This window comes from Drosophila elegans, unplaced genomic scaffold (assembly GCF_018152505.1).
Source record: "Drosophila elegans isolate 14027-0461.03 unplaced genomic scaffold, ASM1815250v1 contig_38, whole genome shotgun sequence".
Lineage (NCBI taxonomy): Eukaryota > Metazoa > Arthropoda > Insecta > Diptera > Drosophilidae > Drosophila > Drosophila elegans.
The window spans coordinates 234576-378754 of NW_024545763.1; positions in this window are offsets into that span (position 1 = coordinate 234576).

The following is a 144179-nucleotide window of genomic DNA, read 5'->3' on the forward strand; positions in this document are numbered from 1 at the left end:
TTGTTCCAACAATTAGCATTCGTTCCATTCCATAAATTTCATAAATTATATACCAATTCATATTAAAATAATTTTAGCATCAATATCTACACGAGTCCATTTAATTTAATAGAAATTGAATGCCCATAGGGGATAAGAAAAATTTGAAGACAGTTCCCTAAACTCTCCCGTAGTTCCACAGATAAAAGTCACACGATCCAGCGTACAGATGGCCCAACGCGACGCAGCATTAAACAAATTAATTTCAATTTCTGACCGTCGAAGCACATTTGAAGCCCGAATAAACGTTTCAGGGGCTTCAGATCCTACGGTCCACACGTGTGTGTTCAGACGCTATTATTGCGGGGGCGGGGAGGGACATACAATGTTAGAACTTCTGCAAGATAAATATGAGCACTGCTATGAAACTTACGAATACTGTACCGCGTACTCAGTGAACAAATTGAGCGAGTGAAAACTCCAACGGCCAACGCCAATTCCAACACCGCCATGCGATACTGAGGTTTTCGAAGGTGACTAGTTGAACTGGCCAACAGTTAATGTCAACAATTATAGGTTGACATCAGGCGAAAAACCTTTCCATCTCAACGCTAAAACTAGCCAAGTCTTACAAATGAGGGTTTCGATTCAGCATGGGAAGAGCTTCGAGAACGTTTCGAAAATAAGGACTGCTAGTAAATAGCCAACTCAAACTCCTTTTTAATTTGGGTTCCGAAAATCGCAAATCTGGGCAGGCTCTGAAAGACCTACAGAGCACAATCCGAGGATGTTTCATAGCGCTGGATCATTCCACTGTCTCGTGGTATTCCTGTGCGCCAGTAGATTGCCAAAACGTACCCTCTCCTTATGGGAGCAGTCCCTTTCATCCAAGTCCGACATTCCGACCTGGGATGAAATGAACAATTTTGTTAGCGAACGATACCAAACGATACCGAACGACAGAGGCGATTGAGGATATGAAACCCAGCCACAGCAATTCCTCTAACGCTAAGAGTCAAGGAAGTTCCAGGAAGCTCAACTCCTTCGAAGACAAGGTGGTCACAAAATCTGTGCTCAAAAGAGAGTCATCAAGTGCGCTTATGCCAGCGTTTTGTTCAGATGTCTGTGGATGCGCGAACGATCTACATAAAAGAAAAATCAGCTTTGCCTAAATTGTTTCGGAACACCTGTTCAATATGATTAACCTGCCATCCCACCTTGTCCAAGCCCAAGTTTCGGGCTTAAGTCAGACCGTTTCCGCTCAGGCGACCAGGCTCTGCCATTTTTGTATTCCAGCCCTAATAAGCCAGGCCAGCTAGAAACAAAAGCTCACGTTTTGCCTGAACTGGCTGGAAAGATTCCGTCGTACCCAATTCAACGAGATGCACTGGTTGATTTATCGGCCATTCCCCTGGCAGATCCATAATTCTTAGAGAGTTCCCAGATAGATGTTCTAATAGGATCCGACATTTTACCGTCCGTGTTGCTGAGCGGCACGCGTACTAACATTTGCCACTCTCTACTAGGTCAGAACACTGTTTTCGGCTGGGTGCTTACCGGCCCAGTGTCCATTAAGCCAAAATCGGGTAGCAGCTTTCACGACCCAAATAATCGAAAAGAGTGACAGGGCCTTAGAAAAACTTCTCACTAAGTTTTGTTAGGTGGAGAGGGTAAAGGAATCCGATTCCTTTTGCGAGAGCAATTTTCTCCAATCCACCACTAAGGTCGCAAGCAGGGAATACGTGGTAACTTTACTGTTTTCCGAACCCGGAAATTTCGGATCAAAATTGGGGCACTTGCGATCCATTGCCCTAGCTCAGTTTCTTAAGAACGAAAATAGATTTTTTTTGAAAAGGGATTTTTCACTAAAAGAGCAATTTGACTCAGTCATTCAAGAGTATTTGGATCTGGGTCACATGAGAGAATTTCCCCCGTCTTACGATACTCCAACCTATTAACTTCCATACCACGCTGCGATCAAACCCGAGAGTACCAACACCAAACTTCGCATGGTATTCAATGCTTCTAGCCCTTCAGCAAATGGGAGAAGCTTGAACGATATTCTTCATGCTGGTCCAGTCCTTCAATCTGATTTAACCATTCAGATCTTGAAAAGGCGTTATTTCCAATACGTGTTCAGTGTAGACATTACAAAAATGTACCGTCAAATCTGGGTCGATCCCAAGCATACGCCGTTCCAAAGAATTGTATTCCAGAATAAAGAAGAAGATGTAAGCGATTTTGAGCTAAAAACCGTTACGTTTGGTGTCAACTGTGCATCGTTTCCGGCACTACACGTACTCCAACAATTGGCAGACGACGTATAAACGGATTTCCCTAAAGCAACCAATGTTTTTCGGCATTTTCTGTACGTAGACGACGTTCTGGCAGGGGCCAATTCTATACAAGACGCTCGACTTCCTATCAGTGAGCTTTGCCGCGCTTTAAACCTCGCCGGGTTCCCGTTAAGAAAGTGGACAGCTAATCAGAAGAGCATACTCGAAAATATACCTAACGAGCACGTACTCCACGATGACTTTCGCGATATCAATTCCGAAAGCCAAAACAATTGGTGTTCGGGGGAATGCGAATGCAGATCCGTATTCCGAGGTGGGTTGGTTGCCAGCCAGAGGTGAGGGTAGAGCATCATGTTTTTGTGATGCGTCGCAGAAGGCATAGGGGGCCTTGCGGGTTGAAGTAGGCTATAATATTGTGACACATCTGCTTACCGCCAAGACCCGAGTCGCCCCAGTCGCCCCAGTTAAAATCTTTCCCAATATGCCAATTTCCAATTCCGACATTTTCAGCTGGTCTGATTCCAACATCGTCCTGGCATGGTTGAACAAACCGGCATGCCACTGGGACACGTTTGTAGCCAACCGAGTGACCAAGATTACTCAGGTGACGAGCGCTGAGCATTGGGCGATCTGAACACAATTCCACGGACTTAGTCGGACCGGACTGGTTACAACAGCCAAAAGGCTAGTGCACAACTTGCGTGCTGTGAATGTCAATTTCGCAAAGGCCCTATCCGACGATTTTCTGGGACGATTCTCCAAGTTGGACACTGCTCTACGGATCCTTGCTTACGTTTTACGGTTCATTCAACGCTGCCGCAAGATGCCGATGGGCCCAGCTGACACGCTTACAAAGGCTCAGCGTGCTCAGCGTGAGGAATATACCCAATAGCTTAAATAATCCTAAACGATAAGCGCCTCATTCGATCGAAGTATTGGATTCCTAAAATCAAGAACCTGGTAAAAGCTTTGCTAAACTCCTGTAAGGTGTGCACTATTTACTATTTATTTCCGACCGATCGAGGTTCCTTTTCCAGGCCATTTACATATACTCGCATTGATTAAGCAGGCCCATTTGAGATCAAAAAATATACAGGCAGAGCCTGCCTACTTCCGACCTCACAACCGAGTAGTTCCTCGCGGCATTTGCCCGATTCGTAGCAAGAAGAGGTTGCCCTTAGCGGGTTCATTCGGATAATGGCAAAACCTTTGTGGGGCAGAAACTCTCCTTTCTCATGATTTTATGCAAGCGATCAAGGATTCTGTGACTGATGCCTATAGCCATAAGGGCTATAAAAGTACTTTTCTAAAAGTCGACGTCAAGTCGGAAATACACTTTTGAACAGCTCTTCACTCTTCTAGACAAAGTTGAAGCGTGCCTTAATTCCAGGCCCCTGTATCCCATGTCCGAAAATCCTCATGACTTGTTGGTACTAACGCCAGGCCAATTTCTGATTGGGGGTCTGTTGCTTTCAACAGCTGAGCCCGAAATTAAGGGCGAAGCTAAGTCGATTATAAATCGCTGACAACATTTAAAGGCCCTGCATCAGCATTTCAGTGCACGACGGAAAGAGGAGTACTTAAAAAACTTCACAAGCGCAATAAGTGGCAGAATCCTTCCAAAGATATACAAATCGATGATATGGTGGTCGTCAAAGAAGACAATATGCCATCAAACGACTGGCGGCTCGTTCGTGCGACCGTTTTCTGAGGCTCAGCACTGAGAAGCGGCTCCGCGCCGTTATCATCAACAAGTATTGCCCTAATTGCCTGGCACCCAGCATTCCGATGGAATATATCGCAGCGGAGACACGTGAAAAAAGTGTGGGCAGGACCACCACACAGTTTCTCCGGTGCGACCTTCGGCGACTTCACCACGACCTTCAGCTTCCGGCTCACTTTCTTGGGGTCCAACGCCCAGCTCGCAGAATCATTTTCGGCATTCCGACCAGGGCGAAGCGCCAACTGCAGCTCCATCTTTGGCGTCTCTGTTGCAGCATCGGAGTGTGCAAATCATCCCCACGGCCATCGCTAGCCGTGGCGTTCTGTCTCCCCACTACGAGCGTCGGAGTCGAGACCATAAGGTCACGGACCGGTACCTTAAATATCTCGCTCTCGGTCTGTTAACAGTCTCGACCCCGCTCTCCTAGCATTAGGTTTAAGTAGAGTTATTTGGTTACAATTACGAAGGCTACAAGTGAAGTTGATCGTTGTGATAGTCGTACGGGTAACAATCCGCCACCTTTCCAACTCATCAAATAGAAAGAAATACATTTTTATTTGTGGTTCATAGTCAAGTATGTTGTTGAGGATGGCTCGAGCCTCACAAGAAACTGAGCTTCCGTCATTTCCCCCACCAACCTTTCAAACCTCGATCTACAATCGATTGACGTAACCGTTACCCCAACCGGCAAACTAAAATTCAATGACCATAATGTTAATGTAGCTTCGCCAAATGTCTGTGACAAAACTCTTTCTGGACTCGAGCCTGACAAGAGTCCGGGCATAGCATCCGGCAGCGTCGGCCAGAGAGATTAACTAAATTTGTATTACGTTAATTAAACAAAAAGAAAGTCTGCACATTTTATATTTTAAAATACCATCTACATAAAATACAGTAATGATAGATTTAATTATTTAAATGCACTTATCTAAATATAGCTTTTATTATTTTATTATGATTAAATAATGTTTTTAGGATCATAAAAAGATACCTATTTAGAACTTGTCTTCCGGAACACTCACCCTTTTTATTTGTGTCCAACGTAGATAGCTCTCTTTTTATATCTAATAGCCTGATTCCATTGCCACATTAGTTGACTTTTTAAATGTGCCTGATTCCATTGGCGCATTAGCATTTAGTTAATGCTTCTCCGACATGTGAGTGGTACGAACAGCTGATCTGGGCTTGTTTACTTTTGAATTTTGGCAAATCCAAAAGAAATTAATTAAAATTAATGAACATGAGTGAGTTTACTAAACTCTGTAATGCTCAGCAGGACATCAATATAGCGACCGAGAAGAAAAGACAAAGAAGAAAAGCTGATTGCGTTGTTATGAGGGGTTTGCAATGGAGACCACCACAGTTTCTAGAAAGGGCAAGGATCCCCGTATATGTGGGAGTTATTTTATGCCAGAGATCCAGCAGTAATGAATTGTGGTACTGCGAGCAGAATTTGCAGCGTTCGCTCTAGGTTTCAGTCATTTTTATACGAAATAGATGTTATATTCAAAAGACATCAAAAATTGCGCCAACCTTGCTTATAGAAAACAGCTGTTGTAGTGGTGGCACTAACAAAATATCGTTAAGCATCGGTATTTTCCGGTATTTATACTAAAAACGTTTGGGGCGAATGGTTTTTAATCGCATTTAAAAATCGCATTTATTTTAAATGCGGCATTTAGCCTTATGGGATTCCCTGTGTAAATAAATGCGCATTTGGCTAAATGCGTTTTAATGCGGCAATGGAATCAGGCTATAATATATGCAGAAATGCATTGCACGATCCGTGCCCTGTGAGCAAGAATCCCGTACGCATCGGGAACCCAAAATTTGGGCTCCGATAGATGGCCTGACATCTGATACGAATCTGTTGGTCACCCGTCCTGGTGCATTAACATTGTCCCATCTGTCCTGCCAGTCCAGCAGTAGGCAATCGTCTATCCGCCCCAGTCTTTGCTTCCAGCTTACACCTGTGGGGTCTTCGCCGCAGGTCCAGTCGTACTCCTCCAGCGGGTATCCACGTTTATGTTTGTATTTGACTGCTAATTTCATAGCAGCCAAGTCAAACGGGGGAGCTCCAGCAAGTACATGCAGTGCCAGGGTTGAAACTTTTCGGCGTACCGGAAGGCATCCAAGTAGGATCATCCTTTGGAAGGCATTTAACCGCATTTTTGCAACTACTTGCCTTGCCATGGCACCATGAGTCCGGCATATATGGTCCACCACGCTCGAGATCTGAATCCCCAGTCAGCTCGAAGGACACGCCAATGCTCCAACAACTCCAGTCATCCGCTTCTTTAGCAGTGCTTGAAAAAACTCATGCGCTCGCTGACTGTGATGCCAAGGTACCGGCAGCTGATAACATATGGTAGATTTGCTCCCGCAAATTTTACCGACGGACTCCGGTCAAGAGAGCCCCTTAGCAGCATTATAACCGTTTTACTGGTTGAAACGGCATTGCCAATTCCCGCTCCCCACGTTTCTACGATGGAGATCAGTTGCGCTCCTTTTTCCTCTAGATCTCTTCGGTTATTTCCTTCGACGAGTAGCAACAGATCATCCACATACGCACTGAAAGTTCAGTACGGCTCAAGGCGCTGTAGCAGTACAACCATCAGAATGTCCCATATGAATGGGCCACTGATTGACCCCTGCGAGCAACCTCTAGTTACGGAGACATTGACTGTCCCATAACTGCTTCTGATCGTTGCGCCCCGGCCGGAGAAAAAGTTCTGCCACAAGCTCATTTCTCGGCATCCCAGTACATCTAGGTGGCGCAGTGCAGCGCTCCATTCGACGTTGTCAAATGCTCCTTTGAAATCCACGAAGATTACGAGCATGTATAATGTCGGGGAGGTACCAACGCTGCTCATAACATGTCTCCAATCATCCTCCACACATCGTCCTTGGCGAAAACCGAACTCCCATCTGCATCCTTTCGGAAGAACTTCTTTCACACGATCAACCATGATGGCCTCGAGCACCTTTCCAAAAACTGAAAGCAAGCAGATCCCCCGATAGGATTTATTTTTGAATGGCTCACATTTATCCTTGTTGGGTCCCTTGAGCAGTGCCACTACACGTGGACACTTCCACTCTCTGGGAAAGTACCCCAACCGAATACAGCGGGAAAACAACGCAGCTAAGTGCTCAGGAATGGCGCGCCAGACTGCCTTGCAGATTGTGCCGTTGATGGCATCCATGACGGGAGAGCGTTTGCTCTTCAGACTCCGCAACTGGGAAAAAGTTACGAAGGAGCACTCGCGCACAGTCGCCCCAATCGGTGACCAACTCGCCATTTACACGCAGGCACCCGATCCCCGTCCGCTTGCGTCCTCGGCAAATCTTGAACACATGCCCCCAGTGATCGTGTGAATTCTCTCCAACGAAGCGTCTCCAATGGTCCTATTTAGTATTCAGGATGAGATTTTTGTAATCGGCTGAAGCAAGCCTCAACTCGATCACAAGCCGCTCAGTCTACTTTTGTCTCCACGACGGCGAGCATCCTGTATATGACGTCGGAGTCTCCTGACTCTACGGCACCCTGCACTAAGGTCAGCGGTCCACCAGCCCACTATTCTCCTCTTTTGTCCAGATGTCCTTCGACCCAGGGCAAGATCGCACACGTCGTGGCCAATCTTCCGCAAGGTCGAAACCTAGTCTTCCAACCGCCAGGAGGACGGCACAGCAGGAACACCCTCAATCGCGTTAGTGGTGGTCAAGGTGGCCTCAACATAAATAATGTTGTGGTCACTTGGCCCCCACTCGTCCACTCTCCATTCATATGTGGCCCACATATTCGCTGCGTTGTTGGAAATTGTCACGTCAATATCACTGTGGAATCCTCTCAAGTTATTGAAAGTGTAAGCCTCGCTAGGCTAGTCAAGGGCAATGGCTTCCTTCTCCAGTATCCACTCAGACAGCAGCTCACCCCGGGAGTAGTTTGCATGTCGCTCAGCAAAGCGAGAGAACTAAGCCAAATGGGGGATGCTGCATTCGCATCCAGTCCAAGGATTGCGGAAGTTCTGGTGGCTTGCAGCAGGAGCGCATCCAACCGGCAGTATACGGAGCAAAGGAAGATTGAGCCAAAACTCCCTTGCAGCCTCACGCATACGCCAAAATCAGTGGTGAGGGGCTCCACTGGCATGCAGATGACATCGTGATGGTCCACAGCAATGGGTAGCCTTTCCAAACACTCGGCTCCGAAGTACGGCTGACTGTCGCATTCTGACTCAATCGTCAACCACCGCAATTTCGCCACGACCACAGTTAGCTTGGATGAAGCTAAAAATTAATTGTCTCGCCAACACCGCCGCATACACAGGACAACCCGGCGACAGCATATGATGCTCCGACGGGTAGCCCTTGAGTCGGCAATTCCGGCGGTCCGTCGGATTAGTGCAGCCTCGCGCACTGTGGCCGGCCTGTCCGCACTGGCGGCACACATTCTCCTTGTAACGGTAATGCGCGACCTTGTGGTCAAAGCCAACGCATCTGTGGCAAACATAAGTAAGTACAAGCGCTCGGCAGCTATAGGCAAACCAGCCGGTATACGCCGTGACTCCGTCCACGATCTCCAGAGCAATGGCATTCACCTCAAGCGTCACATTTACTGTGGTGCCATCAGCTACAGTCAACGGCTTCTCCAGGTGCACCGCTTTTTCAAACGCAAACAAATTTATCACTTCAGCGAAGTTGCTCGAAGTTGCTGCCTGCCCTCTCACCTCGTGTGCAAGGGAACCCCGAGCGTAGGGGTAATCTCCTTGCGCACGTTATCCGCAACCTGGTTACCCGTAACACTTGGGTTTTTGCTGACAACGACAGCAGGCCAAGTCTCCCGAGGTTTCCTCGGCGCAGGAACCGGAGCAGCATATGGCACCGGTAGGCTCGGATACGCAGCTGCATATCCGGTAGGCGGCAAGGAGACCACAGCTGGCGCAACAATGGGAGTAGGAGGTGCAAGCGATTGCCGCTTACTTATCTCCTCGAGGACGGCGTTACGCGTTGCCAGCGAAAACACCATCTCCTCGTACCTATTCAGGCTACGCATCATTGCGCTAGCCTGCACCGAGCTCAACTTTGTCGACACAACATTCGTCACGAACTCATCCCTTATTTGGGAAAGCTCGCTCGCGACCCTCGAAGTAGCATCAAGGCGATGCTTTAGTTTCGATTTAGCGGCAGTGGGCGCAGCGGGAACAACAGATTCAGCAGCAGGGGCTCCATTGGCAGCAAGAGGGGGGTTAACAACAGCTTCAACAGCTGTAGCACTAGTTGCAGCTTTTGCAGCAATACTGGCAGCGAGAGCGACGGCGGTAGCCTTGGACGAGGAAAGCGAGGATCCGGCAAACCCATCTTACCGCGCTTGGCAGCTATCTATGCCTGCGAAGCAGACCTCAGCGGCGCCTTAGAGCGACCTCTAACGACCATTCTATTGGCACTGCTTACCCGACAGCTTGCGCTCATCTCGCTTTCTGAAAGCTCCATATTGGCGCCCTCTGGAGGGGGCACCGACGCCATCTATCGGACTTTCTTTGACTTTTAATAAGTTTGTACACTTACCAATAGCCGATCCTCGATCCTGCCAGCGAGGTGGCAAACTCTGAAAATATCCCGGACATACAGTTTGTACACTGCCCAATAGCCGATACTCGATCCAATAAACGAGGTGGCAAAATCCGAAAATATCCCGGACACCAACCCGCTAATCAGCTGCTCACCAGCTGACTCCGCACAGCACTACTCTCTCTTACGTGGCAAAATGGAAAATTTCCAAACGAAAAACTCGACTTTTCTCAAAAAATATGCAACGCACAAGCACGAAAAACGCACCAAGTTGTTCACAAGTGAAAACCCTTCAGGCAATTCACTTTTTAGGGTTTTTTTCCGTCTATATTTTACGTAACCGATTATTTTATATAACATTAAAATGCACCAGCTATCCTAAGGGAATCCTAAGGCAGGCACTAGAGACGGCAGAATCAGGATCAAACACAGAAGCAGGCGGAGGGGAACCTGCGCATCCCGCAGCCTATTTTCCGGCGCCATATCGTTCTCCACTTCCTCACAGGCTGCGCCAGACGGCGTCCAGAGACGCAACGTGACCCGCCTGTAGCACCCGACATAGCTAACACTCCCACCGCTCCAACCCGGCAACGCAGTACCTCTGTAATTAACCTACCAATAGACATAAGTAAATTTATTTTACTGTATCTCTAACGTGTCACACTCTGGGACCAGGTTGGATTTTCTTTCAGCAACCACATCTAACATGAATATCGAACTGCTGGATCCTGATGAACTGCCTCAGCCTTAGCAGAACCGTTACAAAGTCCAAAGCGAAGTCGACAGCGATCAAATGGTGTCCAAAGTTGCGTCTCTAAGATCAAGTAATATCAGCAGCAGTAACATTATCATCATTTGCATTGGCCATAATAACTCCAACAACAATAAGAATCAAGCCCTGAAAATTCGGCAACAGGTGGAAGATGAGTGCAAACGAATCAAGCAAGCTATATAAATTTGGAAACCTTTCGTAATGAAAATGATAAAAATTCAAAATGCTCATTGCAATCAACGCTATGGCACAGTTTGTTCGTATAAATATACCGATAAGTGTCGGTGGCAAAGTGGCCGTTATTGATTGGTAATTGCGACTTAACTTGCAGGCAGCTTAGCATCCAAGCTGATGACTTTGGGATTGAAACCACCACGGCTAAACGAAAGAATTGTACATGATAGCGGCTGCGTGACCCGAAAAACCGATTGCCCAACAATTGCTACTTCGCCCGCTGAGAACCACTAGCTCCCTTCAAACAAGAAGGAAAGAATAAAATAAAAGAACAAGTAATCTTCGAAAAGCCCAACTTTATAAACCCTAGGAGCTACTACAAAAACAATTGTATGCTTATATGCGCAAAATTCATGCTGAAGTTGAAGCGCTTCTTTGAGGGCCGCTTCCTTACTAAAAAAAAGCTCTATACGATGATGGCTGTACCAACCTACTAGAAGATCTTCGAGTGAATTTTCCTCAAAGAACTTATAAGGTTTGATAGTTTCTTTAACCAACAGTTTTGTTTTAGGAGTCTGCATGGTGCTGCTATATAGAGCTGGGAAACTATTGATGGAACTATCGAGGTATCGAGTTTTTACATTTCTGAGCCACCATCGAAAGTTTTTTTTCACTATCGATGGTGCTGGGCATTTTTTTTTACATCACTTAACTTAGCAAAAAACACAAGGATTGGTTGCAGAATTTTGGGTAGGAAATATACAAAAAATAAAATATTAAACTTTTCTAATAAATATGCTTTCTAGAATAATTTAAATTGGAGATGGTAGTCGTTTTAAGTACTATTGCAAAAATACAAATATGACTGCTTATACCTTAGCCCCCCAGAACGTTAAGAAAATGGGGTGGCTTCTTCGACCAGGCCTCGGACTCTACTAGAAGCAAAAACACGGATTTTTTAGGCGTAACATCTACGCTTTACTGGGGAATACATGTTTGGGGAAATGCCTGTTACATTGCCATTAAACTTATTGAATTTTGTCAACCCAATTTTAAGAAACAAAATAAGCGCCACATATTATACACGAAACACAGGCACACGTTAGACTCCATTCGCGACAACAAAAGTTGTAATGACTCTCTCGTTCTAGTGACGCTGAGCATCGAGTCTTTCTCTGGGGTGTACCATCTTGTATTCGAGGTTCGTGGAGGCGAATGTTGAACTAAGAGTAACCTCATCGTAAAGAATGGCGTGTTCCCTCATAATGTGTTTCAACCTCTTTTCTGCTAATTTAGTCTTAGCAGTCTAGGACTTTGCAGCGCCAGAGAAAGAGATTCGCATCTCTGTTTGTGCCGGGACAAAAATGGTTACGAAGTTAGTGATGAACCTTAGGTATGACTCCTTACTGAACTATAGGCTGAGTTTCCTTAGCTCAGTGTAAGACTTCAAGCTAGTGAAACCCGTTACCTTTTCTGGGTCGAAGAAGCTTTGTTAATCCCAGCTCATTGGGATTGTTCGCAGATCTTCGTCAAAATCCTTCGCCTCTGTCCCGACAGGTTTCACTGCGTGGAAGCCTAAGTTCGGGGTTTCGGGTGCAAATAGATTCAGGATTCTCTTTGGATTCTGGTATACCATCTGGTATTTTGAGGGTGTCTCCATCACACCTCACGTTCCAGCTGCTTAAATAAAAACCCTACCAAACATTACGAAATGGGTGAGAGCACCGTGGTCGATGGTGGCATCTACTCAATCATCCTCCCTTCTCTAATGCCGCTATAATAAGCCCACCGTATATCCGTTACAGGGGTTTCTCGTGGTCGAGCTGCTGCTCCGCTCATCTCCACTGCGTCCGGACTCCGGTGGAGACGGATGGTCAGACCTCCTACGCGTCCCACAATCCCAGCGGAAGTCGAGGCGTGGGTCTCTCCGCAACGAAGCTTCATGGCTGACCGTATGGTGGGTCACGTTCCTGCCATGTCTGGAAACCTTTGAACCTTTTGGAGGGGGTTCAATGCTTGGCGGGGTCGGTAATTATCGCGATTTCTGTCCGATTGCCAAGGTCAAAATACACAGTCGGGAACACACTAGTCGAAGGTTTCGATGAGTCCGCATTCGGACGACACGTCTTAGTCATTCTCCCGAGTCATTCTCTCTTTGACTCTCGCGGTGATCGCATAGACCGTTACAGCGAGATCTCTGAGAGTCGCGACTGCTGTCGGCGCATTGGCTTAGCTAGTGTTAAGATCAGTTCACTTGTCAGTTGATTAAATAAACGCCGGTTAATCCGGGATATCGTTAAAAAGTTGTTTCCGTGTTCTCTTTCTTCGCGATCACCGAGTGTTTTTCCGTCACAGCTTGCCACAACCAGCCAACCGCTTCAACCGTAGGCTGCCTCCCATCGAAGCTGACAACTATCAGTCACATTTGTACTTTGTAATTTCAGTACCTTTTGTATTTAATTACTCTGCGTCCTACGAGTGATTTCCTCGTAGTTCCCTCAGCCGAGGAAGAAAAATCGTCGTTGGAAAATTTGTGAAAACAGTACAACTCGAAACCAATAAGGAAATAAAGTATTCCAGATGTAAGACACAGCGAAAAATATATTCCAGAAAGTATTCAGCTTGCACAAGATGGAAAATTAAGGGGGTCTTCTACTCTCGCAGTTTTAAAACCTGCTAACCATAAGGTACCTTTTTCAATCAAGTTATATACCGAAATTTAGTATTGTTTTCCCGAATGTAGTGTTAGGCTGCCGAGTAAGACTTTTTTAGAAGAAGTAGTCCGAAGTTAATAATTTAACAATGACGTTAAAAACTGAATTTTTTACTTATTGTTGCACAAATTTTGCTAAATGCGAAATAAAAAAAGTCTGCCTCGGCAAAACATAGTCAACGTAATAACGAATATAAAAAAATTGTTTTTTGATTTTTGATCAATCCGCTTGCTAAAACGTGACTTAAGCGGGACCACTCCAGATTTTATATGTGTTGCACATTCTTAGGTTTTGAAAAAATGTTTTTTTGAGTTTAAAAAATGTGTCATTAAAAAATAAAAAAAAAAATCTCAAATCTAGAACTTTTGTAATACATTCCCTAAAAAATGAAGAATAAAAGACCCCCTTAATAGCCAGATATATGTACTTTTGCTGTATATCCTTCAGTGATGAAAAAGTTTTTCGATATTGCTACAAGACGTTTCCTTTCATTGGAAAGGAAAATCCAGATTGCTACACTGCACTATGGGGCTAACAACCACTTTTAGCGGCATTAAATAATAACTTCAGCACGACACGACATTTTCGGGATCTGCAAGGGAAGATATTTATAAAAAGAAGCGTAGTTCACCTCTTTTTTAGAATTTTTTTTTTTTTTTGGTTAATATAAAAAACATTTCTTTTTGTATTTTATTGTAAAGACAATGGTAAAATATAACAATTTTAAAAAAAATGGGCGTTTTCATACCTTTATGTTTCAAGATATCACAGTTTGTTTCTTTTGCCTAAATTTTTTAAAACAAATGCAGTAATAGTGTTCAAAAAATGTGTACACAAAATCGATAATATAAAAATATTAATTGTTAGCCGGCTCGAGGTCAGGATGTTGAAAAAAAGACACAATTTTTTAATTTTGGTTTTTTGCCAATATATTTCGGATGCTCTTCAATACAACTATAAAATAATTACAACGATTTCAGAAAACAATTTACATTTGACATACATTTAATTTACACGTCTGCGTCCGGTGACGTGGAGTTGTTAACTAATTTTTCTCTCCCTAGTAAATGTCTATATAAATGAGCGCAATTGTCAGTGTCCGTTTTGTAGTTCATCCTTATGCCTGTAGGTATTTTTATAAAAGTTAGCATTTCTATGGTGAATCTTTTGTCATAGTGTTGTTCTTGTGTTAAGATACTTTCCTCTTCGAAGTTCGGAGAGTGATTATTCTTGGCACAATGGGACATGAGTGCTGTTTTTTGCGCGTTCGTATGGTTTCGAGCTTTGAAGTCCGATTTATGCTGTGCTAGTCTAGTTTTTAGTTTCGATTTTGTTGTTCCTATGTATCTCTTGTTGAATGTTTCGTTGTTGTCGCCGTTGCACGGTATTTTATATAACAAGTTTTTTTTGTCAATTTCATTTATCTTTGATTTTGTTCTGTTCTGTTGTTAGCCGGCTAACAGTTAATATACTTTGGAAAGGTCGCCAAAACCAACTAGATAAAATAACGGAAGGCATAACACTCCAAAATGGGATATGCTGAAATTTAACGTAACTACTACAATGCAAGACCAATGATTAACAATTTTCAACTGACGTCAACTAAATTAAATAAGTTAAATACAAACATTCAATTTATTTTAAAATGTAGGAAGACAAAAATAATACGCAAATTCATAAAAGACAGCACTAGGAGCAACAAATTATTTACAGACGATAGAGACATCCATTTTGACATAAACAAATTACTGGACAAACACACACATTACTACCATATGAAAATATTAAGCTTGCTGAAAATTTAATACTCTGTTGTATTAAGAACGCGAAACTTGTGACTGCAGTGGGTTCGGGACGATTTATTTTTCGATTATTTGTGTAAAAAATTTTGTGAAAGAAAGACGACGAAAAGGGAGTGGATACGCTGAAGTTCGATTGATAACTAACTTTTAATATTTCAATAATTTCTCTTAGAACCTAACTTATGTTAAGGTGGCGAGAGACGGGACGAATTCGCAAGAGCGAACGGACGAAAGCTTTATTGGCTCCCGATCTCGTCCAACAACTAGTGATTTCAAATACAAGCGCCAAGTGCGCAAACACCGCCCCCTCTGAAGGGACGACGTCCTTTAGCCCAGAACGGAAAACAGGGCCAGTCGGTGGACTGCTCGCCAATACTCCCCCTCCTGCGTCCTGACGTCCGCCACGCGAACCTTGCTATCGGCGCCGGCGTGCACCGCTACCACTCGTCCTATCCTCCACTGCTGGGGCGGAAGGTTGTCTTCTGCGACGACGACGAGCGCTCCCACGACGAGGTTGGGCTCCCCCTGGTGCCACTTGGACCGCTGCTGGAGGCTGGAGATGTACTCCCGAGATCATCGCTGCCAAAACCTGTGCCTGAGAGACGAGACACCTCGCCATCGTCGCAAGCAGGTCAGGCTGATCTGGTCCGGGAGCGCCGCTGAGGGAGGGGCCAGAAAAGGGCCGCCGATGAGTAGATGACCGGGGGTCAGGACTTCGCCGTCGTTCACCGAGGGGCCTGGAATTGAGCACGGCCTCCACGCTGGTTAGGAGAGTTCCGAGCTCCTCCGCGGTCAAGAGGTCTTGGCCTACCTTCCGAAGGAACAGGTGCTTTGCAGACTTCACACCTGCCTCCCATAGTCCGCCGAAGTGCGGTTCTCTGGGCGGTATGAACGCAAACTCGCAACCTTTTTTTGATGTAAATTTTTCGATATCGCCCCCCTGTTCCTCCATACGGCCTCGGAACTCTCTCAGAACTCTCTCCCGCGCCGACGAAGTTGGCGGCGTTGTCGCACCACACCTTCTCCGGAATCCCGCGACGACTCACGAACCTTTGAAATGCCAACAAGAACGCATCAGTGGTTAGGTCAGACACTAATTCTGAGTGGACCGCTTTGGACGCAAAACTGACGAACAAGGCCACCTACGACTTGTACGGTGGCTTACCACGGATACGATACGTTGTGCTGAAGGGACCACAAAAACCAACGCCACAAATATTGAACGGACGGAGAGCTCGAAGTCTATCTGCTGGCAAGTTTCCCATAATTTGCGTTAAGAATTGCGGCTTACAGCAAAAGCAACGCATGCACGACCGAACTGTTCGTCGGCAGACTTCTTGAGCATTAACTAGCCATATTTTCTCGCGCAGACGACTTACGAGAGCTCGTGGGCCAGCGTGACAGTTCGTAACGTCCAGGTATGACACATAGGATCTGACGAACTGTAAGCTTTTAAACAGCAACAACGGGAATTTGGCTTCGTACGGGATAGGAGCATTTAATAACCGACCCCCAACTCGTAGCAATGTAGAGGAACACCAATCTAATGTATTTTCCTGAAGAAAATGGTTTAACTTTTGAATATTCGCTGCTACCGGTTAATTTTTCCGAATTATATTATGGCGTCCCTGAATTCGTGAAATAGGATAGCCTTGACAATTTTCTCAAAAGCGAAATCCAGGCGAAATAATTTTTTCAAAGGGATTCGACACCTTTCTGCACCTTTGAATAAAACGAAAAATCCACACGAACACTCTCAGAAGCTTCAGGTCCGACGAAAAGGACTCTATTTTCTGAAGCACATAATTGGGCTATGGGCTGACTACGAGAGCTATTGCCGATTTGCGTAGCTCCATCGACATTACATCAGCCGGCAGTTCGAAATGTTTATTTACAGGCCAATTATTTTCTGAGTCTAGCAAGAGCGAAGGTCCACCGAACCAAATAGACGTTGTAAGTTCCTCTACGTCATATCCTCGGGACACTATGTCTACTGGGTTGACTTTCGTGGGAACTTGTCTTCAAATTGCTATCTCCGACCACTCCTGAATTTCTGCAACCCAGTTCGAAACAAAAACCGACAACGACGAGGGATGGGTTTTGATCCATTGTAAAGTGATCTCGGAGGAATACATTTTCAATGGACCTATTAAGCAATGGACTGACACGATTATAGAGATCTGCTAAAAGGTGAGCTGCACACAGCTCAAGGCGAGTTTTCGTCTTGAGGGGAGCTACTTTCCATTTGGCGGTCAATAAAGACACTTTCAAACCTTCAGCAGTTTGAGTCCGAACGTAGATGCACGCTTCATACGCTCGCATGGAAGCGTCAGCGAAACCATGTATTTGAATCGGGACTTTAGGATCTGTATTGACGAATCGCGATACCTTAATTTTCAGCAGCTGCAGAAGCGTCGCTTTAAACGTCTCCGACGATGTAAGCAACTGCATCGGTAGCGACTCGTTCCAATCTAATTTTCGAAGCCACAGTTCCTGCAACAACATTTTTGCCTTTCTGACCAAAGGACACAAGAGGTCAAGTGGGTCGAAAAGTCGAGCAGTCACCGACAAAATATTTCGTTTTGTCGCGCGAAGATCCAGGAATGAAGCATCGAAACGAAATTTAAAGTAATCTTTAACCGGTAACCAAACCACGCCAAGGATCTTAGTTACGTCTGAGGGTGCCATAAGTGGCATTACAGGGCTATCAAATGCGGATAGCTCTGGGCAGTTTGAAAACCACTTTGTCAATTCAAAGCCTGCCTCTTGCAAGACCTGAGAAACTTCGTCTCGAAGACTTTGCAGGTCCTCAACGCATCCGGCGCAGGTCAAAAAATCGTCAACATAAAAATAATTCTTAATAACCTTGCGGCTTTTGGATGAGTTTCTTGCGCTATCTCTCCTAGCCGCATTAAACACCGAATCGCCAAAAAGGGTGCTGGCGAAGTTCCAATGTAACGGTGTTTAACTTAAAGATTTTCAGGGACTCAGAAGGATCTTGTCTCTACGTTTTGCAACTTCGTATGACGAAGCAAAAGTTTTTGGGTCAGATTTGAAAGGCAAACGAACCGAAAAATCTTTGAGTATTTTTCTCAAAGTGTTGTTGACAGAGTTGTTGCTCAGGAGTATGGACTTTAGCCTTGGGCGGCAAGTCCTCCACAAACCAAAATTTTTGCAGAGTTGTGTCAATTGACTTCCTACTGGCAGCTGAGGTGTACCACCCTGACACTATCCAGCCGAGAACTATTCTTTGTAAGAAGGGAAGTTCAGGCCCCTGCTTTATTTGGCCAATAGATAAAAGTTCAAAAAACGTATCTGCGCCGGTAAGAATATCTATTTTTGGGGGCTTGAAGAAGAATAGATCTGCCAACTGAATATTTTCAGGCACCCTCCACCCGCTGGTGTTTGATCTGGATGATTATCAGAAATATTTTTCAGGACCCAAAAGTCGGATGACAACTGGCTGTTCTCTACTCGCGACTTCACAATCGTGTGTATTTTTTTTGTGGCTTGGGCATTAGACCCACCAGCTCATGCACACGTCCTCTCTTGTAATTTTGAGCCCCTGAGCGAGCTCATCGGTCACAAAATTTATTTGTGAACCAGAGTCGAGCAACGCTCGAGCTAATACAAACTCGCCACTTTTGGCTTGAACACTCACAACACCAGTTGCAAGAATGACTCGATCCGATGCATTCGCATGCAAGACATGCGACGTGGATGGAGACTCCTGCATGAGCGTGGGCTGAGAAGGGGGTGGCAACGCGAGATTTGTGTTTGGGGAATATATGTGTAGCAAAGTGTGATGTGAGGAATTGCACACTCTACATCTGTTCGATTTGCTCATTTTGACCGTGTGACCCATTCTTAAGCATTTAATGCATAAGGGTGCTCTTTTAGCGAATTCGAATCTTTGCTAAACCGTTAGGGCTGCGAAGGAAGCGCAGTTTCCAATCTGATGTTCAGCTGAGTTGCAATACACGCATTGAACAGAGTCGTTCCTGGCAGCGACAAACGAAAAACTCCTATTTCCATTCTTCTGAGGGTTAGATTGGGTCTGCTGAACAGTTTTGGGCTTGGAAGCCTCTTCCACTACCATGTGTTGGTATCGTCTGTTGAGGATCGCTTCACATTCGCTTCAAAGTGGAAGCGAAGTGTTCTTTAACTGTTCTTCCCACTTTCTTTTAGTTCCTGCATCGTAAAAGCATGAGTAATGCGTGTATCATCCCCAATAGACAGCATGGAGTCATACCAGGCTGTGACCGTGTCGATGAAGGTTCTCAAAGCTGTAGTTGAAGGCTTGGAAATTTTTTGTAAATTAAACAGTGTCGATATAAATAAGACAATCATTATCGTACACCCGCTTCATGTTAGCAAGGGCTTTGGGATAATTTTCCGCTGTGACTTAAAAGGCCCTAACTGTTCCTAAAGCGTCTCCAGCTAAACATGAAATTAAATGATTGAATTTTTCAATATCGTGTTAAGTGTTGCTAACGAATGTTTCGTAAAGGCTTGTAAAATGTTTTAAATTCGGAATGTTTTCCGTTAAAAGGGAGTGCAACGCTCGGTACGCGGAATTTAGGCGGGCGATTTGCTGGCGGAGCGGATTTCTCGATATTATTTTGTTTGCACTTATTTAAAATCGAAATCAGCAATGACTTTGTCATTACGGCCCTCTCTTCCAACTCTTCGCGGAATACATCTTTTGTATCTTTCACTTCTATTTGTTTTTGCAAAAGTGAATCATTTTCAAGCTCAACGGGATTTACTGATAATTTAGCTTCTTTTAAATGGCGATAACTTCGATTAATACTTTTCATGCAAAAATGTCGTTGGTGTTTAAGCTCTTCGATATCCTTAGTTGCCATTGCGTTTTTTTGTATTTATTCTGTTGGTATCGAAGAGGTGTTAAATATTTATTTTTATTAAATTATTTATTTGTTAAATATTTTAATAAAAAAATTTACGTGTAATATACCGATGGCACACAGTGTAGAGGAGCTAAGTGCCGAGAAAGGTACAGCGAAAAATATCTAAATTGGGTTTTTATATCTTTATATAAACCCTGCGACAGTAATATGCCGCACGCACGCACTGCACTATGGGGCCAACGATCACATTCTTTGGGTATAACCCATTTTTTAAAAGTCGTTAAATATATATTTTTTTAAACGCGATAGATAGGAATAATCCTAATATTAAATGTTGCTAGCACAAAATTTTAACAGAGCGCATTACTGTTAAGCTATCAGCTGTCAAAGTCAGCTGTTTGTGCAACTTGAGGCAAGCGCTGTTGAGTCGTACATTTTTCTTTCAAATTTAACACTAAAAAAGAAGCAAAAAAACCAATTCAAGTGAAATTTTTTTGGCATGCAGTCCAACAAAAGTTTTTTTTTTTAATCAGCTGGTTTTATTGTCAGAATATGCTATTTACAAAGATTAGGAGAGATGTAATAGAGATAAAGTAGGGATAGATATAGATGTGAGTTGGTTTATTCCTTATAACCCTGCGGTACTACCTCGTGGCTTTGCTTCGCAGGATCAGGATTTGCTCTGTGGCGTTGTTCAGCTTGGTGTCCCTCGTCGCCTTCGGTCGCACTGCCTCTCTAGGGTCCGTAAAGCTTTCATAGCTACGGCAGTGAAGTTACTCATTTGGTCCCAAAACACCTCATCCGAGATCATGCGGTCTTCCAGTGCTGTCGGGTCCCTGGTCTCGCCCAAGAATTCATCCCTGTCGCGGTCAAACCGTGGACAGGTGAAGATGATGTGCTCCGCCGTTTTCTTGCTGCCAGCGAGTTTGCCACGCATCTAGGCTTTTTCCTCTTGCATTCGCCTTAATTTCCCGCCTCTGTGAGGGAGTGCACTGCCTTCCCAGATTGGCGATATCCTCGTGGATCTCCTTAACCTCGACTGCCAACAAATCGATGGGGATCATTCCCAAGATGACTAGAGCTGCGTCATCGTATACTGTGCGGAATCCGGACCAGACTCTCAGAGCACAGAGTCTATAAGTGGATTCAAGATCTTTCCTGTATGACTGCGTTTCAACTGCGTTGGCCCATATTGGGCGGCATACAACATTGTCGACCGAGTAACCGACTGAAGGAGTAGTCTGCGCCCTTGTTTTGGATCCCTTGTATTCAGCATTATTCTCGATAGTGCTCTAAGGCGTTTGCGGCCTTTTTGTTTGCTTCCGCGAGGTGTTCCCCGAAGGACAGTCTTGTGTCTATCATGACTCCCAGGTACCGTATAGCTCTGGTTGATGTTATCGTGCAGCCACCGACTTGACTTTTTGACTGCCTCAGTTTTGTGGTGCGCTATATTGATCCCTACCGCTAAGAGCCACTCCTCGACGACAATAACGCTGGCTATATCGTCCGCAAAGCCTATCACCTTCGATCTTCCTGGTAACGCCAGCCTTAAGACGCCGTCATACATGGCGTTCCAGAGCAGCGGTCCCAGTACAGACCCTTGGGGAACTCCACAGGTGATCTTGAGTTCCATCACCCCTGTATTAGTGTCATAGAGTAGGATGCGATCGCTAAAGTAGGATTGTATAATGCCTACCAAGCTCTCCGGTACGCCAATTTGGCGGAGAGCTTCCGGGGTAATGTCCCAGCGTACCGAATTGCCTCCCCGCCATCTCGTTCCTTCTGTCGCCTTCGGTGCAGTGCCCTTAAGTGCAGAGACCGCATCACTGGTTGCTTTCGCCTTTCTGAAGCAGAACTGCATGGGTGACAGGTCCCCGGATGCTGAGATTGCCGCTTGCAGTCTGTGACTGATGCATCGTACCAGTGCCTTGTCTGCGTGGTCAATCAGGCATATTGGCCTGTATGATGACGGGTCCTCCGGCGCCGAGGGGCTTTACCTGGCCCATCTTTTCGACTACAACTTTGTAGGCTGAACCTCACGGGTCCTGCTCAGCTGAGTCGCAAAGTTGCAGAAAGCATTTATTCTTTGATTGCTTAATGAGCCTTTGTGGAGTCCTGCGGCTCTCGGCGTACTCCAGCCTCCTAAGCTCGATATTTGGGCGACCTCTCGCCTTCTGCTGCCGCCTTCTGGCACTCAGGCAGTCGCTGCGCGCTTCCGCGATTTCCCCAGTCCACCAGAAGACTGGTTCTAGGTTCCGATGGTGGCAAAGTCATGCTGACTTTGCATGCCGTCACCATGGCTCCCATAAGCCTCGCCGAGCTGCTCCCGCGTGCTCACCAATCCAACAATAGTGGTTTGCAATATGTGTTTGTAAACGTGAATTGTAGTTATCGATTGTAGTGTCCCTGTAATTTTGTAGTGATTGTAGTGATTTGTAATTTTTAAATAGAGCTACAAACTGCACTTTCAAATTCTAAAACTTGTTACATGTTTTAGGTTATTCAATTACTTTTCTATTCTGTTGGTATAAAAGTTCACTTTTGCGCATTTTTCTGAAATAGCACTTTTTAGGTTCTAACCTCAAATTTGCAAACTCCGAGTTTTTTAACATATGGAAAGCAGAGGCGACAAAGAGTGCAAAGGAGATTGTCATCTTCGAATTTTTGAAAGCATTAATACGTTGTCAAATACGTTGAGGCAAATTTGTTTAAAAAAAGTCAAAGCCTCTGCTACAATGTAACACCGAAGGGGGCAAAGTGCAAAAGAAACTCAAATCTTTTCAGCCAAAGTCATTCGTCTTGGCTAAGCTCGCATTCAAATGTTAAAATGAATAAAACATTAAGAGCGGTTGGACGGCCTATACTGTTCTTTCTATCGAAAAAATATAGAACCGAAGCGACAGATCTAGCATACCTGCGCGGGCAATGTTAAATAACTAATTTAAGCTGCAAGTGCAGCTGCTCGAAAACTAAATTCTAGATTTCTGCGTTTACACTGAAAATAACTTTTCCCAAAAGAAAAGAACATGTTATATCCTAAAAAAAAGGTAGGACCACGCCCATTTTTGTTTCAAACGTATATTTTTTCAACATAATCTTCTGAAAAAAAAATTTTTGTTTAGTAGCAAAAAAATAAAATAAAAACATAAACGTAACCCCGCCTATTTTTTTTATAAGACCTTACTTTTCGTATCATAGACTTGCTTCGTTTTTAAGTTATATATTAAATTCACAAAAAGTAGTCGTTTGCCCCGTAGTGCACTGTAGGGGAGCCAACGCTCAAGCTCAAGCTCAAGCTCAAGCGTGCCGAAAAAACGAGCAAACGTTTAAGCAGACCGAAAATTGCACTGCTGCAGCGATCGAGAACGAAAACGACCAAAGATACGCGGCTAGCGGCTCTTCCTAGGCAAATGCTAACGGAGAATGATACACTGACCGATAACTAAGGGCAACGAATATATAAGTCTGATGCCGAAAGGCGCGCAAAAATTATGAAAAGCGCGGGAAAATTGGAAAAGCGCGGGAAAATTCTGAAAAGCGCGGGAATGTTCAGACAAACTGCGGCGAAAGTTTTTGCGGCTAATTTTTGAGAACTACACTTTTCACAATTTGCATTTTTTTCCAGCTGTTTTATTTACACCCTAAATTGGTGCTCACACGACGAAAATTGGGGGAATTAAGTTCGCACTAATTGGGTCGACGATGAGTATTTTATTTACTTGTTTATGGGCTAAAGCGATTAACATATAATTCGAAATATTATGTTTATTGCAGAATTTTGGTTGTTAGTACATGCAAATTTTTGATTCTTGGTTAGAATGCTCATTATCTACCGACTTTTACACGAATGCAAAAAGTTGAAAGATGGGTCAAAACACAATTGACAAAACGACACAGATTAACTTTCAACTTTAAGCACTCTATACCTGGTTGGCCGACTCGATAATTGCAACTTCCTTTTTTACATCCATTTGGCGGAACGGCAGAAAATTTCCAGCGACGAAATTTTGGTGAATTTAATTTTTTGGCGAAACGCGAATTTTGTGAGAGCAGTAGGTTCGAGATGATTTATTTTGTGATAATTTGTGTAAAATTTTTTCCGAAAGTACGACGACGGAAAGGGAGTGGATACGCCGAAGTTCGATTGATCACAAACTTTTAATATTTCAATAATTTCTCTTAGAACCTAACTTATGCTAAGGTGGCGAGAGACGGGGCGAATTCGCAAGAGCGAACGGACGAAAGCTTTATTGGCTCCCGCTCTCGCCCTACAACTAGTGATTTCAAATACAAGCGCCAAGTGTGCAAACACCTTCTTATCAAACATAAACATCATATACAAAAAAACTAATCAAAAAGATAGAGGATAAGAGAACGTTGTTACAAAAACAACTAGACCCGAACGAATTCACATCATTTACGGAGAGCGAGAAGAACATTGCCAAAAAACTAACAAAAACAACCAAGATGAGACAAATAAGGAAACTAGAAAGACTGCAGATGGAACGGAGCAAAATTCTAACAGACAACAAAAAAACAGCTGATTGGCTTGTAAACAAAACGGACACCGAGTTTCCGCCAGCAATACAATCACTTTTGGCGAAGGGTCCAAAGTTCGCTCTCCCAATAGAGAAGAAGAAATTCCCTCTCTTTAAATACATTGCGGACGGAGAGGAAATCAAAACTATTAATGACAAAGAGAATCAAGAAGAGGCGCGAACCCAATTCTCTTTGCTTATCAAAGACCACAAAACATCAAACCAAGAAAGTGCATTTGATTGTGCAATACTAGACACAGTGGGACAAAAAAGGAGATTTCTTAAAGAAAATTACGATATTTTAATAATGACCTTAGACAAGGAAAACAAGACGGTAGCTATGAACAAAGTTGACTTCAACCAAAAAATGAAGGACATATTGAAGGATATAAACACATACAGGACATTAAGTAAAGACCCCACCTCTAGACTACAAACAAATAGTGGACAAACTATCTAAAATGGAACTCATCTCAAGGATCGAAACCAAGATGGACTATGGACTATGGACTATAAACGCACTAAAATACCGCAAATAATATTTATGGACATAATAAAATTTTGTATTCAAGAAAACAGATAATTCAAATTTGAAAACCATTTTTATTAATTAATGCCTATGGGATCGCCAGCCTCGCCGGACATTGCATATATTGCAATGGAAACTCTCCTGGACAACACGTTAGAAAAACTAAGACGACCTCCAAGATTACTGACAAAATACGTAGATGACCTGTTCGCAATCATTCAAGAGGATGACATTAAATCTACACTGACCATGCTCAACTCATTCGCCAATAATATAAAATTTACAATGGAACTAGAAGAAATCGATCAATTAGCTTATTTGGAATCAGTAATAATTAGACGTGGAAACCGATTAAAATTAAAATGGTACAAGAAAACAATTGCGTCCGAACGAATCATCAATTTTAACTCCAAACACCCAAAACAAATGATAATAAATACAGCTAGAAGCTGTATACAGAGAATGCTCAAAATTTAAGACACGGATTACCACGAAAAGACGACTCAGGAGATGAAATCAATGTTGACAGACAATGATTTCCCAAAACACATTATAAAAACATTATTATCGGAACACAAAACAACAAAACAAAATAGCGGTAAAAACAATAAAAACAAAAAATGTATGTCAATTACATACGTCCCGGCATTATCCAAACGTGTAGTGAAATCGGATTGCTACGACAAAGAAAACATAAGCATCGCACATAAACCGGACCACACATTAAATTCTATATACAACAGAACAAAGTCAAAGATAAATGAAATTGACAAAAAAGACGTGATATATAAAATACGGTGTAACGGCAACAACAACGAAATATGCAACAAGATATATATAGGAACAAAAAAATCTAAACTAAAAACTAGACTAGCACATAAATCGAACTTCAAAGCTAGACACCATACGAACGCCCAAAAAACAGCACTCATGTCCCACTGTGCCAAGAATAATCACTCTCCGAACTTCGAAGAGGCGAGTATCTTATCAGAAGAACAACACTACGCCAAACGATTCACCATAGAAATGCTACATATCATAAAAACACCTACAGACTACAAAACGGACACAGACAATTGCACTCATTTATATAGACATATACTAGGGAAAGAAAAATTAGTTAACAACTCCACGTAACCGGACGCAGACGTCTAAATTAAATGTATGTCAAATGAAAATTGTTTTCAGTTTGTTAAGTATATTAAAATCGTTGTTATTATTTTATAGTTGTCCTGAAGACGGTTGCCGTAGAGCATCCGAAATATATTGATAAATAACCAAAATTAAAAAATGGTGTTTTTTTTTTTAAATTCTGACCTCGAGCCGGCTGACATTAATACTCATTTTCAGCTGAATATCCCTTGAACTTCTAAAAAGATTATTTTTGACCTAATTTTCGTATAAATCGCCTTGTTCGCAAGATAGTAATTTTTTTGCGTTCAATCCTTTTTTGATTTTAGGATCGGCCAATCGCTCTCAAAAGCTTAGTTATATAGTAACATTTAAATGTGAGCTTAGCCAAATATAATATGTGGGGGCGGGTCCTTGCAGTGCTGAGTCCTTCCAAGTGTTTAATAAAAATTCGGTTTCGGGGTTGAATTCACTTGCTGCTTCATGCACTTTATTTCTCCTAATGCTCTACAAAAAATATGGCGAGAGGTCTAAGCCTATACCTTATGGAGAGAGGTTTTACCAGGTTGGGCAACAGTGATGGCAAGCTAGCGATGTTGCATCATGACACGACATGAACGTTCTCCCCCCCTCGAAATGGGAAGAATGGACCGTCAGAAGAGGGAGCAAGTGCCCGAGAGGAGTCACCCTAAGGTAGAGTCCTGTGCCTTACTTCGGCAGGTTTGGCCCGAATGCTCATGAGCAAGGCAGTTGGCGCAATACCGATTAATAAGGATAGCGCGGAGTTGCTTAAGGACCGGAAGACGGAGAAACCGTTTGCATTTTCTCAAGGCGTGAACTCCTCTGCAAACGCGGCACCTGTAAGCGTGTTGGTTGCTGGTTGGCGCCATCGTAAACACACTGTGTGTGGGAATAGATAAAAAACAAAGGTTATGTGTTATGCATGATGCAGATGGCTGTGACCTGCATAAGGACAGACACCAGAGGACGACATGAACTGAGGACTAGTAAGAAGAGTCACTTGGAATCATCTTCGGATCATCTTCGCGATTGGTCGTCGGATGACGCCCCGTGTGGTGTTGACATCTGCCAATCGGGTCAAGCCACCTGCGCCTGGATGCACACGTTGGATCCGCCCAAGACGCGTCTCGTTCGGTGGTAGGATTTCTTCCTTGATCACCACCAACTGCTGATGTAGGGCCTTTAGCCGCTGCCACCGGTTAATAATAGAAATGAGGGTTTCTTTAATCTCGGACTCGGTCACGGAGAGGAGCGGTCCACCCACTAAGAAGTGCCCGGGGCTGAGAGCTACAAGGTCTGTGGGGTCTTCGGACATTGGAGACATAGGCCTCGAGTTTAAACAGGCCCCAATTTTTGCTAGGAGGGTAGTCAGTTCCTCGAATGTGTATTTCCCGACAGCCGTCTGCTTGTAGAAGTGTGTCTTGAAGCTGTTGACACCTGCCTCCCATAGCCCCCCCATATGAGGTGCGCCGGGCGGGTTGAAGTACCAGGTCACATTTTGGAGACTATACTTGGAAAGTATCAATGCCCTCGTGGCTTCAATGAAATCCTGGGATAAGGACGTTAAGGCTCCAACGAACGTTTTGCCGTTGTCAGAGTGTATGTGGTGTGGACAGTCACGTCGGGCGGAGAAGCGCGAGAAGGCTCCCAGAAACTTCTCAGTGGTTAAGTCTGACGTAGCTTCTAGATGGATAGCTCGGGTACCAAAGCATACAAAAACGCAAACATACCCCTTTGTTACCTTGCAACCTCGACCGACATAGCTTTTAATGTCAAATGGTCCCGCGAAATCAATGCCCGGGCAAATCTCCCATCAGCTGAGTCTGCAGATTCCTTTTGTGGATGGTGCACACTCGACAAGAGTGAATGGTTTCCTTTACAAGATTCCTCAGCTTAGGAATCCAATACTTGGAACGAATCAGTCGGATCACCAACTGATTACCCCCATGTAAGGATATGCGATGGGTAAAAAGGACAAGAAGTTTTGCAAAAATACACCCTGCTGGAATGATGATTGGATGTTTTTCATCATAACTTAGCATCTCAGACGCTCGTAAACGACCGCTTGCTCCTAAGACACCGTGACTGTCGAGAAAGGGGTTTAAATTGGAGATGCTGCTTGAGACTGAAAATCGTAGCTTGTTGCTTAAGGCCTTGCTTTCTGGTGCAAATTCACTTTGCTGAGTGAGCACAATTAGCCGCTCTTGGACGTCAGACAACTCTGTTGCAGAGAGTTCTGCCTTCACGTCGACATGTTGCTTACGACACCTTCTTGCAAACCGGAACACGTAAGCGAGAACACGTAGCGCCCTTTCAAACGCTGAAAACCTCTCTAAAATGTCAGTTGCCGGAGTCGCTATAGCGATGTAAACCTTTATTGGGCGTTGTTCGAGCTCGGTTTCTAGCTGGACCGACGAATTGAGTGGCCATTGCTCCTGGTTGTGAACCAACCACTCAGGCCCGCGCCACCAAAGGTCGCTGTCCTTAAGCTCTTGGGCTGAGACGCCTCTGCTTGCCAGATCAGCCGGGTTATTTTTCGATTTCACATGAAACCACTGTTCTCTATTGGTGAGTTGATCAACTCTCGCAACTCTGTTGGCAACGAATGTAGTCCAGGTACATGCTGGTTTGCTTAACCATGCAAGCACTATCGTAGAGTCCGTCCAATAAAATGTGTCGTAGGGAGTAGGTGGCATCTCGAAGAGAACTGCTGCAGCTAGATCCGAGAGAAGCACTGCGCCACAGAGTTCCAAGCGCGGTGTGGAAATGGACTTTACTGGAGCAACTCGGGTCTTGGATGAAAGCAAGGTTATGAAGCAGCCGTCAGTCGTTTCGACACGGACAAAAATGGCAGCACCATAGGCGCTCTGCGATGCATCGCATAACCCGTGGTAATGAAATTTCGCTGCTGGATGAAATCGCATCCATCTTGGAATGCGAATCTCTTTCAGGGCTGGATACTCTTTAAAAAAATCATGCCACCTTGTGACGAGATCAGTCGGGAGAGGCTTGTCCCAATTTAATTCCCGCAGCCAAATTTCTGGCATGAAAATCTTGGCCCGGATGATGAAAGGCGATAACTATCCTGCTGGATCAAATAGTTCAGCTATCTGGGATAAAACCTCTCGTTTGGTGTAGTCTGTTTGAAGAGAAATTTCCCTCGGTAGAAAAAAGAAACTATCAGACGTCGCTTGCCAACGGATTCCTAGAGCTTTTGCCATACTGACCTCTTCCAACTCAAGGAAGTCAGAACTGATCAAGTGGTCTTTTGGGATACCTTGCAGGAGTCCCTTCTCGTTTGAGGTCCACTTTCGCAGTGGAAACCCTGCACTCTCGAGGGCCAACCGGAGTTCTTTTATGACTAGAACAGCTGCGAGTGGTTGCCAGCTAGAACGTCGTCGACATACATGAATCTGGAAATTATGTCACTTGCTAAAGGATATTGGTCAAGTACATCCTGAACTAGCTTTTGAAGCACGCGAATGGTCAGAAAGGGCGCACAATTAATTTTGGCGTGTTAAGCTCATAGTCGGAGAGCTTCCCTTCTTTATCGCGGAACAGGATTCTTTGGAAGCGCGTATGATCGGAATGAACAAGAATTTGCCGGTACATCTTGGTGATGTCTGCGTTGAAGACGTACTTAAAGAAGTGCCATTTGAGGATCTGGGTGGTCAAATCAGATTGCAGTACCGGATCTGTATGAAGGATATCATTAAGACTGTACCCGTTTGACGATGGATTGGAGGCGTTAAACACGACGCGAACCTTTGTCGTGGTGGTGTCTGGTTTGAAAACCGCGTGGTGTGGCAAATAAAAGTTGTTAGAGCCGTCTTTTGGAGAGACCAGATGCATATGACCTAAATCTAAATACTCCTGGATGACTGAGTCGTACTGCTCTTTTAAAGTGGCGTTTTTGTTTAGCCGTGCCTCGTTTCTAAGAAATTGCGCCAATGCGATAGGCCTTGAATGTCCCAGGTTTATTTTGCTAGGCTCCTAAAAGGGCAAGGAAAACACATACCTCCCCTTCTCATCCCTTTTAGTGGTCTGCTGAAAGTTGTTCTCACACACCGAGCTGGATTCCTCAACCAGCTTCACTGGAACATCCTCATCCTCCCAAAATTTTGTGAGGATGCTGTCTAGCTTAGCCTCAGTGACAGACAATCGTGTCGAAAAGGAAGCTATTCTGTTAGTGGGATTCTTCGCGATTGGGCCGCAAAGAATCCACCCGAATATGGTCTCTCTGGCACGTCAATCTGCGAACTCTGGTAGAAATTTTGATCTGCTAGTTGGAGGGCAGGTTCCTTAAAGAACCTTCGGTTATCGTATAGGATGGTAGATTTCCAGCTAAATGTGGTAACACATATGCGGAGGCTTCGGGTTGTATAGGTGGCCTATGTTGGGAGCCTTTGTTGAACTTACAACGCTTCCGAGGCTGAGCAGCAGCAGTTTGGTTTACTCCCGCAATTTGAGCTTGGATGGATTCATAGGGGAGCTTAATTAGGTTGAATAACCGTTCCGATATAAAAGTTGCTTCTGATCCTGAGTCAACTAAAGCGCGTGCAGAGTACCTTATGTCCGAGTGGCAGATCTCTATGAGCGCCGTGCTCAGAAGGACCCCTGCGTGTTCACGGCGAGATACGTTTGTACGTTCGATTGAGTGGACTGTATATTTTGCTGATGGTCAGGTATAGATGCTGACTGTAATGGTGGTTGGAGGTCAGGTACGGGTGCTGACTAGAGTTGTTGGGGGCCGCCACGATGCAGGAGAGTGTTATGGCGACCTTTGCAAGTGTAGCAGTTGTAAGTACTTGTGCAGTCTTTCAACATGTGGGTTCTTGCAAAACAGTTCAAACAGAGTTTTTGCTGTTTTATATACTGTTCCCGATCCGCGACGGGCATATTTTGGAACTGGGGACACATACGGATAGGATGGTTTTCCCTTGAACAAAGTCTACCCGATTGTGGATTTACTGTGACTATTCTCAAAGTTGTGGATAATCCGCGGCCCGCTTTCAGCTCGTGGGCCTCTGGATTGAGTTGCCACCAAGGGTTCAATGACGACCTTGTAAAAAACCTGGAAATCATTCCACCATGGAATCTCGGATGGTTGAAGGAGAGACTACTCCCACAAAGACAGCGTCAATTTCTGCAGCCTCGAGGAGCACAGAAAGACGAGCAGACAATCCGATTTGGTGGTGTCTACCTTGGCGATTTCCAAGGCTGTCAAACACCCTTGGACTGTGCTCTCCAGGTGCTTTAAGGATTTCTCACATTCTTGGGAAACAGAGGGAAGATTGAACAGAATCTTAAGCTGGCTGTTGACGAGCAGTCGCTTGTTTTCAAAACGATTCTGCAGGTTCCTCCATGCTGATTCAAACCCTTCGTTGGTTAAGGGAGATAGCGCAACGATGGACTTTGCTTCACCACTCGTTTTCGAGTTGAAATGGAACAGCTTTTCGACGCTCGAAAGCCCAGGATTCTGGACATAGATGGCGAAAAAAAGGTCTCGGAAAGTCGGCCAATGAACACAGTCGCCACTAATAATTTGGCAGTCTATTGGGGGAACGCGGCACCCACTAGGACGAGGCGCCGGTGTGGAATGCTGACTAAGATGTTGAACGCTAGCGCTTTTAATCGTTTCGCTTAATGTTGCAGCGCATCGTTCGAAGACTGAGTAACAGTAATCATACTTAGATTGCATGACTGTAAGCATGTCTTTACACTTTAATACAGAGAGGACCGCAGAGCACGTCTCGAACTCTCTCTCCACCTTGTCCCAGAGAGCCCGTATCTGTTCAAGTCGGACCTTATTTGTGTGAACGGACGGAAGTTGGTCAGCTGGGGTGTTGACTCTGGCTTCGAATTGACTTACTCTGTCGGTTAAAGTCACGAATTTTGCCAAAGCTATGTCAGCGTCAACCTGAGCCATTTTTGCAGTTGATCTTGTTTTTGGCATAGTTACGGATTTTAGAGAAGATACGGTCTTCTCGCTTGTTGTCCTGGATGGACGGCTGATCTTAAAAGAGGGACTTAAAGTTTTACTGGGTTCCGCCTGTTAGAGTGATTGGAAAAATGTCCACAAAGTACCCCATTTATATAGCTGAAAATATCAATTAATTAACATCGCTGATATCCATACGTTGAGCAATTTGCAGTGTGAGGTTGGGACCTAAAAAGTTTAATTTTAGAGAAAGTGAGCAAAAGTGCACTTTTATACTAACACACTATAAAAAGGATTGAATAATCAACAACATCAAATTATTTTTAGAGGTCGAAAGTGCGGAAATCACTTTGTAGCCATTTTTAAAAATGACAAATCACTTGCTGACTAAACAGCAATGCGTTCTGCTAAATTTTTATGTTTGTAAATTTAGGATTAATGTTATGATAATACATCACGCTTTAAAAAATTTATATTTGACGAATTTTAAAAATGGGTTTTGTCCAGAAAACTAGGTCTTTGGCCTTATTGTGCACTGGTAACAAGTTAGCATGGAGACAAAATATTTTTTTTAAATTTGTTTAATCGCTTGCAACGTATAATTGCACATATTTTGTTATCGTAAAAACAAAAATTAAACCTATTAGGGCTTGACCAATTTAAACAAGCTAGGCAAAACAAGAAACTTTCTGACTAGCACATCAAATAAATAAATGAAGAGAAATGAGATGAGGAAGCTATTGATATAAGAGCCACAATAATGACTCTTTAAATGGAGGATGTAGCCCCCGCTCGACTGGATTCCCTTAATGCCTTTCAATAGTATTCTTCAGTGTCCAATTGATTGTCCTTATTGGCAGCAAATCTTCAAAGAGTTCAGGCAGAGATTTTACATGTTCTGAAAATTGTTCATCATACTGAAATAAGTCCACTACTCGTTTCTCACAAACAACTTCGAGAGCATTTAAATAAAATAAAAACGCATGTTTATTGTTATTGCAGTAAGTCAACATAGAGATCAGTTTATTTCCATTTATTTATTATTTATATTTATTTATTTAACTTACTAATTGGCGAAAAGTTTATTTTCTGAGACAAGCAATTGACTTTTTTTTTCTAGCAATCATTTGGAGTTTCAATTTTTCAAGAAGTCATCGCCCTTAGGCCCTTGACTTCAACGAAATCCTTTTCTTCTCAAAGAGCTAAAATCAAAAAATCAATGGATATTTTCAATCAAAAGTCATTAATGCAGCTATCAGCAGTACGCGATCAATATACTAACATAACAATTGGTTATATTAGGCTCTTGACCTTGGATCCAAAGTGCACTTAAAGAGATTTTTTTATGAGTCTAATAGGCCTTTAAGTGACATATACTGGAAAAACGAAAATATAATATGTTCGTTTGGCAATCCGAATGAATCTTTAGCAGTTGTTACTAAGTACTTATGTTGTAATAATATTGTACTTGGCGTAATAATATTTCCTGTGTGGAGAGTAGGTCTACAATCGATCTATAAGATAAAACTCCCTTCATCAGCACGAATACATTACCAAATGCCTTTGACATCAATTTTGTATGATGTTGAACACCTGTTCAACGGCCAGAAGTTTACTGGTGTACCATTTAAGACGCTAGAGGCGGCTACGGCATGCACAGCAACGTCAGCTCAACCCGCGCTGCCATTGAGAGCCATATTCCATTTTAACTAACTTCCCAGTGCGGAACCTATGAACCTAAGCAATGCAATGTATGAATCTGGACTATATAGCCGACTTTGCCTTCAGGGGGTTGTCAGGTTTAAAAGGCCTTTTTTTCAACAACGTGTTTTTGTTATTTATTGATATTTGACCTTCACAACTTTATTATATATCGTAAGGCATGTTATTACCTACAAAATAAAAAAAAAAATTTTAATTTTCATTAATATCTGGCCAAGTTATGGGCGATCTAATGACGCCATGTTGAAAAACGGTCGCCATGATTTCTCATCTTCAAGTCATCTGAAACACGAAAATCAAGGTTATTCGTAAAGAGCACATAAATGGCTATCGCATGACCCTCAATTATAAAAAAATATTGATCAATTAACAAATGGTGATAGTTTTCGTGATTTTTCGTTTTTTTTTCCACATTTTTTCAACATTAACTGCATTAAATTGTTATTAAATATTAATTTACAATAAAGGCCGAGGGTTATACAATAGCCAGGTCTTTTCTGAACATTTAAAAAAAAATTTGAATGAAATCGGCCCAGTAGATCGGCTGGAATCGTGACGACCACCAAAAAAAACGCGTTTCGAGATAAACGCGTTTAAAGTTTGAGTACGGGAAACACATGCCTTAGTCGAAAGAAAATCATCATACCTCTAATCAGCAATGCCTGCTCCATACAATACCCCTTCTTCGTCCTCAAGTTTTTTTCGAAGTTAAAATGCAGCGTGACGACGAATGTCAAAGTTATGAACTGAGAAAACGCTATGACAAGGCGGCCGACTCAACGCGCCAATTGTGCGATTCGAGCGCTCGCGGCCTTGCGGCGAAATTCATTTTTCGGCCACTTCCGTTACCGTCTGCGGTTAAAAAGGGTTTCTAACTTATTTCTAAGGGAATATAGTGACTAAAAATGGAAAAAAAAAGAAATCGATTTTTTGAAAATTCTAAACCTGACTACCCCCTTAATAAAATTATAAAGTACTCAAGAAAACCTCGTATATTCAAATGCTCTGGGTTCTAAGAGTGAGTATTGGTGTGCCTTGGCCTCGTAAGCATGATCTCTCCCCGTATCTGGTGTTGGTTTAGCTTCCTATAGCCACTAGATTATATTCTAGGGGCAACCTACATCTATTTGTAAAAACTTACCTAAACTACAAACAATATCGATGTCCGATCTTTATAAAATTAAAATAGTTACTCTAAAATATTAATATTTTACTATATCTCGAAGTGAAGGACCGGAATATCCTTGAACTGATCAATCAGCAGCACCACGACTGTTCGTGGAGTGGCACGCGTGGAGAAAAGCAAAGAACTCTACATTCGCATTGGTGCGGAGCCCAAAGTCACCCACTTGAAAAATCAAATGGTACCCCAGGTTTAGAACGGCAGGCCTTTGGGCATACTTCCCCGAGATATTGGGAGAGACTATGACTGGTACAGATTAACCTGCATTACTCACCAGTTCCATCGGACCACGAGGAGAGGATTGTGGAGGATTGGAGTTGAAACATACCCTAGGAATGTAAGGAAGGTCTGTGGACTCAAGCACCGCGGATACCATATTCTCGTTTCTGGAAGAGTGGTAAGCCATGAACACGTATCGTGCTGATAGGTGGGCTTAATGTTTTTTATCTTCTCGTTATAGAAACGCCGACCTCAACGGTGCAGTATGTTAAAGCAACAACGGTTTCGCCAATATCTGCCTCAGCATACCTGTCCTATAGAGTCTTCATCCAGCAAGCGAGACTGACATTAACAGGAGAGGGGAGTTGCTCGTTGAATTCGTTATTTCGCAATAAGAAGGAATAGCGACGACCCCATCGTGCTAGACCCCAACTCTTCAATCACCCGGTTGAGGCGCTGGAGCTTCCTGTACAAATAGAGATTAAATCCTGCACCAAAAGTCGGCCCCTTAGGTCTAACGGGCATTTATCGTGGACGTAGGATATTGAACAAATAAGGCTATTAACAGAGCAAAGAAGGGAAACAGCCAAGACAGTTTCAAGATCTATAAAAAGAGATGTAGAGAGGCAATAAGGGAATCTGACTAGCACCACTGAAACCTCCAGACTTTGAAGTCCGTTAGCCAAAGATCCAACTAGGTCTGGATTTCTATCAAAGCAGGACGGCAAGTTCGCAGAAGACAGCAAGGAATCACTGGAAGCCTTGATCCAAACGAGGAAACTAAGGAGTTGGCAAACATTAGCTGGGAAGCGCTGGAGCAAGTGTCCAAGGAGTAAGCTGTACAATTTATTATAATTGAAGAGAAGATACTGTGGACCATCATCAATAAAAACTAAGTCCAACTCAAATGGGTCAATAGGCTCAAGTAAATAATTCTGAAAAGAGAAACATGGAAACTGCATGTCGAAACGGACGGATCAAAGATGAGCAAGGGGACATGTGCCGGGTTCTTCTCATATCGTCTTCCGGATTACTGAACTTTCTTAAAGTCAGATATTTTATGCAGTTTGGCAGTGACTGGACTGATTGACTCCTTAGGACATACCCCGAGGAAAATCTCAATCTACATCGACAGCCAGGCGGCGATTAAAACTCATTCCTCGAATACATCTATTAGATCGGGTCATTCGCAATACAGTAGCAGCGCTAATCCATTATTACCAGCATTTAATTGAGCTCATCTAAGACCTTGGAAAGTCAGGTATCACGTGAAACGAGATGGCTGATGAATTCGCCAGAGCTGGATTAACAATGGAATCAATATGACCCATTCAGTGCCTGTTTGCAGAGTTGGGGACGGCCACAAAAACGAGGGCTCACAAGCAGTGGACACATGCGCCAATTGTTAAGAACTTATGACCACGCTGAGCACCAAAGAGAACGGAGAAGCTAATTCACCAGAACTTGGCTACTGACGGGAATCATCACGGCACAAAGCAACGTACAAAGAAACGTACAAACGTCAAAGAAGAAGTAACAGATTTTTGGGGCTACCCTTCTTTGAGAACTTATAAAGTCTGGCGAAAGTGCTACTGAAGAAACTGGCACTCTTCATTTCCTGGTTTAAAAAAAGGGTCACAGTCAAGTGTGAGGCAATGCGTTGCAATACAACAAAAAAATTTTACGTACCTCCCTCCAGCCACAACCTAGAAAACAAAACTAAAATTATAAATGTTATTATTAAAAAAATTGTAAGCAAATTAAAATCAACACAAAAAAACAATAGAGTTTCCAGTACAGGTAAGACGTTGTCCACCGGAGACGCCGGCGTGCGAATTTACATGCAGCAAAAGCCTGCGCACCGGTGTCGACTGAGCCCAAAGGCCCCGGACATCTAAAGTAGTCGGGCGTTCCAAACTCCAAGGACAAGTGAACCGACGCGCTTCCAAGGGCGCCCAACAATAAAACATTTTTATTATATATAAATATATATAATATAATGCTCTGCATTGCATTACAAAGGTAATAAACAAAACAAAATATTGTAATTTCGATCTGTATATGAAAACGGCCGAAAAGCTTTCAAAAAGGCAAGAAAGAATGTCAAAAAAATTAACACAATAATGACAGTTCTATACAATTTAAAACAAAACAAAATTAAAACAAAAAAACATGATGCATTCAAATTAAATTAAAGACCAAATTAAGAAACAAAATTTTTTGAATAACAATATAAAAATGTAGTAAAAAGAAGAATCTTTAAATTAAAAACGTATGAATAGCAACCGAATAAGTAAGAAAATTGGAATCCATAGAAAATACACATGTTTACAATATGACCTTAATAGATCCAGTGGATTCCTCTGCAAATGTAATAAATATAAAGTAGAGACTAGTAACATTGATTTGTATTCCACAGATATGTTTTAACTAATAATCATTGTAATTTTTTGCGAAAATTTGTTCTGCAAATTATATATGTTCCACAAAAGATGCCTGAGAAAAAGAATTTTAAGTTAGTCAAATGATTTAGAACAAATCCTAAAAAACCTAGCGATTGCTATTACCAGTACTTCACCAACCAACCAACAAAAAAAGTATATAAGTACGGTTTTTATTTTTGATAAAAATAAATAAAGAAAATAAATAACAAATTCATTTTTTTGTATACGGCTCAAGTACGACAACCTTAAACGCAATTAGAGAAACTTATGTTAGAGATGTTTTTTTTTCAAGAATTCAGCTATTAGTCTCAACGACTCCAATAAGCTGTTATGAGCTAGAAATTACATATGTAGAAACCTTCTATTTAGATTTTTCACAACTAAAACATTGCATACAAATACAAAAGGCAATCGTATTGTCCACCATTCAGGTGAGATCGGTTATAAACGATTATAGGCAAAACACTTTTTGAAAGTAATTCTTACATATAGTGGAATGGGAAAAATTACGCAAAAATAAATATACTTGAAAAATCGATTAAATCTCTGACCCAAAATCGGCCAATACAAAAATACAATTAAAAGAAGAAAGAAAGCAAACTTCGGCAAACCGAATTTCATATACCCTTCAAGCTTTTGCAAGAATTAAACATTTTTGAAAACATTAAAATTATGATTTACTTGCGTATATGTTTAAAAACATTGAAACTTTAATGATTTGCAGCTCAATTATTTGATAGTTATTTTATATATTTTTATTATTTCTATGGGAACTATTTTGATAAAATTTAAACCATAATTCTGAAATAAGTAAACATTGCTATGTGTCGATGAACTAAACAAAAAATTAAAAAACAGAAAAGTTATAATTTGTTTTCATTTATTTTTTTTTGTTCGCATGGGAGCTATATGCTATAGTCGTCCGATTTTGATGAAATCTAAAAAGTAAATCGGAAATATTTAACCATTACTAAATGTCGAAGAACTAAACAAAAAATTAAAAAACAGCAACGCTATAATTTTTTTTCATTTATTTTTCCGATTGTTCCTATGGGAGCTATATGCTATAGTCGTCCGATTTTGATTAAATTTAAACCGTAAATCGGAAATATTTTACCATTACTAAATGTTGAAGAACTAAACAAAAAATTAAAAAACAGCAAAGTTATAATTTTTTTCATTTATTTTTCCGATTGTTCCTATGGGAGCTATATGCTATAGTCGTCTGATCCGGCTCGTTCCGACTTATATACTACCTGTAATAGAAATACAACTTTTGGGAAAGTTTCATGCAGTTAGCTTTAAAACTGAGAGACTAGTTTGCGTAGAAACGGACGGACAGACGGACGGACAGACGGACAGACTGACAGACTGACAAACGGACAGACGGATATGGCTAGATCGACTCTCCTAGTGATGCTGATCAAGAATATATATACTTTATAGGGTCGGAGATGTCTCCTTCACTGCGTTGCAAACTTCTGACTGAAATTATAATACCCTCTGCAAGGGTATAAAAACATGCCGAAATATTAGTAACTGCTATAATAATTTGTAATCGGGTTTCGGTTTTTTAGTTTGATATTAATTGTTTTTAGAGGTGGTGTCAATCTAACCTTTTAAATCTGAATTGCCTTAAATGTAACGAAATTACATTTATAGGGATACGCCTTGATTTATAAGCTATACTCTTCATAACATGCCACTGGACCGAATATATTTGGTCAACGTTGTAGGAGTTGTTCTTGAGCCAAAATTAAAATTGGACTGTCACATAAAATTAATTCTAAACAAGGATATGAGTGTTCTTGGATTTATTAAGCGATGGTCAAAAAAAATTGACGATCCCTATACAACTAAATTATTATATATGTATATCCCTTGTCCTTCTTAATTTAGAATATTGCGCTCCCGTTTGGAGTCCCCAATATCAAGTACACATTGATCGAATTGAGTCTATTGAAAACTTGAATAAAAACTAACGAAAGGCATAGGATTGATAGGATATATTTTAATTTATTATTTTATTCTTTTCAAACATAACACACAACCACTTCCGAGCAACATCACAGAAAAAGGGAGAGGGGATATTGAAATGAGACCAGACTATTACAAAGTCAAAAATACCGTTTAGTCTGGTATCTCCTATAACTTAAAAGATACTAAATGTTATTTTTGAATATGGGTATTCAACATGCCCCCTTAAAAATAACATTAAAGAAGAATATTTGATTCGGGAAAACCCAGTAAAACCCGATCATTTCATTTCTTAACATCATTCTTATGATAACAATTTAAATTTCATATAACTTCAATAAATATATATATTTTTTTTAAACATACAATTTTTTTAAATTAAATTTCATTTGACTTCATTTTGGTTTTGGTTTTCTTTTTATAAGTGAAAGAATATTTCAAATTAAATTTCAGTTGTTGTTTTCAGAAATTAAACAATATTTTTAAATTAAATTAAATTATTTTCGATTTAAATTTGATTATTGAGGCTTAAAAATTTTTTTTTGTTTGTTTTTATTTATAAATTAAATTTCAATCAGTCAATCAGTCTTCTTGTCTTCTTGTAGTCCAATATTGCTACACAGATCATTGAATCTTGCGGCTGGCAACGGCTTGGTAAAGATGTCTGCAAGCTGGTTTTCTGTGGAAATGTACTCAATACAAATATTGTTATTTTCCGCTTGCTCTCTAGAAAAATGATACTAAATATCAATATGTTTGGATCTTTTATGGCAGGAGGGATTATTAGCTATACAAATACATCCCTGATTATCTTCATATATTTTTATAGGTCTTTCAAATTTGATATGAACACTTTCTAATAAAGACTTCAACCACAAAGCTTCTCTTACAGCTTCGAACAAGGCCATGTATTCAGCTTCAGTCGACGAAGCAGCTACTGAGTTTTGCCTTTTCGTATTCCAACAGATAAAATTTTGGTTAAACATTTTGAATAGAAACCCGGTTGTACTTTTCCTATTGCCTCCCCAATCAGAGTCTACGTACCCGACAAATATATTTTCAAAACTTGTGTTCTTTTTTAATTCCAATTTTATATCAATATTCCCTTTTAAATATTTAAGAATCCTTTTTAAACATAACCATAATTCTGCATTATTTTTATTCATTTATCGACTTAAAATATTAACAGCAGTGGCCAAGTCCGGACGTGTACATAACATTTGTGAGGACGCTCAAGGCGTCTCACATTTTCCAACTCAAACAACCCAGTATCTCAGCCAATGAAGGCAGTATTATGTTAAATTCCCAATATATGTTAAGTTTCCAAATATAGATTTAAGCTTAAAACCTAAGTTATCCTAGTTTCAAGCATAAGCGCGCGAGGTTGCCAGTGTTGATCAGCAAGATCGGTCAGCTGGCCAGTCGGTTCGAAAGTCGATAATATCGATAAGTTATCACAATCACCCGTGAGCATGCGAGCGTGCTATTAAGCTCGAGCGTGCTGTTAAAGGCAAGCTTAGTGCGATGGCGCGAGCGTGCTGTTAAGCGCGAGCGTGCTGTTAAAGTTATCGCAATTACCCGTGAACATGCAAGCGTGCTGTTTAAGGCGAGCTTAGCGGGGATGGCGCGAACGTGTTGTTCAGCGCGAGCGTGCTGTTAAAGGCAAGCTTGGTGCTGATAACGCGAGCGTGTAAAGCGCAAAACATGCGTGTCGACGTGGCACAGCGATCCGCTGAGATCGCTCTTTTTCTTTTGCGGCAGCCGAACAGGACGGACCACCAGAAAAACTCAGAGGAAGGAACCAGCAGACGGCGACATCAGATCAAACTCAGGAGTAAGATAAGCAACAGAGATCAGAGGCAGGCAGTACTGAGTGCGAAGGTTAGGGAGAATACAAGAATAAATAAAAGGAAGATAAATTGTGAAACTAAAAACCCCAAGTGCCGGTAGTAAAAATTAGTAAACTTCGGGGAGTGCTTTTTCGGGTTGGCCAGGTTGCCGCATTGCGTTTCCGAGGTCTGTTTTCTCTACGCAAAGCGGACACCAAAGCTACCCACGTGCTACTCTAGGTCGGGCAAGTCTCGTGTTGCGTCTCCGAGGTCTGTTTTCTCTACGCAATACGAACGCTTGCCAGACCGGGGAAAAGCGCGGGAAACTACCGGCGGTCTTTTCTACTCACGTCCAGGTAGGGGACAGGCTAGAGAAATTTAGTAAATTTTACCGAAGGGCTTTTTCGGGCCAGTGAGGCTTCTGAGTTGCGTCTTCGAGGTTCGTTTTCTCTACACAACGCGGAAGTCAAAGCTGCCCGCGCGCCCATCCACGCCGGACAAGTTTCCATATTTTCGTTTTCCGAGGTTTACTCTGCACAATCCGAACACTTGCCGGACGGGCAAATCTCCGCCGATTTCCCCGCGCCCTCCCCTTCGCTCCGCGCAGGGCCCAGTCGAAGTCCCCGCCAGTTAAATCTACGCCGGTCCCGTTTTCGTGTGGCGTTTCCGAGGTCTGTTTTCTCTATGCAACGCGGACGACGAGACCGGCCACGTGATCCCGATAATAAAATCCCGGCGGCAACTCCCAGTCCCGTTTCGTCTCCTGTGTTTCTACCAATTTAACTGTAGAGGACTCTGTCCGGACTGAAGCCTATCCCAGCCTATGAAAAAGTCCTTACACATTACATACATATGACATCCGACTAAATTCCTACAAGGCGCATCACACCATTCATCAGAATTTAATAATTCATAATTAAGCTTGCTTGCTAGTGGAGTACTGACTGATTTACAATCACTCATTTTGAACTTATTCAAATTCTTTTTAATGTAAGCAGCTTGACTTAAAAATATTTTTCCATCTTTGATTTATGATAAAATGTCGAATTTCTTACAAGTCCGTCATTCTGAACTTGTTCATTAAATATGATTTGAAACATTTCATCTTTTCTATATTTGCTGTGCAAATAACTAAATCATCTACAAAAAGAAGTAAATATATGTTCTTTCTGACGCCACCCTTATCAAGGACATAAATACATCGATCTACCGGTGAATTTACGAAACTACACTCCTTGCTGCTTGTTTGAGAGCATAAATTGCTTTATTCAATTTACATACACTATTTGCACTACACAATACACCTTGAGGCACTTTCATATAGATTTCTTCTTTTAATTTTCCATTTAGAAAAGCACTTTTTACATCCATGTGATGTATTTTTAATTCATATTGAATTGAAAGAGATAATAAGAAGCGAAATGGGCTATTCTAGCCACAGGAGCAAATGTTTCTACATAATCTACAAGATACTTCTGCGTGAATCCACGCGCCACTAATCTAGTTTTGTGTCTTATTGGATTTCCAAATTCGTCGGACTTTAAAGTAAAAACCCATTTGCTATCAACTATATTTACATTTTCAGGCCGCTTAACAATTGACCAGGTATTATTAAATTCATGGGCATCCAATTCTGTTTTAATAGCACCAGCATTTGTTACCCCTACTTTGTATATATTCAAAGGAACTTGGAACATCACTAAAGATTGTATGAGCATTTAAAATATAGTTATTGTAATCTATTTCATCTTCCTTGCATGATATTTTTTGCCTGTTCTTTAGCCTATCACTTCTTCTAGAAATACATTCAATATTTTCACTGAGCTGTTTTGAGTCAAATCTTTTCTCCATACTGTCATTCTGGATATTTATTTTACCATTTTCTTACTCTCATTCAGGATTTTCATATTATCTTTCTCCTTACTCTCATTCATGTAACAAACGGTACCATTATCCTTACCTTCATTCGGGATATTAACATTATCACACTCCTTACTCTCATTCAGGATATTAACATTATCATACTCCTTACTCTCATTCAGGATAACAAATAATCACTATTCTTACTCTCATTCAGGTTACAAACGGTATCATTAACCTTATTCTCATTCGGGATATTAACCTTATCACACTCCTTACTCTCATTCAGGATATTAACATTATCACACTCCTTACTCTCATTCAGGTTATTAACATTATCATACTCATTACTCTCATTCAGGATATCAATTAAATCACTTTCCTTACTCTCATTCAGGAATTCCAATCCACTTTTCACAGCTCCTGAATTAATCATATTTGTTTCGTCAACAATTACGTCTCTTGCGACAATAAATTTCTCATTATCTAAGTCTCATAGTTTTAAGCCATTTGGTTCATAACCAACTAAAATAGTTTTACATGATTTTTCATCAAATTCCCTTTTCCTGTTTTTAATACAGTGTATGTTCACACTGTAGAACCAAATATTTTCAAATATTTTAAATTAGGTTTTCTATTGTGCCACTCTTCATATGGAGTCTTTGCACTATCATCAAGTGCCCTAGTCGGAATCCTTTTAATTAAATAGGTTGCTGTCAGAACAGCTTCACCCCAGTAGCTTTTATCTAACTTAGCACCACATACCATACGACGAGTTTTTTTAGTGATCGTTCTGATCATTCTCTCTGATACACCGTTTAATTGCGGTGTATATGGGACAACCTTTCTGTACACAATATTCACGCATATCGCTGGACAGATAATCCCTACCATTGTCTATATTATATATAGATTAACGACTTTAAGGTTGAAATGCGCCTCACTTTTTGCTACAAAATCCTTAAGCATTGCAAAAATATCTGATTTGTATTTCATTAAATACGTTACACAATAATGTGTATATTGATCTACAAATATAACATAATAATTTTTGTCGTCAATTGAAACAGGTGTTATTGGCCCGCATACATCAGAGTGGATTACAAATAGGGGTCTATTTATGTATTATTTATTATACCCTTGCAGAGGGTATTATAACTTCAGTCAGAAGTTTGCAACGCAGTGAAGGAGACGTTTCCGACCCTATAAAGTATATATATTCTTGATCAGCATCAATAGTAGAGTCGATCTGTCCGTCTGTCCGTCCGTCTGTCCGTCCGTTTATATGCAAACTAGTCTCTCAGTTTTAAAGCTATCTGCATGAAAAAATTTGTCTATCTATTGCAGGTAGTATATAAGTCGGAACGAGCCGGATCGGACGATTATAGCATATAGCTCCCATAGGAAAAATCGGAAAAATAATTGAAAAAAAATTATAACTTTGCTGTTTTTTAATTTTTTTTAGTTCTTCGACATATAGTAATGGTTAAATATTTTAGAAATACGGAAGACTATATCATATAGCTCCCATAGAAATATTAAAAATATATAAAATAACTATCAAATAATTAAGCTGCAAATCATCATAGCTTCAATGTTTTTAAACATATACGTAAGTCAATCATAATTTTAATGTTTTCAAAAATGTTTAATTCATGCAATAGCTGCAAGGGTGTATGAACTTCGGCTTGCCGAAGTTTGCTTTCTTTCTTGTTTTTATTTTTTTCAAAACGCAACCTGGCTTGTTTACCATTTAAGCATGCTTCACATATCTCATCAATTGGATAAACATTATCTAAAAGATTATTATCACTAAATTAATTATTTCTTTTAATTTCTAGCAATTTTCCTTTACTAATGTGACCTAATCTCTCATGCCATAAACGATATTTAGTAGTTTTCACATTTAATGTATAGGCCTTAAATTCAAGAATTGGTGTATTGAACGTACCTGAATTCTCAGCAACAAAAAAGCCATTCTTGGCTTGACAGTCATACCAGCTTCCTGCAGTCGCTTGACAGAAATTAAGTTTTCTGCAACCTCCTCCTCCTCCTCAAGCGTGATTTGATTTCCGTTGTGCAGTCTGGCAATGCCACGCTTCGCTGCAAAAATAAATTCGCCATGCTTGGCGACAGCTATTTTTACTTGCAACTCCAGGTCGAATCAGCAAAGAGTTTCTCGTTAGTTTTCGACTCTGTAGCACCAGAGTCCAGTATAAATTTCACTGTTTCATCGCCAGTTTTGGACATGTTTTTATTTAAACGATTTAACATAAAAGCGAAGCCGGGCTGGGTAGTCGCAGTTTGTGCTTGTTTGTTATTTTCTTTATTTGTATCGTTTATTATTCTTTTATACGCATAACATTCCTTTTTCATGTGCCCTTCTTTGCCACAGTGATGGCACTTAATGTTAAACTTTCCTTTTGCATTGAATTGCTTGCGAATTAAAGTATTATTATTTTTAAATGTATTAGTATTTTTAAACGATTTATTTTTATAATTATTTATATTATACATAGTTGCTTTTATAACTTTCCTTCTTGTATCTTTGCTATCGTTTTTAATTTTTATCTCGTGATTGAGAAATCTGTTCTTTACAAAAGCTAAAGTAAGATGGGAATTTGTCGCGCCGTGCTGTCGCTTCTCGCAAAGTTGAGAAAAGAGTCACTAAGATATTCTATCAAAGTGCTGTTTGCTCTGCATTTTTCCAGGAATCGTCGAAGTTATCAGGAATATTCTCATCAATCACTTTTAAGACATCTAATTCTGCGAAAAGGGCTCTTATTCTGAATTTCCACACCGAGTACTTTTCGCCGTCGAAAGGCTTAATGTTGCGTTTTGCTTTTTCCATACTACTTTTCGCAAACGCACATACAGCTATATGTATGTATGTATGTGTGTAAGTAACACAGAATTCTACAATTGCACAAGAATTTCACAACGTGGCGCAAACCAAAGTAATTTCACAAAGCAAAAAAAAATTTCACGGATCTAATTATAATAGGTGTAGCCTGGGCCCATAACCTATTGAAAACTTGAATAAAAACTAACGAAATCCAAAGGATTGATGGTATATATTTTAATTTAATATTTTATTCATTTCAAACACAACACACAACCACTTCCGAGCAACACCGCAGAAAAAGATAGAGAGGAGACCAGACTATTACAAAGTGAAAAATACCGTTTGGAGATACCAGATCTTATAACTTAGAAGATACTAAATGTTATTTTTGAATATGGGATATTCAAAAGAGTCGGTACAAAAAAAGTTTCTTCTTTTCGCCCTTCGTGGTTGAACTGGGATCAAAACGTAAGGTTGCTTTCTTACTCTAGTAGAATACTATTGCTTAATGTACCTTCTCTTGTAAATCGTAGTATTATGCTTGGAAGAGTGATATTTCAAAGGTGATATTGAATCCATAGAATTGGTAAGGCGCTTAACTTTTAATGTGCCTTTTAGACCAACCCGCATCTACCATCCTCTTAACTTGCCAAGATGGACCTCAAATTTTTGCCTGCATGAACTCTTTTGTGTTCTTTGTAATAATTATAATAATCTATATAGTCAAATTTGGTTTTCAAACTCAATCCCTGTCTTAAAAACTACAGTTTTAACATATTTGCACCGTACTTTGTTTTAGTTTTTTTATAAATGTCTGTGTCTCTTCATGATGGTTTTTGTGGTTTCCTCGCGAACTCAATAGCTGCCCACTATGCTAATAGCGTCCGCGCGTAACAAGATCGTTCCTACAACAGTTCCTACAATTCTGAACACTCAGATCACTATCTGTACAAGCAAGTATCTGCAAGGCTGCTTTCCAACTTTATAGATTGTGTGCCGGATTTGATCTACAAATGGCCACCGTCTACTAGTTCTCTGGAATTGACCGAATTAGATCAGCGTAAACCAAATCTGGCTTATTTCTTGGATTATTCGACGAATGACCCTTTAAACAATCAACGATATTTAAGGCACTCTGTGGTATCTATAGGCTTCAGGCACAATGTGAGCAATATACTGCTTTACCGATTGAACTCGCAACTCTTGCGAACAACATTCCATTGACGGTACATACGCGAGCACCCTTAGCCGTAATAATTCCCTAACAATATTCTTCCAAAACATATCAGGCATGCGAACGAAGGCTGAGTTTGTCTATTTCATGACTCCCAACTGCGACTTTTACGTAATAGTACTGGTTGAGACTTGGCTGAATTCTAGCTTCTTTAATGATGAATTTTTGGACTCGAACCAGTTCCATTATTACCGTAAAGATAGATATGCTGAAAAATGAAATGATCAAAAGATGGTGAGGTTATTGTGGTAGTAAGACGAACTGTTCATAGTGAAAACATTTGGCTGGCAAATGATAAATTCGTTGCTAGACCAGATCAGCGTTTCAGTTCATGGACCAGATGAATAAGTTTTAATTAAGGCATCATGGCATTCCACAAAATAGTGATTGCGGGCTTTATGAAGCGCATATGGAAAATATGTTACTTATCCATGAAAGCCTACTTGATTCTAATCATATCTGCGTATTGGGAGACCTTAATTTAGGATCATTAACTGCACGCAGGTTCCCCATTCTAATGCCTTAATTCCCATCAATGTTCATTTGCCAAATTGTTTCCAAAGGCTGGAAAACAGAGCCGGTATAAATAAGATAAGCCAAAATTAAACGGCACTGAGGGAGAAAATCTTTGAAATTTTACAAAAAAAAAAGGCATTATTACTGAAAAAACTCTCTTAATTATTAGAAAAACACTTTTAAAGGCATTTGATAATGTTCGTGGATACAATCGGTCCATTACCAAAATTAGAACAAAGAAATGATTATGCAGTTACTCTTATCTGTGACCTAACAAAATACCTTGTTGCCATTCCAATACCCGATAAGAGTGCAAAACTGCAGCAAAAGCTATATTTGAATCATTTTTTCTAGAGTGCGGTCCAATAAATACATTCTTTACGGAGATGGGAACCGAATTCAAGAATTCAGTAATCAATGATTTATATAAATATCTAAACATTGAAAACCCAAACTTTTGCACACCACCACCAGAATTTAGGTACAATGGAAAGAAGCCACAGAATATTTAACGAATACGCTAGATCGTACCTCTCGTACGACAAAACAGATTGTTTTAACACTACACCCTCTATGGTACACGATTATTGTACATATGAGCTTTTGTTTATTTAAGCGCATAAATAAAACATTTCATTTAACAGTAATATGATTATGCCAAGGAACCAAGGTTCAGACTCGAAAACGAATATAAACAAAAAAGGAAGCAAACTTTGGCAAGTCGAAGTTCATATGTATACTTGCAGCTATTGCAAAAACTAAATATTCTTGAAAACATAAAAAAATTTGAAAAAAAAAAAACAAAAATTACAAAATAAAAAAAGTTAGATTTAAAAAATATATATATATATATATGATACAGTCGTCCGATTTTAGTAAAATTTAAGCCGTAATTCTTTAATAATTAACCATTACTATATGTCGAAGAATTTAAAAAAAAAATTAAACAAGAAGGAAGCAAACTTCGGCAAGCCGAAGTTTATATACCCTTGCAGCTATTTCAAAAACTAAATACTCTTTAAAACGTTTAAATTATGATTTACTTGAGTGTATGTTTAAAAACATTGAAGCCATGCTGATTTGCAGCTTAATTATTTGATAGTTCCTATGGCAGCTATATGATTGTTCCTATGGGAGCTATATGCTATAGTCGTCCGATTTTGATGAAACTTAAACCGTAATTCTAAAATATTTAACCATTACTATCTCGAAGAACTAAAAAAAAAAATTGAAAAACAACAAAGTTATAATTTTTTTTTATTTTTTTTATGATTGTTCCTATGGGAGCTATATGCTATAGTCGTCCGATTTTGATGAAATTTAAACCGTAGTTCGGAAATTTTTAACCATTACTAAATGTCGAAGAACTAAACAAAAAATTAAAAAACAGCAACGCTATAATTTTTTTTTATTTATTTTTCCGATTGTTCCTATGGGAGCTATATGCTATAGTCGTTCGATCCGGCTCTTTCCGAATTATATACTACCTGCAATAGAAAGACAACTTTTGGGAAAGTTTCATGCAGATAGCTTTAAAACTGAGAGACTAGTTTGCGTAGAAACGGACGGACAGACGGACGGACAGACGGACATGGCTAGATCGACTCGCCTAGTGATGCTGATCAAAAATATATATACTTTATAGGGTCGGAAACGTCTCTGCAAGGGTATAAAAACAGAAAAGTTATACCTTTTTTTATTTAGTATTCCAATTGCTCGTATGGGGAGCTATATGCTGTAGTCGTCCGATCCGGCTCATTCCAAATTATATAGTATCTGCAATAGAAAGATATTTTTTGGAAGTTTCATGCAGATAGCTTTAAAACTGAGGGACTAGTTGGCTTAGAAACGGACGGACAGACGGACATGACTAGATCGGCTCCCCTAGTAATGCTGATCAAAAATATATATATTTTATAGGGTCGGAAATGTCTACTTAATAATAAGTAAAGATTTTAAATGAGAAGTAGGAGATAGGTTTTATTAAAAAACGATATATATCAGAAATTAGATAATCATTATTAAAGACCCTATATAGTAAACGAAACAAGTCAAATAAATATATTAAAATTAAAGACAATATGAATAACAGCAGATAGTACGTTAAGATAGGTTAAAAATGTTCAATTCATGAACATACAAGTATAATTCTCTAATATCATTTAATATTACTAATTTTTAATTAAAACTTTATAATTTTATAAGTTATAATTTTATTCGATTTTATTAATTTCTATAAAAATTGTAATTTCTTTAAATTTTAATAATTTCATTCATACAAAATTTAATATTTTTTGTATATAAATACAAGTATTTTCATTACATTTGTTGGGAACCGACAAATCTTTATAGCTAAATTAAAATATAAACTCCAGCTGACGGAATTAGTAACTCTCTCTCCCTCTCCTGCTGCTCTCTGGTTGTTGTTGCTTGTTGTTGAATAAAATACATTGTCGTTGTAGTACTTCCGCAATTTTTAAACCCAAAATAAATATTATAACGATTAAATTTACTAGTTATTATTTAAATAAATTAAGAGTTATTATTTAAATAAAAGCAAGATTCGGCAAGTCGAAGTATATTCACCCTTGCAGCTATTGCAAAAATAAAATATTCTTGAAAACATAAAAATTATGATTAACTTGTGTATATTTGTAAAAACATTGAAGCTATGATGATTTGCAGCTCAATTATTCGATAGTTCCTATGCAGCTATATAATATCGTTTTCCGATTCTTATAAAATTAATTGCGTAATTCTGAATTGTTAAATTATTAATAAGTCAAAAACAATTAAAAAAAAAAACAGGAAAGGAAGCAAACTTTGGCAAGCCGAAGTTCATAAGCCCTTGCAGCAAGAATTAAATATTTTTTAAAACATTAAAATTAAGATTTACTTGCATATATGTTTAAAAACATTAAAGCTATGATGATTTGCAGCTCAATTATTAGATAGTTATTTTATATATTTATATTATTTCTATGGGATCTATATAGTATAGTCGTCCGATTTTGATAAAATTTAAATCGTAATTCTGAAATATTTAACCATTACTATATGTCGAAGAACTAATAAAAAAAATTTAACAAAAACAGCAAAGTTCTAATTTTTTTGTATTTTTTTCCGATTGTTCCTATGGGAGCTATATGATATAGTCGTCCGATTTTGATGAAATTTAAAACGTAATTCTGAAATAGTTAACCATTACTATATGTCGAAAAACTAATAGAAAAATTTAAAAACGGCAAAGTTATAATTTTTTTTGTATTTTATTTCGATTGTTCCTATGGGAGCTATATGATATAGTCGTCCGATTTTGATGAAATTTAAACCGTAAATCTAAAATATTTAACCATTACTATATGTCGAAGAAATAAAAAAAAACAGCAAAGTTATAATTTTTTTTTATTTTTTTTTTCGATTGTTCCTATGGGAGCTATTTGCTATAGTCGTCTGATCCGGCTCGTTCCAACTTATATACTACCTGCAATAGAAAGACAACTTTTGGGAAAGTTTCATGCAGATAGCTTTAAAACTGAGAGACTAGTTTGTTTATATTAATTTTCGGAAATAAACGCAAAATTAAAATTCATCAATTAGCGACACAATCATATGACCGAGTCACAGAAATCAATTATAATACTCCTCGTATAAAGTCACAAGCCCATCCTTGCAGACGCCGATACAAAGTTTGCATACACAACTAAAGTAGTAGGTGAGATCAAAACTTCATCGGATTCCCCAGTATATGGAAAACATTACCCATACCCAATATCACTCAAACAGGAAGTAGAAAAAGAGATGGTATTATAAGACCTTCAAGAAGAAAAAAGTACAGATTAGTAATTGATTATAGGAAACTTAATGAAGTTACTATATCAGATCGGTATCCCATTCCCCAAATTGGAGAAATTATCGCACAGCTTGGGGACAATAAGTATTTTTCTGTATTAGACCTTAAGAGTGGTTTTGACCAAATACCATTGAAAGATACGGACATAGAAAAAACAGCATTAGCGGTAAATGGCTGACAAATGGTGGTTTGAAAAATTCCCCATACTTTTTCAAAGAGCATTAGATGACATATTGAGAGAATACATAGGGAAAATTTGCTGTGTACGTTGATATTGTAGTCTTTAGCAAAAACGAAGTGGAGCACGGCAACGGCAATTTTCAACGCTACAAAACGCAAATATGAGGGTTTAAATAGAGAAATGCCATTTTTTCAAAAGCGAAGTAGACTTCTTGGAGTACACAATCACAGAAAATGGAGTAAAAACCAACATAGATAAAATAAAAGCGATTACAAAATTTCCAGTTCCAAATACATTAAAACGACTCCGTTCATTTTTGGGCATGACAGGTTATTATAGGCGGTTCATAAAAGATTACGCGAAAAAAGCAAAGCCCCTACCAATTCTTCTAAGAGCCGAAGAAGGCCGTATATCTAGGACCAAGTCAAGCAGAAATCTCGCCTACAGGGAGGTTACCTTTGCCTATCCAGATTTCGGAAAAGAATTTCAATTGACTACTGACGCTTCAAGTTACGCAATAGGCGCAGTATTGGAACAAAATCATAGGCCAATAACGTTCATTTCGCGCACCCTGTCAAAAATTAAAGATAACTATGCAACTAACGAAAGAGAGATGCTCGCGATCGTTTGGGTGCTCCAAAGATTAAGACATTATCTTTACGGGTATTCGAAAGTGGTTATATACTAGGATCTCCAGCCCTTGAGTTTTACGAATTGCGTAAATAACCATAACGCTAAGCTTAAACGCTCATTGGCGAGTATAACCACGAGATTAGGTACAAGCCCGGAGTAGCTAATGTGGTAGCGGACGCGTTGTCCTGGGCCCCCGCGGAAATTAATTCAATCAGCTCCTCAGCCCATAGCGACGAAAGCTCGTCACACAACCTCATATTTCCGGTAGAAGGTCCGACTAACGTATTTAAAAACCAATTATTTCTATTGACTGCCGATACAGATTCCTGTAGATTCGAATTCCCATTCCCAACATACTACAGACACATAATTAAACAAAAATCTTACAAAGAAGCGATACCGACCAACAAGAACACATAGATATGTCAGAACTCTATTTTTTAGAATAATCGTTCCTCAGTACCTTACTTTAAAGTAACCACGGGGAACGGAAAAATTATAAAATTCTAAATTGACACGGGCTCAAATCAAAATTATATTCAAAACCAATAACTACCAAAACCAAAGCCAAATGAGAGAATTGTTTCAGTTAGTTCAGTCGGAGGTAACACTAAAAATATTTTTGAAGACATTAAAATTATGATTTACTTGCGAGTATGTTTAAAAGCATTGAAGCTATGATGATTTACAGTTCAATTATTTGAGTTCCTTTGGAAGCTATATGATATCGTTTTCCGATTTTAATAAAAATGAAAGCGTAAGTAAATAAATAATTAAATAGCCAACAAGAATTTCTAAAAAAAATTACAAAATAAAAAAGTTAAATTTAATTGTGATTGAATTTAAACTGTATTTCTGAAATATTTAACCATTACTATATGTCGAAGAACTAAAAAAAAAAGCATAATTTTTTTAAAATTATTTTTCCCATTGTTCCTATTGCTATATGCTATAGTCGTCCAAACCAGCTCGTTCCGACTTATGAACTACCTGCTATAGGAAGACAACTTTTGGGAAAGTTTCATGCTGATAGCTTTAAAACTTAGAGACTAGTTTGCGTAGAAACGAACGATTGACATGGCTAGATCGACTCTCCTTGTGATGCTGATCAAGAATATATATAATTTATAGGGTCAGAAACGTCTCATTCACTGTGTTTCAAACTTCTGATTGAAATTATAATACCCTCAGCAAGGGTATAAAAATGTCGAATACTGATTTGTCTCGGCTGCCATCGGTTCCTGACTGAGGTTTATTTTGATCGACTTAAGGTCCTCGGCAGTGAACTAACTCCTGACAAAATTGGATTAATCAGTGTTATCGATTTGGATGTCCGCTTACACCTAATTAAGCAAATTAAAACCACTTATAGCTTTTTTTTGGTTCAGCTGTTTCTTAATGGTTTTAGAAATTGTGCCTGGTTGAAGAGTAATTGGGTGCGGATGGGGTTTAAAGACATTTAGTAATTGAGACCAAGATTGTGGGCTTTATTTCGTCGCTGCGCGCCAGTTGAGTCGTTGGTCCGGGCGTGGCTGAATCCTGCTTGTGGCTGTTGGTAATTATTGTCTCTATATGTGACTGTTAAATATTATTGTCTCAAGAATAAACTGTTTAATTCGAGTGTCAATCTTTGACTGATTTTTATTTAGCACGTGGTGTACATATGTGCGTTATTGTAGTGGCGGAGTCAACAGTTGTTGTACTTTATGATCATTGACCCGCAGAATATTTTGTTGAAGACGCAGTCTGAGGAGATATTCAAGTTCTCCGCGTTTATTGGGACGTATACCCGTGGCTGGTTTCCTCCCTCCACCCTGTCGCAGGACGCTTCTTTGTCGTGGAGCAGGTTATTAAGGCATTCAGGGTTATTAGCTATATACGGGGTTTCGAAATCCTAACTTTCAACAAGGTGTCTCTAAAATTAAAATTGCTATGTCGTTCCTAATAATACATATTTTGTTTTGTTTAAAGATAAGGGTATGAGGAAGTATATAGTTTTTGGTCTTTTATTTGTTGTGCTATATTCAAGGGCTGGGACATTGTAAATTTCGTATATTAATTGTATTTCAATTTTTTGGTCTTTAAGAAAATTTTTGATTATTTTGAATTTTTTTGTGATTTAGCATATATTTTGGAATTATTTTTAATTTAGCAAGTAAGAGGCTTTCAGCTATGTCATTCAAATGATTGTAACGTATGTCGATTTTATAATTAATCCTGCCTATATACTGTATAAGCTGTAAGGTTTTATGTTAATGCAACTCTTTAAAAATCTTAGCCTGATATGGATTTATAAAGTTATTGATGGCCTTTGTTCCCTCTTAATGTGTTTCGTATTTTCTTTGAATCTAATAAGGGTTTCGTTTCGAAAGATCGCATTAAATTCAGAATCTTTTTGCAAATAATCCAAATTATTATTTATTTTAGCTTTGTTATCGGTGTCCATATTGCCAATGTTCCCTAACCCTCTTTTATTCCTAATGATACCATTAGTTTTGGTTTATTGGTTCTTAAGTCTGAGTATTCCCGTTTTAATGGTACATATGTACTTTATTATTTTGGAAATTCCTTTTGCTGCCTGCTCGTAATCGTTGAGATGGACAAAATGTTTCAAGATTTCTAACGAATTCACCACTCTCGCCGCGCCCAATTGATTTTTAGTAATGGTTGGCTTTTGTCCAAAATGTCTATTGTAAGATATAGTTTTTGCTTCTTAATAGTATGGGTTCTATTCCGTAGTCTTTTAAAATTTTGTGTTTCTTCAGTTTTCCTTACGGAAAATAGGCAAGTTGCTCGTTGGGTGGTCCAGAGGGTCTGTCCTAGATTCGTTTAGTCGCTTCATTCGTTTTCAAGTCGTATTTTCCAAAAGCTTTTGGATAGTAGGTGTAGTGTAGTTTGAATATCGTTCAATTTTATTAGATAGTCATGTCCAAAGATGTGGGCTCGGTCGCTAAAAACCTTGAAAGGAGTTAGGTTTGTGCTTGAATGGATAGCGTAATTATATGTTAAAACCCCTTTCAGCGTAGAGTGTAGACGTTCAATCGTCGAGTTACTACTCGATTATTGGAAGGATGTAATATGAAGTTATATGTTGTACTGTGAGGAAAAGTTCTTAAAGACAGTACCGGAGAACTCGACTCCTTGGTCGAGAACTATTTTTTTTTGGTATGCCGAATAGGTGACGAGTACAGAGTCCTAATGGCCAATGGCCTGTGCGAATTGGAAAAATTTGTCTATAATTGTCAAATTGGTGTAATTATTTATTGTATAAATGTGTCGGTGTTCCAGGTAATTCGAATGCTTATGTGCGTGTCTATCGTACTTAAGGGTGAGGCAAATTTCACAATCCCTGGTTACATGAGAAAATAAGGCTTTCAATAGGGGAAAAAAGATTTCACTTTTCAAACTTTTATACATTTCCTCTTCGTCCCTGTGATTCTTCTGTCTATAAAGGGATTTTATTATACTGTTAATTTTGTCAGGGTCATTTTGTTTGTGTAGAAAAAACAAGCATCTGTAGATCTTAGTAGAGAGTCTGCGAAATATTTCGAGTAAGCTGTTTGTATTACTTGGAAAATTTCATCCGTCGAATTAACGGCCAAGGTCTTATTTGGTTCTAAAATTGTTTTTTTTAATATCAGGGATTTTTTCCACGGTAAAAAATGGTTCTGTGATACACGTGCGTGTATTGTTTTTAAAGGAGGTACTCACTAATAGCAATGGGGCCTGGTCGGCATAAAACATGACTTTCATATTGAATGTATTATATGCATTTTTAGCTATTGGAATATCGGTTGAAATAATTGGATCAGCATCGTTGACATGAGCGTTTGGTTGGATTCTACTCAATGCTTTCCAATGACGTTTTACGAACCCTTTTTGTAAACAATGACGATTCGTATTCGGAAAGGGTGAGTTTCTACCAGAGGAGTTTTGGGTTTTGGCCCTTAAAGTTTTGCAACCATACTAAAGGTTATGATCGGTAAAAATTTTGAATATGTTGCCATACAGATATGGACGATAATACTTAACTGCCCAATTTAAACATCTCCTTTTCTATTGTAAAATAGCGAGTTTCTGTCTCAATTACTAGCGAAACAAATTGATTTTTCAGACCCGACGGGTCCTTGTGAGAGAACGGCTACTATAGCGAAGTTACTTGCAGCCGTAGTGATAGTAAATGGTTTTTTGGAGTCTGGATGTTGAAAAATTGGTTCGTTTGCGAGCTTTGCAAAATTCGAATGCCTCTATGAATTCTAAATCTATGTTGACGGATTAGCATCCTTTAAAGTGTCGGGAAATGGATTTTGTTATTTTAGCGAAGGCTTTGATAAATTTCCTATAATAACCTCCTGGACCTAAAAAGGATTTTTTCTGTTTATTCGTTTTGGGACATGGGAGATTTTTATTTTGTCGGAATTTGGTTTGTCACCGTCTTGAGATATCACGTGTTCCAAGAAGTCGATATCCTTTCTCAGGAAATTTGATATTGTAATTTGGATTTTTAAACTTGCTAGACTGAATCCCTGATATACAGATTTTATGTCCAGTAAGTGCTCCTTCAGAGAGGCAGACTATGTGGTTATGTCATCAAGATGGAGCGGGCAGATGTCTCCTACTCTTTGAAATGTAGCTGGGTCGTTTTTTTTTAGCCCAAACGGCATTTTTGTGAATTCATAGTGTCCGTTCTCTACTGAAAATGCCATTTTGGCCATGTCCCTGGGGTTCATTTTGATTTGGTGGAACCAGCTAGCTAAGTCCAGTTGATATTAGGGATAGGGTACCTTTCCGTGACGGTTTTGTCGTTCAATTTCCTGAAATCTATCACTAGTCTCCATTTCATTTGGAGACTACCCAAACAGGACCGCCCCAAGGGGAATGGCTGTTTTTATTATATTCTGATCGAGTATTTTAGATATTTGCTTTGGGACCTGCTCTTTATGTATCTATAATACCCTCTGCAAGGGTATAAAAAAAGATGGCTAAAAAAGACGGGAAGATTTTCATTGCGTCTATTCCGCTATCGATAGGCGACGTGCGTGAGTATAACAAGGCTATGACTTTCTACAATTTTTAACTCTATACGTAAATAGGAAAATAACAATGATTCCTTGAGCACTGGGAATATTGCAGCGGTCTGTTTTTAAATGTATCCCAAGCCTTCAATCGCGTTTGGATCGACGGGTTGATTTATAAAATCCAGATCCTTCTGTCTCAACAAGAACCGAACATATAAAAAACCGTCTCGTGGCTGTAGAAAAGTGGCTAGCTGAATGGCGTACACAAATCAACGAACAAAAATGTAAGCATATTACGTTTATTCTTAACCGAGACATTTGCCCATCCTTAGCCCTTAATAAAACATCAATTCCACAAGAAGACAAAGTCACCTACTTGGCGTATACAAATCAACGAAAACAAAAATGTAGGCATATAACGTTTATTCTAAGCCGAGACATTTGTTCACCATTAGCCCTTAATAAAACACCAAGTCCACAAGAAGACAAAGTCACCTATCTTGGTATAAAACTAGACAGGCGACTAGTCTCTGATCAGCATTCGTTGCGAGCAGACGCGATTATGACTTCATTGCGCAGCTTTGCGGTTTTGAGGCTCGATGTTCATCGCTTTGTCATCACACTTTCTACACCGCGTGTGTTGATTTGCCTGAAGAGGCAATAAAATTGCTAACCAACATGCCGAATCTATTATGGCAATGTGATGGCTGCGTAGTGAGCAAAGATTCGCACTCAAAAACAGACGAGATCATTGAAGACATTCGCGAACTTAAAAGCCTATACTTGCATTTAAATATAAAGTTTGAAATCGCTTGTCCCGAATCTATGGAGGCCCCGTCTAATGTTAGCACCAACAAGCGAAACAAGAAAAAAGTTGCTAAAAAACATCCGGCTTCATCAACTTCCCATCATATCAATCCCGTTGTGTCAGAGCATAACCCTTCCACAGAGAGCTTTAAGGTTGTCTCCTAGTAAAATAAGAAGAATCGTAACAACAAGAAGCGTATTATTCGTTCGGCGCTCGCTTGTGATCAACTTGAAGTATTGCCCAGTCATAGATTTTTGCATATTGGCAAATTCGATGTAAACACAAAGCCAGAGGCGCTGTGCAAGTTTGTTTATGCATCATTTATAACTGCAGTTCTCAACTTCATCACCAACAACAAATGCATAAGCTAGTGCTTAAGCCGCTCGCTCTCCACATCGTTCTTTTGAATCAACGCGCGAATTACAGTGTCTAGGTATACTGAGGGTCTAGTCCATTGGGTGCTTCCAGTGTCGTTGTATACTGTGAGTTGAGTCCAAGGGTGTATTCGGTGTATTTGATATAATTAAATTTAATAAATGAGAACCTCCTTTAACTTCGGTCAAAATTAGAATGAATCTTTATTCTTCTACAAACTAAAAAGTGTGACTTGGGGAATTCAGTGGAATATATGGGAATGGAAATGGTATGATTGAGAATTCGCATATCTAGCAGATTCGAGTGGAGAATGAGAAGGTTTGGCGTATCTGATGTGTTGGTTTGTTTGTGGTTTCGCATAGCTGTTAAGTGTTGGTTCTGCTTACTTCCGTTGGTTCCCAAACTCAGCGTTTATGCATCCAGTGTTTGGGTTAATAACCATTTGACCGAGTCGCTGAGGTTTGGTGGCGGCGATGTGTACGCAACAATTTGTGCGGTAACTCCTCCTCTGGTAAAAGTACGAAGTTGAAATGATTATGTTCCACCAGCTCTCTGTCGCTGTATTCTATTCCGTTTTTCCATATGGTACAATTCTTATGACGTATTACGAAGGAGCCATTTAAAAGTATTTAATCGTTGCAGGTTGCTTTAAGGGTGGTGTTCTTTCCGTTGAAAATGAAAATAAACCCTTTTTCCGGCTCGAATATGTTCATTTCGTGACCTGTGTCTATCATGTCACATTTTGTCTCCTTTACGTTATTGACGATGTCTGACAGGCATTTGATGTTATTTGTTGTCGAGTCCGTGTGGATTCCCTGACAGAAGAACTCTTGTTCCACCTTAAGCTTTCGCGAAATTGATGTAAGGTGTTGTTATCATGTGCCAAGAATTCGGGGGAAATGATGAAATGTGAATTATTTACTGGTAGGGGTATAATGTTGGTGAACTTATAAATTTTTGTATCGAAAATTGGTACAATAGTTTGTTAATAAAAGTTAAATGGTGTTAGTATATTATAGATATGTTCATCTAATTGTAGGGTAATGTTTTGTGTGATTAAAATTTTTCTAATAGTATTTATTTCTTGTTTGTTAAACAAGAATTTTGGGACTAGGCCCAATTTGCTGGCTCTCAGCTATATTATTAATGTGTTCTTTCAAGGTATCAAGTAGGAGTAGGGTGTCTATTCTGGCTTCTAGTTGTTGTAGTTTCCCCTTTTTAATTCCTCTCTAGTCTGAGGGCTTTTAATGTGTCTTTTATTCCGGAAAGGCAGACTTTAAATTCTTGGTAAGAATTGTATAGCTCTGTGTTATACGCGCATCTCCCAGATGAATGAAGGCGAGGGGTGAAGATCCGTTGAGTCTTTCTAAAGAGAAGAACTGCGTGGCGGAATGGGTAGTTCTCTAACGAAGTGGTTCATTGAGTGTTATTATTTTTCCTGATTATCTTTCTTATTTTTGGCTCTTTCTTTTATCGGCAATAAATTTGTGTAAGGAAAATCTAGATGTTAGCTTGTTTCTCCTATTCTCGTTTCCAAAGATGACATCGTCGGGTTCGACTTGGATTGGTGGTTCCCTATCTTCGTTTAATTTGGGGAAATTATGGGGTATATTTATTTGATAAATTCATTCAGTTTTGCCAAATAGTCATGGTGGTTGTCGAATTTTATTTTTTTTCAAACATGTGGTTCTGCCATGAAAAAGTTCGATCGGTGTATGAGCAGTGCCAGAGTGTATTGCGTTGTTATATGTTGTCAATACCTCTGCGAATATCTCCGCATGATCAGATTGGAGTTCCTTTCTGCGGTTATCAATTATTCTATATAGCTCCGTGAATGTCGAGTGGAGTTTTTTGACGGGTGCGTTTCCCGTTGATTGTTGGAATGAGGTAATGTAAATTTCTATATAATACTGAGTCCGAACATCGGTGACCAGGTTTCCCGAAAATTCTGCACACTGGTCAAAGACAATTTTATTTAATAGGCCGAAGGTACTAAACAATTTTGATAGTGCTGCTATTACCTTAATTGAATTTCTATTAGTAAATGGATATTCTTGTGCAAATTTAGAGAATTTATCAATGATGGTCAAGTTATGTGTATTGTTGATTACATAAATGTCAATATGGATAACATCTTAGGGTCCTGTTGGTGTCGGTGGGGCTTGAAAAAAAGGTCTGTGAGGTTGTCTATCATATTTGAGTGTTAGGCAAATGTCACAGTCTTTAATTATTTGTGTAATAATATCCCTCATACGTTTGAAATAAATGTCTCTTTTAAGATGGTTAAGGGTCTCGTCGATACCTCTGTGCCTACTTTTAAGATGGTATGACTGGACCCTTTGCTTTTGTTCTTGTAGATCGAGACGGTCGGTTAGAAGTGATGAGCAACGACAAATATTATATAGGTTATTTCCTGTAAAATAGTTGTTGTATGCTTCTTCGATTATATAAAAGACGTTGTCTGGTGCTAATATGGCATGCGTTTTGTTTGGCTTTAGAATAGTCTGCATTATTTTTGTGATTGCGTCAAATGTGTACTCCGGTTCCGAAAATATGCGTCTTATCTTATAGGGAAATGGGGTAATTAATTGTACTGGGATTGATGGACCGATTTGAAAGATTGTTTGGATGTTAAAATAGTTCAGTTATTCTTGCTGGAGTTTCATTTACAATTAGAGTGGGTTCCATTCTGGTGAGTGCATCAGCGACGACATTCTGATATCCCTTTTTATAGACTACTTCGTAGTCATAGGCGGCTAGGGTGGTTTTCCACCGAAGTAATTTTGGGTTTTGGCCTTTAAGATTTTCCAGCCAGACTACCGGCTTGTGGTCGGTCACTATTTTGAATCGGCGCCCGAAAAGGTAGGATCTAATGTGTCCTACAGACCAAATGATCGTAAGCATCTCTTTTTCTATTGTTGAATATCTAACTTTGGTGTCAGATAGTGTCCTACTGGCAAATGTAATAGGTCTTTCGTTGGTGTTTGGTCCTTGAGATAATACTGCGCCTATGGCGTAGTTACTCGCGTCTGTGGTCAGAGTAAACGGTTTCGAGAAATCGGGGTCATTACACAAGAGATTTTTAGTATAGGCAACCGCTTCTTTAAATTCGTCGTCTATCACTATTGATTTTTTTCTTTCAGGTGTCCAGTTAAAGGTTTGGTTACTCCAGCAAAGTCTTTTATGTGTAATAACCCAATAAGCCCAGGAAAGACTTAGTTTCCCTAACAGTTTTTGGGCAAGGGAAATTCTTAATTGCTTGAATTTTGTCGGGATTAGGTTTCACTCCTTCTTGTGTAACAATGTGTCCTAAAAAGTCAATTTCTTTTCTTAGGAAATTGCACTTTGCGGGTTGTATTTTCAGGTTTGTTGTTTGTAATTTAGTGAATACATATTTAATGTCTGTTATGTGGATTTGTAGTGAAGGGGAAAAGATAATAATATCGTCAATATATACAAGGCAAACTTTCCCTATCAGATCTCCCAGGACGTTGTCCATAACGCGCTGGAATGTCGCAGGTGCGTTCTTGAGACCGAAAGGCATCCTTGTGATCTCGCAATGTCCGTTTTCGACAGTAAACGCCGTTATGTTTGCATCTCGTGGATTCATCTCAATCTGATGAAAGCCACTAGTCAGATCGATTGTTGTAAAATATTTCGTTTTCCCTATATTGTCCAATATGTCTGCTATATTAGGGATTGCGAACCTATCTGAAATTGTTTTTTTTTTGTTTAATTTACGGAAATCTATTACCAATCGCCACTTTTTCTGACCCGACGAATCGATTTTATTAGGCACGAGGTGCGCTCCAAGGGCAATAGCTATTTCTGATAATATTCTCTTGAAGCATCTTTGAAATTTGCTTCCGAACTTCTTCCTTGTGTATGAAAGGGTATCTGTAGGAATCGAGTGCTTGGCGGGGAAATTTGCCCGTCCGGCAAGCATTCGGATTGCCGCTTCGTGAAATTCACAAAGTTTTATTAACCTGTCCCTAACCTGGACGTGAGTAGAAAAGGCCAGCGATGGTTTCCCGTGTTTTTCTCCGGTCTGATAAGCGTTCGTATTGCGTAAAGAAAAGAGACCTCGGAAACGCAACACGAGAACTTGTCCGACCTGGAGTAGCACGTGGGCAGCTTTCGCGTCCGCGTTGCGTAGAGAAAACAAACCTCGAAAACGCAATACGGCAACCTGGCCACCCCGAAAAAAGCACTCCGCAAAATTCACTAAATTTTATTGCCAGCACTTGCGGTTTTAATTTCACAAATTTATCTTCCTTTTATTCATTCTTTTAATCCAAGTCGTCACGCTTTTTGTGCTTTACAGCACGCTCGCGATTAACAGCACACTCGCTCGTTCACGGGTGATTGCGATAACTTATCGACACTATCGACTTTTGACCCGACTGGCCAGCTGAACGATCTTGCTGATCAACACTGGCAACCTCGCGCGCTTATATTTGAAACTAGGATAACTTAGGTTTTAAGCTTAAATCTATATTTGAAAACTTAACATGTAATGAGACCTTCAATGGCTGGAATATAATTCTCCTGGGGGCTTCAAGCGAGAGAGGAATCTCGGAATCCGAACTCCAGTTGGTCGGCAGTGGCCTTCTTCAATGGGATGAGCTCTACCCACTTGGAGAATATATCGATGAAAACTAGGAGCATGGTGTTTCCCCTCCGGGTCCGGGGAAGGGGTCCAACGAAGTCGGCTACGACTTGGCGAGTGAGCATCTTGCCGGCTGGTTTACGCTGACTAACCTTGTATTGTTGGCAGGTCAGACAGCTAGTGACAGCCGTACCACGTCCCGATGAAGTCCAGGCCAGAAGTAACGCTGGGCGATCCTCCTGAGCGTCTTCCGGATGCCCAGGTGCCCGGCGGAGGGATGGTCGTGGCCTTCTCCAAGTACGCGTTGACGCTGTTCTCGGGGTACGCACAGCTTCCAGGGGTTGCCTACCCTGACGCCTGTGAGATGCCCTATGTGTCTATAGAGCTGTCCATAATTCAGGGAGTAGTCAGTAAATTTCTCGGGACGTCTTTGAACCTGCTCCTGCATCTTTCGTACCCATTTGCAGTGGCACTTAAGTTCCGCGAGTAACTGGAGTCTTCCGAGTGGTTGCCGGGAGAGGGCGTCGGCCACCACGTTGTATTTACCACCGGGCTATCGTCCCGTGGGATTGTTAATGGAATTCAACCATTTGAGAGCCAGGTGACCTGTGGTCACGTCGAACCTTTAACCCTCCAGGTAGCAACGTAATTTTCAAGTGGCCCACACAATGGCGAAGCACTCCTTTTCAGTTGCCGAGTAGTTCTCCTCCGCTCGCTCGAGTCGACGGCTCTCGTAGGCGATTACTTGTTCATCGCCCTTAATGTTCTGGGTGAGGTCCGCGCCGAATCCTTTGTCGCTGGCGTCCGTCTGAAGTTGGAACTTATACTCAAAATTTGGGCAGGCCAATACCGGGGCGAACGTCAGTCGCGCCTTAAGTAAATCGAATACCTGCTGTTGGGGTTCTTCCCAGGTCCCTTTTGCTCGCCTCCTCAGGAGACGCGACATTGGTTGTACTAGGGAGGCAAAGTCTTGGACAAAACGTCTGTACCAAGATGCGATTCCGAGATGGCGGAGAAGTTCCTTGACGTTAGTCGGGGGATTTAGCCCCTGGATTGCCGCTATTTTGTCGTGGTCTGTCCTGATGCCTTCCTCGCTGATCAGGTGACCGAAATACACTAATCTTCTTTGGAAAAACTTGGGTTCCTTTTCTTGGCCACGGCGGCATCCGGTAGTGGCTGGAGGCTGTACTTGCCCTCCTGGATGGTGACTTCGGCCTTTGTGATTTCCGTGGTAGTGTCGGGGAGGATCGGTGGTGGCGAGTGCTCCGATGGTACTGGGGCTGGGTTCTGTCCCGCGGTCGACGTGATGTGATGCCTTGGGGCGGGTATGGGACCCGTTGTGGCCCCCTCGTTGGTCCTTGTTGTCCGCTGGGTAGGAGCTGGTGGGTCCGAAAGGTGGGCGATAGCCGCTGTGGGCGCCGCTTGGGTGGCTGGGCCTGGTTCGGCTCTTCGCGTGGCAGGCGGGGCTATCTGGAGGCACACTTGACCGCAGATTAGGGTTGCCCGGATGCCGCAGAGGAAGCGAATCCCGGCGATCACCTCGTCCAATATCGTTGGCAGGACCGGGAGGGTCATGCGGACATGTTGTTGGTCTAGGCGCACTTGTGCGTGCAGGGCCTTGGTGGCTTCCTTCGGGGATCCGACCACTAGGGATATTTGGGTGCGAACCTCTTTGGTGTTTCGACCCGAATCGAGTCGGTTGGAGATCGCTTCGCTGACAAAGCTTCTGGAGGCCCCCGTGTCGATTGTTGCCGAGAAGAGTTGCCACTCGATGGAAACCGTGGCGACGATCCGGCCTCCCGTAAAACAGAACGGTGGATCTAATGGTGGGGGAGCGCTGAATTTCTTGACCAGAGCTTGGAGTTCGTCCTTTCGCCGGTAGGAAATCCACCTGACCCCCATGGCTTGGGTCGCGGATGCGTCGGATTCGGAAAAGCTCCCCTCCTCGATCTGTTCGGCGATTGACGAAGCTGGTTTTTCTTCTGCGTCCTCCGTCGCTTTCCGTTCCAGGTCCGTTTTCATCGGTCGACCCGGTGAACTGTGCGGCTGGGTGTCCGCTGCTGTAGGTCCTCTGAGTGTGAGTCGCGCGAATGCTGTTGTGGGAGTTACGCTAATATCGTGCCTCCGATGCGCGTGCGTTACGGAGATGCTGGATGATGAGGTGGGAGTGGCTGGGCCTCCCGACTGGCGGCGGGTTGGTGCAATCGGTGGTGGCGCAGGAGCGAGTCTCCGGGCGGCGTCTGATCCGGTGTCCACGGTGGACGTGGCGATTGTGTCCTCGTCGCGGTGAGTGCTGTAGATGGCGCAGCTGGGGGCGCAAGCCGGGCGACAGAGCTGGCCTCCGGGGTGCTCCTGGTGTGAGTTGGCTGGGTAAGCGCTCGGGGTATGGTGCACTTGTTCGCTGGGATGCTCGGGGAAATCGACGGAAATTTGCCCGTCCGGCAAGCGTTCGGATTGCGCAGAGTAAACCTCGGAAACGAAATACGGGAGCTTGTCCGACGTGAATAGGCACCCGGGCAGCTTTGGCGTCCGCTGTTTTCCATGTTGGTCCGTTCAGCTCGGCTGCCGCAAAAGAAAGAGAGCGATCTCAGCCGGTCACTGTTCCACGTCAACACGCTTTTTGCGCTTTACAGCACGCTCGCTCGTTCACGGGTGATTGCGATAAATTATCGATACTATCGACTTTCGACCCGACTGGCCAGCTGACCGATCAACACTGGCAACGTCGCGCGCTTATATTTGAAACTAGGATAACTAAGGTTTTAAGCTTAAATCTATATTTGAAAACTTAACATGTAATGAGACCTTCAATGGCTGGAATATAATAATACCTTTAATGGCTGGAACAAAATAATGCCTTCAATGGCTGAGATGCTGGGTTTCAAGTGGGGAAGATGTGAGACGCCTTAAGCGTCTCCTCACAACAACATTTGAAAACGGTTACTCTCATTATAAAAAAGGTTTTTTGAATTGTTTGCAAAGGTTAAGTAAATTTTGTGTTTCTTCGTTGTTTAAGTGTCCCGTTTGGATATCTAATTTTGTCCGTATGTCTTTGGGTTGTGGGGTTTCCCCCGCGAACATGAAGTTTAAGTACTAGTAATCTCGTATAGGTGTCATTTCAGAGGGTAATGCTTCTTCTAGGAACAGTGTTTGGCCATAGCCCGATGTTTTGCAGACTTCAAAGTGGGCAAAGCCATCCAGTGCAGTGTATAGTCTCCCCGTGATTGATAAGTTATTATTTAGGGTTGTGGTTTCGAATAAGAAATCCCCCTCCATTATGTTTACAGGGAGTGACAATCTGATCTTCGTGTATAGTGGTACGGTATGTGTTGTGTCTACCGGGTTTGTGCTTGTTAGGATTGGTAAAGAAGCCTTTTTCATCTCTAACACAGAGTCCGCTATGTTTATTTTTGCATCTAAGCTACTTAAAAAGTCCATGCCCAAGAGACCATTAAAATGTGGGTGGAAGTCAAATAAAAAGAATTTTGGTTCTTTTGTTGAATCGAATTGTTGGAAGACAACTGAGTCTGTATATTCTTGAATTTGGAATTAGTTGAAAACGCTATGGAGTGTTTAGTTTTTTAATGTGGTCTTTTGAAACTAGAGCTGGTCTCATAAAAAAGTAAGTCGATCCGGTATCTATGAGAAATTTGTGTGGGTTAGTTGTTAGAATTTTGAAGACATAAGGTAAAGATTTTCCGTGGGACTTTTTGTTTAAGAAACCGACTGGTTGTCCGAGGCTTCTTGTAAAAAATTTGCACCAGTAGGGTTGTTGTCGTTTTATCTTGAATTACCCCGGTATGGTTTTTGGGTTCTAGATGAATGACTGTTTTGTTGGTTTGGGGATGGTTGTCGTGTCTCATTCTTTTTAGTGTTGTTGTTATCTGATTATTTCTGGTTCTGTTCGTAACGTTGATATGGTCGGTTTCGTTCGCTCAAATTTCCGCGGTGGCGATAACTTTGTTGATCATTAGAATTTCCGCGGAGTTTATTATTTTGTCATTCGTTAGAATTCTCGAGGTAACGATTATTATGTTGACCGTTAGTTTGGTAATACAAACACTCGTAAGCCTTTTCTATAGATTCCGGATTTTGGGAGCTTAAATCCGACCAAAAATGCATTGAGGCAGATTTCGGAGTAAAGGGCGTGCTTTTCCGTGGTGTTCTGGCCACATCGGCTTGAGTCGTTAGTCAATGATACTAGTTGGCCTCTCAACTTCGAAGAATAATTTATGAATGGAAATGGTTCAGCAAAACTTTGAGTTGATTATCGGGAATGAAATAAAAATACAGTAGCTGATAAAATTTCATTACCTCTGATATCAGATAAAGTAGCTAGACTTTGGGGAGCAAATTATTTCAATTCTCTTATCATGTCTAGTGGATATCATTAGATTCGAATGTACTCGGAACAATTAAATACTGCTTTTGTTACAGCTGATCGGAAGAACGAATTTCTATCGATGCCATTTAGATTAAAGAATGCTTTCTCTATATTTCAAAGAACGGTTGGAAATTGTTATAGAAATTTTAGTGAAAGATGAATTTTTATTTAACATTTCAAAATGTTTTTTTCTGAAAACAATAGTTCGGTACATTGGTTATGAGGTAAACGCGGCGGAAAATTAAACCAAAATCGAAATCAATAGAAATAGAAATTTTAGTGAAAGATGGATTTTTATTTAACATTTCAAAGTGTTTCTTTCTGAAAACTACAGTTCGGTACATTGGTTATCAGGTTAACGCGGCGAAAAATTAAAGCAACATCGAAATCAATCGCTACATTACGACAGCTCATCGGTTTGATGTCGTATTTTCGCAAAATTCCGAGGTTTTTGCACAATTTTTGAACCCCTTGTATTTTCTCACATTTGAAAATAAAAGCTTGTTTTGGAGTGTAGAGCACTAAGAAATTAGCAAAAGAATAATCACTGTATTAACGAACAAGCCAGTGTTGATTATTTTTAATCCTTAGTTTCCAATTGATGCTCTTACTAAGTTTGCTTATTTGTTTTGCACCTTCTCTATTGAAGCTTATACTTGTATTAACCCACTGAAATCTACGATAGTCATTTAAGGTGTGACAACACTTCTAATTGCCGATCAGCGGCTAAGTTTGACTGGTTCAAAGTTTGTGCAATGTTAGATAGATCTACATTTAATTGCCACAGGTGTAAGTCGAGTCAACGGTCAAGTTGAAAGGGTTATGAGAACCCTTAAGAATCTGTTGACGGCTGTTGAGACAAGCTCTATGTCGTGGCAAGAAGCACAAGTGGAGGTACAGCTGGCCCTTAATTTCGCAGTTAATCGTAGTACTAAATGTAGTCCATTAGAACTTTTGATTGGTGAAAATGCTATGCCTCTCGGGCTAATCCTATAAACGATACTGAAACTGAAATTGACAAAATATAAGAAAACAAATTTTGACGAAAGCAAGGCTAAGGTAATTAGATTCAGTGTGGGTTACTTTGTGCTCAAAAACAGTGTGAAACAGCAAACGAAATCGGATCCAAAGTTTAGAGGTTCTTTCGTTGAGGCATTGGAGGGAGACAGCATGTTTTAAAATGTACGCAAAAAAAAAAAAAAAAAACACGAAAGTTTGAGAAAGTTACAGGATGTGTAAATTTCAGAGAGCCTGATGCAAATTTTAAAGAACAAAGTCTGTTAGAAAAGTTTTTTGAAACAGAAGAGTGTCGTGAAGCCATATGATTGGCGATGATCGAAGGTTGCTTTAGAAATGATGTTAAAGAATTCGTGAAGCCAAGTATTGGGCGATGGACGAGCGATGTGGTTGATGAATTCGTGAAGCCAAGTATTGGGCGATGGACGAGCGATGTGGTTGATAAATTCGTGAAGCCAAGTATTCGGCGATGGACGAGCGATGTGGTTGATGAATTCGTGAAGCCAAGTATTGGGCGATGGACGAGCGATGTGGTTGAAGAATTCGAGAAGCTTAGTGTTGGGCGATGGACGAGCTGAGAGCATAATAAAATGCGTGAGCCAATGTGTTTGGCGATTGATGAATATTTAAAAGTTGGCTAGTATAAGACAAGTTATGTTTCATGGATTATGACTTAATGATTTGTAATGATTAATTTATAATTTGATAATGTTTAAATGATCTTTTGACTGGAAATGTAAATGAAAGAAATGGTTTATAAGAAAACGTAATGATTTGAAATATTCTATGAAATTGTGATTACTTGGTTAAGTTTTTCTGAAGTATACAATAGTATTATAATGTTGGAATGAAACTAAAGGGTTTATTGTAGACACGGGGACGTGTCTATGTCAGAATGGCCGTTGCTAGGTCTGGTCTCTCTTCTTCTTCTGGTTTGTAGTGTGACGTTTGGTCCTTAAGAGAGAATTATGAGCAAGAAAGAGCATTTATTGCACAGCTTACAGCAAAGCAATGCCCTCAATAAAGTTCAAACGAACTTAGCCACGTGCGCTGTGCTTGCAACGACGGCGACGGCGACAAAGAGCAGCAACCAATAATATGAAAAAACGTCCGCAGAAACAGCAACAGCGGCAGAGAGGGCGATGGAGCAACGCGTAGCTATAAAACACAATTGTTTAACTTAAGTAAATTAGTTCTTAATACAACTCAATAAAGAGAAGTTTGAATTATTTTTTTTTATATCAAAATCATAATCAATCTTTTAACTGGCGCCCGAGCAGGAACCTAACAAGTTCCGCGCCTCGCGAAGTTCGGAAAGTAAAAAATTCTGACGTTTCGTTTCGAACCTCCGCCTAATCAGTGAGAAGTGCAAAAGTGCTGTTTAAATAACGGCACAAATTGTCATTCCTGAAAAAAACAGGACTTGTACCCAGTGAAATAATAAAACCAAATTTTATCGCCGCTATCCCTTCATACTCAGGAGAGATCGCTGCAGCGTGGGACCAAACGGAATCCGCCGAACCTGTCATCACGAGACCACGCTGAGATATGTTACTACTGCATCACTACTGTAAGAATAGTTTTAAGCAATCTATTAAAAACAAAAACGTAAAAATTATTTTTAAAAAATATTCAAACAACCAAAAGTTTTACCCAAATATGAAGTGTTGAAGACACATTTTAGTAATTAAAAAAGATCCAAAATATAGGGAAAATAAATTCCCCACACAATAATTACAAAAATCCACCATAAATTTTCCCAAACAATCAAACAATTAAAAGAGAATTAACACACAACCTTATTGAATTAGATAAATTACCAGACACTGTTCGGACACTTAGAGACTTTTCAGGAAACAAAAGCAAATATTCGTCATGGAGGAAAAGTTTCGAGTGGGTGTTAAAAATCTATGAAAACAGAATTGGTTCACCAAAATATTATGGAATTCTTTTAGCAGTCCGTAACAGTTACTGGTCAGCTATTTCAAAATGCTTAACAGCACATTTCGCCGACAAGCCCGACTTAAAGACCTTAGAAATCAACTCTATGCTCTTAACCAAGGTAACAATTCTATAGGCGAATATTATCAGGCAGCTTATCAACAACTCTCCCTAATTCTGAACCAACTTGGCAACTTGATACCTCACAAGAAACTATACAACTGTCAGCCATGTATAGGGAAAAAGCCTTAGGACCATGACTTAGGACACGCTCTACATTTATGCAGTTTGCTAGAGAACCAAAATGCTAGGAATAGCCAGACACCAAAAACTCCGTACTTAATGAGGGCACCCATGCTACCACCCAAACTCCAACAACCATATCGGATGGTAGCCTTCAAACAAAATTTCCATCCGCATCTCTACCATAATCCCAAACCAAATACATTTAGTACCTGCGTCTGGAAAAACCCCAATTACCCAAACTAATCAATTCAAATCTTATAGTCCACCTTATACAAACCAAGCCGGTGCAGTAGCAGCCTATAGCACACCAAAACCTACGCCACGACCACAACCGTTACCTATGGACGTCGATCAGTCAGTTCGATCGCGTCAAATAAATTATATGAACAAGCCGGCAAATAACTATTATAGAGGCTAAATACCTCTCAGCGCCTCTAATAATAACAAGATGCCAAGACTGTTCCATATTCAACCAGGAACAGAAAGTACCGCGCAGAAAAATTCAGAAAAAGTTACATCAAGTTCAAAGCAGGAGTATTATCAGGTGGTAGAAGAAAATACCGTAAACGAACTCCACGAAGAATATGTATGGAAAAGCGATACCAACCAACAAGAACACATAGATATGTCAGAACTTAATTTTTTAGAATAATCGTTCCTCAGTACCTTACTTTAAAGTATCCACGGGGAATGGAAAAATTATAAAATTCTAAATTGACACGGGCTCAAATCAAAATTATATTCAAAACCAATAACTACCAAAACCAAAGCCAAATGATAAAATTGTTTCAGTTGGTTCAGTCGGAGGTAACACTAAAAATATTCTTGAAGATATTAAAATTATGATTTACTTGCGTGTATGTTTAAAAGCATTGAAGCTATGATGATTTGCAGTTCAATTATTTGAGTTCCTATGGAACTATATGATATCGTTTTTCGATTTTAATAAAAATGAAAGCGTAAATAAATAAATAATTAATTAGTCAAAAAGAATTTCTAAAAAAAAATTACAAAATAAAAATGTTAAATTTTTTTAAATTTTTTTATATTTGTATTGTTCCCAGGCTTATGTTATAGTCGTCCGATTTTGATGAAATTTAAACCGTAATTCTGAAATATTTAACCATTACTATATGTCGAAGAACTAAAAAAAATTAAAAAACAGCAAAGTTATAATTTTTTCTCATTTATTTTTCCGATTGTTCCTATGGGAGCTATATGCTATAGTCGTCCGATTTTGATTAAATTTAAACCGTAATTCTGAAATATTTATCCATTACTATATGTCCTATAGCTTCTATGGGAGCTATATGCTATAGTCGTCCGATTTTGATGAAATTTAAATCGTAATTCTGAAATATTTAACCATGTCGAAGAACTAAAAAAAAAAATTAAATAACAGCAAAGTTATATTTTTTTTAATTTAGTTTTTCGATTGTTTTCAGTGGGAGCTATATGCTATAGTCGTCCGATCCGGCTCGTTCCGACTTATATACTACCTGCAATAGAAAGACAATGGAATGCAATGGGAAAGTTTCATGCAGATAGCTTTAAAACTGAGAGACTAGTTTGTGCAGTAACGGACGGACGGATAGACGGCCGGACAGGCGGACGGATAGACGGACGGACAGACGGACGGATAGACGGACGGACAGACGGACGGATAGACGGACGGACAGACGGACGGACGGATGGACGGATGGACGGACAGACGGACGGACAGACGGACGGACGGATGGACGGACGGACAGACGGACGAACAGACGGACGGACAGACGGTCGGACAGACGGACGGACAGACGGACGGACAGACGGACATGGCTAGATCGACTCTCCTATTGATGCTGATCAATACTTTATAAGGTCGGAAATGTCTCCTTCACTGCCTTCTTGTGATTAAAAGTATAAAACCCTCTGCAAGGGTATAATTACAAAATATAAAACTTACATTTTTTAAAAATTTTTTATTGTAATAGTATTATTGTTCCAATGGAAGATTTTAGTTATAGTCGTCGGATTGTGATTAAATTTAAACCGTATTTCTGAAATATTTAACCCTTACTATATGTCGAAGAACTAAAAAAAAAATAAAAAAAAGCATAGTTATATTTTTTTTTAAATTATTTTGTACTGCTTATGATGCACTATCAACGTTCAACAACAATCAAAAACCATACACGTTCACCAACATATTACCAAAAAGACTTATTAGAAAAGGTCCACTGGTCTCAAGTATCAAAAATTTTGATCAGACTGTTATCAAATTTATTAACAATAAAAAAAGGGTATAGTATGGATACAACAGTTCCTACAATTCTGAACACTCAGATCACTATCTGTACAAGCAAGTATCTGCAAGGCTGCTTTCCAACTTTATAGATTGTGTGCCGGATTTGATCTACAAATGGCCACCGTCTACTAGTTCTCTGGAATTGACCGAATTAGATCAGCGTAAACCAAATCTGGCTTATTTCTTGGATTATTCGACGAATGACCTTTTAAACAATCAACGATATTTAAGGCACTCTGTGGTATCTATAGGCTTCAGGCACAATGTGAGCAATATACTGCTTTACCGATTGAACTCGCAACTCTTGCGAACAACATTCCATTGACGGTACATACGCGAGCACCCTTAGCTGCCCGTAATAATTCCCTAAAAATATTCTTCCAAAACATATCAGGCATGCGCACGAAGGCTGAGTTTGTCTATTTCATGACTCCCAACTGCGACTTTGACGTAGCAGTACTGGTTGAGACTTGGCTGAATTCCAGCTTCTTTAATGATGAATATTTGGACTCGAACCAGTTCCATATTTACCGTAAATATAGATATGCTGAAAAAACGAAATGATCAAAAGATGGTGAGGTTATTGTGGTAGTTAGACGAACTGTTCATAGTGAAAACATTTGGCTGGCAAATGATAAATTCGTTGTTAGACCAGATCAGCGTTTCAGTTCATGGACCAGATGTATAAGTTTTAATTAAGGCATCATGCATTCCCGAAATAGTGATTGCGGGCTTTATGAAGCGCATATGGAAAATATGTTACTTATTCTGAAAGCCTACTTGATTCTAATCATATCTGCGTATTGGGAGACTTTAATTTCATTCTAATGCCTTAATTCCCATCAATGTTCATTTGCCAAATTGTTTCCAAAGGCTGGAAAACAGAGCTGGTATAAATAAGATAAGCCAAACTAAAACGGCACTGAGGGAGAAAATCTTTGAAATTTTACAAAAAAAAAAAGGCATTATTACTGAAAAAACTCTCTTAATTATTAGAAAAAAACTTTTAAAGGCATTTGATAGTGTTCGTGGATACAATCGGTCCATTACCAAAATTAGAACAAAGAAATGATTATGCAGTTACTCTTATCTGTGACCTAACAAAATACCTTGTTGCGATTCCAATACCCGATAAGAGTGCAAAACTGCAGCAAAAGCTATATTTGAATCATTTTTTCTAGAGTACGGTCCAATAAATACATTCTTTACGGAGACGGGAACCGAATTCAAGAATTCAGTAATCAATGATTTATATAAATATGTAAACATTGAAAACCCAAACTTTTGCACACCACCACCAGAATTTAGGTACAATGGAAAGAAGCCACAGAATATTTAACGAATACGCTAGATCGTACATCTCGTTCGACAAAACAGATTGTTTTAACACTACACCCTCTATGGTACACGATTATTGTACATATGAGCTTTAGTTTATTTAAGCGCCTAAATAAAACATTTCATTTAACAGTAATAACACTATTACACCTTTATATAATATAGCTGATTATGCCAAGGAACCAAGGCTCAGACTCGAAAACGAATATAAACAAAAAAGGAAGCAAACTTTGGCAAGTCGAAGTTCATATGTATTCCCTTGCAGCTATTGCAAAAACTAAATATTCTTGAAAACATAAAAATTATGATTAACTTGCGTATATTTGCGTATAACATTAAAAATATTATTTACTTGCGTATATGTTTAAAAACATTGAAACTATGATCATTTGCAGCTCAAATATTCGATAGTTCCTTTGGCAGCTATATAATATAGTTTTCTGATTTAAATAAAATTAAAACGTAATTCTGAACTGTCAAATTATTATTAAGTCAAAAAAAAATGAAAAAAAAACAAAAATTACAAAATAAAAAAAGTTAGATTTAAAATATATATATATATATATATATATATATATATATATATATATATATATATATGATATAGTCGTCCGATTTTGGTAAAATTTAAGCCGTAATTCTTTAATAATTTACCATTACTGTATGTCGAAGAATTTAAAAAAAAATTAAACAAGAAAGGAAGCAAACTTATACCTTTGCAGCTATTTCAAAAACTAAATACTCTTTAAAACGTTTAAATTATGATTTACTTGAGTGTATGTTTTAAAACATTGAAGCCATGCTGATTTGCAGCTTAATTATTTGATAGTTCCTATGGCAGCTATATGATAGTTCCTATGGGAGCTATATGCAATAGTCGTCCGATTTTGATGAAATTTAAACCGTAATTCTAAAATATTTAACCATTACTATCTCGAAGAACTAAAAAAAAAAATTGAAAAACAACAAAGTTATAATATTTTTTTTATTTTTTTTATGATTGTTCCTATGGGAGCTATATGCTATAGTCGTCCGATTTTGATGAAATTTAAACCGAAGTTCAGAAATTTTTAACCATTACTAAATGTCAAAGAACTAAACAAAAAATTAAAAAACAGCAACGCTATAATTTTTTTTCATTTATTTTTCCGATTGTTCCTATGGGAGCTATATGCTATAGTCGTCCGATCCGGTTCGTTCCGACTTATATACTACCTGCAATAGAAAGACAACTTTTGGGAAAGTTTCATGCAACAAATTTTTTTCTGTATTAGACCTTAAGAGTGGTTTTGACCAAATACCATTGAAAGATACGGACATAGATAAATTCCCCATCCATTTTTCAAAGAGCATTAGATGACATATTGATCTTGATGATATTGTAGTCTTTAGCCAAAACGAAGTGGAGCACGGCAAAAATTTTGGAATGAGTATTTTCAACTCTACAAAACGCAAATATGAGGGTTCAAATAGAGAAATGCCATTTTTTCAAAAACGAAGTAGACTTCTTGGGGTAACATAGATGAAATAAAAGCGATTACAAAATTTCCAGTTCCAAATACATTAAAACGTCTGCGTTCCTTTTTGGGCATGACAGGTTATTAAAGGCGGTTCATAAAAGATTACGCGAAAATAGCAAAACCCCTAACCATTCTTCTAAGAGGCGAAAAAGGCCCTATATCTAAGACCAAGTCAAGCAGAAATCTCGCCTACAGGGAGGTTACCTTTGCCTATCCAGATTTCGGAAAAGAATTTCAATTGACTACTGATAGGCGCAGTATTGGAACAAAATCATAGGCCAATAACGTTCATTTCGCGCATCCTGTCAAAAACTGAAGAGAACTATGCAACTAACGAAAGAGAGATGCTCGTGATCGCTTGGGCGCTACAAAGATTAAGACATTATCTTTAATGGTATTCGGAAGTGGTTATATACTAGGATCACCAACCCTTGAGTTTTTCGAATTGCGTAAATAACCATAACGCTAAGCTTAAACGCTTGAGAGACCTCATTGGCGAGTATAACCACGAGATCAGGTACAAGCCCGGAGTAGCTAATGTGGTAGCGGACGCGTTGTCCCGGGCCCCAACGGAAATTAATTCAATCAGCTCCTCAGCATCAGCCCATAGCGACGAAAGCTCGCCACACAACCTTATATTTCCGGTAGAAGGACCAACTAACGTATTTAAAAACCAATTATTTCATTGACTGCCGATACAGATTCCTATAGATTCGAAATCCCATTCCCAACATACTGCAGACATATAATTAAACAAAAATCTTACAAAGAAGAAAAACTTATTGCAATTTATCTAGTAGATTTGACCCTAAGCTTATAAACGAAATCATTACATCCGAAGAGGTAATGGGAAAAACATTTACCCTGCCTATTTTAAATCATACAAGGTAAGGTTTACCCAAAACGAAATTGACGACGTAACTTCAGAATCCCAACAAAACGAAATAATTACCCCCGAACATAAACGAGCCAATAGAGATTCAAAAGAGAAAAAATTACAAAATTGAAGAGTTATTTTTTTCCACAGCTTACTAAGAAAGTCCAAGCAATAGTTCGTCTGTCAAACAAGAATCAAAATACGATAGACACCCCCCAAAAGGAAGATCCAACCGACCCCTATTCCTAATTATCCAGGAGAGATAGTTCACATAGATATTTATATTACCGAAAAACATAGAGTCTTAACGGGAATTGACAAGTTTTCAAAATATGTTCAAGTAAAAATTTTGGAGTCAAGAGCATCTGAAGATATTAAAATCCGTTGAGGGAAATGTTAATTGCTTTCGGTATGCCGAAATGGATAATAATGGACAACGAACGATCATTTGGCTCAGCAGCATTAAAGTTTATGTTAGAAGAGGAACTCAAAATATCGGTACACACCACTGCTCCGTACGCACCGACAATTATCGGACAAATAGAAAGGTTTCATGCAACCCTATCTGAAATCATGCGTTGTCTTAAAAAGGACAGCAGCATATCATTTGAGGATTTAATCTTTAAAGCAGTGCAGGAATATAATAAATCGATACATTCTGTAACAAAAGAAAGACCAATAGAAATATTTTTCAGAAACAATATTTTTCAGAAACAGAAGATATAGAAAAAAAAACGAAAAGAAATAAAAAAGAAATTTAAAAATAAACAAACAGCCGACCTCGAATACCACAATCAAGGAAAAATACTACCAAAACTTTTTAAGCCAGGCGAAACTGTTCACATAAAAATAGATAAAAGGCTAGGAACAAAACTTACTCCTAGATACAAAAGTCGAGAAGGTAGCGGAAAATAAATGACCACCATTAAAACATAAACCGGAAAAATCATACATAAGAACATAATTTTTCAGATTATTTTTACCAACATACTTGGGGTTAACTACAGTCCTCGACTATTTCAATTCACAAATCATCTCACTCGAAACCGGATTAGCGGCTAAACAAGACGGAACATTTCAAATCATCCCCATCTTTAACCTACAAAGCTTTGCAGAAATTCTGGCAAAGTTAGAAGAATCATTTCATTCACTCACCTCAACTCATCCTTTGTACCCATATCTTTCCTATGAACTAAAACAGATCCAAACTGATTTACGCATACTCCAAACTCAAAAAGACAAAAAGGGCAAAAGAAGCAATAGGTACTGCATGGAAATGGCTGGCAGGATAACCAGATCACCACGACTATCAGATGTTAGAAGATAAGATAAATGAGCAGCTAGAAAACAACAATAGACAAGTAGTAATTAACAGATTAATTAATCAATGAATAAACCAACTTAGTAATGCTACTAATGCAATGTTGAAAATTACCCAGAGCTCGGAAGAAATCGTAAATCAGAAAGCAAATATTTTAAAATATAAAATTCAATTAATAAAAGAAGAAATAACCAACATAATATACGCAATGGCATGGGCCAAATCTAACACAATAAATTCATTTGTACTTACGAACACAGAAATCAAATTAATGGAGGAAATTTAAAAAAAAAAAATATCTAATTCTTTAACATAGAAGAATTATTGGAATTCTCTCGAATCAAGTTAGCCACAAATGGCAACGACCTTATTTACATTATTAGCCTTTCAACCATTAAATCAGATAATTGTAGAACTTTAAAAATTAAAGCAATAAAAAAAGCCCAGATATATGATATATGAAAATTTTTTAGAATGTAAAAGACATTTATTTGCAATAATTAAACCTTTCGAATCCTATATTGATAAGACAATTTTTAATTCAGAAAATTTGTTAGATTTAAGAAAATTCGAGAACCAGATGATCAACAATCAACATATGCGGGATTTTGAAGAAATACTACCAGGTACCATTCTGCTGAACAACTTCAATGGACCAGTTTCACTAGATGAAAAACTTCTACAACGGTAAGGCTATTTCATAATACAATATCGTAATTCGACAGTAACAATTGGCGAAACTATCTTCAAGTCAAGGGAAATCAACGTAGTCGAACCAGAACCTCCGTTATTTCAACTATTGGGAGAAAAGACTAAGTTAGAAGAAGTTCTTTCACTACAAATAGTCAAGGAACTCAACATTAACAACACAAAAGCGCTGGAAAAATTAAGAAGCAAGGCAACCATAGAATCTTGCGTTAGCTACGGATACTACTACTTTTAATAGGATCGATCACAGAACTCCTACTAACTTCCGTACCAGAAACGCAAGAAAAGCCCACGCATTCCGGACCTGTACTCTACTACGTTGCGACCGAGGACAGTCGCGTTTAAGGAGAGAAGAGTTAACACCCAAAATAATACAATTTCCCAGACAGAAGAAAAGAGTAAGCATCGATTGCACAACAAACAGCAAAGCAATGCCCTCAATAATACGATTTTCCAAGACGAAGAAGAGAGCATTTATTGCACAACTAACAGCAAAGCAATGCCCTCAATAAAGTTCAAACGAACTAAGCCACGTGCGCTGAGCTAGCACCTTTTGGTCAATTTCAAAAGTTGATCGAACTCAACTAAGTGCATACAATAAGAACAATAATTAAAATGCACTGGCCAATTACAATTAAGTTTGGCCAATTACAATTAAGACGGCGGCAGCGATGGAGCGACGCGTAGCAATAAAAAACAATCTTTTAACTTTAGTATGTATATCAATTATTAATCCAACTCAATAAAGTTAAGTTTGATTTATTTTTTTATATATCAAACAAATAATCAATCTTTTAACTTATATAAGGGAACTTATATAACTTATATAAGAGTGTATTTAAAGTAGCTTATGCCCAGTTTCATTTTTCAATAAAACCTGATCTCCTATTTTTAAATCAAAATCTAAACTATTTTTATCATACCTATTTTTTTGTTTCTGCTTAGCTTCTAACATTAATCTAGCTCTCTTTAATGCTTGTTCTAGTGTAAACTTAGATTCTTTAGCATAGTCTTCTAAATAATATAGGGGTTTTATCATATCTATACTATTAAAATGTGTAGGTAAATTTGAAGTTTTACCAAAAACTAACTCATATGGGCAATAGTCATGAGCCATAGAGGGGGTTGTTTTAAAACAATACACGAAGTATTTGAGCCACATATACCAATCTGTTTTGTCAATTGAGATTTATGAGCGGATAAACTGATTAAATGTTCTGTGGCTTCGCTCCACGGTTCCTACAGTCTAGTGGTGGTGTGCGCTAGAAGTTATGTTTTTAATATTTAAATTTTTACATAAATCTTCAATTATCGAATTTTTATATTCTGTTCCCATGTCCGTTATGAACGTCTTCATTGGACCGTACTTCAGAATAAAATCTTCGAATATAGCTTTGCTACTGTTTTTGCACTTTTGCTTTGAATTGGTATTCCCACTAGGATTTAGGTAGTAAGCCGATCGTATCCACAATTACCCAGTCAAAAGCCATTTCTGGCGTTTCCATAGTAGTCATTGGTGTTTTTGTATGTTTTGTTTTTTTTTTAATTTTTTGGCATTTTCTTATATTATTTGATATATCTCGTGTCATATTTTTCCAATAATAATGCCTTCTTATTTTTGCTAATGTTCTAGCTATGCCCGTAGGACCTCCTTGTATTAGACGTCATGGAATGTTAACAGTGATGCTTCTTTCTCTTTATTATTATTTGATAATAGGGTCACCGGATTGAGCTTTCCATTTTGATATTTAGTATACCGGCTTCCTTTTTAAGCCTTTGAAAGAACTGACCTAGTCGAGAATTCCATTGGTGTACAAATCGCTAACATCAATTTTTGCTATAATTTTTTTACCATGCTTTAGTAAGCATAGTGAATCTGTTATTCGCAAGGTCACTACTTTTCGTACCTCGTCATTTACAATGACTTCGTATGGGCTGAGAAGCTTTATTTAGAGTTTGCCTAGGCAAATCTACTTTTCGTTTTTCTGTTCCTGCGCAGTAATTTTTCTGTTTACTTTGGTTTCTGGTACTGACTCTCAAAATTTTGTTATTCGTTTGAATATTTTTAAAGTCTGTTATAGTTATTATGATGATTGTCTTTTCCCTTATGATATTACACAGTAAAATCATATTCTTCCAAGTCTAATCCCATTCGTGTTAGTTTTGAGTTCAGTTAATGGCCTATGGTTTGTTTTGACTGAGAAATGTCTTCCATAAATATTTGGTCAAAAATAATGTATCGCTAATTTGTTGCTAACTCTTGTTCAGTTGTATTTTTGTTGTTTTCTCATTTTGTAAACGATCTCGATGCAAAGGCTACTAAGTCGTTAGCCTGTTTTGTTTACGGCCCTCTGCAGGGCACTTTGTTTTCCTCGCTTCTTTCATGTATTTTTTATTTTTATACGCATCTATCTGTACGTATTTCTAGTTCTTTCTTAGTTTTAACATTTTTTAATGGTGAAATATATTTTGGAACTACGGTTTAAATTTCATGAAAATTGGACGACAATAACATAAAGCTCCCATGGGAACAATAAGAATATTTAAAAAAAATTTTAAAAAATTTAACTTTATTATTTTGTAACTTTTTTTTAGGAATTTATGTTGACTAATTAATAATTATACAGTTCAGAATTACGCTTTTAAATTTATTAAAATTTGGAAAATGATATCATATGGCTGCAATAGGAACTATGAAATAATTGAGCAGGAAATCATCATAACTTCAATGTTTTATAATAATAATAATTTCAATTTTTTCAACAATATTTAATTTTTGCAATAGCTGCAAGGGTATATGAACTTCGGCTTGCCGAAGTTTGCTTCCTTTCTTGTTTAATTTTTCTTTTCTTGTTTTAGACTATTTAACAAATACATAATATTAATAAAAATTAATATTTAACTCCTCTTCAACCAAGGATATCAAAGAGCTAACACACCAAAAAGATGTTTGCATGAAAAGTATTAACCGAACGTATCGCCATTTAATAGAATTATCTGCGAATCCGGTTGAGCTTGATTATCGATTAGAGATTGTGAATACGCACATTGAAAATGCTTCACTTTTGCAAAACCAAACAGAAGTGAAAGATATAAAAGATGTATACCGTAAAGAGTTGGAAGAAAGGGCCGTAATGACAAAGTCATTGCTGATTTCGATTTTAAATAAGTGCAAACAAAATAATATCAAGAAAACCGTTCCGCCAGCAAATCTCCCGCCTCAATTCCGCCTGCCGAGCGTTGCTCTCTCAACTTTTAGCGGAAAACACTCCGAATTTAAAAATTTTATAAGCCTTTTCGAAACTCGTTGACAAATATGACACTTTACACGATATTGAAAAATTCAATCATTTAATTTCGTGTTTAGCTGGAGACTGTTCAGAAGGCCCAATCTAACCCTAAGAAGAATGAAAATAGGAGTTTTTCGTTTGTCGCTCACAGGAACGACTCTTTTCAATGCGTGTATTGCAACTCAGCTGAACATCTGATTGGAAACTGCGCCCTAACAGTTCAGCAAAGATTCGATTTCGCTAAAAGAGCACCCTTATGCACTAACTGCTTAACACACTGTCAAAAAATGCAAATCGAACAGATGTAGAGTGTGCAATTCCTCACATCACACTTTGCTACACATATATGCCCCAAACACAAATCATGCGTTGCCACCTCCTTCTCAGCCCACGCTCATGCAGGAGTCTCCATCCACGTCGCATGTTTTGCATGCGAATGCATCGGATCGAGTCATTCTGGCAACTGGCGTTGTGAGCGTTCAAGCCAAAAGTGGCGAGATTGTATTAGCTCGAGCGTTGCTCGACTCTGGTAAACTTTGTGACCGATGAGCTCGCTCGGAGGCTCAAAATTACAAGAGAGGACGTGTGCATGAGCTTGCGAGGCTTTGGTGGAACTAATGCCCAAGCCACAGGCAGGGGCCTGAACTTCCCATCTTTCAAAAGACAGGTCTCGGCTGGATAGTGTCAGGGAGATGTGCCTCTGAAAATAAAGTAAAGGCTGAAAAAATGGTACATCTCAGCTGCCAGGAGGAGACGTGGGAGACGTTTAAAGCGACGCTTCTGCAGCTGCCGAAAATTAAGGTATCGCGATTCGTCAACACAGATCCACAAGTCCCGATTCAAATTCATGGTTTCACTAACGCTTCCATGCGAGCGTGTGGAGCTTGCATCTACGTTCGGACTCAAATTGCTGAAGGTTTGACCGCCAAATCGAAAGTAACTCGCCTCAAGACCAAAACATTGCCTCGCCTTGAGCTGTGTGCAGCTCACCTTTTAGCAGATCTCTTTAGTCGTGTCAGGCATTTGCTAAATTGTCCCATTGAGATTGATTTCATGTGGACAGACTCCGAGATCACTTTACACTGGATCAAATCCCATCCCTTGGCGTTGTCAGTTTTTGTTTCGAATTTAGAGACACGTTCCCACGAAAGTCAACCCAGCAGACATAGTGTCCCGAGGATGTGACGTAGAGGAGCTTACAACTTCCATTTGGTTCGGTGGGCCTTCGTTCTTGCTAGACTCAGAAAATAATTGGACTGTAAATAGACTTTTCGAACTGCCGGCTGATGTAGTGTCGATGGAGCTACGCAAATCGGCACTAGCTCTCGTAGTCAGTCCAAAACCAAATTATTTGCTTCAGAAAACTGAGTCCTTTTCGTCGCTTCTGAAGCTTCTGAAAGTGTTCGTGTGGGTTTTTCGTTTTATTCAAAAGTGCAGAAAGGTGTCAAATCCCTTTAAAAAAAATAATTTCGCCAAGAGAACTGGATTTCTCTTTTGAGAAAATTGTCGAAGTTATCCAATTTCACGAGTTCAGGGACGACATAAGTAAAATTCGGAAAAATAAACCGGTAGCAACGAATATTCAAAAGTTAAACCCTTTTCTTCATGAAAATAAATTAGATTGGTGTTCCTCGACATTGCTACGAGTTGGGGGTCGGTTATTGAATGCTCCTATCCCATACGAAGCCAAATTCCCGTTGTTGCTGTCTAAAAGCTCACAGTTCGTCAGATCCTATGTGTCATACCTGCACGCTACGAATTGTCAAAATATGGGCAGTTAATGCTCAAGAAGTCTACCGACGAACAGTTCGGTCGTGCATGCGCTGCTTTCGCTGCAAGCCGGAACTCTTGACGCAAATTATGGGGAACTTGCCAGCAGATAGATTTCGAGCACTCCGCCCGTTCAATATTTGTGGCGTTGATTTTTGTGCTCCCTTCAGCACAACGTATCGTTTCCGGTGTAAGCCACCATACAAGTCGTACGTGGCCTTGTTCGTCTGTTTTGCGTCCAAAGCGGTCCACTTAGAATTAGTGTCTGACCTAACCACTGATGTGTTCTTGTTGGCATTTCAAAGGTTCGTGAGTCGTCGCGGGATTCCGGAGAAGGTGTGGTGCGACAACGCCACCAATTTCGTCGGCGCAGATCGCCACATGAGAGAGTTCCGAGCCCGTCTGGAGGAGCAGGGGGGCGGTATCGAAACATTCGCATCAAAAAAAGGATGCGAGTTTGCGTTCATACCGCCCAGAGCACCGCACTTCGGCGGACTATGGGAGGCAGGTGTGAAGTCTGCAAAGCACCTGTTCCTTTGGACGGTAGGCCAAGACCGCGGAGGAGCTCGGAACTCTGCTCACCAGCGTGGAGGCCGTGCTCAACTCCAGGCCCCTCGGCGCTCTAAGCAGCGACCCGAAAGACGGCGAGGCCCTGACCCCCGGGCATCTGCTCATCGGCGGCCCTCTTCTGGCCCCACCATCAGCGGCGCTCCCGGACCAGATCAGCCTGACCTGCTTGCGACGATGGCGAGGTGTCTCGTCTCTCAGGCACGGGTTTTGGCACCGATGGTCCCGGGAGTACATCTCCAGCCTCCAGCAGCGGTCCAAGTGGCACCAGGGGGAGCCCAACCTCGTCGTGGGAGCGCTCGTCGTCGTCGCAGAAGACAACCTCCCGCCCCAGCAGTGGAGGATTGGACGAGTGGTAGCGGTGCACGCCGGCGCCGATAGCGAGGTTCGCGTGGCGGACCTTAGGACGCAGAACGGGGAATATCGGCGAGCTGTCCACTGACTGGCCCTGTTGCCCGTTCTGGGCTGAAGGACGCCGTCCCTTCAGAGGGTGCGGTGTTTGCGCACTTGGCGCTGGTATTTTAATCACTAGTTGTAGGGCGAGAGCGGGAGCCAATAAAGCTTTCGTCCGTTCGCTCTTGCGAATTCGCCCCGTCTCTCGCCACCGTAGCATAAGTTAGGTTCTAAGAGAAATTATTGAAATATAATAGTCAGTGATCAATCGAACATCATCGTAGCCACTCCTTTTCGTCGCGCTTTCGAAATAGTTTCACAAATTCGCAATTTAACATCGTCGAACTACTGCAGTCACAAGTTTTCGCGCACTCTTATGCATTAACTGCTTAAGAAAGGGTCACACGGTAAAAAAAAATGCAAGTCGAACAGATGTAGAACACAAATCTCGCGTTGCCACCCCCTAATGCAGGAGACTCCTTCCACTTCGCATGTTTCGCCTGCGACTGCATCGGATCGAGTCATTTCTGCAACTGCTGTTGTGAGCGTTCAAACCAATAGTGGCGAGTTTGTATTAGCTCGAGCGTTACTCGACTCTGGTTCACAAATAAATTTTGTGACCGATTAGCTGGTTCAGAGGCTCAAAATTACAAGAGGGACGTGTGCATGAGCTTGCGAGGTATTGGTGGAACTAGTGCCCAAGCCACAAAAAAATACTCACGATTGTCGCGAGTATGGAACAGCCAGTTGTCGTCCGATTTTTGGATTATGAAAAATATTTCTGGTTATCATCCGGATCAAGCGGTGAACACCAGCGTGTGGAGGGTACCTGCGAATATTCAGTTGGCAGGTCCATTCTTCTTCAAGCCTCTGAAAATAATGTAAAGGCTGAAAAAATGGTACATCTCAGCTGCCAGGAGGAAGCGTTGGAGTCAATTGACACAACCGTGCAGAAATTTTGGTCGGTGGAGGACTTGCCGCCCATGGCTAAAGTCCATACTTATGAGCAACAACTCTGTCAACAACACTTTGAGAAAAATACTCTAAGATTGTCGTCCGGTAGATTTTCGGTTCGTTTGCCGTTCAAATCTGACACAATACTCTTGGTTCGTCATACGAAGTTGCGAAACGTAGATTTTTGTCGCTAGAAAGGAAATTGTCAAAGGACCCTTCGCTGAAGAAGTTGTTTCTTGAATTCATGGAGGAATATGTTTCAATGGGCCACATGCCCTCCAACAATGACGAAATTTCGAATACTCCGCACTATTTCATCCCACACCAATGCGTTCTACGGCCACAAAGTGATACAACTAAATTGAGAGTAGTTTTCGATGCATCGAGTCGTACTTCCACGCAGGTAGCGTTGAATGACATCTTGATGGTAGGCCCAGCCTTCCAAGAGGAGCTGTACTCCACTCTGCTTCGGTTTAGAATGCATAAGTTTGCCCTTGCGGCCGACGTCAAAAAGATGTACCTCCAAGTGATGGTGGACGAAGCTGACCGAAACTTCCAGCTCATAGTATGGAGACGAGATCCTTCCGAGTCTCTGAAAATCTTTAAGTTAAACACCGGTACATATGGAACTTTGCCAGCACCGTTTTTGGCGATTCGGTGTTTAATGCGGCTAGGAGAGATTGCGCAAGCAATTCATCCAAAAGTCGCAAAGGTTATTCAGAATGATTTTTATGTTGACGATTTGTTGACTGGCGCCGGATGCGTTAAGGACCTGCAAAGTCTTCGAGACGAAGTTTCTCAGGTCTTGCAAGAGGCAGGCTTGGAATTGGCAAAGTGGTTTTCAAACTGCCCAGAGTTATCCGCATTTGATAGCGCTGTAATGCCACTTATGGAAGACTCAGACGTAACCAAGACCCTTGGCGTGGTTTAGTTACCGGTTAAAAAGTATTCGTTGCTACCGGTTTATTCTTCCGAATTTTACTTATGTCGTCCCTGAATTCGTGAAATTGGATAACTTCGACAATTTTATCGAAATCAAAATCTAGTTCTTTTGGCGAAATACTTTTTCCAAAGGGCTTCGACACCTTTCTGCACCTTTGAATAAAACGAAAAACCCACACGAAAACTCTCAGAAGCTTCAGGTGTGACGAAAAGGACTCTTTTTTCTGAAGCACATAATTTGGCTATGGGCTGACTACGAGAGCTATTGCCGATTTGCGTAGCTCCATCGACATTACATCAGCCGGCAATTCGAAATGTTTATTTACAGGTCAATTATTTTCTGAGTCTAGCAAGAACGAAGGCCCACCGAACCAAATGGACGTTGTAAGCTCCTCTACGTCACATCCTAGGGACACTATGTCTGCTGGGTTGACTTTCGTGGGAACGTGTCTCCAAATTGCTTTCTCCGACCACTCCTGAATTTCTGCAACCCGGTTCAAAACAAAAACCGACAACGACGAGGGATGGGTTTTAATCCAGTGTAAAGTGATCTCGGAGTCTGTCCACAGGAAAACATTCGCAATGGGAGAATTTAGCAATGGCCTGACACGATTATAGAGATCTTCTAATAGGTGAGCTGCACACAGCTCAAGGCGAGGCAAAGTTTTCGTCTTGAGGGGAGCTACTTTCGATTTGGCGGTCAATAAAGACACTTTCAAACCTTCAGCAGTTTGAGTCCGAACGTAGATGCACGCTCCATACGCTCGCATGGAAGCGTCAGCGAAACCATGTATTTGAATCGGGACTTGACGAATCGCGATACCTTAATTTTAGGCAGCTGCAGAAGCGTCGCTTTAAACGTCTCCCACGACGTGAGCAACTGCATCGGTAGCGACTCGCCCCAATCTAATTTTCGAAGCCACAGTTCCTGCAACAACATCTTTGCCTTTGTGACCAAAGGACACAAGAGGCCAAGTGGGTCGAAAAGTCGAGCAGTCACCGACAAAATATTTCGTTTTGTCGCGCGAAGATCCAGGAAAGAGTCATCCAACCGAAATTGAAAGTAATCTTTAACCGGTAACCAAACCACGCCAAGGGTCTTGGTTACGTCTGAGTCTTCCATAAGTGGCATTACAGCGCTATCAGGTCCTCAACGCATCCGGCGCCAGTCAACAAATCGTCAACATAAAAATCATTCTGAATAACCTTTGCGGCTTTTGGATGAGTTGCTTGCGCCATCTCTCCTAGCCGCATTAAACACCGAATCGCCAAAAAGGGTGCTGGCGAAGTTCCATATGTAACGGTGTTCAACTTAAAGATTTTCAGGGACTCAGAAGGATCTCGTCTCCATACTATGAGCTGGAAGTTACGATCAGCTTTGTCCACCATCACTTGGCGATACATCTTTTTGACGTCGGCCGCAGGGGCAAACTTATGCAATCTAAACCGAAGCAGAGTCGAGTACAGCTCCTCTTGAATAGTTGGGCCTGCCATCAAGATGTCATTCAACGCTACCTGCGTAGAAGTACGGCTCGATGCATCGAAAACTACTCTCAACTTAGTTTAAGTACTTTGTGGCCGTAAAACGCATTGGTGCGGAATGAAATAGTGCGGAGTATTCGCAATTTTGTCATTGGTGGAGGACATGTGGCCCAGTGAAACATGTTCCTCCATGAATTCAATATACATCTTCTTCAGCGAAGGGTCCTTTGACAATTTCCTTTCTAGCGACAAAAATCTACGTTTCGCAACTTCGTATGACGAACCAAGAGTATTTGGGTCAGATTTAAACGGCAAACGAACCGAAAATCTACCGGACGACAATCTTTGAGTATTTTTCTCAAAGTGTTGTTGACAGAGTTGTTGCTCAGGAGTATGGAATTTAGCCTTGGGCGGCAAGTCCTCCACAGACCAAAATTTCTGCAGGGTTGTGTCAATTGACTCCAACGCTTCCTCCTGGCAGCTGCGATGTACCCTTTTTTCCGCGTTTTTATTATTTTCAGAGGCACATCTCCCTGACACTATCCAGCCGAGAACTGTCTTTTGTAAGATGGGGAATTCAGGCCCCTGCCTCATCTGGCCAAAGAATGTGTCAGCGCCGATAAGCATATCTATTTTTTTAGGGCTTGAAGAAGAATGGATCTGCCAGCTGAATATTTTCAGGCACCCTTCACCCGCTGGTGTTCACCGCTTGATCCGGATGATAATGTGTAGCAAAGTGTGATGTGAGGAATTGCACACTCTACATCTGTTCTATTTGCATTTTTTGACAGTGTGTTAAGCAGTTAGTGCATAAGGGTGCTCTTTTAGCGAAATCGAATCTTTGCTGAACTGTTAGAGCTGCGAAGGAAGCGCAGTTTCCAATCTGATGTTCAGCTGAGTTGCAATTCATGCATTGAACAGGGACGTTCCTGGCAGCGACAAACGAAAAACTCCTATTTCCATTCTTCTTAGGGTTAGATTGGGTCTGCTGAACAGTTTTAGGCTTGGAAGCCTCTTCTGCTACCATGTGTTGGTATCGCCTGTTGAGGGCCGCCTCACATTCGCTCCAAAGTGGAAGCGAAGTATAATCTAACTGTTCTTCCCATTTTCTTTTAGTTCCTGCATCGACCTTGCTCATTACCAGATGTATTAAAATAGCATTAGTAATTCGTCTATCATCCCCAATAGACAGCAAGGAGTCATACCAAGGCTGTGACCGTGTCGATGAGGGTTCTCAAGGCTGTAGCTGAAGGCTGGGAAATTTTTTGGAAATTAAAAAGTGTCGATATGTTGTCAAAAAAAATATGACAACCATTATCGTACACCCGTTTCAGGCTAGCAAGGGCTTTGGGATAATTTCCCGCAGTGACTTGAAAGGCCCTAACTCTTCCTAAAGCGTCTCCAGCTAAGCACGAAATTAAATGATTGAATTTTTCATTATCGTGTAAAGTGTCATCTTTGTCAACGAAAGTTTCGAAAAGGCTTATAAAATTTTTAAATTCGGAGTGTTTTCCGCTAAAAGTTGGGAGAGCAACGCTCGGCAGACGGCATTGAGGCGGGCGATTTGCTGGCGGAGCGGATTTCTCGATATTATTTTGTTTGCACTTGTTTAAAATTGAAATCAGCAATGACTTTGTCATTACGGCCCTCTCTTCCAACTCTTCGCGGTATACATCTTTTGTATCTTTCACTTCTATTTGGTTTTGCAAAAGTGAAGCATTGAATGTGCGTATTTAGAATCTCTAATCGACACTCAAGCTCGACCGGATTTACTGATAATTTAGCTTCTTTTAAGTGGCGATAAGTTCGGTTAACACTTTTCAGCAAACATCTCGTTGGTGTTTAAGCTCTTCGATATCCTTAGTTGCCATTGCGTTTATTTGTATTTATTTGGTTGGTATCGAAGAGGTGTTAAATATTTATTTTTATTAAATTATTTATTTGTTAAATAATATAATAAAAAATCAACGAGTAATATACCGATCGCACAGGGTGTAAGGGAGCTAAGTGCCGAGAGAATTACAGCGAAAAATCTACATAGGGTTTTTATATATATGCCGCACGCACGAATTATAGTCGACGGCCGGATCTGGCTGGTGTAGATTAGAGGTCGGATCTGGCTGGTGTAATTAGAGGTCGGATCTGGCTGGTGTAGGCTGTCGAGTTAGGAGGTTTCGGGAATGAAAGACTTATACTTCCAAGTGTCGCTCTAAGACTGATTTTTATTTCTGGTTTATAGTACAATGAGAGCTTCGTTTGCGGGTGGGGTACATATGTTGAGTTTGCGAAATCTCCTAGGTCAGCGGTTTCGGCCGGATGCCCGAGACCCAGTTGTTTACACGATCCGGCATCCAGAAACCGCGCGTTGGCGATCCTATGTCCGGGTTGAACGGCATCGCCGTTTGTGGGACAATGCCCGCGGGGGTTTGGGTGGAGGTGATGTCATCGGGAAGACATCAGCGGTAACTCCTCCCCCCTTAGCTTGGAACGATGGCCATAATGAAGGTATGGCGGGAGTGACAATGGTGTCCGCAGGGGTAGGGGGAAAAATTATCTCCTTCCTTTTAAAGGTCCAAGCCACAGTTGTAATCAGGATTGACGATGCCACGAGTATGTATATGATTGACAGGTGAGTAGTGGCACGTTCTTCTATGTTGGAAACTGCCAATCCATTTTCCAGGTTGCTCAGATGTAGTACTTGAAGGTTTAAGGGTTCGACCTCGGGAATTGTTGTTAAGTGTTGGATGTGAGGGAGGTTTACTTCAATGTCGTCAATTATTGTAGTGGCGGCCTCGACGTACTTGGTCCCGTTGGCGGAGATAGAACAGTTATCGTATTTTATGAGCATAGAGCCGCTAAAGATCTTACTGGAGATGCAGTTGGAGGTGATGTTCAAGTTCTCCACATTGAGGATCACCATCAATCTCTTTATGGGAATGAAGATCTGTGGCTGATGGTCCCTTTTATTGTGCTGCAGGTCGCTTCCCTGTCGTCCAGAAAGTTGTAGAGGCATTCTGTGTTATTCGGAGTCGAAGGAGTTTCGCAAACATGTGTACTACCCACTTTTATACAAGGTGTATCAATAATCTTAATTTCTACATCATTTTTAATAATAACATTCGGTACGTTTACAAACATTGTTTTGTTAAGTGGTAGTGCTATGAGTCGGTATAAATTGTAAGATTGTTGGGACAGAATTGGAACTTTAATGTTAAATATGAGTGTTTTATTAATAGTAGTGGATTCTACTGAAAGCACATTATATAATTCGTGTTCCAACTGAACTTCTACTTTCTGATCTGCTAGTAAAGTTTTTAATTTTTCCATTTCCATAGAATTTAATAAGTATTTCGGGACTATTTTTAATTTGGCAAATAGTAGGCTTTCTGCTATATTATTTAAGTGATTGTAAATTAAATCTATGTTAAAATTAATCCTGTCTATATATTGGATAAGTTGAATGTTTTTCTGTTCCTCATCTATTTGTTTTAAGATTTTATTCTGGTATGAATTTACAAAATTGCCTATAAGCTCTTGCTCCCTGTTAATGTGGTTAGTTATTTCCTCAAATCTTATACGTGTTTCATTTTGGAAAATAAGGTTCGTTTCGAAATTACTGCGTAAGGCCTCTAAGTCTTTGTTTATTTTTGCCTCGTCATAGGCTGAAATATCCTGAAACTATTTCAACTATGTGGCCTAATCCATTAATTAATCCTCTCCTGGGCCTATTACCCCCATTGTTGGGAAGCAAGGAATTTAGTCTTTGTTGAACTTGAGATAATTTTTGATGTAAGGTGAGTTTCAAATCTTCAAAACCCTGTTCGTCGGGTAGGTTTCCTATCACCTCCTTTATTTTAGCTGCCGATTCCTCATAATTTTTCAGATGAATTACATGTTTAAATATTTTAAATGATTTTACCACTCTCGCTGTACCCAGGTTGATTTTTAAAAGGGGTTGGTCTTTATCCAATATTTCGCTAACGAGCCGTTGAGTTGTTCCCAAGCTCAATCTGTAAAATTACATTGGGAGTATGATTAACCAAGTTTCGCAAGTATGCTTATGTGTCATTTGTCTGTATTACAGCTCTCCTAACTTTTTGCTTGTGTAGTTTTTGTTTCCTTATTGTTCGTAATGTTACTCCGCTGTCCAGTAAAACCTTGTGCTTACTAAAACGAGGTGTGATTTTATTTCTCTTATTTTCCTTGCGAAAAATAGAAGTTCCAACCGGTAAGTCAGGGGGGTTTTCCTGTTCTCGTTTAAGCGATCTATTCGTCTTTTCGTTGCGTCCGCCATGTGTTTCTTTAAGGTCGGGTATAGTTCAGTTTGGAATTCGTTAAGTTTTTGTAGGTAATCGTGTTCACTGTCGAATTTGATTGTTTTTTCAAAGATGTGAGTGCGGCCACTAAAAAGTTCGAATGAAGTTAAATTTTTACTAGAGTGGATCGCATTGTTGTAGGTTATTATGGTTTCGGAAAGTATCTCATCGAGTTCAATGGTTAATTTTAATTCCTTTCTCTTACTCAAAATGATTCTATAAATCTCTGTTAGAGTGGAATGTAAACGTTCTACTACAGAGTTACTACTGGACTGTTGAAAGGAAGTAATATGAAGTTCTATTTCGTATTGTGCCAAGAAGTCTTTGAAAATAGCACCAGAGAACTCGGCCCCCTGATCAAGTGTTTTTTTTTTGGGTATTCCAAACTGGCAAAAGAAGGTTTTAAAGGCTTTGATAACAAGAATTGAGTTTCTGTTGGTTAACTGGTAGGCTTGAGCGAATTTGGAGAATTTATCAATAATTGTTAGGTTATAATTATTATTGATAGTATATATGTCCGTGTGTATTATTTCTAGGGGCCTGTTCGGTATTTCTGGTAAAACAAATGGTGGTTTTTGTGGACACCTTACGTACTTAAGTGTAAGGCAGGTTTCGCAATCCCGGATTGCTTGTGAGATTAGAGATTTTATTTTGGGTACGTAAATTTCCCTTTTCAGATGCTGGTACATCACTTCCACACCTCTATGATTGTTGTTAGAATGATGGGCTTTTATTAGGCACTTAATTTCGTTCGGGTCGATAGGCTCGTGTAAGAGAATGAGACATCTGTAGATCTTATACAAACCGGAGTCTGCGAAATATTTGGTGTAAGCATTTTGAATTATATCGAAAATTTCGTCGGGTGAGTGAACTGCCAAGGTCTTGTTTGGTGTTAAAATTGGTTTTAAAATATCTGTGATTTCTTCTAAGGTATAGGATGGTTCCGTTATACGTGTCCGTGTTTTATTTTTAGATGGATTGCATGTTACAAATGAGGGGGTCTGGCCGATTTCGAATATAACTTGAGTGTTGAATGTGTTAAGTGCCTTTTGGGCTACTGGGATACTAGGTGAAATGGTGCGGTCGCCGTCGTTGGCAAGTATGTTGGTTCAATTCTACTCAAAGCATCGGCAATGACGTTTTGTGAGCCTTTTTGTAGACAATATCGTAATCGTACTCAGAGAGGGTTAGTTTCCAACGAAGGAGCTTCGGGTTTTGGCCCTTAAAGTTTTGTAACCATACTAAGGGCTTGTTATCTGTAATGATTGGAATTTGTTGCCATACAAATATGGGCGAAAGTACTTTACTGCCCAGATTATTGCTAACATTTCTTTCTCTATAGTTGAATACCGGGTTTCCGCTTCATTTAAGGTTCTACTCGCGAAACAAATTGGTCTGTCGGACCCGTCAGGGCCCTGGGAGAGAACGGCACCAATGGCGAAGTTACTTGCGTCCGTAGTGAGAGAAAATGGTTTTTGGAAGTTTGGGTGTTGCAAGATCGGGTGGTTTGTTAGAAGAGTTTTGCAAATTTCAAACGCCTCTATAAATTCTGCATCTAATGACGGATTTGCCACCTTTAAGCTGACGAGAAATGGGTTTCGTTATTCTATAACCCAATAATATATAATAAACCAATAATCCTACAAAGGATTTTATTTGTTTAGCAGTTTTTGGGCAAGGGAAATTTTTCACCGCTGCTATTTTGTCTGGGTTTGGTTTGATACCATCCTGTGTTATTACGTGTCCCAAGAAATCGATTTCTTTTCTCAAGAAATTTGACTTGGTGATTTGAATTTTTAGATTGGCTTGGCGTAATCTCTGAAATACAGAGCTTATGTCCATTAAGTGTTTTTGGAGGGAGGCAGAGAATATAATGATGTCGTCAAGATAGACTAAGCAGATGTCTCCTATTAATTCGCCTAGTACATTATCCATTACCCTTTGGAAGGTAGCTGGGGCGTTTTTCAGTCCGAAGGGCATTCTCGTGAATTCGTAATGTCCGTTTTCCACCGAGAAGGCTGTTTTGGCCATGTCCCTGGGGTCCATCTGGATTTGATGAAACCCGCTAGCCAAATCTAAAGTGGAAAAATATTTGGCCCTACCGATGTTGTCAAGAATGTCGTTAATATTGGGGATCGGATACCTGTCGGAGATGGTTTTCTCGTTCAGTTTCCTGAAATCTATTACCAATCTCCACTTCTTTTGTTCGGGGGAGTCAGATTTTTTTGGAACTACCCACACGGTGGCACCCCAAGGGGAATGGCTGTTTTTTATAATATTTTGTTCAAGCATTTTGGATATTTGTTTTCGGACCCCCTCCTTATGTATATATGGATATCTGTACGTTTTGACATGTATTGGTATGTTGTCGGTGGTCGGGATAGGGTGCTTGACCGTGTTGGAAAATGTGAGAGGTGTCGCGTCATCATAGAAAAGATCTTGAAATTTTTTAAATTTAATTTTAATTAAAATTTGTTTGAATAAATTTGAATTACAGAGAAAGTCACCTTCCATTAGATTTACTGGTAGTTTGATAATGGTTTTACTTTGGGGCTGGATAAAAAGTTCGTCTGTTCCTCTATTAACTTCTGTAATAATGTTGATTATGGTGAATGGGGTTTCGATTTTAAGTTCCTCAATATTAATCTTTACTTTCCGGTCTGTTTGGAAATCCATTCCAAGAAGACCATCAAAGTATGGGTGGAATTTGAAAAGTAGTAACTGAATTTCTCCATGTTCTTTAAATTCTATTGGTATGGGTAGTACAGCCCTTAAGGTCAGCGAATAACTTTCCAGTACTGTTGTGATTCGGACATCATTTTCTAATTTTTGTATGGCATCTTGCGGGATAAGGCTTGGGTCTACAAAAGAATAAGTGGAACCGGTATCGATGAGGAATTTTAGTGGTTTTGGGGAATAGGATAGAGTGATAACTATATAGGGAAGAGATAGACCGTGCGTGTTTTTGTTTATGTAACCGACTTGTCGGTCGAGGCTTCTTGTTGAAAATTTGAGCTGTCGTCAATGTTGTTAAAATTGGGAGCAGGCCTGCGTGAGGTACTGCTACGATTTTGAACGGTATTATTTCCTCCCATTCTATTGTCGTTATTCTGCCTGTTGTTATTGAAACGATGCTGGCTTTGGTTGGGGCCCTGGCGGAACGGGTTTCCCGAGGAATAGGAATTTCCACGATAATCTTGCCCGTAATTATTGAAAGAGTAGTTATTTCCACCAACGGAGTTGTTCTGGTACGAACCCCTCTGATAGGGTCTATTGCGGTCTGAGTTGAATCTATTGTTTTGTAGTTTGTTTTGTTTTTGATAAATGAAGTTCTGCTCAGCTTGGCACCACTCGTAAGCCGCCTCGATCGTTGTCGGATTCCGGGCTCGGATGACCGTTCTGAGTGGGTCTCGTAGCCCGACGAGGAAGGCGTTAAGGCAAATTCCATCATAAAGAGCTCTTTTTGATGCTGCACTTACACCGTGGTCTGGGTCTGCGGGGAGTGACAAAAGTTCGCTACGGAGTCTTGTGATTTCGAAAAATAATTTACCCAGGGACAAACTAGCGGGAAGGTTCTGAACTTCGGCGATGAGTATTGGTTCTGTCTTTTTGGAGGCATACATACGCTGCAGATTTTCCCTGATACTGTCCCATTCTAGCTTGGTGTCCAAGATATTCAGAGTCTCGTCCGCTTTTCCTATAATTTTGTTTCTCAAGGTTCTTAGTAGTAATTGTCCGTACGGGGTCTGGTCCGTTCCCCTTATTAGCATAATAATTTCCTCAACGCTTACAATAAATTTCTGGAGGGTACCTGGGGTCCCTTCGAAAGTAGGCAATTGTTTGACGAAGGCTAATATATCGGTTGGGTTAAGAGTGGTATTTAGGGTTGTGGTTGACGAAGTGTTTAGAATGGTACTAGTATTACCCATATTGTTAGTGGCACTATCAGTGGGTCTAGTGGTCCTAGAGCCTGATGCGTTTCCCGAATCCATGATTATAATTTCTTCTTCCCTAATATTGGGTAGGCTAGTACTATTCCTGAGACCTAGTCTAGTTCTAGTTTTCTTCCTTGACATTAGGTGGGGAAAATACGTATTTGTGTAATTAAAGATTTAGGAGATATATATGTGAATTTTGGAATTATATGTTTTGGATTGATGGTCACAATTGGTATAGTTATATAATAAAAATTTGTCGTGTATAAAATTTTATTTATATATATTTTTTTCTTTTAACATGTCGTTTTATATATCTATAACAATGCGCGATGCATTTTGTGCCGATCAGCGATTGATGTTCACAATTCGTATAGATACATAGTTTGATTTAGATAGATTGAGATAACCACATTTAATGTACAGTGTATACTGTGCTGGTCAACAATTGATAAACACCAAATGGGTATTTGTTATAAATTTTTGTTAACCGTCACTAACTTGTTGACTCAGATCGTTGAGAAAAAATTTTGTTCAAATATATATATTTTCTTTATTATCCACATTTCTTTGTGGGCACACAAAAATGTTTGCACTTTCATTTCCACTTGTATATTTTATTTTACTTTGCCCCTTGGCTTACCCGAATTATTACATAGTAACTACTATGATGATCTCGCTGAATTTCATCCTTGGTTCTTTTAAAAAACCGGCTGCGCCAATTATAGTCGAAAGCCGGATCTGGCTGGTGTAGATTAGAGGTCGGATCTGGCTGGTGTAATTAGAGGTCGGATCTGGCTGGTGTAGGCTGTCGAGTTAGGAGGTTTCGGGAATGAAAGACTTATACTTCCAAGTGTCGCTCTAAGACTGATTTTTATTTCTGGTTTCAAGTACAATGAGAGCTTCGTTTGCGGGTGGGGTACATATGTTGAGTTTGCGAAATCTCCTAGGTCAGCTTTTTCGGCCGGATGCCCGAGACCCAGTTGTTTACACGATCCGGCATCCAGAAACCGCTGCGTTGGCGATCCTATGTCCGGGTTGAACGGCATCGCCGTTAGTGGGACAATGCCCGAGGGGGTTTGGGTGGAGGTGATGTCATCGGGAAGACATCAGCGGTAACTCACGCACTGTAGGGGAGCTACCGCTCAAGCTCAAGCGTACCGAAAAAACGAACAAACGTTTAGGCAGACCGAAAATTGCACTGCTGCAGCGATCGAGAACGAAAACGACAAAAGATAACTCGAAATAGCGGTAGCGGTGTCGGTGTGCGTGTGTATGTGTACGCGGCTAGCGGCTCTTCCTGTGCAACTGCTAACGGATAACTAAGGGCAACGAATATATAAGCCTGACGCCAAAATGCGCGCAAAATTATGAAAAGCGCGGAAAAATTGGAAAAGCGCGGGAAAATTCTGAAAAGCGCGAGAAATGTTGTGACAAACTGCGGCGAAAGTTATTGCCGCTAATTTTCTGAGAGCTACACTTTTCACAATTTGCACTTTTTTCCAGCTATTTTTATTTATACCCTAAATTGGTGCTCACTACGACGAAAGTTGGGGGAATTAAGTTCGCACTAATTGCGTCGACGACGAGTATTTTATTTGCTTGTTTTTTGGCCAAAGCGATTCACATATAATTCGAAATATATTATGTTTATTGTAGAATTTTGGTTGTTAGTACATGCAAATTTTTATATCTTGGTTAGATTGCTCACTATCAACCGATTTTTACACGAATGCAAAAATTTGAAAGATGGGCCAAAACACAATTGACAAAACGCCACAGATTAACATTCAACTTTTGGCACTCTATACCTGGATGGCCGACTTGATAATTGCAACTTCCTTCTTAACTTTGGCGGCAGCAGCAAATTGAGCAATTAAATTTGCCGAAACGTCAGGCGCAACTTCAAGAACGGCAGAAAATTTTCAGCGACGAAATTATTGAATTTAATTTATTGGCCGAACCGACACGAATGAATTGGTTTTTGTGTAGTATTTAATGTTTATAGTTCTTCACCGAAAAAATTAAAACTCGCGAACTCTACTGCTAATCACGTCGGGGTCACCATGTTTGTATTAGCTCGAGCGTTGCTCGACTCTGGTTCACAAATAAACTTTGTAACCGATGAGCTCGCTCAGAGGCTCAAAATTACAAGAGAGGACGTGTGCATGAGCTTGCGAGGCATTGTTGGAACTAATGCCCAAGACACAAAAAAAATACACACGATTGTGAAGTCGCGAGTAGGGAACAGCCAATTGTCGTCCGATTTTTGGATTATGAAAAATATTTCTGGTTATCATCCGGATCAAGCGGTGAACACCAGCGGGTGAAGGGTGCCTGAAAATATTCAGCTGGCAGATCCATTCTTCTTCAAGCCCTAAAAAAATAGATATGCTTATCGGCGCTGACACATTCTTTGGCCAGATGAGGCAGGGGCCTGAATTCCCCATCTTACAAAAGACAGTTCTCGGCTGGATAGTGTCAGGGAGATGTGCCTCTGAAAATAATAAAAACGCGGAAAAAAGGGTACATCGCAGCTGCCAGGAGGAAGCGTTGGAGTCAATTGACACAACCCTGCAGAAATTTTGGTCTGTGGAGGACTTGCCGCCCAAGGCTAAATTCCATACTCCTGAGCAACAACTCTGTCAACAACACTTTGAGAAAAATACTCAAAGATTGTCGTCCGGTAGATTTTCGGTTCGTTTGCCGTTTAAATCTGACCCAAATATTCTTGGTTCGTCATACGAAGTTGCGAAACGTAGATTTTTGTCGCTAGATAGGATATTGTCAAAGGACCCTTCGCTGAAGAAGATGTATATTGAATTCATGGAGGAACATGTTTCACTGGGCCACATGTCCTCCACCAATGACAAAATTGCGAATACTCCGCACTATTTCATTCCGCACCAATGCGTTTTACGGCCACAAAGTACTTAAACTAAGTTGAGAGTAGTTTTCGATGCATCGAGCCGTACTTCTACGCAGGTAGCGTTGAATGACATCTTGATGGCAGGCCCAACTATTCAAGAGGAGCTGTACTCGACTCTGCTTCGGTTTAGATTGCATAAGTTTGCCCTTGCGGCCGACGTCAAAAAGATGTATCGCCAAGTGATGGTGGACAAAGCTGATCGTAACTTCCAGCTCATAGTATGGAGACGAGATCCTTCTGAGTCCCTGAAAATCTTTAAGTTGAACACCGTTACATATGGAACTTCGCCAGCACCTTTTTTGGCGATTCGGTGTTTAATGCGGCTAGGAGAGATGGCGCAAGCAACTCATCCAATAGCCGCAAAGGTTATTCAGAATGATTTTTATGTTGACGATTTGTTGACTGGCGCCGGATGCGTTGAGGACCTGATAGCGCTGTAATGCCACTTATGGCAGACTCAGACGTAACCAAGACCCTTGGCGTGGTTTGGTTACCGGTTAAAGATTACTTTCAATTTCGGTTGGATGACTCTTTCCTGGATCTTCGCGCGACTAAACGAAATATTTTGTCGGTGACTGCTCGACTTTTCGACCCACTTGGCCTCTTGTGTCCTTTGGTCACAAAGGCAAAGATGTTGTTGCAGGAACTGTGGCTTCGAAAATTAGATTGGGGCGAGTCGCTACCGATGCAGTTGCTCACGTCGTGGGAGACGTTTAAAGCGACGCTTCTGCAGCTGCCTAAAATTAAGGTATCGCGATTCGTCAAGTCCCGATTCAAATACATGGTTTCGCTGACGCTTCCATGCGAGGGTATGGAGCGTGCATCTACGTTCGGACTCAAACTGCTGAAGGTTTGAAAGTGTCTTTATTGACCGCCAAATCGAAAGTAGCTCCCCTCAAGACGAAAACTTTGCCTCGCCTTGAGCTGTGTGCAGCTCACCTATTAGAAGATCTCTATAATCGTGTCAGGCCATTGCTAAATTCTCCCATTGCGAATGTTTTCCTGTGGACAGACTCCGAGATCACTTTACACTGGATTAAAACCCATCCCTCGTCGTTGTGGGTTTTTGTTTCGAACCGGGTTGCAGAAATTCAGGAGTGGTCGGAGAAAGCAATTTGGAGACACGTTCCCACGAAAGTCAACCCAGCAGACATAGTGTCCCGAGGATGTGACGTAGAGGAGCTTACAACGTCCATTTGGTTCGGTGGGCCTTCGTTCTTGCTAGACTCAGAAAATAATTGACCTGTAAATAAACATTTCGAATTGCCGGCTGATGTAATGTCGATGGAGCTTCGCAAATCGGCAATAGCTCTCGTAGTCAGCCCAGAGCCAAATTATGTGCTTCAGAAAATAGAGTCCTTTTCGTCGCACCTGAAGCTTCTGAGAGTTTTCGTGTGGGTTTTTCATTTTATTCAAAGGTGCAGAAAGGTGTCGAAGCCCTTTGGAAAAAGTATTTCGCCAAAAGAACTAAATTTTGCTTTCGATAAAATTGTCGAAGTTATCCAATTTCACGAATTCAGGGACGACATAAGTAAAATTCGGAAAAATAAACCGGTAGCAACGAATATTCAAAAGTTAAACCCTTTTCTTCAGGAAAATAAATTAGGTTGGTTCTCCTCGACATTGCTACGAGTTGGGGGTCGGTTATTGAATGCTCCTATCCCGTACGAAGCCAAATTCCCGTTGTTGCTGTCTAAAAGCTCACAGTTCGTCAGATCCTATGTGTCATACCTGCACGTTACGAACTGTCACGCTGGTCCACGAGCTCTCGTAAGTCGTCTGCGCGAGAATATCTGGCTAGTTAATGCTCAAGAAGTCTGCCGACGAACATTTCGGTCGTGCATGCGCTGCTTTCGCTGTAAGCCGCAACTCTTGACGCAAATTATGGGAAACTTGCCAGCAGATAGACTTCGAGCTCTCCGCCCGTTCAATATTTGTGGCGTTGATTTTTGTGGTCCCTTCAGCACAACGTATCGTATCCGTGGTAAGCCACCGTACAAGTCGTACGTGGCCTTGTTCGTCTGTTTTGCGTCCAAAGCGGTCCACTTAGAATTAGTGTCTGACCTAACCACTGATGTGTTCTTGTTGGCATTTCAAAGGTTCGTGAGTCGTCGCGGGATTCCGGAGAAGGTGTGGTGCGACAACGCCACCAATTTCGTCGGCGCAGATCGCCACATGAGAGAGTTCCGAGCCCGTCTGGAGGAGCAGGGGGGCGGTATCGAAACATTCGCATCAAAAAAGGATGCGAGTTTGCGTTCATACCGCCCAGAGCACCGCACTTCGGCGGACTATGGGAGGCAGGTGTGAAGTCTGCAAAGCACCTGTTCCTTTGGAACGTAGGCCAAGACCTCTTGTCCGCGGAGGAGCTCGGAACTCTGCTCACCAGCGTGGAGGCCGTGCTCAACTCCAGGCCCCTCGGCGCTCTAAGCAGCGACCCGAAAGACGGCGAGGCCCTGACCCCCGGGCATCTGCTCATCGGCGGCCCTCTTCTGGCCCCACCATCAGCGGCGCTCCCGGACCAGATCAGCCTGACCTGCTTGCGACGATGGCGAGGTGTCTCGTCTCGTTTTGGCAGCGATGGTCCCGGAAGTACATCTTCAGCCTCCATCAGCGGTCCAAGTGGCACCAGGGAGAGCCCAACCTCGTCGTGGGAGCGCTCGTCGTCGTCGCAGAAGACAACCTCCCGCCCCAGCAGTGGAGGATTGGACGAGTGGTAGCGGTGCACGCCGGCGCCGATAGCAAGGTTCGCGTGGCGGACGTCAGGACTCAGAACGGGGAATATCGGCGAGCTGTCCACCAACTGGACCTGTTGCCCGTTCTGGGCTGAAGGACGTCGTCCCTTCAGAGGGGGCGGTGTTTGCGCACTTGGCGCTTGTATTTAAATTACTAGTTGTAGGGCGAGAGCGGGAGCCAATAAAGCTTTTGTCCGTTCGCTCTTGCGAATTCGCCCCGTCTCTCGCCAACTCATTATGTATTTATTTGTCATCCTAGTACAACAAGTATAGCTGATAAGTAAATGTGCTAGTCACGAAAAATGAAAAAATTTTAACACAACATTTTTCTGAAAGAAAAAGGAACAAAATGGAAAACAAGTTTTCAGGGAATGATACATTTAATTGACAATTTGAAAGTACTCTAATAAATTTCTTTAACTTTATTGTGTAACAGTCTTAAAAATACATTGGTGCGACTATATAGGTCTAATAAATCTTGCTGTGCTCCTTTTCGCTTTTTAAATGCGAACGTATTGAGAATAGATTAAGCTGTTATGTTACATACCGCGAATTTTAATATGACAGTCCAGTCTGTAATTATAAGGTGTCAAAGTCTGTTGACATACTTGAAAGGCAATTTAAAATTAATTATTCTCCAACGAAACAACCTAAGTAATTTCAATTTCAAATATAAATATAAAAGTTTGTATTAAATGTGGATAGGTTGCTTATTTTGTGCGTGTATTTCTTAAAATTTGTAAATTTAGCACTTAGTGTCCATTTAGAGCTTTTGTAATAAAAATTCAACTTTAAATTGAGTTTTAAAAAAATGTTTAAGTTTGTTTAGTGAGTGGGTATGTCCATGCTGTAGAGCCATCAAGTCCTGATGTAAAACACCAAATCTCATTTTGGGCTTCCCGCGACTTTTTGCGAAACTTAATTATTTTGGAAGTAATCTCTTGACTTGCAAGGCCGATCTTCTGGATGTGTGGCGTAAACAAACAAGCAGTCGCGACAAGGATACTGCAGTTTATGCTTGTATAAGTGAGCAAATTGATGCCAGCACTCTTGAAGTTAATGAAAAAATTATTGCGAAAATGGCACAAATTTTAGAGCAAACAGTATTTTTAGTCTGCTATTTTGGAAAAGAGGCAGCTGAATCAAGATTTATAAATCCGACAGACTACACCATGCAAGAAAGAACAGTCGAGTTATTAACTTGTTGTTTTTCAGAGGACAATAAACATTTCGGACCCTATAATTTCGTCGGTCAATTTTAGGAGGCGCATTCAAAAACACAAGAAGTCAATAACCTCTTATTAGCGAATCTGAATTGAAGATAAGTATAGCGCTGATTTGGGATAGAACCCCGACTTTAAGTTGAGTTGAGTTGAGAATGAAAAAAAGAAAAAAAAAATTCTAAACAATTTTGTACTGGTGGTACTGGTGGTACCACTTCTCCACAACCATAGTAAAGGTATATATAGCACTAGAAAAAAATGCATCAAAATATCTTGCCTAGTCTGAGAGTTATTAATTTATGCCAAAAAACCGGCAAAATTCCCCATAGTGCAATTACCGCTGCGATTTCTGAGTGCGGAACTAAAAATTAGTGGAAAACGTCATGAACATAATAGAGCAGATTTCCAGCGAGTTCAATAAAATGAACCTGAATTTAAGGATATGGATTTCTAAATAGCCAGAAATATTAAAATTGTAGAGGAAACAGGTGATAATAAAATAAAAACTACTACAAAAATGAGTTTGTCAAAACATTGGGAATAAAATGGAAGCACCGAAAAGCTAATTTAAAAATTAAGGTTGTAACGACCCTGTTTCGGGAGGCGGTATAGCTCGCCGTGGCCAGGGTTCGAGACAGAAATTTATTTCCTCTTTTGATCGGTTTACCTCCCTTTCCCCAAAGAATAACACAAATCGAACGCTACAGAGTATGGTTTTTAATAGTATGATGGATTAAGACTACGTTTCTAACTATAATTATATCGAGCGTGATACTGCTTGATAAGTGGCGTCGGCGCTGCTGAAGGTCCGAATGTGGTACTGCTTGTTGATATCGACGCTGCGGGGGGGCCGAGTATATCGCAGCTCGTTGAGTATCGCACTGCTTTGTGTGCGGGATCGGCGCTACGGAAGGGCCGTATGTTGCACTGCTTGATGTTGCCGCTGCGCAATGGTTCGATGAACTGCTTGGCGTTGGCGCTGCGCGATATATGGGTGCAGTGCTTGGCATCGGCGCTGGTTGTGTACAGCTTGGTGTCGTCGTGTCTCGTCGTTCGAGTATGTCGGGTTCGTGGTGTTCTGGGTCGTTTTAAAGGAACGAACTACTTGGATTTTTCTAGTGGGATGTGGGAATGTAGGGCATCGTTAGTTTCGAGCTGCCGGGCATCCGTATCGTTTCCGGGTCGGAAACGTGACTTCTGGTATGAACTCACTGAGATGGGCCGGAATTAGGCTAACCGTGCCGGGCTCAGCGATCACGACCGGGCCTGGGTGTGTATTCCAAAACCACACCGGGCGTAGAGTCGACTTCAAATCGAGCTCTTACGGATCCACCACCACAACCAAGACTGTCTACCAGAACACTTACCCGGGTATTCCTCCCAGTTGATGTTTCCTCGAGAATCGTCGGAACGCAAGTGACTGGTCTGGGGCTGTGTCTCCGCTTATATAGGCGCTGCTTAGTGTGACCAGATCGGACGATGATGATAATCACGCATTGGGTAATCGGGTTTATTGGGCGATGATTATCGGAAATCGATAACTTCGTCGACCGACTTAGGATCGCGGTATGTTCTGCGAATGAAGATCATTATGATTAACGACTTTTTCCATTATTTTGGGAAGTAGCCAAGTCGTGTAATCCCGTTAAAGAGTTTACAATTAACCTCAACTGCACAGTTTGGGAGTTCAATTAGCATCTTAGGAGTTATTAGATCACCGCCTGGGGCCTTTTTTGCTTTTAATTGCTCGCTGATGACTTTTGCAACTTCGTTTGGTTGAAACAGAATTGGCACCGTCTCAGTTCCAATATGAATTGATGGCGACGGTAGTGTGAATGAATTATTTGCAGGGTTTGGCTGAAAGGTGTAAAGCAAATATACAAGCTCTGTCTTTGTCGCTTCTGGCCCAGCTGACTGAAAAGTCTCTTATGGGAGTTACTGTTTCGGCCGGCGCACTTAGATTTGGGTGGGCCCTCCACAAGGGATGCTTGGTGCTGGTGGGTGAAAGTTTCTCAATGTACTGGCGTTGTGTTTTTTCTTCTTCCTGCCTTAGAGCCCTGGTAAGTCTGCGACCAGCTTCCTTAAGACTATGTTTTGAGGATGGCGATCTGCTGGTTTGCCAAACACGTCTCAAACGTCTTTTCTCCAAAACAAGCTGTTCGATTTCAAGGTTAGTTTTGTGCTGGTGTGTGTGCCCATCCCTCCAGTGCGGTGTAGAGACTTTGGCTGCTGCGACGAGTACAGACTCCAGTGCATCGGCATAGCAGTCGATGTCCTCCTTAATGTTGAGCTGTGGAGTTAGTTCAATGTGGGAACTAACGTACTTTTTGAACTCCAGCCAGTTGGTTCGATGCGACGTCAGCCTGCAAGGATGCTCGATTAGTTCCAGGTTTTAAAGAAAAGTAAATAGCACTGGTGAGTGGTCCGATGATAGATCCAAAAGCGATTTTGCAGATATTAGATTGCGAGGAATATTTTTTGTAACAGGAAAATCAATTAAATAAGGTAGTTTTCTAGGATCTGTAAGCCAGTATGTAGGACTGCCCGGTAAAACGTAGTCCAGTTTGTTGCATGTTTTGATGAGTGCATTATATAGTTGCCTTCCTTTGAGGGTCACAAGGCGGGATCCCCAGTGTGTGTGCTTGGCGTTGTAATCACCTGCTGCTATGAAAAAATATACCTTATGAGTGTTATTTAACGGCTGAGGAGATAAAATATTGGAGAACAAATTATAATAAACAAGGATCAGGAATATCAATTTAGTGCAGAGCTCTACAGTAATTGATAACAACGAAGTAAAATCTATTCAAAAATTCTAAGCCCGCATCTATTTATTGATCAGGGTAAAATTATCAACGTAGACGGTAGATGAAAAAATAGTGCAATTATTCTCGACAAAGTTCATGTCTGTGCATTGATCATAGATCATAATCAAACCTTACATGGAATAAATTTAATGAGAACATACATTCAAAGGAAATATTTGATATTTAAATTACAAAAATTCTTTAAAGAACAAATTATATAATGTACGAAATGTGCAAGATATCAAATGTTTAGCCCAAGAAGAGTGAAGTGTGCATCTTCTTATACCGGCAATGGAACAAATTTTGTAGGCGCGGCAAGAAAATTGGACGAAGAGTTGACGAAAGCAACACAAGAAAGGTATTGAGTGGCATTATATTCCCCCGGCAGGGCCTCACTTTTAAAGTATCTGTGAGGCGTAAAATCTATGAAATGCCATTTAAAACGGGTTATTGGTGACGAAAATCTGACATACGAAGAGATCTCGACACGTCCCCTATATTTATCAGATAATGATAATAAGGACAATGAAGTTCTAACACCTAGGCACTTTCTTATAGGACGACCACCATTGGATGTGTTTGAGCCTATAGATGAGAATAAAAAAAAAAAAAGTGATCAGTGACATCACCCACCGGTCCCACTCTCGCGAAATAGTTTCCCGTCTTGGCCTCGCCCGAAGGTCCAGCTCGGTGGATTTTTGGCCACCAACACGCGGAAAACGTCTTGTGCGCCACAAGCACGGAAGGGACCAGTGTCATCACCTAACGTTCCCACTCTCGTGAAATCGTTTGCCCGGCTTGGCCTCGCCCCAAGGTCCAGCCCGTTGGATTTTTAAGTCCGCAGCAAGATACTACGCGATCAACTCCGACATCACTCTTTCTCCCGACGTCCATGAGAACCTTCGGCGTGACCCCCAAACGACTCATTTACTCATTGAATGAAACTCTCTAGTCCGGTGTTTAGATGATTTACAAATTTCTTGTAAAGGACTTCAGGATATGACTGAGATCTGTACCTCGGCCAGAGAGCATCCTTACAATTATATTTGGATCCAATTAGCGAAGTGAAAATTGTCACTTCCTCTTGGAACTTGGTCGTTTTCTATAACATGGATGCTTATTTTAAAGTGATAAGCAAAAGAAGTGCTATAGTATACGAGATGAGTCTGGTACTTGGTACTCATAGCTTCGCAGATCAGTTCAACCTTGTTTTAGACAATACATTGAAACAACTAACTGAGTTAGAAGAAAACAATAAATTATTTATGACTCATAGCTAACGAAGAAAGAAGCGAGTTCCATTCACATTATGTTTGGAATAAGGGACAAAGATGATAGGGTACAAATGGAAAATGGAGCAAAATATGAAAATTGTATTAGATAATTAACACAGCCTTAATGAACTAGGCAACTGTCTAAATACATGAGCAAACGTAAAGGGAATATGACAGTTATACTTTCCAGAATGTAACTACGTTTATAAGGAATCTATAAACTTCTTTATGGTAAAAAACATTTGACTACTTTGATTAAAGATTGTGAAAAGACACAAGCAGGTATAATAAGCTTACTAATCGATATAATATTGTTAGGCCAAGTAAACTAAAAGTGGAACTTCTAAAATAAATGAAAGTCTTTCTGAAATGTTTTCTTTACCAGGAAAAAGAAATTGAACAGAGCTTAAGGAGGTATATACGCTTTTAACAGCTACGGGTGTGTTTGTAGACAAAAAATTGATAATAATGTTGGTATACCGTTATTTAGCAGACACCCATCGAAATTATATTGGGTAATTCCAGTTCCAGCTTGGTCGGATGAGAGTATGCTAATATCTAATCAGAGTATTTAGTGTGCAATTTTGAGGTTGACTCATATCATTTAATGACATAAGCCACTTTGAATAAGTGCCAAAAGTGGCAGACTTAAAGAACAGTTTGTGATGGAAATTGGCCGTAGAGTAATGCTAACGACTTTACATGAGAAATAAGACCACTCAAACCAAATAGACCAGCTAATTGTGTACATATGCGAATATTAGATTGTAACTCGGATTTGGTTGAACAAGAATCAAAAAGCACTTGGCTTTTTAAGGTTCATATGAAGACAAAAATAGGAATACAATGCGAAAATTCAAAAACACAATTAGTCAATTTGCCAGAGGAAGAAATTTTAACACTAAGATTGGATTGTACAGCTCGCACAGACGATAAGATTTCAGTAGCACAATATATAATATCATATCAAAACAGACAGGCAACATGTGTTATCATCAGCGTATATCGGTGATATCACGGATGTACTGTAAGTTTTTCGAGCCCTTTTGAAAAAAAATAAGCACATTACAAAAAAAAAACATATTGTACTATTGGGATTAATCTGTATCACATATCTGGTCATACTTCTTTAATTATATGTATGTTTATCGCTGAAATTTTAATTTTATATGCATTACGTAAGTGTAGTATAAACATGCAATTGAAAGCCATAACTTTTGGAAGATGTTCACAAAATGCTTGAGTATTTAAAGCGTAATTATTAAATAACAAAATGTTTGTAAATTATTAAATTTTTTTTTTATGTAATTATAAAAACTAAACTCCTAATGTTGCAGGCACTTGGCAGAATGTTTAATCATAAACACGTATGAAACTAATATATACAAACAACATTACACATAACAACATAACAACATATACACATAACAAATACAATGACTTCCTGCGAGCGGTCACTGAATGTCTCTGACGATAAGTGCTAGCCGGGTATTTGTAATCTCCCTTATCGTACTTAAGAATGTATTTCCAAGCTAGGGATAAACAAGCCACTCATTGGAAATAAGATAATAATCCCAGTTATAAGATTTTATGAGCTCTGTGCATGTTATTTTGTCAATCGAGCCATAATTTATGATCTGTAACTTAAAGCATGCAAAGAAGACAGTTGTAAGCACTTGCAATATAAAACCATTAAAGTATTATCACTTAAAACGTCTATGCGGTCTCTGCCAAGGATAATGCTAGAATACAAACCTCACTAATGTTACTTGCTAAAAGACTTGATGAAATAAAACAGTTTGAAATTACAACTCAGAAAATAAAAATGTCTTATTATTTAGTCGTTCTCTTCACTAACCCAGTTAACTTGATTTAAATTATTTTCTACAGATTACCCTTTGGGTTCAATTTTAAATGTTTTTTAAATTATTCGCAAGATAATTGCCATAGCGAGCAGTTTTGATAAAAAAATGTTTCTCTGCCGATTATAGTTTCAGTCGTGTGCAAATAATATTATTTGTTCTAGCGGAGGCAGAAATTTGGCTCATTCCTGGATATTAATTTGTGTAAATATAAAAGAGTTCTTAACCTAATCCAGGACTCAAAACTTATCTCGAAAATCTTTGAGGAGTAAGCTGTAACATGCTCTGTGCGATTTAGGTTTTAATTATATCGCGCTATTGCCTAAAACGCAACTCTCTCCCTCAACATCAGAGGATGCAAAATTTCAAGGCCGCAAAATAGAGTTGGTATAACACACTAGTATTCTGTATTTTTGCGGAATGAGATTCTGGATTAATGAAAGCTGCCTAAGCATTGCACGATTTTTCCCAGGCCTTAGTAATTTGATTATCCGATGTCAACGTAGAGTTAAATTCTATGCCGAGATTTGTGGCCTTTTCAACAAAATTAACAGCTTCATTGTTAACATTGACTTTTGGGAGTAAACTTGGGTTTATAGATCTTTTCTTATTTATTGCACGTGAAGACAAATTATACAGCGCTTGCAGTTTGGTACAGAAAATCACATGGTCATTAGAGCCAAAAGCTTTTCTAAAGTCAAGAGGGGTTAATAGTGTCACTTAACTTTCTTCAATGTGCTGGCGTGTATATTTAGAAATCTTCAAGATAGCTTCTATTTTTTTGAATCTAGACTGCTTGTTGCTGAGGATAAGGCTATTTTCCAGGTGTGATTGAATTTGCTTGGCAACTAGGCGTTCAAATGACTTGGACAGGAAGGATAGAGATGGTTCGGAAATAATTTTTAGTTTTAGGAATCGGGAGTATCTTTGCATTTTTTAAGGCTTTGGGGAACGTAGAAGTGGTTAATATAGTGCTAAAGATGTGAGAGATGTAGTGAAGTAACTTTGCTATCAATATTTTTATAACTTTGGACCTTCTACGCTGGACCTTACACTTAGTAAACATTCATTCAAAATAAGTTTAAAATATTATCACAGATGGTTGTTCATTTGTTCATTTTGGAGTCCTCCCCAACTGACGCGAGCAAACTTTTCATTGAGAGCGCCTTAGTTTCTTTGCCTATCTTTACCTTAGCTCCTTTCAAACCTGACCAGACGAAAAATGTTGTAAAAATCTTCAGTTTAAAATAGCTTCCAGCGCTTATAGGCGTCCCGCAATCGAATCAGTCTCTTTATTTTCATAATTAATTGATTTATAGTCAGTATAGTTAGTTACAGATGGGGGTTGTCAAAAATAAAATCATAAGTCATAAATATCAGGTCATGTTTGGAAAAAGAAGGAACACGTAGTTGGTCATATAAAAGGACTTTCGACAAATCACCAACAAAGAATACATCTAAAAAAGAGCTACAAGTATTTGTAAAATTGATAGGAGCATGACTGTTGTCCAATTTTAAATCAAATGAATTAAAATCATTGTAAACAGGTTTTTTAATAATCATATTGCAGTTGATCTCCCCTCTTATAATAACATTTTGATAACCAACGGATATGTTTGCAAGCATTCTCAAAAAGTCTCCGAATTGGGTTTGGCGATGGGGTCTGTATATGCAGCAGATGAGATCTTTATTCTTAAAATTTCAGTCAGTAATCTCAATGAGAGCAAATTCAACTGTACTGTCTTTTAACTGGTTTGGATACATTTGAAAGTGAATTTCTTACTGACATAGAGTGCTACGCGACCGGCATGGGCCACCCAAAAGCATTTCTTGTATTTCACCCTAATGATAAGCTTTTCAAAAAATTTGGTTTTGAACAGAAGCCTTTCTGGATTGAAGCTCCATTTTGTCTTCTTTGGTCCGAGTAAGATGAAGTTTTATAGACAGCCTATAAGATATTTGAAGGCAAATTTCAAAAAGCCTTATCCAAGTGCAGGTTTGCATGTATTTTTTACCAGTGAAAACATTTAAGACTTTTCCGTCAATACGTGTAAGAGCTTATATAAAACCTACTGAAATAATTTTATTATCTAATAGCCTGATTCCATTGCCGCATTAGTGGACTTTTTAAATGTGCCTGATTCCATTGGTACGAACTGCTGATCTGGGTTTGTTTACTTTTGAATTTAGGCAAATCCAAAAAAAATGTAATTAAAAATAATGAATATGAGGGAGTTTACTCAACTCTTTAATGCTCGTCCTGCTGACCTCGTCCTTAATGCGACCGAGGCAGTTGCCAACTTGAACGACAAGGAAAAAAAGCTGATTGCGTTGTTTGACGGGTTTGCAATGGAGACCACCACACTTTCTAAAAAGTGCAAGAATTCCCGTATATGTGGGAACTATTTTATGCCAGAGATCCAGCAGTAATGCATTGTGGTAATGCGAGCAAAATTTGCAGCGTGCGCTTTAGGTTTCAGTCATTTTTATACAAAATAGATTTTATATTCAAAAGACATTAAAAATTAAAGATATATTGTCCGTTGATATATTGGGCCGTATATTGACACAGCGTCTGGCCGGAAGCCCGTGCATAGCCGGCAAGCACTACGCATTAGAGTGGCCGCTTTGAGTTTCATTTTCGTTAACTTTAAGCTCAGTTCAGATTAGATATCCAATAAATAAAGAGCTACTTCTCGTGTAAAATCAACTCCGACAATCTGTCGTTAAAACTTATTAGTTGACCTCACCATTATACTAATTTATATATGGCGCTGTGTATTGATTTCCTCGCACATGTCTGTGATCCAGGTGCATTCTCCGTGTATATCCTTCGGAGATTCCTTTGATCGTCTCAGGGTTTCTGGCCGAGGCTTCCTCGACAGTGCATCAGCCACAACGTTTAGTTGCCCCTTCCTGTACGATATTTCAAAATCGTACTTCTGCAATTCCAGGTCCCATCTCACTATCCTTCCTGAGGGGCTTTCGATGCTGTCAACCATTTTAATGTCTTTTAAGTAAGGCTTCAGCTTTCTTTTTCAATGAATATTATGACCTTTTCGCCGTTCTCTGTCTGAAACACGAATGATCTCGAAATCCGGGCATACCAGTACGGGGTCGGCCACTAGTCTTGCCTTTACTTCTTCAAAGGCCTGCTGGTGCTCTGGAGTCCATGCCCACTTCATGCCATTGCTCAGTAAATCGTTGAGTGGTTTTACTATCCGGGCAATGTCTAGTACGAAGCGTCTGTACCAAGCGTAGCGTCTTAAGTAGCGTCTAAGTATTGAAGCAGTTTTCGGATGGCTGCGGGTGGTTCCAAATCGGGTATGGATGCTACCTTTTAAGATCAGTGCTGATCCTTTGATTTGTAACGCGGTGCCCCTGGCAAAGCAGTTTGCTTCTGAAGAATTGATATTTCTCGGGATTTATCCTTAGGTTGCCTGCTTAATCCGTCGGAAAACTTCTTTCAGGTTCTGTCTGTGTTCCTCCAGAGTACGTCGGATCACGATTATATCATCCTGGTATGCGAGTGCGTGAGGAGACAATTCTGGCCCAATTACCTGATCCAGTGCTCTCTGAAAGGTTGCCGGCGCGGAAAATAAGCCGAACGGCATCACTTTCCATTGGAATAGCCCTTTTCTGGGCACCGTGAATGTCTTGAATTGCCTGGCACTTTCTTCTAGGAATCTGTCAGGAGCCATCTTTCAAGTCTGCTTATGTATCTTGCCTCCCTCAGTTGGTTCAAGATGTAGTTTTTCCTTGGCATCGGGTAAGCGTCTTTGATTGTTTGGCGTTGATCTGTCTAAAGTGGACACAAAGTCTCCTCTGACCTGTTTTCTTTTTCACCATGACAATCGGGGAGCTGTACGGACTTGTCGAGTGTTTTCATTGGTTTCCCCTTGCACCTTTCGGTTCTTTAGGTAGTACCTTTGCTTGATTGGCTTGTCGTCTTTCATAGTGATTTGGTGCTCGGCTATGTTGGATGTTGCCTACTTTGTTTGAAATTTAATACACATTTTATTTATACATTTATACGTTGTACTATAAAAAAATTGTATATATATATAAGTATTAAAATTTGAATTATATATTTACCTAACTTTTATATTGTTCAACGCATTTTATCAAATTTGGTAATCAAATTAATATTTTCCATTGTTAATACTAAAATTGTTTCTGTCTTTTTGGGGATTGGTGGGGGAAGATCAGTATAAGACATTTCAAGTTCAAGAGACTTGTAAAGTTAATTATTTTTAAAATTTTCTATTTCTTTTTTTAGGAACTGGAGTAAAGTTTTTTGCTCAATCTGCAACTCATGGTTTTCTATTTCTCAAGTAATTGAACATTTGATATGAGATTCCTTTCTATTAAAACCTTAAGGCACTTATAAAATTAATCAACATTTCTTTTCTCTTCGTTTCATTTCCGTCAATAATTATTTTCGTCATTTTATAATGGTAAGCATTTTAGATCTTAATATGGTCATAGTGCCATACATTCGATTTTCAGTGAAAATAATCTTTTTATATTTTTATTTTCTAATGCTGTTCTCGTCGATCCCTTCGATTTCATAAACTATTTATCCACACAAACAATTTAATAACAATAAGCTTTGGAACGCAGACCAACAAACTTTGACATTGGTCTGCCCAGAAGCTCATCTTTAAAAACACCTAAAATCACAAACGAATTTTTTCCTTTTTAACGATAATGGGTGTTAAGGTCGATATATTTTTGAGCCAAGGGTTTTGCTCAAAACGTGTCACTCTTTGAATTTTCTTAAGCTGCAACCCATTAAGCAAACATTGTTTAAAATTTGTATAATGAATAAGATAATTTCTTTTATTTCCGAGGTCGGCAATCAATTTTTTTTTACTTTTTCTTGCTAATTTACAGAACTTTAAATCACTGTGTAAATCATGGATACCGTATGAATAGTCCCCTTCTAAAATTTATGCTCAATCGCCATCGCTTGGAATATTTTCCACTCCTAAATTGTCTATGTCTATGGGAGACAACAACTCAAACCTTTGGGAAGATAAAGGTTGAGATATTGCCCAACCAACCAAAATTATTTGCTTCTAAATATATTAAATATTATGACTCTTTAGTTGTGTAATCTGCTAAATATTTAGTATTCGCTCAACCCCGAATTCCACGTTGGATGAAATTATATATTTCTATATCAGATAGTAATTGTAGCTAAATTTTTGTGGTTTTCAACATTGCCTTCCATGATAAACCTGGTGTTGTATAAAAATGAGCTGGGTCAAGAGAATAAATTTCCATGCAAATTGAACGAAAAGTTGCCCATCCTCTAAATTAGAGGCTAGAGCATCTAAACACATAACTTTAAATGTGTCTAGAAACCTAATCTATTTTTTTCAATACTAAAATTAAGTGCTCCTTGTTCGTAGGAATAATTTTAAATTCTCCAGGGATAAGTGTCTTTTCTTAATAAAAATGTGACAATAATATTTAAAAAAATTGAAGTGGGATAAAATAAGACGTTTTTAATTCTAAGTTACATTTAAAGTGGGCTGCACCCCTGTATCTACCTGTGTAATGACAATAATTTCGAACTCTATCAACCGATAAAACCTTTTCACAAATATGACAAATCACGGCATACTCAGAATCATACTCGTCTTCTGGATTCATTCCTATGGCAAAAATTTTACTCAAATAATTTGTATGTATAGTTTTTAAGTTTTCTACAAGGGAATTAATAAAATGTATAGCTGAATTACCCCACGTTTCCAAATTTATCTAAATTAGAATCCTATCCTATCCTATCCTTTATATAACTTTACAGTACAGAAGCCCTTAAGTTTTTTAAGTCTCCCCTGATTCGTGGAGGAATTCTTTAGGATATCTTAGATCTTCTCCTCTATTTACATACATATAGTGAAGGATTCATCCCTTGAATCCATCCGAAATCTTTTTAATTCTTCCATCAAGCGGTTAAATAGCATTCAGCTTGTGTTCCTCAGTGCGAGCATGGTGATTCCATTGAACTCTAACCGAAAGCAATTGACGACAGGATTCACAATATTTTTAAGCTTGGTTACTCATTTTTATAAAATTATTTTTCTTTGTTTGTTTTGAAATGTAATAAATTAATAAAAATACAAGGACACTTCACAATCACAATATAGGTGTTCATGAAAAACTTTACAAGTAAAAGGATGGTAGTTCACATCAACAAAATTTTTGTAGACTAAACTCATTAAACCGAAATTAAACATAAAATATAACTTTGAGAATCATTATTAAACTTTAAATAAACTTGTTTCTGAAATATGCAAATTTAAGTTGCAACGCTATAATTGTTTTATGAAAACATATTTTTAAATTTAAGTTAAGAAATTCCATTTGCAAGGTCTCTGTAAAGACCACAATCTCCCACTGAATGAAAACACTTTATATCAACTGATAATTATATTCTTTATTGACCGTCTGCTCTGGTCGGTGACTCTGGAACTAATAATAAAGGCGTTGCCAACGGATTGGCCAAGTACCAGCCAAACCTACTGTGGAGATAGGGAGAGAACATTACTCTTCTCCTTAGCGTCGCTCTCTGCTGATACAGGTCGCCACACCCCTTCCTTTTTCTTTAGTCGGAGTCTCAGGTCCTCGTTTGGTATATGCTGCTTACTAGACATCGAATCCTCCTGTCCCATTAAAGCATAGAATTTCGAGACATCCTGTGAGCTTAAAGTCTCTGGTGTTGGCTGTAAAGATATCGAAGTTGAAGGAAAGGAGTCGGCGTCGACGTCCACCGGATTTTTCGACATAGACGATTTAGTCTCTACTATCTTTTTTAAATGACCAACGTTTCTGGTGTACGTCTTACCACCCCCGAGTATCTGGACAACATTTCCTTCTCGCTTAGTAACCTCATAAGTGGTCGTATCAAATGTAGGTGTCAATTTGTGTGGGAATACTACGTTCTTTAAAAGTACTTTGTCGCCAATTCGAATATCCAAGTTTCCCGCGCTCCTGGATTTGTCTGCATACTGTTTCCCTTTTTCTTTTCCAGCAGATCCCTGTCTTTTTCCTCTGAGTCTGCCATCACGCCAACAAGATCCTGGATGCTAGGAATTTTATCCCTTATCACCCTGTTGAACATTAGTTCCGTCGGTGGAGCGCCTGTGGTACCGTGTGGAGTAACATTGTACATCAATACGAATTTCTGGATTTCTTTTTGTAGCTGTCGTTATTCGCGTGAGCTATCTTCAAACGTTTCACAAGAGATCGGTTCATGTTCTCTACTTCGCCGTTCGCCTGGGGCCAGTAGGGAGGTGTAGGCATTAACCTAATTCCGTTTGTGTGGCAAAAACTTTTGAACTCAGCGCTTACAAATTGCCTACCATTATCAGTCGTTAGCGTCTCTGGAAATCCTAGCCGTGAAAATATCTCCTCCATCTCATCAATAATTATTTTGGATGATATAGATCTGATTATTTTGAATTCTATATACCTTGAGTAATAATCTATGAGGACTAATATATTCTCACCGTTAGGTAATGGTCCCAAAAGATCAGTCGCTAGACATTTCCAGGGTCCATCCGGAAACGGGTGTCGTTGCATCGGAGCAGGCCTTGATGGCATTGACACTATAAGACAATCTCGGCACGCCTTAACGCATTGTTCAGCATCTTTGTCCAAACATGGCCACCAAACCTTTGAACGCAATCTTCGTTTCATGGCACTTATTCCGGGATGCCCTTCGTGAGCAAGGTTAAGGATTACACCTCGTAGTTTTCGTGGAATTACTAACCGGGTGCCTCGAAGTAGGATATCACCGACTATAGACAGTTCCAACCGAAACGGGTAATACGGGCTTGACAAATTCGCTTTCCATGAGTCTTGATTAAGACACGTCATTGCATCCACCATCTCCTCATCTAAGACACTCATTTCGCTGACTTCAGATATGGAGATGGATTTAGGTATGGATGTTGATAGTACGCGAAAAATATGCTCCTCTCCAGCCCAGTCGTAAGGTTCTGCATCAGTATGTTGGCACAGTCTTGACAGCGAGTCAGCAATATTTTCTTTTCCCGTTTTATAAATAACATGAAAACGGTAAGATTGTAGCCTCAGCAACCACCTTTCAATTCTAGCCGGGGGTCGCGATGTTGGTTTAAAGATCGTCTCTAACGGCTTGTGATCAGTTATTAAGTCAAATTTTAAACCAGCCAAATAAAAATAAAATTTTTCCACACCCCACACTAACGCCAGGCTTTCCTTTTCGGTTTGCGAATATCTCTTTTCTACCGGTGAAAGACTCTTGCTGGCAAATGATATTATTCGTGGGCTGTTAGATTTGTCAAACTGTACTAAAACAGCACCAAGAGCCACCGGACTAGCATCCGCAATTAAACAGGTTTTGTCTTTAGGGTTAAAGTATGAGAGTTTTGGTACTGCCGCAATTTTTTCTTTTAATATTTTAAATGCTTCATCCTGCTCTTTACCCCAAGCAAATGGTTCATGACTCTTTAGTAATTTCCTTAATGGCTCAGTACTGTCTGCCAAGTCAACCACAAATTTAGCCACGTATGTAGCTAGACCAAGGAAACTGCGTATTTCTTCTTTATTTTTGGGAGCTCTGAACTCAGTAATAACCTTAACTTTTTCTGGGTCAACTTCGATCCCTTGATCGGACAAAATGTGGCCTAAAAATTTTAATTTCTGAGCTCTTAGTGTACATTTCCTTTCGTTCAGCAAGACATTATTATTTTCCAAAATTGTCCTTACCATTTTTAGAGCTGCGTCATGTTCTTCCATATTGCTCCCAAAGACTATTATGTCGTCAATGTAGTTTAAGGCATTTTGACAAGGAGATAAGAGTTTTTCCATCAACCTTTGGAATATTTCAGGTGCCGAGTTCACCCCAAACATTAAGCGTTTGTATCGAAATAAACCACGGTGCGTTATAAATGTTGTAATTCCTCTGCTGGATTCGGCCAATTCCAATTGATAATAGGCGTTTTTTAGGTCGAGCCTTGAAAAATGTTTGGCACCTCTTAGTTTAGTCATAAAATTATCAAAAGTTGGCAATGGGTAGTTTTCTCTCTGAATAGCTTTATTTGCACGCCGCATATCTATGCATAAACGAATATCACCATCATCTTTAAATGCAATAACCAAAGGTGATATCCAGGCGCTTGGGCCAGATACGGGTTCAATAATGTCCATGCTTAATGCTTCTTCGAGTTTTTTATCAATTTTTTCTTCCAACGCTGTCGGTACACGCCTAATGGGTTGTTGGATGGGAGTAATGGATATATCAACTGATAATTATATTCTTTATTGACCGTCTGCTCTGGTCGGTGACTCTGGAACTAATAATAAAGGCGTTGCCAACGGATTGGCCAAGTACCAGCCAAACCTACTGTGGAGATAGGGAGAGAACATTACTCTTCTCCTTAGCGTCGCTCTCTGCTGATACAGGTCGCCACAGTCTCTATTGGTTGTTTCCATCGAAGAGTTCATAGGATAGGGAAGGTTGGTGGTGGAGAGAGGAAGCACCTTCCTCAATACAATAACAAACTTAAACATTGGTCTAACTGAAATGTTGAATGGGGGTTGATTGCGTGGGAAATTATGGTGGTGCTGATAAAAAGTATGATCCCCAATATGAAGAGTGGATAAAATTGAGTAGTATTTAGAATGGGACTTAAGTTTGATTTTTTTCTTTTCTTGTTTCTTTTCAGTACGAAGAAAAGAGTCCCTATTCAAGATGTGGGAGTGTTTGTTGTGTAAAACACCCCGTGACATTTTCTGGGGTGAGCTGTGCACGTGTGACGTGTGAAACCAATTATGGTAATTAAGTGACCGTTTACGTGGTGTGTGAAACCATCCGTGACATTTTGTAAATCTAATATACCAAACCTTTTCACCTTCTCCTCGCGATATTCTTTAAATCTTATTCACGATCACCAGTCAGCTGTGTTACGTGTGTTATACGTGTGAAACCGATTATGATAATTAAGTGACCACGAATACGTGTGAAACACCCGCTGATCCACTAAAAGAGTCGCTTGCGCTTGCTATTATAAACCTGTTTATCACACCATAATTACTCCCTCATTTGTATTTGTATTCGTATTTTATTATAAAATCATCCTAATCACTTGGTATACAATCCTAATTAATTTAGCGATACCTTTCGATTGGTGTATTACTCGGTCGAGAGGACCATCACATCAGATTTTCACTTCAGGGGCTATATAGTGTAGTCTCCTATGCACACCCCTTTGGTGCGCATCGTCACTACATGTGCTGTGGTCCAATAATACTGCGTATAATGTCACAAGGTTGTTCTTCTCGTCGACCACTTTTTTGATCCTGAAAGATCCTCAAGACTTTGGGTTCTCCTGACAGTGAACAGGATAAATTGAACACAGTGGTCTCTTCCCATACAAAAATTTTAACTTTTTGTATAATTCGATTAGATCAAACAAAGTAAAAAGCCGTGGCGCTATGCTACCAAATTTTGTGACGAAAATGACTGAGCAATCGAATAAATAAATGCACCTTTAAACTGTTCTCATTCGGAGCTCTTCAGCCAGGTATTTAAGCTTTCGACCTACACAGGCATTTTCTATTGTATTTGTATTGTTTGTATTTTATTATAAAATTTCATCCTAACGCTACAAGTTTGGAACTTATAAGTTAATGCGCTAGTCACTAAGAGTTGCAAAGATTTATTTGTTACATTATACTTAATACTAATTTTCATAAAAACTAACCTAAGTAGCCATCTATTTTTACTTTAATTTACGTAATAGTATTTTTAAGGTGTGTGAATAATTTTATCTTGAATTGCGTGGCACTGCTAATATTTTTAAGATGGTTGGGGAGCTGATTTCATGATCGAATAGCATTAATTAAAAATTGTCTTTCGGATGACAGTGATCTAGGTCTTATGCAAGTAAGGTTGTTTGCTCTTCTAGAGGATGTAAACTGGAGTTTTTCGAAAAGATGCGAAGGTTCTTTTTGGAAAATAATTTTTTGCAGAAAAATTAAGATTCTCATCTTTATCCATTCATTTAGCGAGATATCGAATATTTTCAGCGAAAATTCGGATACGTGATCTCTATGTGGTAGGTTGAATATATACCTGTCTATGCAATTAATTTTAATTTTGTTCTTACTGGTACTGTCACAGTTTGAAAAAAACTTCTACTCCATAAAATAGCGCTGGAACATTTAATTCATTTAAGTTCCTATTCGACCCGGAACCACTTTATAATCAAACTGCGGAAAAACTAATAATATGATAACTATGACTAATTGAAAATATATACGTATTTTCAAAGAATCTATACCAACCCAAATTTGATTAAGGCTACCAAGTTAAGGCTACCAAAACATCTTATACGGAACAATGCAAATTTAATTATTATGTTTATACATGATGATTTAATTATGCATCACATATATTGGGATAATATTAATACATTAGTTATGAGACACTTATACAAAATTTTTCAAAATAGTTGGGAGGATAAATATGGACTTTTATTAATAGGTAAGGATGATGATGTTGACAAGGGACGATATAAAAAGGATTTGATAAATATATTATTCTTTAAAAATTAATTTTTATATAAGTCTAGGTGGGAAGTTTTATTTCACCTAGTTGAACAACAGATTTCATAATGGTAAGATCATTGACTCCATCAGTGTATATATAGTTCCATTATAAAAACAGATTTTTTTCCGAATTGAACTGAGAATTTGACTTTATTATGTACCACTTTATTCCCAATGTCGATGTTAGTAACAATTTTTTTCATATAGGCGAAAATGTGATTTATATTCCTACCAGCTCCTATGAACTTACCGATATTTTTCAATTTAAAACAAGTTAAAAGATTATAATCTTGAAAATACAGTTAAAATTTTAAGCATAACAACACGCTTCAAGTGGAAATGTTTAGCAGTAAAGAAGATGTATACTTTAATAAGGAGAGGTCAATAGGCGAATTGTTTGGTTTCAAGCATGGGGTGTTGAGTGCAAAGCAATATCACTTATCCGATAATGCTTTCAACATCTTAAAATTCAATTCGATTCATTTGGAATGTAATATTGTCAGTGGCAATGTCCGTTCCACTGGGCTATAAAATCTCATCTATTTACCTATTAACTGCAGAATAATTAGTACTCTCTCTATACATATCGTTGATGAAAATGGAGATTAATTGAATTTGCTGAAAACGTATCTATTCGCATACAAGTTCTCTCAATAGAATGATAATTTACAATAAAAGCATCGGTATACTTCATCATCCGCGCACTAGCTGCTGTCAAGCTAAAGGAAAATAATTAAATCGAAAGGGGGTTACATTAAAAAACAAATTGTTTTAAAAATCGCTGGGATTCAAAATTCAAACCTAATAATAAAAAGCAGATCGAAACAAACAAAATCAATGAAATTTTAAATGTTTGTGAGAGACCATTCTTAGATGAAAGCATTTCGAATATGGAATATCACACATATTCCTATATCATCAGACATTTAAGCCAAACGATAAAATTCGTATGTATATTCAAAATCTGGACTTGTATGTAATACCGCACCAAAGCTATCTTTATTGTCAAGGATTTGATATGAGAGTGGCAGCCGATGGAACTTGCACCACTGAATTCGTATGGCAAATTGTATTGATAAAATAAGATATAAAATAAATGGTTACGAAATCGATTGAACACGGTTTGTTGGCATGGCAACCACACTTACAAATTTTCTATTGGAATCTTTTAAGCGCTGGGTGAAGTGGTGGGCCGTATTTTAATACAAAAGCAAACTTTAATTTCGCGCTACCCTTGGGATAAACTAGCTCAGAACACTCAACACATCTGGATAATAAAGCTAGCTGCCAACCGAGAGCAACATAGGTTTGCAATAATAGCTATGCACACCTTTATGAAATTTATGCAAGGTGTCAAAATAGCTATTACAACCACATAGCGAAATCATATTTATCACCAACAGATTTTAAAAGTAAACGTATTGTCGTTGACCTTTTCAGGTCCTATAGATGTGAGGATTTCAATCGATTTAACTAAGTCAAGTCAGGATAACATATGGCACCCTTATTCATTATGAGTATAGCCCTTTAAGTGGATTCGTTCAAAGAATTGTCCAACAACACAACCACATAAAATGGACTAAGATATAGTTGCAATTGATTTACAAGGATCTTTTTATAACAACGAAAAGTTCATTGTAACGGAAATATGAATTGTACTCAACAAAGACTATAAATTTAATAATAATTGCATTATACAACCTTCATTTGATTTTACTCGTCTTAATATAAAGTCACGGAAAACTGAAAAAACTAAAAACCGTCACGTTATTACAAATTTGATGGGACGAACACTTACATTTTCTGAGCTAGCCGCACGATATTCGTAGCGAGCAGATATATCAAGAAAATAAGTTCGTTACCATAGATCATCTTACATGTTAAGAAAACAGTTTAAAATTATACCTGAGCATATAAATCCGTTTTATAATTTGGTCGTTCATTTCATTTTTGATCCTTCGAGGCACCCTGCAGTTTTGCCCCACCAATGGTAAAAGACACACAGTTATAAACCAGCTCCTTAAATTCTGTATGTACTGCAGCTAGGGCTGAAAAATAAAAAAATCTCGTGTTGCCCCCTAAGAGAATAACCTAATAAGCAAAACGAAACAAAAGAATTTATTTTTGTTTTAATTAAAAGCACCTTATTAAATGTTGCTATATTACCCATATATTTAAAATAGCGGTAAGGCGTGCTTGATGCCTTAATTATCAGCTAATACGGTTTTTGTGAAAAAACAAATATACTACTCCATCAAAAATATTCATAAACATAAAAACAAATACAGCAACAACAAAAAAAAATCCAGTTAATCCATCAATAAAAATTAAAAAATTATAAATAACGAAAAAGCAGCAACGATACCATCAACATCAACAGGAGGAGCAACGCTAACATCAGCATCTACAGCAGCGTGATGACATGAGCATCGACAAAAGCAACATCTACAAGCAAAAGCATTTACAGCAGTGGCCACGACAATATCAGCATCTACAACCAAGGCAATAGCAGCGACGACATCAGCGACCAGCACAAAAGCAAGATAAGAGAGAAGAGAATATGCCCAATATAGAAAAAGCACAAGTAGTTCTAATAAAGGATGAATGTTGTCATCCATCGAGATGTGCGTTAGGAATGTTTGAAGAAGTTCGTAAAGGTAAGAATGAGAAAGTTAGTGTAGTAAAAGATCAAGATGCAAGATGCATGCACTTTTGACCGATCAGCAACATTTGCCCTCTTATAGGAAAAAAGGCTGCCGAAAATAATGCAGAAAAAACCAAACCAAAAAGGATAACTATGGGGGATCTAGGTTATCCAAGCTGGGGTTGATAATGAGTATGCTGATATTGATTATATTTTGTCAGATGCCTAATGCAGCACATACCTCAGAAAATACAGCTAAGTATAAAGTTGAAACGATAATAAAACGGCAGCTATATATTTGATCAAATGGAAATTTTCTCTTCCTCTTGGAATTTGATCGTAGCTTCATAGCTTCAAAGATCAGTGCAATATCTGGCTGATTAAGTGGAAAACAATAAATTATTAATGGGTCATAGCAACCGCGGAAAGAAACGAGCTCCATTTGAGTTTATGGGATCCTTGTAATAATTCTGTTTGGAATAATGAATGAAGATGATAGGTAATAGAAATTTATTAGATAACCAACATAGCCTTAATGAACAAGGCAAAAATCAATTGTCTATAGTGGATTCAACGGCTAATGTTCTTAAAAAGAAAAAGAGAAAGTTACTACGTTTATAGGAGTCTATAAACTTCTTTATGGTAACATAACAGTTGAATAGCTTGATTAATGATTGAAAAAAGACACAAGCAGGTATAATAAGCTCACTACGACATAAATCTTGGCCGGCTTTACACTAATGTTCTTCGGCCAAGCCAACTAAAAGGAAAATATCTAAAATCTATCTAGGAAAATCTGTCTGAAAAATTAGGAAACTGGGAAAAACAAATGAAACAGAACTACTCTTTTGACAGCTAGGGGTTTGTTTGTAAACAATAAATTGATACTAAATGTTGAAATACCATTATTAGGCAGAAACACATCGAAATTACAATATTATAATTATTATAGTTCCAGTTTGGTCAGAAGAGAGTATGCTAATAGCTTATTTAAATCATTTACATTATCATTTAATGAATAAGTGCCCAAAGTGCCAGGCTTTAAGAAGAGTTTGCGAAGGAAATTCACGGTGCAGTTATGCCAACAATTTGGAATATAAGTTAAGAGCACTAAAAACAGGTTACCAGCTTATTGTGTGAATAAGCGATTATTATATTCAAGCTCATATTGAAATGAATTAAAAGCAAAAAGCACTTGTCTCTTTAATGAATACAAAAATAAGAATTAAATGCAAAAATTTAAAAGTAGAATTAGTCAATTTGCCACAGGAAGGAATTTAAAAACGAAAGTCGGATTGCACCGCTCGCACAGACGATAAGATTTTATTAGCACAATATAATATCAGAACAGAGAGGCAAGATGTGTTATCATCAGCCACTTGAGTCAAACAACATTATTCATATATAGATGACATGTTAAATGACCTGCTATCAGGGTAGTTGTGATCTCCCTTATCCCACGTAAGAATGTCTTCCCAAGTTACGGATTAACAAGCTACTCCGTGGGTTATTAAAAGTAAAATTTTAATCCCAATTAAAAGAATTTATGAGTTCTATGCCTGTCACTTTGGTAATCGATCTAGAGACATAATTTACGATCTGTTACTCAAACCATGCTAAAAAACAATTTTTAGCACTAGTAATCTGTAAGTGCAGGACACTTAAGGATTTTTTATGGATGGTTCTTGTGTTTGTGTATGCTTAGGAGTGTTTAAAGCTCTTAAATATTCAGCTACTAAGTGCAGGGCAGGTTAAAGCTTGTCAGTATTCTTGTGTTGTTATAAAAGGCAGCCGTGTCTATAACGGCAAAAAATCCACAGATCCACTGGGTGCTGTCTGTGGTGACATCGCGAACCCAATGCAAGACGTCTAGCCATACGTTTCGTAAGCGACCTCTGTATCGATTTGTAAAGCTACAAATTGTCTCCGTAATCGTCGGCACTCCCGTGTCCCGAAACAACACACGATTTTCGACATGATGGTGCCATTTCACCCCCAGTATCCTCCTGAGCGCCTTAGATATGAACGTTGGTATATTTTAAGAGATAAATCACAAACTGTGCCCCACAAATTATTCCCCAATTAAACGTCGGGAGGACAATGGCCTTGAAGAGTCGCAACTTAGCCTGAAGGGTTAGACCGCTTCCTATTCGAAGAAGCCAGTTTATTCTGTCCAGTTTTGTTCTTGCTGAGCCACACACGCGGTCAATTTGCCCTTGCAACAAAGGCGACGGCCCAGTGTTACACCGAGGTCACCTAATCTTCATGCTTAAGTCTATTCCCATCAAGGTAGGGGCTTCGCGAACGGGCAGGGCGGAGAGCAAATGTGACGTGCTGCGTTTTGTCGACGTTCAGTGCAATGTTCGCCGCGAAGCCCAGCACTCGAATTCATATAAGAATGTCTGGACACGCCGGGAGGAAGACGATGGGGTACTAGCAGCGGCAAAAAATGCTGTGTCATCTGCATAGGTGGCCAGGAGGGTACCGCGTGAAACTGGGAAGATGCGATGTATAAACTGCATACAGGACCGCCCAAGGACGCTTTCTTGCGGGACCCCAGCACGAATTGGACGTAGTCCAGAACGAGATTTACGGATGTCGACAGCAAACTCCTTTTTATTCAAGAATGACACGATTAGCTTCCATAGTCCATCAGGCAAAAGTGGCATTAGTTTGTAAAATAGCCAAACCCTGTCAAAGGCCTGACGAACATCAATAAAGACATCTGAGCAGTATTTGCGACCTTCCAAAGCACCCAGAACATGATTTACTACTCTGTGCACTTGCTCAACAGCACAATGGCGACTACGAAAGACAAACTGGTGGTCTTTAAGTGTTTCGTCAAACGCAGCTATAGCTAAAAGCCCAGCAAGCATGATCCGCTCAAAAATCTTGGATAAAGTTGATAGGAGACTAATCGGCCGATAGGAATCTGGGGAGCACGGGTCTTTTCCTTTTTTAGGTACCATTCTGACTAGAGCACGTTTCCAAGGGGCTGGAAAATTACCAAGGTCTTTCCGCCTTCAAAGTATAATCACTTAAAATGTTTCCCACACGGCACAAAAAACTTGTGTGGGGGTCAAAATATAGCTCTCCCGCTCAGGTAAAATAGATGCAGTCTCTGCGTAGGCAATATATACGAATAAGAATCCCACAAATGTTACTTGCTTAAATTGAATTGTTAAAATAAAACACTTTGAACATTTATTTTTTTTGTTAATTTATTAATTTGTTAAAACAATGTTTACTGGAAGTAGGAATTGTTTCTGAACTGATTCAATAAAAAAGGTAAATTCAAGGTTTGTTGTTGTAAACCGACACTTGGTAAAACCATGCTGAGATGGGAACATGAATGTGTTGTATATATGTTGTAACTGAGAAGTTAATATCAGCTCGAAAAACTTCGCTATGGCGCAAAGCTTGGCTATTCCACGGTAATTTAAAATTTTCTTCAGAAGAGGCCAAATAAAGGATTTCTTCCATATTGAAGGTTTTGACAGAGCCTTTGGGTTGTTTTTTAGAACGCAACTGGGAATTTGATTGGGACCAACTGAATATAAATGTTTTTTAACTTAAGGTTATCAAATACTATTTTTACATAATAATTAACATAAAAATACATTCCGAGTACGGCAGAGAGTAAGGATAAGGAGCTAAATTGATATTGGGGTTAAAAGAATAGGTAGATTAAAAAACTCCGAAAAAGGATTGGCAAAATCAGCGTCATTACTAGCAACGGAATTATTACAATGGAGTTATGATGGAAAATATGGGAACTTACGTTTAGAGGTAACAAACAAGTAGAATCGCTTAGGATGTTCTTTAAATGAATTTGTATAACTTGATAAAAAAATCTAATAACATTCAGAATTATGTTAAATAAAATCCGACTTGGCAACTAAGAGGCTCGAGTGGTCGACAGATGATCCAGTCCACTTATATTTTTTAAAACGCCAGTTCTAGATGTTTTTAGGTAGGAAAGCTGGCGTGTAAATCAGGAGGGTTTCCCAGAAGTCGCAAAAGATGGCACAGTGAGAACAAACTGGTCATGAGACGAGTTGAGCAAGCTATACAAGTAATCTATTAAAAGAAAAGGTTCGATATCCAGATCAAGAAACGACCAATCTTACTCCAATAGCATATATTTGATTGTTCAAAGTTAGTTTTTTTAAAAAACGATTCGATCTTGGCGCATACTCTAATAAAGCAAAAGAGAAGCTGGAAATTTCTAAAACAATTTCAAGAGTAGGAATGTAATTCTTTAGGGGTCAAAAGTGGTTCGATTCTTGATACAAAAGTTTTTGAAAATTCTGAAGAGAAAACCAAATCGAGGAGCTTGCCGTTCGAGTTGACGACTGAATTTATTTGGGAAATGACGACACTATTCGGAATGAATAAGAATATTAAAATCACCTAAAACAACTAGGTGATCATTATACCTAAGATAGAACTGAATAGTATGGATTGCAGGCAAATGTTGCAAATAAAATGAAATCTCAGATCGTGGTGGTATGTATGAGCAAGAAATACTAACATAGGCATCATTAAAAGCGACGGAAAAAAACTCAATGTAATTGCCGACTTCAAGATCGGTAAGATCTGAAGGAAGCGTAGAATGGACCGCGATGAGGACACCACCACCAAGGCGTTTAGGGCGATCCCCAAAATCTGACAGTATGGCGGTCTATGTGTCTAGTATGAGTCTCCGACTAGCGGTTCGTCCATGTTTCATGTTGCGAGATGAATTTAGTCTCTTAAGTCTTCCTATGTTCATAGGGGTGGTTATGTGAAAAAAAGTACCATTAAAACAACTTAAGGGCAGCTTTTTAAGTGATTGGCGCTTCAGCCCACGAGTTAATTTCCACAGTTCAAAGCCTCGTCTTAATCTCGAAAAGTGCTTTCCTCAGTAAAGAATCGGCCCTTTTAAAAAGAGCTTAGTCTTGTGTACGACGCGGACGCATTCAACGTCGTGTAGTGCACGCTTTAGCCTTACCAGAGCCGATATTCCAGGAACTACAAGGGCAAATAAAGCGTCTCCGGCAGACTGGATCTTGACAGCAAGGTCATTAACGGCAGCATCAATACCCTGCGGGCAACTCAGATGAGTGGATTTCTTATGGTCAATAAGAATCGTAAGATGGTCCTTAAAAACGCTCAATGTTGGCCCAACACGGGAGTTTCCTTGGCTTAACCAAATGGGTCGAAACAGTGGCGCATAAAAGTATATCATGAATTTTTGGTAAAATACCCTTGTAGAGAACAAAATCAAAACACCATTTGTCGTGGCATCAGATGGAAAGTGTGTAGGTCCTACAGTAACTATAATTAGTAAACTAGAAGACGTCAGATACTCAAACAGTTCAACTCCTCTTGGAGACGATTCTCTGCAGCCAAAATTGATTATATGCATTTCGGTTTCCAGCTATGATGAACCAGTTGGAAAATTCACGGAAGATTTGTCTAGATTCCTGAACTGACCAGTAAAAGGACGGAGTTCAGAGGATAGAAGCCAAAACCAAGTAACATATATCTACTCAAGGAAATTGCAGCGGCCTGAATTTTCGCAGTTGAATTAGTGCTGTAAGGAGAGTATTGGAGGTGTGAACGGATTAAGATTGCAGCCCCACAGCGCTGACGGTCTGACGGTTGATTGGCCGGAAAAAGGTCATAGGCCAAAAATCGTAAGATGTGAACAACTGCTAAAAAGTGTTTCATTAATCAGCATGATGTCAATTGAATAAGAGGTAGGGTAGTGCTCTAGCTCAAGATTTTTCCAGCGAGATTAAAAATATACGAATACCAATATTAGACGTCTTAGCAGGAGAGTTGCCGAGTTGATTCATAAGAAGTTCCAATATTTTCATCATCATGGACTTCTGGGGAGGGCTGTGGTGAGCGTTGTTGAGAATGCGGAGGGCAGGCATAAATAGTCTTTTGCTATTTAGAGTGAAGAGCCGGAGTGAATGGGACCAGACCCCAGGCACTCTAAGCAGGAATCGGGGCACGTACAAATTAACTTATTTGTGGCTTTCTTGTGGCTTGCCAGAAGTTAAATGGTATATTATTATCTGCAATATTTTAGGTGTCATTATCAGAGGGCGACCCCTAACTGTAGCAGGTCCTAATATAATATGTTAAGGCGTATATTTGTGGTGGCCGACTTGATAAGATTCATAAGCTTCTGGACATCGGTAATACCCTTAATGACCCTTAATTAGTCAAAACGGTTTATCGCTCATAATAGATATGTGACAGTGAATCCCGGGCGTCCATAACATCCCCAGGAAGAGGAATTCATCATCATCAGACCAAAAGGTGGAGAAACAGCTTCCTGAGCTGTTGGACCTAACAGAGGTATCCCTTAAACCACGTCCTTGCCATCGCTCTCTTTTGTATTCGTTTCAATGACAAAGAGGTTGGAATTTCGGCAGCTATCCACATCCACTTCATCAGCTCGGAGGGACTCTTTCATTATTTGGTCATCGTCCGCTATGATAACACTGGTACAGCTGTATTTTATTGCTGCAGGGCCGACAAACACAAATGGTTTAGGAAAACAAGAATTTAAAGTTTCAAAGACTGATGAAAATTTTAAAAGTTTGTTGGAAAAAAAATGATGTTATACAATTTTATTAGTCCATTAGTTCATTAGTCCGGGCTGGTTTTCATGATTCGGGCCCATCTCAGTAAATTTCTTCCAGAAGTCACGTTTCCGGTTTCCGACCGGGAAACGACACGAACTAGCGGCAGGACAAGCTAACTATGCGCCAGCAGGTCGAACTAACGGTGCCCCGGCACGCTGAACTAACGATGCGCTCAGCTCCCAAATCACACGAATCCCACTAAACCAAGTAGATCGTTCCTACCAACTGACCAGCACACAAATAAGGCAGACTACGTACAGAGTCGATGAAGCACGGCCTTTTCGCAGCGCTGAAACCCTAGAATAACAAAAGAGCACGGCCTTTTCGCAGCGCCGTTACCAGAGAATCATCGTAGCCGTCAGCAATAGAGAGCGTCTCCCGGAGACATTGCTCCCCTCGCCAAGCGACGACCAAACTGGACATCTAGAAGCACCGAAACACTAGTGGACGGCCTTTCCAAAGCGCCGATACATATTGTCTAACTTAGTTCCTACATAATAATTATAAAAATTCTCGGCCACTAACTCCAAAATATAACGATCCTTATGATTTTACAATCCTGACGACAGTTTGTTTATTATTTGGAGAACCAATCGTCGCACAACCTAAGCCAGAGCCGAAATCAAATCAAAACAATTTAACAAATATTCAATAAAACTATATTACATTTGGGAGCTCAACCTAACGCTATAGCTTAATTTTTTCGCGGTTGCCAAACTTCTGCAGCGATTTCATCATCCAGTGAATATGAGAGCATGAGCGACGAGGAAGAAAAATAGAGACAACCATCTGGTGTAGTGACATGGACACAATTAAAGAAGTTCCAACAGCATTGTATGGGTAAGGACAAAGAATGAGTGGATCATCTAAGCTTGCTAGAACAAAGTCAAGACCCAAGAGACACAAACATGGCTGAGATGAATAACCAAAGCTTGCGGCAAATAATTCAGTTGCTTTCCCTAAAAATTCCAGCTGATGAAGTCAATCACAGACTAAATATAGAACCTAAGATCATTGCAAAAAATTTTACCCAGGTAGTCCCGAATTTTGACGGAGAATGGTTTAGCGATGGTTTACAAATTTTGAGCAAAATTCGGATGCCTATGAATTAAGCGATAAACAGAAGTAAGTACAGGCTCGCGGAAAGATGGCAAAAATCGCCAAACTGTTCCTGGAGTCAGTTTAAGTCAGCAGTTATGGTGAACTTAAAAGTATTCTCACAGCTGAATTCAAACGCACACTAAGAAGTGCCGAAATACATGCAAAGCTAGCGGAAAAGAAAACTTCCATGAGTATATTCTTAACATGAAAAAAATTGCTGCTATGGGACAAATAGATGAGGAGTCCGTGATCGTATATATAGTTGACGGATTGGACGAATACAGTATGTATAACTGCCGATCTTACCAGGAGCTGAAGGAGAAGTTCGACATGTCTGAGCGCAAATGTGAGACGAACGGCTACAAAAACGTATCCACTGAAAAAAGAGTCTCTCGTTGCTTTCACTGCGTATCAACAGAACACATTCGAAATGATTGCAATGCGCAGACATATGGGCACATCTTAATCGGCCGTAAAAAAAGTAATCGTTATGAAAGACACAAAACTTTGTAAGGCAATTTTACTCAACGGCCTCAAAGTGGCGGGTCTCGTTGATACTGGCTCGGATTTGTCAATCGTATGCTAATCGATTTTCAATTTCATGGAGAATGTGGATATGCAGAACTGCAGTTGAGTGATTCTAGTGGTTTATAGGGACTGTACACGTGGATGGAAACATTGCTAAGCAGCTGTTTCTTGTTGTTCCTGATGAAACATAAAAATTGACGATTGGGACTTGACTTTGCTTCGAAATTCAGCTTTTCCATCAACGAGGTTGGTTTTACTTTCCAGAAGTCTTCAGCGCAGCCATATAGCGCTAAACAAAGCCAGCTAAGTATTTATAATATAGTCGACCATAAACCTGTTTACGATGATCCTCAGTAGTTTCAACCTCTAGTCCAGACAATGATTGAAGAATACAAACCACTTAATGTGCCGTCCATAAGTCCTGTTCAGATGAAGATCACACCGAATAAACTAATGAAGTCATTTGGACACCAGCCAAGTCGTCACTCTCTTTCGAATGCGACACCATTAAGAAACAGGTCGACGAGTGGTTGTTGGAGGGACTCATCAGAAAGTCAACATCGAACGTTGCCAGCAGGGTTGTAATGTTTTGGAAAGGCTACAAGCGGCCAAAGTTTTCATTGTCATGGACTTGGATAATAGTTTTCTACATGTCCCCATCGAGAAAACTAGTCGGAAATTCACCGCGTTTATTACCAGAGTTTAAGTTCGAAACACATGAGAAAAATGCGATGGATCAGTTGAAGGACTGCAGAGAGGCACCCACAAAACTCCACACAGATGCTTCTAAAGATGGATTTGGGGCTAAGCTAGTGCAGAAGATCGACGAAGAGCTCCATCCAGTCGCTTACATATGCCCAACGCCACAGCTACATACTGGAGGTAAACGCCGCATACCTCGCCCTTAAAAAGTTTTGTCAATATCTGATTGGTTTGCCGATTGCGCCGCATTTACTATGAGAGTAAAGAAAAAGTGGTTGCTCGGTGGATTCTAAAGTTACAAGACTTTGACTTCCAAGTCGAACATCGATCTGCAGATAGGATGAAACATGTTGACAGCTTCAGCCGCTATCCTCAAAATGTGTACAATATCACGTTGGAGGTTTCTGCTCGCCTCGAAAAGGCCTAGAAAAAGGACGAGTTCATAATTACCATCTTGGAACATTAAAATCCGCCCATAAAAAAATTTCAAGCTATAGGGTAATATTATGTTCAAACAGGTGAATGGTAACGATTTACTAGTCGTGACAAAGTCAACGGACCACTAAATTATTACAGACGCGCATAACATGGAACATTTCTCGCTGCAAGTCGTTAACTCGTGCATTAAATGCATCATCTGCAACATAAAGCTGGGAAAGCAAGGAGGTAAGCTTTCTGTTCTGGAAAAGGCGACAGTGCACTCCACACGCTGCATATAGATCACTTCGGGCCTATAAATGCAACAAGCAAGCAGTACAAAATCATTTTCGCCGTTGTTGATGCTTTTTTTCGTCTGGCTGTTTACTACAAAAACAACGAACAGTGAGGAAGTCTTAAGAAGCCTTAAGGATTAGTCAGCCGTCTTTGCATATCCATCACGTATTGTCAGCGATTTTGTCAAGAAAAACGGAATCGACCATGTGTGGACGACTACCAGTGTAGCTCACGGAAAGGGGCAATCGAGCGGGTCACAAGATGCATTATTTCCATTATTTCAAAACGGTCTGCTGAAGATACATCCAAGTGGTATAAGTTTGTACCGCATGACCAGCTTGCTATGAATTCGCACATTCATTGCTCGACTTAGAAGACACCTTTTAAACTAATGTTCGGCGTAAAAATGCAAAACAAAGTGAATCACCATAATCTTTCGATTTTCGAACAAGAAATCTTGAGCGACTTCGATAAAGAAAGGGCCAAGGAACGGCAAGAAGAAAAACTTGAGATCTAAAACGCTCAGACCCGATATAAGCTCAACTATAATATATCGAGAATATATACAAAGAAGGCGATTTGGTCGCAATAAAGCGTACTCAATTCGTCGCGGGGAATAAGCTAGCCAGTACATTTCTTGGACCGTATAAAGTCACACAGTTTAAAAGAAATGGCCGATACAATGTAAGGAAATCTGCTCATGGAGAGGGTCCAAATATTACACCCACCAGTTCTAGCAACATGAAGTTGTGGAAATTCGTCTATTGGAATGAGAATTGTTTATGGTCTGGGTCAGAGTCAAGTTGCCAGAATGACCGAATGTAAAAAAAAGAAGAAGAATTGCAGCACAGTGGCATCCTTATGCATTATCGAAGTAGCTGAAGATAAAGAGAGGAAGACACAGTCGTTGAAAAGAAGCAAAGCCGTCAAGTGATAAGTCCCGAGAGTCCGAAATAAAATTGAAAGTCGTGATCTGTCGAGTAGAATTAAGAATAACATGTATAACAATGTAACCTAAACACATATTTAAAAAATATCCAATAAAACTATATTACATGCGTATATGTTTTATAATATTGAAGCTATGATGATTTTCAGCTTAATTAGTCGATCGCTCCTATGGCAGCTATTTGATATCGCTATCCGATTAGAATTAAATTCTTTTTTTTCAATTGTACTCAAAATTAAACCATGATTCTGGAATACTTAACAATTTCTGTACCTGAACTAAAAAAAAAATTAAAAAACAGCAAAGTTATAATATTTTTTTTGTTTTTCCGATTGTTCCTATGGAAGCTATATGCTACAGTCGTCCGATTCAGCTAGTTCCGACTTATATACTACCGACATTAACATATAACTCCCATGGGAACAATCGGGATATTAAAAAAAATAACAGAAACTTTTTTTTAATATTTTTTAAGGAATTCTTTTGAACATAGAAATGGTTTTTTATTTCAGAATTACTTTTTCGATTTTATAAAATTCGGATAACGATATGATATAGCTGCCATAGGAGCGATCGAATAATTGAAGTGAAAATCATTTCAATGGTTTTTAATGGGCACTCATATTATTCGAAATTCAGATATTTAATTGTTGCAATAGCTCCAAGGGTATATAAGCTTCGGATTGTCAAAGTTTGCCTCAATTCTTAATTTTTTTTTTTAATTTTTTGGAAATAGTAATAATTTAATAATTTATAACCACGATTTTAATTTTATTCAAACGGAAAACGATAAAATTTAGCTGTCATACTCATGATTGAATAATTGAGCTTTATGTTTTTAAACATATAACCATATAATTCGAAATTTAGATGTTTTAAGAATATTTAATTCCGTTCCGACTTATATACTACCTGCAATAGAAAGAAAACTTTTGGGAAAGTTTCATGCAGATAGCTTTAAAACTGAGAGACTAGTTTGCGTAGTAATGGACAGACGGACAGACGGACGAACAGACGGACGGATAGACGGCCGGACAGACGGACGGATAGACGGACGTACAGACGGACGGATAGACGGACGGACAGACGGACGTACAGACGGAAGGATGGACGGACGCACAAACCGACGGATAGACGGACGGACAGACGGACGGATAGACGGACGGACAGACGGACGGATGGACGGACGGACAGACGGACAGACAGACGGACGGCTGCCAATTCTTAATATCGTAGGAAGGCCATAGACTTTAAACAGGAATGGTATAAGTAATGTGAAACAGCTTGAAAACACTGTTATAACTTGTCAAGGCAGGCTAAATCGCCAAACTCGATCATACAAGTTAACTTGCCAAAACGCTCGGTTTTATAACAATCTAGCGAGATCTCTGCATTCCATAGCAGACAGCTGAACATACTGAGTATTATCGGGAAATTTAATGAAAACACATTTGTAAAACCAATGGAAGTAAATACAGATGCCCTAGGGAGCTTTTTCGGCGATTTTCTAGTGGACGATATCCTTGATATTTGCCATGCCACTGCTGAAGAATCTAACTTTAGATGGATGTGTAGCGCGAAAAGAAGAGGAAAATATACTTGTGGGGTTGAAAGGAAGAAAGTCACCTGGGCCTGACAGGAGCTTAGAAGCATAGGGTCCAATAAGCTAGAAAGAAAGTTTAGGATCTACAAGTATTTGGGAGCTTGGACTTACCACAATGTCGCTTACCACCAATGTCGCTTCAATCACCATTTACAGAACTCAAAGGTCGCAAAACAAGCCATAAACTGCACATGGAAATCCCTACCAATGAGTAGCAATTACAAGCTATTCAGTGCAGCAATGCGGTCCTGTTTTACGGCTCGCAGGGCTAGGGTATTGGTCACAATGATGAAGTTGAAAGCCCATTAAGATTATTCCTATAAAAAGTTTTTCGCCTACCCAGATTTACTCCGAATATAATCTTATACCTTAAAATCGGCCTGTCGCCGGTGCATATTTATACACCTGATATTCACTTCAGAAATATCAAAAAATTTGAAAGCATGCCTGAGCATAGGCTGCCATGTATCCTAGCCAATCTTGTGCTGCAGGAACGACAGCAATGGGTCGTAGAATGGGATACGCTGGCGGAGATTTACGAAGAAAGACAGTTGATAGGCGACCAAGTGTCCTCTTAAATGCACGAAAGCTGTGGGACTCTGTTCAAAACGGAATTAAGGAGAAGTTCGACTTGGCTGACTCATAGGGATCTTGAATATGAGCGTTGGCAATTACCACAGCGACGCTTTCACTGTGGACAAGATTCGCATCATTTTCATGGCCTGAGGAAAAATCCTCGCACTGAGCTTTATCCCAAATGTGTCAGCGACACCGTGTGCCCGATCCTCAATTAGAGGGAGCAGGAAAACGTAGTGCACTTTATCGGATACAGCCCTACTCTAAAGGAGATCTGCTTCTTTTGATAAGGCGTCGTGTTGGTCGTCCCTCTACAACTACCTCAGCCAGGCGCTCATGTACCGAAATAACATTTTGATGAGTTCTTTTTAAATATTCTTGTGGATATACATGTACGTAACTCAGCTCACTTAGTATAGAACTGTTTGGTGGAACGATCTGACATCTGGGCAAGACCCGGGAAGTCAGGAAGTTGGGTAAGCGGAAATCTACAGACGGTTTAAATTATTCAATCGATATTTATTTAATATTTTCTTTTTTTTAACAAATACAATATTTACAACTGTTTATTTATACATTTGGAAAGCCGTTTCCTTATTGTTTTTTTTTTACAAATAAAGAATCATACTACTCTACTACTACTATAAGAATTTCTGATTAACGAATTTATTTTTATTCAAATCGGAAATCGACGTCATGTAGCTGCCATACGAACGATCGAATAATTGGAGTGAAAATCATCATAGCTTCAATATTTTTGAACTTATACTCATATAATTTGATACTTAGATGTTTAAAAGAACATTTAAATTTTGAAATACTTGCAGGGGTATATAAACATCTTCTTGGCGAAGTTTGCTTCCTTTCTTGTGATCAATCTATCACATTTATTATGAGCTGATAGGACTTTTTAAGTCCTAAGTGCTATTTTTGCACACTAAGAAATGAGAAATATCTAAATATTTTCAACAGTGAACTGCTTTGAAAATTAATAAAATGCTTCAAAGGTTAATACACTTGTACAACAGCTTGCTTTTGTGTGTTTTCATATTGAAGAGTTTCCTAACACGTAAAATTAGGCATTTTAGATGAGGAAGATTATCAGCTATGTTTGAGTTTGTTCAGAAAAAAATATTCTAATGTTGCTTATAAACAGAAATTTCAGATCGTGGTGGTATGTATGAGCAAGAAATACTAACATAGGCATCATTAAAAGCGACGGAGACAAACTCAATGTAATTACCGACTTCAAGATCGGTGAGATCTGAAGGAAGCGTAGAATGGACCGCGATGAGGCGTTTGGGGCGATCCCCAAACAATCTGACAGTATGGCGGTCTATGTGTCTAGTATGAGTCTCCGACTAGCGGTTCGTCCATGTTTCTTGTTGCGAGATGAATTTAGTCTCTTAAGTCTTCCTATGTTCATAGGGGTGGCTAGTGTCACGGCTAGTCTATATATATGTGAAAAAGTACCATTAAAACAACTTAAGGGCAGCTTTTTAAGTGATTGGCGCTTCAGCCCACGAGTTAATTTCCACAGTTCAAAGCCTCGTCTTAATCTCGAAAAGTGCTTTTCTCAGTAAAGAATCGGCAAATAAAGCGTCTCCGGCAGACTGGATCTTGACAGCAAGGTCATTAACGGCAGCATCAATACCCTGCGGGCAACTCAGATGAGTGGATTTCTTATGGTTAATAAGATTCGTAAGATGGTCCTTAAACACGCTCAATGTTGGCCCAACACGGGAGTTTCCTTGGCTTAACCAAATGGGTCGAAACAGTGGCGCATAAAAGTATATCATGAATTTTTAGTAAAATACCCTTGTAGAGAACAAACTCAAAACACCATTTGTCGTGGCATCAGATGGAAAGTGTGTAGGTCCTACAGTAACTATAATTAGTAAACTAGAAGACGTCAGATACTCAAACAGTTCAACACCTCTTGGAGACGATCCTCTGCAGCCCCAAAATTGATTATATGCATTTCGGTTTCCAGCTATGATGAACCAGTTGGAAAATTCACGGAAGAGTTGTCTATATTCCTGAACTGACCAGTAAAAGGACGGAGTTCAGAGGATAGAAGCCAAAACCAAGTAACATATATCTACTCAAGGAAATTGCAGCGGCCTGAATTTTCGCAGTTGAATTAGTGCTGTAAGGAGAGTATTGGAGGTGTGAACGGATTAAGATTGCAGCCCCACAGCGCTGACGGTTGATTGGCCGGAAAAAGGTCATAGCCAAAAATCGTAAGATGTGAACAACTGCTAAAAAGTGTTTTATTAATCAGCATGATGTCAATTGAATAAGAGGTAGGGTAGTGCTCTAGCTCAAGATTTTTCCAGCGAGATTAAAAATATACGAATACCAATATTAGACGTCTTAGCAGGAGAGTTGCCGAGTTGATTCATAAGAAGTTCCAATATTTTCATCATCATGGACTTCTGGGGAGGGCTGTGGTGAGCGTTGTTGAGAATGCGGAGGGCAGGCATAAATAGTCTTTTGCTATTTAGAGTGAAGAGCCGGAGTGAATGGGACCAGACCCCAGGCACTCTAAGCAGGAATCGGGGCACGTACAAATTAACTTATTTGTGGCTTTCTTGTGGCTTTCTTGTGGCTTTCTTGTGTTTTTCTTGTGGCTTGCCAGAAGTTAAATGGGATATTATTATCTGCAATATTTTAGGTGTCATCAGAGGGCGACCCCTAACTGTAGCAGGTCCTAATATAATATGTTAAGGCGTATATTTGTGGTGGCCGACTTGATAAGATTCATAAGCTTCTGGACATCGGTAACACCCTTAATGACCCTTAATTAGTCAAAACGGTTTATCGTTCATAAGAGATATGTGACAGTGAATCCCGGGCGTCCATAACATCGCCAGGAAGAGGAATTCATCATCATCAGACCAAAAGGTGGAGAAACAGCTTCCTGAGCCTTCACTGTATCTGCCGAAACATCCGAACCCTCACCAGAAGTAGATTCTAGACACGTTCGAAGTCAAATTTTAGCGACCTAGATTTCTTGGACCTAACAGAGGTATCCCTTAAACCACGTCCTTGCCTTCGCTCTCTTTTGTATTCGTTTCAATGACAAAGAGGTTGGAATTTCGGCAGCTATCCACATCCACTTCATCAGCTCGGAGGGACTCTTTCATTATTTGGTCATCGTCCGCTATGATAGCACTGGTACAGCTGTATTTTATTGCTGCAGGGCCGACAAACACAAATGGTTTAGGAAAACAAGAATTTAAAGTTTCAAAGACTGATGAAAATTTTAAAAGTTTGTTGGAAAAAAATGTTATACAATTTTATTAGATCATTGGTCCGGGGTGGTTTTCATGATTCGGGCCCATCTCAGTAAATTTCTTCCAGAAGTCACGTTTCCGGTTTCCGACCGGGAAACGACACGAACTAGCGGCAGGACAAGCTAACTATGCCCCAGCAGGTCGAACTAACGGTGCCCCGGCACGCTGAACTAACGATGCGCTCAGCTCCCAAATCACACGAATCCCACTAAACCAAGTAGATCGTTCCTACCAACTGACCAGCACACAAATAAGGCAGACTACGTACAGAGTCGATGAAGCACGGCCTTTTCGCAGCGCTGAAACCCTAGGATAACAACAGAGCACGGACTTTTCGCAGCGCCGTTACCAGAGAATCATCGTAGCCGTCAGCAATAGAGAGCGTATCCCGGAGACATTGCTCCCCTCGCCAAGCGACGACCAAACTAGACATCTAGAAGCCCCGAAACACTAGTGAACGGCCCTTCCAAAGCGCCGATACATATTGTCTAACAAAGTTCCTACATAAAAATTATAACTACTAACTACTACTATAAACACTAACTCCAAAATATAACGATCCCTATGATATTACATTCCTGACGGCAGTTTGTTTATTATGTGGAGAACCACTAGTCGCACAACCTAATCCAGAGCCGAAATCAAATCAAAACAATTTAACAAATATCCAATAAAACTATATTACATTTGGGAGCTCAACCTAAAACGCTATAACTTAAATTTTTTGGCGGTTGCCAAACTTCAGCAGCGATGAATATGAGAGCATGAGCGACGAGGGAGAATAATAGAGACAACCATCTGGTGTAGTGACATGGACACAATTAAAGAAGTTCCAACAGCATTGTATGGGTAAGGACAAAGAATGAGTGGATCACCTAAGCTTGCTAGAACAAAGTCAAGACCCAAGAGACACAAACATGGCTGAGATGAATAACCAAAGCTTGCGGCAAATAATTCAGTTGCTTTCCCTAAAAATTCCAGCTGATGAAGTCAATCACAGACTAAATATAGAACCTAAGATAATTGCAAAAAATTTTTCCCAGGTAGTCCCGAACTTTTACCCGAACTTTTTTGAGCAAAATTCGGATGCCTATGAATTAAGCGATAAACAGAAGTAAGTACAGGCTCGCGGAAAGATGACAAAAATCGCCAAACTGTTCCTGAAGTCAGTTTAAGTCAGCAGTTATGGTGAACTTAAAAGTATTCTCACAGCTGAATTCAAACGCACACTAAGAAGTGCCGAAATACATGCAAAGCTAGCGGAAAAAAAAGGTGAAGAAAACTTCCATTCATTAGCTTAACATGAAAAAAATTACTGCTATGGGACAAATAGATGAGGAGTCCGTGATCGTATATATAGTTGACGGATTAGACGAACACTCGCATATAATAACCATATGTGAAAAATGAGAAAGTGGGATTCTGTGCATTCATCGGTTTGGTTCAATAACATGCCGCCTACCGAAAACTAGTCGCTAGTTTTACTTTATACGTCAAGCACTACCAGAATTTAGAAATTGGTCTCTTCAAAACTCAATTGGTTTTTTTTACTTCAGCGATTCTAATCTGATTGCCTTTAGCTCGTATCGTTTTAATTATTTTTCCCTTCTTCCAGTTTCCTCGCGGTTGGTTCTCGTCGCACATGATTACTACATCGTCTTCAGTAATTATTTCACTGAGAGCAAAGCACTTTGTTCGACGCGTTAACGCTGGCAGGTATTCCGAATCCAACGACGCCAAAATGTTTCATGTGTCAGTGGTCTGCTATTGACAATATTTTCTGCTTCGATAAGAAGACTTGTTAAGGTTTCAACTTGTGGTGGTTGTTTTTTTAGCGTAACTGCTAACACTCTTTTTGTCGATCTAACAAGACGTTCCCAGCAGCCACCTGAGCTTGGAATCGATGGACAATTAAATTCCCAATCAGTTTTCTTGTTCCGCATGTCACATTTAATGTCTTCCCAATCGAACAGGTCTTTTATCCTGTTAATCTCGTTATTAGCTCCAACAATATGAGTTCCCATGTCGGATCTAATTTTAATAGGCACTCCTCTCCCATTGACGAAATTTCGAATACATAGTATATATAATATAAATATGTTGCAGCATTGTTATTATTTTCCGACACTGTAATAGCGCAGCGAGTTTCGCACGTAATTCTAAACGCAACTACCAGCGTCATCCCTTCATCTTTCTGTGCTTACCACCGAACCACACTCGGCGACAGCGACACAACGCTTTCGCCCCGCTAAAACGGAACTTCTTAAGCGACAACACGCAGACAACCAAACACAACACCGCTAGGGACTGATGCAATATTACTATAATGATGAAATTAGTCTTCTGGTGAAATTCCAGAGACTGTATGCCTATACACTCATACCAACATCCACACACTCTTAGTATGCGCCGACATATACATAAATCTGTTCCAAGTTCAAGATGCATTGCCCTGACTGTGAATAGGGTAACCCACCCTTTATAGTGGCGTCGGCCGACTGTTAACATTATTTGGTCAGAATAGTCCAAGTCTACATATGAAAAGTGTTTTTGGTATGGCGTGACTATATCTTTTGGCAATTGCCCCATCAAAGCTACGATTCGACGTGCGCTTTTGTTCTTGCAGTATTGACAATTGAATTTGACCCGTTTAACAGCTTGTCCTAATTAAAAATACAAAATTTTTGACTGTAATTGTGGTGATAGCGCTCATGGTACCATTTGACTACCAAATTAGTCAATGTGTGTCGATTGGGCAAAATACTGGCTGACGAGTTCTTTCTGGAATTTTTGTAGCGTAATCAAGCCTTCCGTATACCACCGGTAATTTGGAACATAAGGAATATATTTGATTACTTTTCGGAACGTCGTCGGATCTCTGAATGCATTCTAGTTCTTGAGAATAAGATTGAGACTGTGCCATTTTACATAATTTCCTTATGCTGATTGAAATTCGCTTAACGTAAACTTCACTACCATGACGTACCCGATATATAAATCTTAAGATCCATCCTACACTTCGTTTCAAACAAAAATAGTGTGCAAATCGATTCATGTCAACTTTCAGGAATAGTAGCTACCACCCTTTTCTTTCCGAAATGGATCTTTCTACTCGTGCATGTGACTAGCTAAAATTGAATTTTTCAGTTGAGTTCCTAAGGCCGCAAGCTGTAGTTCGTATAGTATATATACTAAACAGTTATACTTCTTTTTGGTATTTGATTCGCCAATAGGCCACGGATGCAAGGGCCATCTCGCTCGGCACACGTGGAGCTCAATGCTTACGTCACACTCGAGGAATATTGGCGAGTATCACTTACTCATTTTACATTTTTGTAATCATTTCAAACTTTATAAATTTTATTCCGTTCATGACATCCTAAGTTCTAAGTTAAAAATAAAATCGTCGTTTTGGCTACTATAGTGCACTCAGAGTATTTTGACTACTACGCTGGCATTTATTTCAATTGATCCGTGCGAGACTTAGTTCTTATTATTATTAAGGTGGTGTTGTACGCTTAGCGAATTCGAAACAAAGCCTCCTAAATCGAAATTGCCAGCTTGTGGACACACCTAGCCGGTTCGCTTATTGCAAGGGCTTCCCTTTTAGTACTTGTCTTGTACGGCTTCAATTACAGATTATTTATATCGTGTAGCTTTTTGTGCGTTTAAATTTTTTACATGCTGAGCGCAACAAGGGGAAAAAGAACACCAAATATCATAATATTCATTTTAAAAGTAGATGCGTCCGATTCTTGGTTTCTACACCTCTATAAGAATCTTAAGGCGGATTGGTCAGCTTCTATAACCCTTACTTGTAAAAACATTTCTTTAATGTCAGCGCAAACTGAAGCTTGGCGAAATTAAAAAAGTACTTGTGTTAATGGTGGATTCTCATCTGGTCCTTTCAAAAAGATTGGGTTAAGAGAAAATCCGTCCACCGTGGCTGCTCATTCGAACACCAAACGCTTCTCTTTTGGTTTGTTGATATTATAGACTCCGAGATGGGGTAAATACCAGGTGCGATTATTTAGGATGGACGCTTCCTTTCTTTTTAAGGTTCAACAGCGTAACCCTTGCTAATGAAATCCATAATTGCTTGATCATTTTCAAGCATGTTTTCTAAATTCATTTTATTTTCAACTCAGTTTATTAATCGTCTTGTAACACCTAATGATTCTAGTCGTTGCTCTGAGATTTTAACTCCAAAGTTTTCAGTTGTAAAATAATATGAGACTAAATTATGCACTTCCCTTTCTATATACAAGTTCATTGATGGCAATTGGGATTCGATGGAAAATATCAAGGGACTTATGGAGCTATTTTGGGGT